General features: G+C 44.2%; 3 protein-coding genes across 3 annotated transcripts in view; 2 read left to right on the plus strand and 1 right to left on the minus strand.

Moving 5' to 3' along the window:
- Positions 1–11,983: 11,983 nt before the first annotated feature.
- CCDC17 (coiled-coil domain containing 17) lies at positions 11,984–34,125 on the plus strand. The gene is made up of 15 exons (XM_063427152.1): positions 11,984–12,030; positions 13,781–14,031; positions 15,258–15,389; positions 17,170–17,232; positions 17,484–17,613; positions 18,116–18,269; positions 18,636–18,755; positions 18,988–19,124; positions 19,690–19,812; positions 26,798–27,021; positions 27,775–27,860; positions 29,326–29,541; positions 31,576–31,798; positions 31,888–31,998; positions 33,354–34,125. Exons 2-15 carry the CDS (start codon positions 13,825–13,827, stop codon positions 33,513–33,515), a joined length of 2,088 nt encoding a protein of 695 aa, XP_063283222.1. The 5' UTR covers positions 11,984–12,030; positions 13,781–13,824; the 3' UTR covers positions 33,516–34,125.
- Positions 34,126–58,550: 24,425 nt separating this feature from the next.
- LOC134569099 (uncharacterized) lies at positions 58,551–113,627 on the plus strand. The gene is made up of 15 exons (XM_063428001.1): positions 58,551–58,713; positions 59,711–59,814; positions 60,881–61,021; positions 63,355–63,509; positions 65,475–65,595; positions 65,779–65,895; positions 71,666–71,763; positions 73,424–73,615; positions 74,929–75,109; positions 75,244–75,426; positions 78,421–78,672; positions 80,060–80,128; positions 80,222–80,305; positions 80,434–80,568; positions 112,703–113,627. The coding sequence occupies exons 1-15, from the start codon at positions 58,551–58,553 to the stop codon at positions 112,754–112,756; spliced, it is 2,049 nt and encodes a 682-aa protein (XP_063284071.1). The 3' UTR covers positions 112,757–113,627.
- A 29,383-nt stretch (positions 113,628–143,010) lies between these two features.
- Positions 143,011–144,179, minus strand: part of NASP (nuclear autoantigenic sperm protein) — a 13,565-nt gene continuing 12,396 nt past the window's right edge. Inside the window, exons 13-15 of the mRNA XM_063427692.1 lie at positions 143,993–144,076; positions 143,744–143,875; positions 143,011–143,162 (exon numbers count right to left, since the gene is read on the minus strand). Coding sequence (XP_063283762.1) covers positions 143,115–143,162; positions 143,744–143,875; positions 143,993–144,076 — 264 coding nt within the window. The 3' untranslated portion in view covers positions 143,011–143,114. The remainder of the gene's footprint in view (positions 143,163–143,743; positions 143,876–143,992; positions 144,077–144,179) is intronic.

Below are 144,179 nucleotides of genomic sequence, written 5' to 3' on the forward strand. Positions count from 1 at the left end.
CTCTCTCTCTCTCTCTCTCTCTCTCTCTCTCTCTCTCTCTCTCTCTCTCTGTGTGTGTCTATATTGCTATCCCTGGCAGTGCTCTCTCTCTCTCTGGCTGTGTCTATATTACTATCCCTGGCAGGGCTCTCTCTCTCTCTCTCTCTCTCTCTCTCTGGCTGTGTCTATATTACTATCCCTGGCAGGGTTCTCTCTCTCTCTCTCGCTGTCTATAGTACTATCCCTGGCAGGGCTCTCTCTCTCTCTCTCTCTCTCTGGCTGTGTCTATATTACTCTCTCTGGCTGTGTCTATATTACTATCCCTGGCAGGGCTCTATCTCTCTGGCTGTGTCTATATTACTATCCCTGGCAGGGCTCTCTCTCTCTGGCTGTGTCTATATTACTCTCCCTGGCAGTGCTCTCTCTCTCTGGCTGTGTCTATATTACTCTCCTTGGCAGTGCGCTCTCTCTCTCGTTCTCTCTCTCTCTCGTTCTCTCTCTCTCTCGTTCTCTCTCTCTCTCGTTCTCTCTCTCTCTCGTTCTCTCTCTCTCTCGTTCTCTCTCTCTCTCGTTCTCTCTCTCGTTCTCTCTCTCGTTCTCTCGTTCTCTCTCTCTCTCTCTCGTTCTCTCTCTCTCTCTCTGGCTGTGTCTATATTACTATCCCTGGCAGTGCCCTTATTCTGGCTGTGTCTATATAACTATCCCTGGCAGTGCCCTCTCTCTCCGGCTGTGTCTATATTACTATCCCTGGCAGGGCTCTCTCTCTATCTGGCTGTGTCTATATTACGATCCCTGGCAGGGCTCTTTCTCTCTGGCTGTGTGTATATTACTATCCCTGGCAGTGCTCTCTCTCTCTGGCTGTGTCTATATTACTCTCCTTGGCAGTGCGTTCTCTCTCTCTCTCTCTCTCTCTCTGGCTGTGTCTATATTACTATCCCTGGCAGGGCTCTCTCTCTCTCTCTCTCTCTCTCTCTCTGGCTGCCTATAGTACTATCCCTGGCAAGGCTCTCTCTCTCTCTCTCTCTCTCTCTCTGGCTGTCTATATTACTATCCCTGGCAGTGCTCTCTCTCTCTGGCTGTGCCTATATTACTATCCCTGGCAGTCCTCTCTCTCTCTGGCTGTGTCTATATTACTATCCCTGACAGGTCTCTCTCTCTCTCTCTCTCTCTCTCTCTCTGGCTGTCTATAGTACTATCCCTGGCAGGGCTCTCTCTCTCTCTCTCTCTCTCTCTCTCGCTGTCTATATTACTATCCCTGGCAGTGCTCTCTTTCTCTGGCTGTGTCTATATTACTATCCCTGGCAGTCCTCTTTCTCTCTGGCTGTGTCTATATTACTATCCCTGGCAGGGCTCTCTCTCTCTCTCTCTCTCTCTCTCTCTCTCTCTCTCTCTCTCTCTGTGTGTGTCTATATTGCTATCCCTGGCAGTGCTCTCTCTCTCTCTGGCTGTGTCTATATTACTATCCCTGGCAGGCTCTCTCTCTCTCTCTCTCTCTCTCTCTCTCTGGCTGTGTCTATATTACTATCCCTGGCAGGGTTCTCTCTCTCTCTCTCGCTGTCTATAGTACTATCCCTGGCAGGGCTCTCTCTCTCTCTCTCTCTCTCTGGCTGTGTCTATATTACTCTCTCTGGCTGTGTCTATATTACTATCCCTGGCAGGGCTCTATCTCTCTGGCTGTGTCTATATTACTATCCCTGGCAGGGCTCTCTCTCTCTGGCTGTGTCTATATTACTCTCCCTGGCAGTGCTCTCTCTCTCTGGCTGTGTCTATATTACTCTCCTTGGCAGTGCGCTCTCTCTCTCGTTCTCTCTCTCTCTCGTTCTCTCTCTCTCTCGTTCTCTCTCTCTCTCTCTCTCTCTCGTTCTCTCTCTCGTTCTCTCGTTCTCTCTCTCTCTCTCTCGTTCTCTCTCTCTCTCTCTGGCTGTGTCTATATTACTATCCCTGGCAGTGCCCTTATTCTGGCTGTGTCTATATAACTATCCCTGGCAGTGCCCTCTCTCTCCGGCTGTGTCTATATTACTATCCCTGGCAGGGCTCTCTCTCTATCTGGCTGTGTCTATATTACGATCCCTGGCAGGGCTCTTTCTCTCTGGCTGTGTGTATATTACTATCCCTGGCAGTGCTCTCTCTCTCTGAGAGTGTCTATATTACTCTCCTTGGCAGTGCGTTCTCTCTCTCGTTCTCGCTCTCTCGTTCTCTCTCTCTCTCATTCTCTCTCGTTCTCTCTCTCTCTCTCTCATGCTGTCTATATTACTATCCCTGGCAGGGCTCTCTCTCTCTGGCTGTGTCTATATTATTATCCCTGGCAGGACTCTCTCTCTCTCTGGCTGTGTCTATATTACTATCCCTGGCAGTGCGCTCTCTCTCTCTGGCTGTGTCTATATTACTATCCCTGGCAGTGCGCTCTCTCTCTGGCTGTGTCTATACTACTATCCCTGGCAGGGCTCTCTCTCTCTGGCTGTGTCTATATTACTATCCCTGGCAGGGCTCTCTCTCTCTCTCTCTCTCTGGTTGTGTCTATATTACTAACCCTGGCAGGGCTCTCTCTCTCTGGCTGTGTCTATATTACTATCCCTGGCAGTGCGCTCTCTCTCTGGCTGTGTCTATATTACTATCCCTGGCAGGGCTCTCTCTCTCTCTGGCTGTGTCTATATTACTATCCCTGGCAGGGCTCTCTCTCTCTGGCTGTGCCTATATTACAATCCCTGGCAGGGCTCTCTCTCTCTCTCTCTCTCTCTCTCTCTCTCTCTCTGGCTGTCTATATTACTATCCCTGGCAGGGCTCTCTCTCTCTGGCTGTGTCTATATTACTATCCCTGGCAGGGCTCTCTCTCTCTCTGGCTGTGTCTATATTACTATCCCTGGCAGTGCCCTCTCTCTCTGGCTGTGTCTATATTACTATCCCTGGCAGGGCTCTCTCTCTCTGGCTGTGTCTATATTACTATCCCTGGCAGTGCTCTCTCTCTCTCTCTGGCTGTCTATATTACTATCCCTGGCAAAGCTCTCTCTCTCTGGCTGTGTCTATATTACTATCCCCTGGCAGTGCCCTCTCTCTCTGGCTGTGTCTATATTACTATCCCTGGCAGTGCCCTCTCTCTCTGGCAAAGCCCTCTCTCTCTGGCTGTGTCTATATTACTATCCCTGGCAGGGCTCTCTCTCTCTGGCTGTGTCTATATTACTATCCCTGGCAGGGCTCTCTCTCTCTCTCTGGCTGTGTCTATATTACTATCCCTGGCAGGGCTCTCTCTCTCTGGCTGTGTCTATATTACTATCCCTGGCAGTGCTCTCTCTCTCTGGCTGTGTCTATATTACTATCCCTGGCAGTGCCCTCTCTCTCTGGCTGTGTCTATATTACTATCCCTGGCAGTGCCCTCTCTCTCTGGCTGTGTCTATATTACTATCCCTGGCAGTGCTCTCTCTCTCTGGCTGTCTATATTACTATCCCTGGCAGTGCCCTCTCTCTCTGGCTGTGTCTATATTACTATCCCTGGCAGTGCCCTCTCTCTCTGGCTGTGTCTATATTACTATCCCTGGCAGGGCTCTGTCTCTCTGGCTGTCTATATTACTATCCCTGGCAGGGCTCTCTCCTCTCTGGCTGTCTATATTACTATCCCTGGCAGGGCTCTCTCTCTCTGGCTGTGTCTATATTACTATCCCTGGCAGTGCCCTTATTCTGGCTGCGTCTATATTACTATCCCTGGTAGAGCCCTTATTCTGGCTGTGTCTATATTACTATCCCTGGCAGTGCCCTCTCTCTCTGGCTGTGTTTATATTACTATCCCTGGCAGTGCCCTCTCTCTCTGGCTGTGTCTATATATACTATCCCTGGCAGTGCCCTCTCTCTCTGGCTGTGTCTATATCCCTGGCAGTGCCCTCTCTCTGGCTGTGTCTATATTACTATCCCTGGCAGGGCTCTCTCTCTCTGGCTGTCTATATTACTATCCCTGGCAGAGCGCTTCTCTCTCTGGCTGTGTCTATATTACTATCCCTGGCAGTGCCCTCTCTCTCTGGCTGTGTCTATATTACTCTCCCTGGCAGTGCTCTCTCTCTCTGGCTGTGTCTATATTACTCTCCCTGGCAGTGCTCTCTCTCTCTGGCTGTGTCTATATTACTATCCCTGGCAGTGCTCTCTCTCTCTGGCTGTCTATATTACTATCCCTGGCAGGGCTCTCTCTCTCTGGCTGTGTCTATATTACTATCCCTGGCAGTGCTCTCTCTCTCTCTGGCTGTGTCTATATTACTCTCCCTGGCAGTGCTCTCTCTCTCTGGCTGTGTCTATATTACTCTCCCTGGCAGTGCTCTCTCTCTCTGGCTGTGTCTATATTACTATCCCTGGCAGTGCTCTCTCTCTCTCTGGCTGTCTATATTACTCTCCCTGGCAGGGCTCTCTCTCTCTGGCTGTGTCTATATTACTATCCCTGGCAGTGCTCTCTCTCTCTGACTGTCTATATTACTCTCCCTGGCAGTGCTCTCTCTCTCTGGCTGTGTCTATATTACTCTCCCTGGCAGTGCTCTCTCTCTCTCTGGCTGTGTCTATATTACTATCCCTGGCAGGGCTCTCTCTCTCTGGCTGTGTCTATATTACTATCCCTGGCAGGGCTCTCTCTCTCTCTCTCTCTGGCTGTCTATATTATTCTCCCTGGCAGTGCTCTCTCTCTCTGGCTGTCTATATTACTATCCCTGGCAGTGCTCTCTCTCTCTGGCTGTGTCTATATTACTATCCCTGGCAGGGCTTTCTCTCTCTGGCTGTGTCTATATTACTATCCCTGGCAGTGCCCTCTCTCTGGCTGTCTATATTACTATCCCTGGCAGGGCTCTCTCTCTCTCTGGCTGTGTCTATATTACTATCCCTGGCAGGGCTCTCTCTCTCTCTGGCTGTGTCTATATTACTATCCCTGGCAGTCCTCTCTCTCTCTGGCTGTGTCTATATTACTATCCCTGGCAGTGCCCTCTCTCTCTGGCAGTGCCCTCTCTCTCTGGCTGTGTCTATATTACTATCCCTGGCAGGGCTCTCTCTCTCTCTCTCTCTCGCTGTGTCTATATTACTATCCCTGGCAGGGCTCGCTCTCTCTCTCTCTCTCTCTCTCTCTCTCTCTCTCTGGCTGTCTATAGTACTATCCCTGGCAGTGCTCTCTCTCTCTGGCTGTGTCTATATTACTATCCCTGGCAGTGCTCTCTCTCTCTGTCTGTGTCTATATTACTATCCCTGGCAGTGCCCTCTCTCTCTTTGGCTGTGTCTATATTACTATCCCTGGCAGTGCCCTCTCTCTCTGGCTGTGTCTATATTACTATCCCTGGCAGTGCTCTCTCTCTCTGGCTGTCTATATTACTATCCCTGGCAGTGCCCTCTCTCTCTGGCTGTGTCTATATTACTATCCCTGGCAGTGCCCTCTCTCTCTGGCTGTGTCTATATTACTATCCCTGGCAGGGCTCTCTCTCTCTGGCTGTCTATATTACTATCCCTGGCAGGGCTCTCTCTCTCTGGCTGTCTATATTACTATCCCTGGCAGGGCTCTCTCTCTCTGGCTGTGTCTATATTACTATCCCTGGCAGTGCCCTTATTCTGGCTGCGTCTATATTACTATCCCTGGCAGAGCCCTTATTCTGGCTGTGTCTATATTACTATCCCTGGCAGTGCCCTCTCTCTCTGGCTGTGTTTATATTACTATCCCTGGCAGTGCCCTCTCTCTCTGGCTGTGTCTATATTACTATCCCTGGCAGTGCCCTCTCTCTCTGGCTGTGTCTATATCCCTGGCAGTGCCCTCTCTCTGGCTGTGTCTATATTACTATCCCTGGCAGGGCTCTCTCTCTCTGGCTGTGTCTATATTACTCTCCCTGGCAGTGCTCTCTCTCTCTGGCTGTGTCTATATTACTCTCCCTGGCAGTGCTCTCTCTCTCTGGCTGTGTCTATATTACTATCCCTGGCAGTGCTCTCTCTCTCTGGCTGTCTATATTACTATCCCTGGCAGTGCTCTCTCTCTCTCTGGCTGTCTATATTACTATCCCTGGCAGTGCTCGCTCTCTCTGGCTGTGTCTATATTACTCTCCCTGGCAGTGCTCTCTCTCTCTCTGGCTGTGTCTATATTACTATCCCTGGCAGGGCTCTCTCTCTCTGGCTGTGTCTATATTACTATCCCTGGCAGGGCTCTCTCTCTCTGGCTGTCTATATTATTCTCCCTGGCAGTGCTCTCTCTCTCTGGCTCTCTATATTACTATCCCTGGCAGTGCTCTCTCTCTCTGGCTGTGTCTATATTACTATCCCTGGCAGGGCTTTCTCTCTCTGGCTGTGTCTATATTACTATCCCTGGCAGTGCCCTCTCTCTGGCTGTCTATATTACTATCCCTGGCAGGGCTCTCTCTCTCTCTGGCTGTGTCTATATTACTATCCCTGGCAGGGCTCTCTCTCTCTCTGGCTGTGTCTATATTACTATCCCTGGCAGTCCTCTCTCTCTCTGGCTGTGTCTATATTACTATCCCTGACAGGTCTCTCTCTCTCTCTCTCTCTCTCTCTCTCTCTCTCTCTCTCTCTGGCTGTGTCTATATTACTCTCTCTTTCAGTGCTCTCTCTCTCTCTCTGGCTGTGTCTATATTACTATCCCTGGCAGTGCTCTCTCTCTCTGGCTGTGTCTATATTACTATCCCTGGCAGTGCTCTCTCTCTCTGGCTGTGTCTATATTACTATCCCTGGCAGTGCTCTCTCTCTCTGGCTGTGTCTATATTACTATCCCTGGCAGTGCCCTCTCTCTCTCCGGCTGTGTCTATATTACTATCCCTGGCAGGGCTCTCTCTCTCTGGCTGTGTCTATATTACTATCCCTGGCAGGGCTCTCTCTCTGGCTGTGTCTATATTACTATCCCTGGCAGGGCTCTCTCTCTCTCTGGCTGTGTATATTACTATCCCTGGCAGGGCTCTCTCTCTCTGGCTGTGTCTATATCACTCTCCCTGGCAGGGCGCTCTCTCTCTCTCTCTCTCTCTGGCTGTCTATATTACTATCCCTGGCAGTGCTCTCTCTCTCTGGCTGTCTATATTACTCTCCCTGGCAGTGCTCTCTCTCTCTGGCTGTGTCTATATTACTATCCCTGACAGGTCTCTCTCTCTCTCTCTCTCTCTCTCTCTCTCTGGCTGTGTCTATATTACTCTCTCTGGCAGTGCTCTCTCTCTCTCTCTGGCTGTGTCTATATTACTATCCCTGGCAGTGCTCTCTCTCTCTGGCTGTGTCTATATTACTATCCCTGGCAGTGCCCTCTCTCTCTCCTGCTGTGTTTATATTACTATCCCTGGCAGGGCTCTCTCTCTCTGGCTGTGTCTATATTACTATCCCTGGCAGTGCTCTCTCTCTCTGGCTGTGTCTATATTACTATCCCTGGCAGTGCTCTCTCTCTCTGGCTGTGTCTATATTACTCTCTCTGGCAGTGCTCTCTCTCTCTCTGGATGTGTCTATATTACTCTCCCTGGCAGTGCTCTCTCTCTCTGGCTGTGTCTATATTACTCTCCCTGGCAGTGCTCTCTCTCTCTGGCTGTGTCTATATTACTCTCCCTGGCAGTGCTCTCTCTCTCTGGCTGTGTCTATATTACTCTCCCTGGCAGTGCTCTCTCTCTCTGGCTGTGTCTATATTACTCTCCCTGGCAGTGCTCTCTCTCTCTGGCTGTGTCTATATTACTCTCCCTGGCAGTGCTCTCTCTCTCTGGCTGTGTCTATATTACTCTCCCTGGCAGTGCTCTCTCTCTCTGGCTGTGTCTATATTACTCTCCCTGGCAGTGCCCTCTCTCTCTGGCTGTGTCTATATTACTATCCCTGGCAGTGCTCTCTCTCTCTGGCTGTGTCTATATTACTCTCCCTGGCAGTGCCCTCTCTCTCTGGCTGTGTCTATATTACTATCCCTGGCAGTGCCCTCTCTCTCTGGCTGTGTCTATATTACTCTCCCTGGCAGTGCTCTCTCTCGCTGTGTCTATATTACTCTCCCTGGCAGTGCTCTCTCTCTCTGGCTGTGTCTATATTACTCTCCCTGGCAGTGCCCTCTCTCTCTGGCTGTGTCTATATTACTATCCCTGGCAGTGCTCTCTCTCTCTGGCTGTGTCTATATTACTCTCCCTGGCAGTGCCCTCTCTCTCTGGCTGTGTCTATATTACTATCCCTGGCAGTGCCCTCTCTCTATCTGGCTGTGTCTATATTACTCTCCCTGGCAGTGCTCTCTCTCTCTGGCTGTGTCTATATTACTCTCCCTGGCAGTGCCCTCTCTCTCTGGCTGTGTCTATATTACTATCCCTGGCAGTGCCCTCTCTCTATCTGGCTGTGTCTATATTACTCTCCCTGGCAGTGCTCTCTCTCTCTGGCTGTGTCTATATTACTCTCCCTGGCAGTGCCCTCTCTCTCCGGCTGTGTCTATATTACTATCCCTGGCAGTGCTCTCTCTCTCTCGCTGTGTCTATATTACTCTCCCTGGCAGTGCTCTCTCTCTCTGGCTGTGTCTATATTACTCTCCCTGGCAGTGCTCTCTCCCTCTGGCTGTGTCTATATTACTATCCCTGGCAGTGCTCTCTCTCTCTCTGGCTGTCTATATTACTATCCCTGGCAGTGCTCTCTCTCTCTCTGGCTGTGTCTATATTACTCTCCCTGGCAGGGCTCTCTCGCTCTGGCTGTGTCTATATTACTATCCCTGGCAGTGCCCTCTCTCTGGCTGTGTCTATATTACTATCCCTGGCAGTGCCCTCTCTCTGGCTGTGTCTATATTACTATCCCTGGCAGGGCTCTCTCTCTCTCTGGCTGTGTCTATATTACTCTCTCTGGCAGTGCTCGCTCTCTCTGGCTGTGTCTATATTACTATCCCTGGCAGTGCTCTCTCTCTCTGGCTGTGTCTATATTACTCTCCCTGGCAGGGCTCTCTCTCTCTGGCTGTGTCTATATTACTATCCCTGGCAGTGCCCTCTCTCTGGCTGTGTCTATATTACTATCCCTGGCAGGGCTCTCTCTCTCTCTGGCTGTGTCTATATTACTCTCCCTGGCAGTGCTCTCTCTCTCTGGCTGTGTCTATATTACTATCCCTGGCAGTGCTCTCTCTCTCTGGCTGTGTCTATATTACTATCCCTGGCAGTGCTCTCTCTCTCTGGCTGTGTCTATATTACTATCCCTGGCAGTGATCTCTCTCTCTGGCTGTGTCTATATTACTATCCCTGGCAGTGATCTCTCTCTCTGGCTGTGTCTATATTACTCTCCCTGGCAGGGCTCTCTCTCTCTGGCTGTGTCTATATTACTATCCCTGGCAGTGCCCTCTCTCTCCGGCTGTGTCTATATTACTCTCCCTGGCAGGGCTCTCTCTCTCTGGCTGTGTCTATATTACTCTCCCTGGCAGGGCTCTCTCTCTCTGGCTGTGTCTATATTACTATCTCTGGCAGTGCTCTCTCTCTCTGGCTGTCTATATTACTATCCCTGGCAGTGCCCTCTCTCTCTGGCTGTGTCTATATTACTATCCCTGGCAGTCCTCTCTCTCTCTGGCTGTGTCTATATTACTATCCCTGGCAGGGCTCTCTCTCTCTGGCTGTGTCTATATTACTCTCCCTGGCAGGGCTCTCTCTCTCTGGCTGTGTCTATATTACTCTCCCTGGCAGGGCTCTCTCTCTCTGGCTGTGTCTATATTACTATCCCTGGCAGTGCCCTCTCTCTGGCTGTGTCTATATTACTATCCCTGGCAGGGCTCTCTCTCTCTCTGGCTGTGTCTATATTACTCTCTCTGGCAGTGCTCGCTCTCTCTGGCTGTGTCTATATTACTATCCCTGGCAGTGCTCTCTCTCTCTGGCTGTGTCTATATTACTCTCCCTGGCAGGGCTCTCTCTCTCTGGCTGTGTCTATATTACTATCCCTGGCAGTGCCCTCTCTCTGGCTGTGTCTATATTACTATCCCTGGCAGGGCTCTCTCTCTCTCTGGCTGTGTCTATATTACTCTCCCTGGCAGTGCTCTCTCTCTCTGGCTGTGTCTATATTACTATCCCTGGCAGTGCTCTCTCTCTCTGGCTGTGTCTATATTACTATCCCTGGCAGTGCTCTCTCTCTCTGGCTGTGTCTATATTACTATCCCTGGCAGTGATCTCTCTCTCTGGCTGTGTCTATATTACTCTCCCTGGCAGGGCTCTCTCTCTCTGGCTGTGTCTATATTACTATCCCTGGCAGTGCCCTCTCTCTCCGGCTGTGTCTATATTACTCTCCCTGGCAGGGCTCTCTCTCTCTGGCTGTGTCTATATTACTCTCCCTGGCAGGGCTCTCTCTCTCTGGCTGTGTCTATATTACTATCTCTGGCAGTGCTCTCTCTCTCTGGCTGTCTATATTACTATCCCTGGCAGTGCCCTCTCTCTCTGGCTGTGTCTATATTACTCTCCCTGGCAGGGCTCTCTCTCTCTGGCTGTGTCTATATTACTATCCCTGGCAGTGCCCTCTCTCTGGCTGTGTCTATATTACTATCCCTGGCAGTGCTCTCTCTCTCTGGCTGTGTCTATATTACTATCCCTGGCAGTGCTCTCTCTCTCTGGCTGTGTCTATATACTATCCCTGGCAGTGCTCTCTCTGACTGTGTCTATATTACTATCCCTGGCAGGGCTCTCTCTCTCTGGCTGTCTATATTACTATCCCTGGCAGGGCTCTCTCTCTCTCTCTCTCTCTCTCTCTCTCTGGCTGTGTCTATATTACTATCCCTGGCAGGGCTCTCTCTCTCTCTGGCTGTGTCTATATTACTATCCCTGGCAGGGCTCTCTCTCTCTCTCTGGCTGTGTCTATATTACTATCCCTGGCAGTGCTCTCTCTCTCTGGCTGTCTATATTACTCTCCCTGGAAGGGCTCTCTCTCTGGCTGTGTCTATATTACTATCCCTGGCAGGGCTCTCTCTCTCTGGCTGTGTCTATATTACTATCCCTGGCAGGGCTCTCTCTCTCTCTGGCTGTGTCTATATTACTATCCCTGGCAGGGCTCTCTCTCTCTGGCTGTGTCTATATTACTATCCCTGGCAGGGCTCTCTCTCTCTCTGGCTGTGTCTATATTACTCTCCCTGGCAGGGCTCTCTCTCTCTGGGTGTGTCTATATTACTATCCCTGGCAGGGCTCTATCTCTCTGGCTGTGTCTATATTACTATCCCTGGCAGGGCTCTCTCTCTCTGGCTGTGTCTATATTACTATCCCTGGCAGGGCTCTCTCTCTCTGGCTGTGTCTATATTACTATCCCTGGCAGGGCTCTCTCTCTCTCTGGCTGTCTATATTACTCTCCCTGGCAGTGCTCTCTCTCTCTGGCTGTGTCTATATTACTATCCCTGGCAGGGCTCTCTCTCTCTGGCTGTGTCTATATTACTATCCCTGGCAGGGCTCTCTCTCTCTCTGGCTGTGTCTATATTACTCTCCCTGGCAGGGCTCTCTCTCTCTGGGTGTGTCTATATTACTATCCCTGGCAGGGCTCTATCTCTCTGGCTGTGTCTATATTACTCTCCCTGGCAGTGCTCTCTCTCTCTGGCTGTGTCTATATTACTCTCCCTGGCAGTGCTCTCTCTCTCTGGCTGTGTCTATATTACTATCCCTGGCAGGGCTCTCTCTCTCTGGCTGTGTCTATATTACTATCCCTGGCAGGGCTCTATCTCTCTGGCTGTGTCTATATTACTCTCCCTGGCAGTGCTCTCTCTCTCTGGCTGTGTCTATATTACTATCCCTGGCAGGGCTCTCTCTCTCTGGCTGTGTCTATATTACTATCCCTGGCAGGGCTCTCTCTCTCTGGCTGTGTCTATATTACTATCCCTGGCAGGGCTCTATCTCTCTGGCTGTGTCTATATTACTATCCCTGGCAGGGCTCTCTCTCTCTGGCTGTGTCTATATTACTATCCCTGGCAGGGCTCTCTCTCTCTGGCTGTGTCTATATTACTATCCCTGGCAGGGCTCTCTCTCTCTCTGGCTGTGTCTATTACACTATCTCTCTCCCCTCCCCATTACACTATAGGCCAGGCCCATAAAACGCTCCCGGGGTCTCCATGGAAACCACCGCCCAGTCTGACAGCAAACTTCACTGAGCTCCGGGAAATAGCAGGTACAGGGGGGTGAGATACTCTGCAGGTTACAGGGGGGGTGAGATACTCTGCAGGTTACAGGGGGGTGAGATACTCTGCAGGTTACAGGGGGTGAGATACTCTGCAGGTTACAGGGGGGATGAGATACTCTGCAGGTTACAGGGGTTGTGAGATACTCTGCAGGTTACAGGGGGTGAGATACTCTGCAGGTTACAGGGGGGTGAGATACTCTGCAGGTTACAGGGGGTGAGATACTCTGCAGGTTACAGGGGTTGTGAGATACTCTGCAGGTTACAGGGGTTGTGAGATACTCTGCAGGTTACAGGGGTTGTGAGATACTCTGCAGGTTACAGGGGTTGTGAGATACTCTGCAGGTTACAGGAGTTGTGAGATACTCTGCAGGTTACAGGGGGGTGAGATACTCTGCAGGTTACAGGGGGGTGAGATACTCTGCAGGTTACAGGGGTGGGGGGGTGAGATACTGTGCGAGTAGGGGGGGTGAGATACTCTGCAGGTTACAGGGGGGGTGAGATACTGTGTGAGTACAGGGGGGGTGAGATACTGTGTGAGTACAGGGGCTATGAGATACTATGTGAGTACAGGGAGGGTGAGATACTGTGTGAGTACAGGGGGGGTGAGATACTGTATGAGTACAGGGGGGGTGAGATACTGTATGAGTACAGGGGGGGTGAGATACTATGTGAGTACGGGGGGGTGAGATACTATGTGAGTACAGGGGGGGTGAGATACTATGTGAGTACAGGGGGGGTGAGATACTGTGTGAGTACATGGAGGGTGAGATACTGTGTGAGTACAGGGGGGGTGAGATACTGTATGAGTACAGGGAGGGTGAGATACTGTGTGAGTACAGGAGGGGGAGGGGGAGATACTGTGTGAGTACAGGGGGGAGGGTGAGATACTGTGTGAGTACAGGGGGGAGGGTGAGGTACTGTGTGAGTACAGGGGGGGTGAGATACTGTGTGAGTACAGGGGGGGTGAGATACTGTGTGAGTACAGGGGGGTGAGATACTGTGTGAGTATGGGGGGGTGAGATACTGTGTGAGTACAGGGGGGGTGAGATACTGTGTGAGTACAAGGGGGGTGAGATACTGTGCGAGTACGGGGGGGGGGTGAGATACTGTGCGAGTACGGGGGGGGGTGAGATACTGTGCGAGTACGGGGGGGGTGAGATACTGTGCGAGTACGGGGGGGGGTGAGATACTGTGCGAGTACGGGGGGTGAGATACTGTGTGAGTACGGGGGGTGAGATACTGTGTGAGTACGGGGGGTGAGAGAGATACTGTGTGAGTACAAGGGGGGGTGAGATACTGGGAGTACAGGGGGGGTGAGAGAGATACTGTGCGAGTACAGGGTGGGTGAGAGAGATACTGTGCGAGTACAGGGTGGGTGAGAGAGATACTGTGCGAGTACAGGGTGGGTGAGAGAGATACTGTGCGAGTACAGGGGGGGTGAGAGAGATACTGTGCGAGTACAGGGGGGGTGAGAGAGATACTGTGTGAGTACAGGGGGGGTGGGGGGAGTTATTCTGCGGGTTATTCACTAAACTCCAATCTGTGGCAAATTGAAAACGAAATGGTAAAACTTGGGCTACTTTTTTTTTGTGTGTGTAAAAATTCTCAAATTCCGCTACAGTCACAGCACGTCCATTTTACCATTCAATTTGCTTCAATTCATATTTTGGTGAATAAATCCCATTCCATGATGTGGCAGAATTCTCAGCTAATGTGGCTTTCTTTCCTCTGTCTGCAGGTATTTCATCGTTAACCAGTACTAGACACACGTCAACCCCCAGAATGGCTGATTTGGGCAATCATCGCTGCCACAACTGTAATATGGTTTTCCGTTCGTATCCACTGCTGGAGAAACACAAGGAGAAGTTTTGTCTTGGGAGCCATATTGGAGATCCTACACTTCTGAGCTCCCTCTATGTAGACAAAGGGGAAAACTTGCAACTTCTCGGCAGAGGAGTCCCAAGGATGTCCGAGACTCCTGATTTCAAAGTAAGCCTCCATGAATTATTCCACATGTGTTACTACAGGGACCAGTTCTATGGTAGGGATTCCATATAAAATATTTTCCCTTGGTTATGGACCGGTTCTATGGTAGGGATTCCATATAAAATATTTTCCATTGGTTATGGACCGGTTCTATTGTAGTGATTCCATGTAAAGTATTTCAGAACTCCATTGGTTATGGAATGGTTCTATGGTAGGGATTCCATATAAAATATTTTCCATTGGTTATGGACCGGTTCTATGGTAGGGATTCCATATAAAATATTTCAGAACTCCATTGGTTATGGACCGGTTCCATGGTAGGGATTCCATATAAAATATTTCAGAGTTCCCTTGGTTATGGACCGGTTCTATGGTAGGGATTCCATATAAAATATTTTCCATTGGTTATGGACCGGTTCTATGGTAGGGATTCCATATAAAATATTTCAGAACTCCATTGGTTATGGACCGGTTCCATGGTAGGGATTCCATATAAAATATTTCAGAGTTCCCTTGGTTATGGACCGGTTCTATGGTAGGGATTCCATATAAAATATTTCAGAGTTCCCTTGGTTATGGACCGGTTCTATGGTAGGGATTCATTTTACCAGGGTTGAGAAACATTCTAACTGCAATATTTATGCTTTGCTGTAGTCCCTTCTAAAGGGCCACCAGGAGTGGAGGTGCGGTGTGTTCAACCCAAAAGGAATCTTGTCTGGATTCCAAATATACACAGAAAAAGGGATTGCGGATCATTGCACGAGCTGCTATGCTCTGCATGCCCAGGAATCGTGTAATTGCATTAGCAAGTAACGTTGGCACCCAGATTGTAGGTTAGAACTTGATTTTGAGCTCTGTATTGTAAAATTATTTTAAAAACTAATTTCTGGAAAAATACTGGATATTTTCTAAATTGTAAATTGTTGGAAATGAAAAGTTATTAAAATTTAAAATTTCAGATAAAAGTAGGAAAGCCTGAAACCTAAATTGAAGAATCTATAGAATGTGGCCATTTTGGCCTAAAATGTGAAATTAATTTAGAATTTTCACAAACTGAGGCTTTAGTGAATTCCCCTGTGTGTGTGTGTGTGTGTGTGTTAGGTAACAGGTCCAATTTACTGAATAAACTCCTAGGAGTTGAGACTATTGTGCCTGAATATCAGCGTATACTTTAAAAATGTCTGCCGATATTGCATTATAGTTCTTTATTGTTGTCTCCTTTTCTGTAGACCAGGGATAGCTACGCACGACTGAGAGCAAAGGAGGACCTTTTAAACCAGAGAGAACAGCAACTTCTGGGAGAATACGGCCCACGGAACAGTGTGTCTGACAGTAAAACTCTGAAAAGCCTCACTGAAGAGGTGAGCAAAGAGTTAAAATACCAGGATGCTGTTTATCCTTCAAAATTCAATGAACTAGAAGTTGGTACATATCGTACGAGAGCAAAGAAATCTATACAGACCAACACTATGGCTGGACTAAGATCACCAGGGCTTCAGCCAGTAATGACTAACCTTGATGATTAATGATGAATTTTCTTTCTCATACGTTCAGCACCCACATGCTATCACGCTCTATGCCCCATTCCTTGATAATTATTCTGCTCTTACCCCCCCAAGCTGAGAAATTTATTTTTAATTCTTTATTTTTGTTGTGCATATGAGTAGTACAGGCAGGCAAGAGGTGCCCCAGGAGCAGTCCTCCAGCATTTCCCACGCCTAACATGCGGGGCACAAGATGAACAAGAACATTTTTAAATTAATGACAAGTACAAACAATCGATTGTAGAAGCAGCTATATAATAAATTCAGGCTGGGTCAATGCGGTGACTTAGCTTTAAATGGTCTAAATTATGCTGGTGCAACATATACATCATGAAAGTAAACTAAGTCTTTGTGAATAAACAATAATCGTGCATAGGTAAATCGCTTTAATGCTATTATCACCCCAGCCGATCGGGACCACCCACGCTGCCTCTGCGGGTGGCCGTCTTCCTGGTGGTCCAGAGACCCCACACTCAATGAGAGTCCCACTATCCTTCGATACCTGCTCTGCCCTATCTGTATACCATGAAGCGAATATCCACTAGGGCAGGCATCAGGACACAGTCCACCCATGCTGCACTGTGAGGTTCTCGCTGGTTCCTGTGAGTCTGCAGCTGTGCTGTAGTATGCTTGTCCCTCTCAGTTCTTTGAGGGTCGGCATCAGCCGTGGAGGGGAGCTCGGTGTTGTCGGTTCCTGGGTGGATTTGTCGCAGGCTGGGTGTGGGGTGAGTGGTCAGTTCGTCTTCGTGCCGGTGACGGGTTCAGTCCGTTCAGGCAGCAGTAGTCAGTGCGCGGGTTACCTCCTACCCCCCTGTGCCGCCGTTGTCATTGCTGATTTAAGTGGCTGCGGGGGTAAGTGAGCTCGCTTCTCGGCTTAGCCGTGTCTGAAGGCAGGAGCCGCTTTGTCAGCCATGGGCACTAGTGCTAGGTGCTGGTCCTCCCTTCGTCGCTTGCGCACATGGCGCCCGCCATCTTGTACCTAGCGGTCTGACCCCCCAGCTTCGGCCGCGGCATCACGATCAAGGCCTTAGGGTGAGTACCGGGATCACCCCCCCGGTCCATAGGGGGGGGGGGAACGGGGCCGAGTCCGCTCAGATTTGTGCCCCAGGTTGGGTGCTGTATGGCAGGATAGTGGGGCAGCGGCCGTCCGCCCCACTCACTGCCGGAGAAGGCCTCATGTAGGTTAGCGAAAATGTCTCCTCCAGGGGACTGTAGCTCGGTGAGCCAGCCTCTCCCTGGATCCAGCGGTCCCTCTGCTTTAGGCTTCGTAGCCGTCGGTCTGTTTTTCGTTTTAAAGGCATAGGAGCTCTGCTTGCCTGCGACTGTCCAGCTCGGCGGTCCGGCCCCGCCCCCAAGCTAAGAAATTTAGATACACTAAAAGATTGAGAAGACAGCTATAACTATGCAAAAGATAAATTAAATAAAACAATGTCAAACATTAAATTAAATGTTTTTTTACAGATTAGAACGTTTTAATGTATAAACTAAATCTATTTACAATTTTTGTTGGCAATTCAGATTATCTTTCCTCCGTTGTTAGATAGCGTGCAGATTGGTTACACCAGCTTTACATGACTTTCTTCTCTTCTCTCCCTAGTTTCACAAACTGCGGAAATCACTGGAGGTGTCTGTCCCGACACTGAGATCGTATCAGTTTCAGGTAATTATGTAAAGCAGCATTCTGGATTTTCCAATAAGTTCCATATCAAGCCTTCTAGACGAGTATAGTTATAGCGTTTGTGTTTTTTCATTTTTAGTATTGTAACCTGGTTGTATATGGTATTGGGGATGGCCTGGAAAGTAATCAGTACCAGTTATCCAGTCAACTTTCAGACTGTTTAGACTTAATATCTGTACTCAACCATTACATCTCTAATTGTAGATGTTGATCATATTTTTTATATACTTCAGGAAGACTTCGTCCCTCAGTCTCAGTGGGACAGAGAGTATCGGGATCGCATGCAGGAGTTATCCGACGCCCACGGACGTTACCTGGCAGATATCCAGGCCCGGAACCAAACTCTGGAACAGCAGAGAGAAGGCAAGTGTAAGGGGAATCTAATAAATTCAACCAAAGGGGAATGATGGGCCTTCCGATAGCATATCTTTCTATTGCATCCTATCGCTGGACAACATTTTAAAAATGGAGGAACGTTACATTGGTTTCTATAGAGACTGCTCTCTTTTAGATCATTGCCCCATAATGTAGTCATTTTCCGTTTGATAAATTTGGGCCAAAGTCAAGTACGTTAAATAGACAGAATTAAATAGACAAAATGTTTTATCACTAAACACAAAGCCATTCTCCATTTTCCCGTACAAAAGATGAAGGGAGGGTACTCACATGTTCAGTAGAACCCAGGGCCTGGTATAGAATTATGTATTGTAGCTATCTTACTTTTCCAAGTTCAGTAGAGACTCCTCCGATCCATGGATTAATGTATTATAGGTGCGTCTTGACCTAACTCCCGTAGCTCTGGCATTAACGCACCACAAATAGTTAATGAATGAATGAACTAGATTACTTTTGGTTTCTTGTTCAGAAATCCGTCAGCGCCTTTCAGATGTCGCCAACGCAGGATCTTCAACCGGTCACATTGAGCAAATCCTTCTAGAACTAAAGGCCCAGGAGGAAAAGAATCAGATGGCTTTGGATGACCTGCGAGACCAGGTTGGACTCATCCAGTCAGAAAGCAGGTACAACTGGCTTGTGTTTACACACTGCAAATCCTCATTACCAATTCCTATTACCAAATAAGAATAGATTGATCACCAACAAGATCAATAGAAACACTCTGGGTAGGTGAAAGGAATTAAGAGGACTGTGAGATTATTATCTCATAGTGTAACGGCTTCATATTGATACTGAGTTTAAAGATCAGGATACAAAGTTAAATAGGAATATTGGAGTAAAATAAATTCAAATTCATCTTTGTCTTTACTGCTCTGATCCAAAAAGAACTCTGTTTATAAAGAAACAAGACCTATAGCTGCCCACCGGGGTCCAGGATTGAACACCGTAATCAGAGTATATATATCATTACTTCATTCGTTCCGCTGTAGAATCAAAACAGAGATATCGAAGAAGGAAAGGGCGCCCAGCACTCCGGCTAAAAAAGAGAAACCAGCTCTTCAATTCATACCTTTTCCTGCCCGTGGAGCCTCGCTTTCCTCCGAAATTAGGTAATGACTAACCCAACACTTTCAGTGGATGTGGGAAGACCACAATTACATTACTTCGTTGCCGTTATTATATTGTTTATATAAAGGAATGCTTTACTTTACCATTAATTTTAACATGCAAAACACAAATCTACATACAGTAATAGATTTTCTCATACGCATCATCCAGGTTTCTCTATGAATATCTTGCATGTATCCCACCTTATATCTTTGTATTCCTTGCCCCTCCTAGCGCACTGCAACTGGCATATGTCCAGAGTGGAGGCAGCGACCCGTCCGTCCTGGCCCAGATGCGGGACTTGCAGGCAGAGGCTTTGACTTTTGAAGGAATCACTCTCAAACAGGAGCGGAAAGAGAAAAAGAAGAAACGTATGTAGTGTGTGTAGCTGTGGTTCTTTGTGTGTGTGTGTGTATGGATCAGCGTGTGAGAGTTTGAATGTTTTTGTGAGTCTGTCTGTGTCTGTTTATATGAGTAGGTTTGCTTGTACAGGATGTGTGAGTGTGTATATGCCTTCTTGTAGGAGGTTCTTTGTGTGTTCATCTTTGTGTAAGAGATCGATCTGTGTTTGTGTGTGGCAGGGGTCTTTGTGCATTTGTATACCTGTTTTCATGTTTGTGTCATTCTGTAAGAGATCACTCGGTATGTGTGTCACCATCGCTAGTCAATAACAGCAGCTATCGGTTACTTACTTTATATCTTAGTACTGCATTAAAGGAACACTATAGCGTTACGATTATAACCCTTAGGTGCATTAGAGTGTTCCCATAGGAAAGCATTGTACATTCTGCTTCACATGAGTTTTACGGGTCAGTGCCGCAATGCGCCTCTAGTGGCTGTCAGGAAGACAACAACCTGAATGCAAAGGTTGCTTACCCCCTGACCTAAACCCTTGCTTGCATTTAAAAAAAAAAAAAAAATGCTTCCTGATTACAGGACATGATGGCGCCCCCCGTGGGCTGGACGTGGAGCTGATGGCTGTGGAAATGGAGAACCAGCGGCTGGAAGAAGAAATCTTTAACCTGAAGTTGCTAAGAGAGAAGAAGAAGGTGGCCAATGGTAAGTACCAATTACAATGTATCACTGTGTATTATACAATGTATCGCTGTGTATTATACAATGTATCGCTGTGTATTATACAATGTATCGCTGTGTATTATACAATGTATCGCTGTGTATTATACAAGGTATCATTATGTATAATACAATGTATCGCTGTGTATTATACAATGTATCATTATGTATTATACAAGGTATCATTATGTATAATTCAATGTATCGCGGTGTATTATACAATGTATCATTATGTATAATACAATGTATCATTGTGTATAATACAATGTATCATTATGTATAATACAATGTATCATTATGTATAATACAAGGTATCGCTGTGTATTATACAAGGTATCGCTGTGTATTATACAAGGTATCGCTGTGTATTATACAATGTATCGCTATGTATTATACAATGTGTCGCTATGTATTATACAATGTATCGCTATGTATTATACAATGTATCGCTGTGTATTATGCAATGTATATTTGGATAGTTTCTGTGGAGGTTAACCATGACATCCTAGTACCCCATTTAAGTGTGCTGTTTGACACATTAAAAGATTATGTGTTAACTCTCTCTCCTGAGATGAAATTAGCCAATATGGTACTATTGCTTAAAGGGACTCTCCAGTGCCAGGAAAACAATCTGTTTTCCTGGCACTGCAGGTCCCCTCTCCCTCCCACCACCCATCCCCGGGTTGCTGAAGGGGTGAAAACCCCTTCAGTGACTTACCTGAGACCCCCGCCAATGTCCCTCGGCGGTGGTTTTGGGTCGCCGCCGCTCCTCCCCTTCATCACATCAGCCGGCGGGGGAGACTGATCCAGCCGGCTGAGGAGACCTAATGCGCATGCGCGGCAATGCCGCGCATGTGCATCAGAGCTCTCCATAGGAATGCTTTTCAATGCTTTCCTATGGGGAATTGAGCGACGCTGGAGGTCCTCACACAGCGTGAGGACGTCCAGCGACGCTCTAGCACAAAACCTGTGCTATGAAGCAGGAAGTGCCCTCTAGTGGCTGTCTAGTAGACAGCCACTATAGGAGGAGTTAACCCTGCAGATAATTATTGCAGTTTATGAAAACTGCAATAATTACACTTGCAGGGTTAAGGGTAGTGGGAGTTGGCACCCAGATCATTCCAATTGGCAGAAGTGGTCTGGGTGCCTGGAGTGTCCCTTTAAGGAGGGAAAGAACCCAATGGCTTTAGACCAATATATTGCTTAATAACTTTGTTAAAATGCTGACCATTTAAATCCACTTAAGACTAGTCTTAGCCATCCAGATCAAGTGGGGTTTAACCTACTCGTCAAATGCTTGAAAATACCTGCAGAAATACAGGTTTTTTTTTGGAGGGGGGGGGGGTTAGTGGGCTTGAGACGCAAACTCCTCCTTCGGTCTTTTCTTCAGATGCAGAGGAAGCATTTGATGTGGGCATATTTATTCAGATTATTAGACCACTGGGGTTTCCCTAGAGAATTTACTCAACCTCTTTAACCCCTTAAGGACCGAACTTCTGGAATAAAAGGGAATCATGACGTGCCACACATGTCATGTGTCCTTAAGGGGTTAAATACAGGTCCCTGGGCCCAATTAATAATTCCAGGTTTCGTTGTGCACCCACTTTCTGTTATGTAATGGGATAAGATAAGCATGTTCCCTTTCCCCTCTTCTGTCCGCCTTATCAATGGCCCCATTTGCATCTTACCAGGACTTACCATGGGATCACAGTTTTGTCAATTCTGAGCAATAGTTTTACTGTGTCCGTATATGCCAATGACCTTCATTTACCCCTGATTGATCTTTTGACTACCTTACCTTACCTCGGTGGGCGCCTGTCTACAAATAAGGTTATATCTGGCATAAGGTGAATATGAACACAATGAGCGATATGCCCCCTGATCTTTCAGCTGCATGCATGGAGCAGATACCGAGCAATTTGTTTTTAAAGTTCAAGCTGCCACCCTACAATATTTAGAGGTTCGACTGATGGTGGATCCACTTTAGTTAGGGCCTGCTAATTATGATCCCTTGTTTTGTACCCTGATGTGTGATTTGGACAATTGGGATTCCAGACCGATCTCAGGGATGTGGAGAATACATTCTATTAAAATGAATTTCCTAACTTGTGTCTTTATTATTTCAGTCCCTCATTCTTCTATAACTAAGCAGGGTTTAGATGCACTTCAGTTCTATATGCCTTTACGTGGTGGAAACCAGAGACACCGAATAGCCAGAAAGTTACTTCTAAGAGAAGGGGTGGCCTCAGTCACCCCAATCTTCTTACGTATTACAAGTCTGCTCAGTTGGCTCAGCTTGTTTTGTGGCATTCACCTTCTGTGGAGAGGAGATGGGTGGACGGGGAGGCTGGCCTCATGGTTTTAGATTTGTCCGAATTTTACATGTGGCTGGATAAGCCCCAGAGCGTACCTCTTAAATGTGCCCAGCTATTCTTCATTCCCTAGGATTGTGGGATAAAGGGATATATAAATATTTCCTTACTTACACTGCACACTCCACATGATTTCCAAGGCATGGAGGCATAATGGCCAGAGTACTATCAGCTATATAATGGGCATAGTGTGGTCTCATTTGCTGACCTAACGCCTGGCACCATAACCACTACAGTGACTTTGTCACAGTTTAGTTTACAGACAAAGGTAACCTGTCAGTGTTGTGCATTGTGAGCAAGCCATAAATCTGCCAATGAATGCACAGAGCTCTGCAGAAGCAGGCACAAGCTGCGGCCCGTGATCTATTAGTGCTGTTTATGGGGGATTTACCCCCACATTTTGGAAACGCCAGAGGTGTATCCCTAAATACCAGGAAACGGGTCCTAGAGGATTGGATGATGTAATAGCGTAATTAGAGTGAATTAGGAAAGCAACAGAAACTATTAGAATATACCCACTTAGGTGAGGAGCTAGCTAAACATTCAAATTAAAAAAACTGTCCTTATCTTATTGCAGACTTCCTTAATAATGGAGACCGGTAATATCCCCAAGCAGGTGGAAGATGTGACAGGAAACGCTTCATCTGACGCCTCCTGTCCTTCTAACAGCTTTCTGTATACGAAGATCAATCCCTTCATATTAACAGACTATTATTTATCTATCTGGATAGCGATCAATACAATCTCATTCCGGAATTCTTTGTCACAAAATGCCAGCCAGCTCTCAGTGTAGCTCCTCCCATTGTACATTATACATGGCTTTCTTTCATATGCTTTGCTTTATTTCTGTCTCTTTAAACCATGCTTTTTATTGGGGGGGCTGGAGGGGGCTGTGTGGAATTTACTTAAAGAAAAAAACATAATTGCTTCTCTGAAAATTATACCATTGAATAAAAACATGAATTGCACTTTTAATAATGTGTTAACCATTTTTGTTCATACAATGCCCGGGCCCACAATGCTAATAAGTGGGAGAAACCGAAACATGGCGGTTATATATAAAAAGTGTTGTGTTCTAAATCGCCATGGAAACCAGTCAGCAGGGACATCGCATTATTGACTCCACCCCTTTTTCACGTTGGCACCACTTTCCAGAGCAGATACTTTTCATAAATAGCCCCCGATGTTTAATGTTATCTCTGTCGCTCGCTCTATGCCGACTGCCAGGTGCAAAGGACAGAGCTTATAGCAATTATTGACAGGGAGCGTCAGCTACAGCATACAGGAATATACAGCGGTGTGGATTTCTACAAGGTTATTAGAAAACACAAAAATGGATGTGACATCCACAGATTTTATACTATCCTATTATTTATCAAGCGCCAACAAATTCTGCAGTGCTGTACAATAGGACTATAATGTTTAGAAGTATATCACAGAGCTCCACAGCTGGAAAACTCACAGCAATGTGCAGTGTGTATGAGTGTATAACAGAGCTCAACAGTAATAAAACTCACACTCACACACACTGCACATTATTGTATCACAGAGCTCCACAGCAATAAATCTCAGTTATGTGTGTGACTGTATCACAGAGCTCCACAGCAATAAAACTCTCAGTAATTTGCAGTATGCCATGCATGTTTTGTTGGAATACGTTTGTCTTGTTTATCTATTATACAGGGCTGCAGAATACATCTGCCATATATACATAATTGTAATTGTTTCTCATTCCTGATACCTTTTATGCAAGAGGTATTTGCCAGCCAACTGTTATTGTTGCTTGGCTACCCATCTCCCAGTAACATACGCATTCATTAGAAGCCACGCCATGCTGATTAGCAATATTGAATTTGAAATCATTTGAAGTAACTTTCACCTTATAAGTAGTATAACTTATATTATATTTCTGTGGCAGAGCAGTGCAAATTAAGATGCAGATTTGGGGTGTATACACTCTGTATATTTCCAGAACGCAGATGGGAAGATTTGGGGTGTATACACTCTGTATATTTCCAGAACGCAGATGGGAGGATTTGGGGTGTATACACTCTGTATATTTCCAGAACGCAGATGGGAAGATTTGGGGTGTATACACTCTGTATATTTCCAGAACGCAGATGGGAAGATTTGGGGTGTATACACTCTGTATATTTCCAGAACGCAGATGGGAAGATTTGGGGTGTATACACTCTGTATATTTCCAGAACGCAGATGGGAAGATTTGGGGTGTATACACTCTGTATATTTTCAGAACGCAGATGGGAAGATTTGGGGTGTATACACTCTGTATATTTCCAGAACGCAGATGGGAAGATTTGGGGTGTATACACTCTGTATATTTCCAGAACGCAGATGGGAAGATTTGGGGTGTATACACTCTGTATATTTCCAGAACGCAGATGGGAAGATTTGGGGTGTATACACTCTGTATATTTCCAGAACGCAGATGGGAAGATTTGGGGTGTATACACTCTGTATATTTCCAGAACGCAGATGGGAGATTTGGGGTGTATACACTCTGTATATTTCCAGAACGCAGATGGAAGATTTGGGGTGTATGGTGTCGTAGTCTGGAAGTTATGGATGGTAAAATAAGGGTTTCCAGGTGCTGATTCCCCACAGACTCTGTCTAAGGGCTGATTTGTCCTTGTTGCATTTTATTCATAGAATGTCAGGATTATAGTTGATCCAGCACACAGAATTGTATCACACCTAAAGACTAAGGATAACGTCTAACCGGACCTTAGAATGGCCGGACTTAACATACCCGAGAATAGTCCAAATACTCGCCGAGGTCAAGGACACAGAATGAGATGCAACAATCAGGGAAGTCAAAACAAAGCCAAAGTCAAATACCAGAAAAACACGATCAGGAACACCCTGTCAGATAACCAGCTAGCGGAAACCAAGACAGGGCACTGACAAAAAGGTAATTTGGGTTTAAATAACCCTCTTTAGGCTGTAATTGGCTGTCTCCGACCTCTGACCCCATAATGTACGTGCACGTCTATGACGTGACATCGCACGCACGCTGGCGCCATCTTTAATGTGGGTAAAGGTAAGTTTATTATAAAATCCTGAACCGCAGCGGCCGGTGTTCCTAAGAACATCGCACCCGCTGGGGACCGGAAAGGAGGTAAACTGGGCAGCTGCCCGCCGTGACCAAGATAAGTTTGAAACCTGTCGGCGTGGCTGTCTAGTTTATATGCAGCCACGCTGACAGAACAGCAGAGAGCCATGACCTAGAATAAGGTGATACTGCTTCTTGATATAATTGAAGTCTTTATTACTGTTTGTGGCACATGGAATGCCAACACAAAGGGTCATATTAGACATGACATTCAATGGCATCATTATGGCTTCAACTTGCAGTCCGGTGTAACAAGATGTAAAATGAATTCTTCCAAATGTCGTCTATCTTTTGGTTAATTGCCTGTCCGTACCCTCCGTTCACTTATTTCATAAACTACCGAACGATCGACCACCTGGGAACTGGAGTGTGCCATCAATTGACCTCCCAGAAGCTGCGGTTAACCGCAGCTTAATTGATGAACTTGGGAGGTCGCTGTTTGTGTAACTCCCACGTGGCGGAGGCCATTTTAAAGTCCCGAACGGCCAGCGGTGTTCGGCACCCAAACTATGGAACTGAAAACGGACACTATTTTGCACGAACACCGCTGAATCCGCCGACCTCCCTTCTCTGCCATCCAGCACACGAACGTCTGTCCGTTCGGTACTTTCTGGCACGAATAGACGCACCCCAGATAGCCATCCCATGGAGCCTGTTCATATACCGAAAGACAATGTGAAAGACTTTGGCTCCATGGCGATTGAACTGTATGTATGTGATCTGAGCGCCATTCAGTCATAATGTGCGCTCAGATCTAAGCTATCTGGGGATATGTTGAATGTGGGGATTCTGTTAGTGGAATTTAAAGTTATTGATTTTATTGTATTTTTATGTTCAGGTACAAAATGGAGTTTAGCCTCTATCCATGGAGATAATTGGATTACTTCCCAATTATCTCCAGGATAGAGAGGAGGGTTTATCTACACCAAAGGGGAGTATTTATGCTTGTGCCACTGTGACTGGCTACTGTATTATATTTGTCCCAGTTTTCCACCAGGTCCCCCAGGGGAGTGTCTACCTAGTGGAATACCGCATAAATACCGGGCAGGTAGCCCAGATTAAACAGATCTCTGCTTAACCCTCAATACGGAGCTTGGTCTCGTACTTGGGGGTATTGAATTCGTATGGTTTACTCGTTCGGCTGTTTGGTTCGTGAAGGATTTCGTATGGTTCCTGTTCGGCTAATTGGAGCTTTCATTAGCTGCTTCTCTATTCGGAAAGGGAACATCTTCAGCGGTGTACCGGGGTGTACCGGGGTGTACCATAACAATCTCTATTTATATCTTCTGATCAGAAAAATCAAACTCTAGGTTGCACTGACTTAGCCTCGTGTCTATTGTGACTCCATGTAAATCATGGAAATCACATGAAATCACATCTTCTGCCTGTGAAATGTGTGACCTGCCCACCTTTTGTCTGTAATGATGTCTCTTCTCACAAGGTTTCTTCTGCTGTTTCCATACAGGGGATTCTGAAATGGTTGAGATGCATCGGGAGAATCTTCAACAAATGGCCCAGCTCCAGGCTGACATTGGGATGTTAAGACGGGATGTTGGCAGAATGCCCCCTCGAGCCCTTCAAGGGCCTCCACCTTTTGTACCTCCCATGCCACCACCAATGCTTCCACCCATGCATCCAACTAAACAACTACCTGGGAGACCAGAAGCTGCCGTTGTAACAGGAGGGCTTGTGAGTAACCATACTGCGCTATTGAAACAAATAATTTTAAAAAGTTTGAGGCAAATAAAAAGTACATACTGAAGAGAAATCAAGGTACAGAAATAAGGAAAGAGATGTACAGGAACTGTACGTTGGAGCATTGTCCCAATATAGTATGGAGGATGTTGATGGGTTGGTGTATACAATACAATGCTGCCTCTTGGTTAACAAACATCATACCATAGTCAATCCCCCCATCATTGCCTGAATCTACCCATGAATTTCAAAACTCGTAGTACCACATAGGTAGAAATGGTGTTTAACTCAGAGTCCTGAAGACTCTAATAAAGCGAAAAATAAACCCTAATTTTAGTAAAACTATTATTTTATATTTTTAAAAGCATTATTCATACTTAAAAAAATATATACAATTTTCAGTTTGTATAAGTGCGACAGTACCTAAAATAATACATAGAAAATACACATTAAAATATTAAAATATTGCGTTTTCTGTACCCATACATTAGTTTACATGTCCTTAAAGGGACACTATAAGCACCAAAACAACTTTATCTTAATGGAGTTTCAGCCAGGGTGGGTGTGGCTCTGCCTGCATAAACAGAAACAAAAGTGATTTAACTTCTAGATGGCAGAGGATTGAGCAGCGAGACTGCATGGGGCAGGATCTATTCACCAAAACTGCTTCATTAAGATAAAGTTGTTTTGGTGTTTAGAGTCTCCCTTTAATGGAGAGAGCGTAATACTTGTCCGTGTTTGTTCTAGGATTCCATGAGACCTCCGAGCCCGGCAGCAAACAGACACATTATGGAGCCTTTAGACGCACTGGGTCCTGCACCATATGACCCTGTGTAAGTATTACAATGTCCATGAATTTTCCTCCACTCAGTTAAAGCAATGTAAACCTTTTTAGAGCTTAGAATTATTTTAAAGCGTTTCAGAACGTAACTGATTGGTATCTTCTAAAATCGCTGCCATACCTGGAAGCCCCAAAAATCTAGGATGAAAATACATTTTTCAGGAGCTGGCAATATCTTTAAAGCTCTTTTACCATACACGGGTCTCATACTGTGGCTGGACTAACTAGAACATTATCCTGCTGGATGGAAGTCATTGTGAAACCTCTCTATTTGATGGTTCTGTTATAACATTTTTAAAGGAACACTATACTGTTAGGAATACAAACACTCCATAGAAAAGCACGTAGAGGTTAGTGTGTGGCAAAACGCTGTACTGAATCAATCAGCATCTCTTCATAGAAATGTACAATCCTACAGACTGTAAGCTCATTGGAGCAGGGTCCTCTTCAACCTATCGTTCCTGTAAGTTTTCTTGTAATTGTCCTATTTATAGTTAAATCCCCCCTCTAATAATATTGTAAAGCGCTACGGAATCTACTGAATCAATCAGCATCTCTTCATAGAAATGTACAATCCTACAGACTGTAAGCTCATTGGAGCAGGGTCCTCTTCAACCTATCGTTCCTGTAAGTTTTCTTGTAATTGTCCTATTTATAGTTAAATCCCCCCTCTAATAATATTGTAAAGCGCTACGGAATCTGTTGGCGCAATATAAATGGCGATAATGATAATAATGCCTCCATATAAGAAGTGTTCAGTGTCTCCTTTGCAGGACCGTACCTAGGAAGTCCCTCTAGTAGCTGTCAGATTGACTGTCACTAAAAGATGTTAGTAGGCAGCAATGTAAACGCCGCTTGTTCTCTGTAAAGGCAGTGCTTACAGAGCTGAGGATGCAGGGACCAGAACCACTACATTAAGCTGTATTATTGTGTCCCTTTAAAATCACAAATGTTTTATACAATTTCTCTGTGTAACATTATCAATTACAATACAATCCATACAGTTATTATTAGATCCCAACTTACAACACCCCGTACTTCCACTTCATTCCTTATTTTACAAAAAAATGACAGTTAAACCATTTTAAGAGATCTGCTATTATTAATATTTGACATGATATAATGACTCTCCTAATTCTATCTCTAGATTGTGTGTAATGTTTATTATGTTCATGTTGGGATTGTTTGAATTCATGCCATTTGCATTCTGAGTGCAATATCAGAATGTTAAATTGCAGTTCTTGTTACATAGTTTGATTGATTGATGGTTAAAGTCAGACAAGAATCCAGTAGTCAGTCAGTGAGTTATTAGAAAAAACAATTAACCACCGGAAGCCTCTAGTCTCTACAGTAAAACAATGACTTGAAAACTGATCAGCTGTTCTGAACGTGTAGATGTTTGGATGTTTGGTTGTGGATAACCCCAGGCTCTCTCCATGTCTCCTCTCGGATCACAGGGCTGGCTTTGTCATATTCTATGACTTTCTTCTTGGATTGGAGCCAACGTTTCAGAAAGTGCGTCTGCTCAGCGGGCTCTATAGTAATGGACACAGGATGGGCCAAACCACTTCCCTGCCTGACGTGCCCTGTGAGATGTGGCATTCTGCGCCACACCTGGCTAATACACCAAAAGGGAACATTGCCATGTTGGCCACGAAGCAACCAATACCCAGGTACAGCTCAACCTCTTGTAAAAGTATTTCTTACATCTACGAAAAAAGTGAGAAAGCCCTACTAACTCCTCCCTACTGGGGAATAACCCACAATTGATAAATAACGAAAAATGGAGAATAAGTATGGAACCCCAAAAGGTCCCTAATTGGGGGAGTAGTGATGAGAAAGGAGTCCCTACCTTTAATAGTCCTAGGGATATAGGGGGATAAAAAATGTTTTTTTTTTATCCCCCTATATCCCTAGGACTATTAAAGGTAGGGACTCCTTTCTCATCACTACTCCCCCAATTAGGGACCTTTTGGGGTTCCATACTTATTCTCCATTTCTTACATCTACACTGGGTCTTTTCATTGTACCTCTGGATACTTTGTGATTCCCAACTGTTGTTGTCTGACGCGAACTACAAAATGTCAATCTCTACTGTGAGAAGTATAATTCTACCAAACAATACAAACTAAAAGCAGGATGTTGGGGTGCAGACATTAAGTATATTTGCAGTACATGGTTTACACAGTCTGGGCACGTAACGTCTCTCTAACCCTCCAAAAGTCAAATTCTAAATGATTTTGGAGAGGATTTGAAGAAAACTGGTGATTCACTGGGAAGAAAGATGTTGTTTCTGAGATTGCTGATGTGGAATGGATCTGCACGAATGTAGCGGAGTGTAATAGTAGAATCCACGATCTCCGCTGGTATCACAAGTAAATCCACAGTCAGCGCTGAAAAGTAAGGCAATATCCCAATCCTCCCAATAACCGGACGAAACACAGTTTGGGAGTCAACTAACTGGCTTTATTCACAGGCTTGTATATTTATACAGTTCCCCATGCAAGGGGTTTCCTGACAGAAGTTTCACGGGATTTCTCCCATAATGCAGTGTAATTCTCCCAGGATGCATTGCTACACGAGAGGGATACTCCCACTAAAATGGACGATTAAGTGGATTATCCCCTCGTGTAGCAAAACTGCCAATTCACATTAAAATCTTTTTTATAAGCTTTATACGGTACATTTAAATAACCGAACGTTCGGTAGATAGCTGGGGTCTGAGCGCATCTTTTGGGTGAATACCGCTCAGATCCCAGCTGAAATGACCGAACGCCGCAACAAATACAGTTTACATCGAAGTTCCCCTCAAACTGTCGATTATACTTGGGGGAACGATTCTACCGAATACCGGGCTCCCGAATGGTCTGGAAGTCCAGCGGTGTTTGTGTCGTCGAGTAGCCGTTTTCAGTTCCAGGCGCTCGACGACCAAACACTGCTGAAGAATAGCGAATCCAAGATGGCCGACCGCCGCATGGTCGGTAGTCGAACGACGGCCACCTAGGAGAGCTTCTAATTACCGATTGCAACATTGTTGCAATCGGTTAACGAGTGCCACACGCTCCTAAGTGTGTGGTCTATCAGGGGGGCCCGCATTCGTTCCACGAACGGCCCGGATAGCCGCTGTTCGTCGAACCAAGTACTTGCATGCTGGTAGCTTACGGCTGCCAGCATGCGAATTACCATAGCATAGATACACAGTACATTTACATCTACCACACAGGATACATAGCAGAATACACACAGCACATAGTACAGACAACCTTTCTATATTACAGTCCAGAAGTGGCTATGTTTGCCACAACGAACATCTAAGATTCAGTATAAATACCAATGACCTTATATCCATTGATTAACGAATAATGCACCAAGTTAGCCATGGATATTCTAAACAAAGTGTATTAATTATCTGATAATTGTTGTAGAACATCAATGGGATGTCAATGTTTGGCTCCAACCTATGTCAAATAGAAACTAAGCGGCGAGACTTGTTCTTGAAAGATGTGTGAAATTACGATATCATTTTAAATGTAATATTATACATGTTGATGAATGTTCTTTGATCATTTTCTGCTGTCGTGATACGGTTTCTGTGTAAATATTCCTCTACCAATAAAAGAATCTAGTTTAATGCACACAAATTTTACGTATTGCTTTACTTTTATGTACGTTTACTTTTTTAGTTATTACTTTACCTTTGAATGCAGGGTTCGTCCAGCATCTTCCATTGCTCTGGTGATGGAGCTGCAGGCCTCAGGGGGGTTCAACCCATATGGCCAGGAGGTCCAACATGTTTCTTCCTGCGGGTGGTCAAAGCTGGATCTGTTTGACCAACACAATCAGGTGCTGAGTGGACGTTGGAAGCTGCCGGTGAGAGCATTACCACTGAGGCCAGGACTGAGTACTGGACAACTCAACACAGTCCCACAGGTAGGACAGTATTAGTTAACGAGCTGGAGAATGGAGATGGTGAATGGAGGACAAAGTACAGACTGTGACCTCTACTGATTACCTTACAGGTTGGAAAAGCAGAACTTTTTCTACGTGTTCTAAATGCCAGAGATGCTGAGCTTCAATCACTCGCAGAGATAGACCCAAGGAATGCTTCACTTTACCAGTATCCTCCTCTGGTAAGTGCCCCATACAATATATCAGCTTCACAAAAATGGCACCTGTTAGTATCTTGAAATGTACCATGAAGAGATCCTACAGCCTTAAGGAAGTAAATTACAGGGTGATATGTAAACTTTTTACAAACAAGTGGTGACAAATCCTCAAAGATGAGCAAAGGAAATCAGCTTAATGTTCCTGTATAATCTATTGGGTACTATAGTGACTTCACCTCTTTTAGAACTTTGTTCAACTTTTCTGTTAGTGACACTTTTATACATTCCCTTATTGTATCAGATTTGGTAGGTATCAGCACAATGCACAATGCAACAGCACAATGAACACATTCCACATTGCCCCGACACATTCCATATTGTTTTATGGACCCAGGACATACTTGACAACGAGAGAAATCTCGATGTATCATTCCTGGTAAAATATTTTATGAATGAATATTGCCCCGACACATTCCTCATTGCCCCGACACATTCCATATTGTTTTGTGCAACATGGACATAATTGACAACGAGAGAAATCTCAATGTATTATTCCTGATAAAATATTTTATAAATAAATATTTCCCCAACACATTCCTCATTGTCCCGACACATTACATATTGTTTTGTGGACCCAGGACATACTTGACAACGAGAGAAATCTCGATGTATCATTCCTGGTAAAATATATTTTATGAATAAATATTGCCCCGACACATTCCTCATTGCCCCGACACATTCCATATTGTTTTTTGCAACATGGACATAATTGACAATGAGAGAAATCTCAATGTATTATTCCTGATAAAATATTTTATAAATAAATATTTCCCCAACAAATTCCTCATTGTCCCTACACATTACATATTGTTTTGTGCAACATGGACATAATTGACAACGAGAGAAATCTCAATGTATTATTCCTGATAAAATATTTTATAAATAAATATTGCCCCGACACATTCCACATTGCCCCGACACATTCCACATTGCCCCGACACATTCCACATTGCCCGACACATTCCACATTGCCCCAACACATTCCACATTGTTTTGTGGACCCAGGACATACTTGAAAACGAGAGAAATCGCAATGTATCATTCCTGGTAAAATATTTTACAAATAAATGTTGCCCCGACACATTCCACGTTGCCCTGACACATTCTACGTTGACCTAGCATATTTTAGACTAATTTGACACAATTCATAGTGCCATAACACATTCCAGGTGTCCCACCTCTAATTAAGGGCAAAGGAAAACCAATAAAGAACAATGAATAAGTCAGTTGATTTGAAAAACAAAATCCCATAATCATCAGTGTCACTGTGAGAAAGTTTAGGAAACATTAATCATTTAAATCTCTCTCTCTCACCCTAGATGTCTAACTCGCCTGCTGCTGTAATAGAAAACCCAACGCATCGGCCAGCTTTTCACGCTTCTACCAATGCATTTAACATGTCCCTCTCCCCTTACACTGACTATGTTGATCCACCCCCTGTTGAGGAACTTCCTAACCAACAGAAAAACAGTCAGAGGTGAGAAAGAAGTGACCCATTCTAATTCACAGTGAAATTCTCCCAGTCCACATCTCTTTGACATGACTCCCTTTCCAATCCAATGAAACGTTTCCTATTTCAAACCACTATGTGCTGACCCCCCATTCCAATTCAATTTAAAATTCCGTATTCCAAATATCTGTGAAATGACCTCCATTCCAATCCACTGTGACGTTCTTTTATTAGAATACTCTGTGAAATGTTTAAACAATGTTTGTATATTGTAAACAAAATTTACTTCTATTTAACCTTCAGTATCACACGTTTTCAAATTAGGGGGCAATCAGTGCAAAGTCAGAACAATAGCCTGAAATGGTTCAAAAAGGGACACCAAAACAACATTAGCTGAATGGAGATGTTGGAGTAGAGATCATACCCCGGCTGTCTAAATGCTCAATTCTCTGCCATTTAGGAGTTAAATCACTTTATTTATGTAGCCCTAGTCACACCTCCCTGCATGCGACCTTCATAGTCTCTCTACACATTTTCTGTAAAGAGATATCTAATCTTTAAACCTTCTTTATTGCACAATCTGTTTTATTTACAATTTCTAATCCCCTGCTCTGTAAATTAACAGAGCAGGAGATTAAAAAAATTCTGATTGAAAATTAAACAATCAGTCACATGCAGGAAGGTGTGGCTAGAGCTGTATAAAATAAGTGATTTAACTCCAAAATTACAGAGATTTGAACAGTGAGACTGCAGGGGCATGATCCTTATGACCTAATCTGCTTCATTAAGCTAAAGTTACTTTGCTGCTTTCTGTATCCCTTTAAATGAGTTCATTATGCTTCTGCAAATAGAGGAGAGCTGGCAATTGGGGCAGGGAGCAAGCATTAAAGGGTTTGCGGGCTTCAGCCTCACGCCTTTCGTCTGATCATTAATAACATCAGAAAGGTTGTTGGAAGGTTTGTTAGCAGAGTACTCGAAGAAAGAGCACTGTCTGGGATTACACTCTCCAGGCCTGCACTGACCCACTAGGATATTTCCTGGGATATTAGAACTATGAGTTTCACATGCAAAAAAAGCCGATTCTTCTGCATGTGCCCTTGAGACCAAATGTTGCCAGCCCTTCCCTGCCTGTATCGTGAGTTCTATCTAATTTATCTAGTGCCAGTTCTTCTATATATTCTTTATATTGTCACGTTCTCCAAGTTCAGGAATCTGTCACTGAATACATTAGCTGGTGGGTGTCACGTGTTTGTTCTTTAAAGGAAGCTCAGGTTTCATTTTCCCAATTGTTAATTTGATGCAATAAAACAATCGTAATAACCCAGTCCTAGATCATTTAGATTCCAGGAAATGAAATGCATTAAATACGTACAAATAGTTCTCATTGTGCTAGCTTTAAATAAACCGTGATCGGAACTCTGGTTAAAGTAAATATATTATTTATTTTGCTGTACTTAATATTGTTTACTGTGTGAGCATCACAAGTGGATGAATTAATAAAAATACATTCTGTTCACCATTAGTAGACTTGGGTTTTTTGTGTCTCAAGGGAAGCGTGGTCATGCCTCTCAGGGAACGATGGGGATTTATTTGTAAGGTTTGATAGTGCTAGAGGTGGGGTTTGTTCAAGGGTTGATGAATAATAACTAAGGATGTTTGGCGTTTTCCTTCCCATATTCAAATTACTGAGAAGTCTGATTGGGACCCTTTGTGTCCAAAGGGAAACGATCATGTTATTTACTAAATCAATAGAGAATGACCCCTGATTGTCCCACGCGACTGTGAGATTTTCAGTAGGCAGAACTCTTTTTTTTTACTCTACAGCTGTCACTGGTGACAACTGGGGGAAATAAGAAGCTTGACAAAAGGTAACACCTTGACACAAAGTAGTCCCTATTTATCTATGTGTAGCAGAGCTCCCTGTACCCCGGCTGGGTATCTCCGCCAAAGGACAGCTTCCTAGCTTGAACAGGGGACAAACCGCAGCACTTCTGCCCACAGTCGCCGTGGAACCGCTCCTTCCTGGAGCCGAATGGGGAATTCGCTCTAGACACCCCCAGGCACTGGATGACACTCAGTCCTGGGAGCTCTAGTCCTTACAAGGACTATCCCTGTTGACTCCCCTGCAAACTGGAATAGCAGATACAGGGGTTAAATCTTCCTTCCCTCCAATAACAGGACGACACACAGTTTTGGAGTGCAAGCTGGCCTTATATGCACTCCCCCCTGGACCTTGTGGGGGGCTGCAGCACAAAGTCACAGACCAATGACAAAGGTGTTTAAAATAGATGCCACTCCCATATACAATTAGATGATCCCTCCCTGCTGCCTGGGAGATAATTGGATCAGTAACTGTAATAATTCTAATCCAATTATCTCCAAGCACAGAAAAAACATACATTTTTACAAACTCCCCAAAATACCTTAAAACACACAACACCCCCACAAAAGTTACTGATCGCACTGATCTGGGTGACCAACATATCCAAAAATCACCCAGATCTGTTCAGGGCTTCAGGAATTTCCTGGAAGTCTTATTTTTGACCCACCGTGCACATGGTCCCAAAACAGTTCCAGGTGAATCAGGGCTAACAGTTGGTCTGGAGTACAAAAGTACATACTTCACGTGAACAGAGCCTTTTCAAGTGGATTAGGCAAGGTATATTGCAGGGCCCATAGTCCTGAGGCAAGATGCTGGCCAGCAGGCCCCTCCAAGTACTCGTGACAAACTCACTTGGAGAGTCGGGTTTGTCAGACTCTGTATATCATTTAAATCAGGGGTCCTCAAACTACGGCCCACGGTCCGAGTCCGGCTCGCCAGGGTCCAGAACCCGGCCCAAGCACTCAGGGCCACCCGATGGGCCCTATATCTTCAGGGGGCCGGTCAGCGCTGCGGCTGTGCAATAGCGCAACCGGGCCCCTTTAAAAATTTGCAGCCGCAAAGTAATGTTGGGTGGAAGTGGCCGTCACTTCCTCCCAGCTCCCTCAGCGCGGGAGGGAAGAGAGGCACAGCCAGTCCACGAGGAGAGAAGAGCCACCCACCTGCAAAAAGTAAGAAAAATTAGCTGTGACTATGTATGTCAGTATGTATGTATGCATGCATGTCTCTGTCTGTCTGTCTGTCTGTCTGTCTCTGTGTATGTATTTCAGTATGTATGTCTGTGTGTATGTATGTCAGTATGTGTCTATCTGTATGTATGCCTGTATGTGTTTGTATGTCTGTGTGTGTGTCAGTATGTGTCTATATGTATGTATGCCTGTCAGCAGGGCCGGCCTTAGGGGTGTGCGAGCTGTGCGGTCGCACAGGGCGCCATGGCAACAGGGGCGCCGGGCGGCCAACACAGCTCGCAGGCCGGCCGAGTTATGTATTTCAAGTGAAGAGCAAGTCAAGTGCAAAATGCTGCTTTGCACTTGACTTGCAAATTATGAGCAGAGAGCAGCGGCCGGGAATCCACTTCTGTGTGGAGTGTGGAGGAGGAGCGTGGGGGCGTTACGCCGCGTACTTGCGTGACGTCGACGTGCTCTGTCATCAGAGGGAGCCGCGGAAGGATCCAATTCAGTGAGTGAAGGCGGCGCCCGGTGCTCTTCAATCGGCGGAGACAGCTCAGTCCAGGGAGCAGCAGCCTTTACTGTGAGTGACTGTTCTTTTTTTTTTTTTTTTTTTGTATTAAATAGGTTTTGTTGAAGGCGTGCAGGAATTTAATTAAGGGGGGCAGGGGATTGATGAAGGGGTGGCATGGATTGGATTAATTGGCAGGGGATTCATAAAGGGTGGCAGAAAATTGAAAAGGGGGGCATGGGGCTGATTAAAGGGGGGCAGGTGGGTGATAAATGGGTGGGAGGGGATTGATGAGGGGGTCAGGGGGCTGATGAATGGGGGCAGAGGGCTGATAAAAGGGGGGAGTCAGGGGACTTATGAATGGGGCAGAGGGCTGTTAAAGGGGTGGGAGGGGATTTATGAGGGGGTCAGGGGGCTGATGAATGGGGGCAGAGGGCTGATAAAAGGGGGGAGTCAGGGGACTGATGAATGGGGCAGAGGGCTGTTAAAGGGGTGGGAGGGGATTTATGAGGGGGTCAGGAGGCTGATTAATGGGGGCAGAGGGCTGATAAAAGGGGGGAGTCAGGGGACTGATGAATGGGGCAGAGGGCTGTTAAAGGGGTGGGAGGGGATTTATGAGGGGGTCAGGGGACTGATGAATGGGGCAGATGGCTGTTAAAGGGGTGGGAGGGGATTGATGAGGGGGTCAGGGGGCTGATGAATAGGGGCAGAGGGCTGAGAAAAGGGTGGGAGGGAATTGATGAGAGGGGCAGGGGACTGATGAAGGGGTGGCAGGAATTGATAGGGTGGGAGGGGATTGATGAAGGGCAAGGGGTGGCTAGGAGTTTGATGAAGGGATGGCCAGGGCATTGATGAAGGGGAAGGGGTGGCCAGGAGTTTGATGAAGTGGTGGCCAGGGGCTTGGTGAAGATCTGGCCAGGGGTTTTGGTTAAGAGGTGCAGGGGTTTTGTAGAAGGGGGTGGAGGTGACAGATTGTGAATGCTCCTAAAATAGTTTGAAGGGGTCCAAGCAGAGACGGGTGAGGGTGGGGGGGGGGCGCCACAAGATTGTTTCGCACAGGGCGCCTGAACACCTAAGGCCGGCCCTGCCTGTCAGTGTGTGTGTGTGTGTGTGTGTTTGTATGTCTGTCTCTGTGTGTGTATGTATTTCAGTATGTATGTATGTATCTGTCTGTGTCTGTGTGTGTGTGTGTATGTGTCTATCTGTATGTATGCATGTCAGTATGTGTATGTATGTCTATGTGTATGTATTTCAGTATCTATCTATGTGTATGTATTTTAGTGTGTGTGTGTGTGTGTGTGTGTGTGTGTGTATGTATGTATTTTAGTATGTCTGTGTGTATGTATTTATGTCAGTATGTATCTGTCTGTGTATATGTCTATCTGTATGTATGTAAGTGTGCGTGGGTATGTTTTTCAGTATGTATGTCTGTGTATGTATGTCAATATGTGTTTGTATTTCAGTGTGTGTGTATGTCTGTATGTGTGTCTGTCAGTGTGTATGTATGTCCTTATGCGTGTTTGTGTCTGTAAGTATATTGGTATGTGCGTCTGTATATGTCTGTGTCTGTTTCACTATGTATAGGAATTTGTTTAAAAAAAAAAAAAAGGTAAAACTATAGTCCGGCCCCCAGCAGTGTCTGAGGGGCTGTGAACTGGTCCCCTGTTTAAAAAGATTGAGGACCCCGATTTAAATGGCTTGGAGTTTCAGTGTTTCTATCTTAATGAAATACTAATTTTGGAGATGTGAGGGTGACAGAGCCAATTTAAAGAAACACTAGAGTGTTAGGAATACAAAGCTGTATTCCTAACACTAAAGTGGCCCTCTGTCCCCCGGCCCCACACCCCTACAGCAAAGAGTGAGGACATCCAGAGTCGTTTCTCTGAGTAAAACAGAAGGAATCGTCTCTAGTGGCTGTCTGGGAGACCGCACTAGGTGCAGTCTTAACCCTGAAAAATAAACATTGCAGTTTCTCTAAAACATGTCTTACATTGCAGGGTTAAGGGGACAGGAATACTGCACCAAGACCACTTCAATTAGCTAAACTATGGGCTGCTCCTCTCCTATGGAACAGCCTGCCTACTGCCATCAGACTCTCCCCTAGTCTTCAATCATTTAAGAAGTGCCTTAAAACCCATCTCTTCAGGAAAGCGTATGGCCTCCCAGAGTAACCTCTACCTCACATACCTGTCTCCTGCTCTCTCCTATGGGACAGTGCTTTGCTCTCTCCTCCAGCTCTGCTTCACTCCCACCCTATTTGATATTCCCTGTCCTAATGTTTCTAATACCCCACCTCCTATAGACTGTAAGCTCGTTTGAGCAGGATCCTCTTCAACCTATCGTTCCTGTAAGTTTTCTTGTAATTGTCCTATTTATTGTTACATCCCCCCCTCTCAAAATATTGTAAAGCACTACGGAATCGGTTGGCGCTATATAAATGGCAATAATAATAGTAATAAACTGGTCTTGGTGCTTATAGTGTCCCTTTAACTTAAATGCCTCAAGGTATAGTTACCATGGGATGAATGACTAGTGTGAGTTCACTAATATACAATTAGTTACTATGGGGGGAATGACTAGTGTGAGTTCACTAATATACAGTTAGTTACTATGGGGGAATGACTAGTGTGAGTTCACTAATATACAGTATGGAGTGAATGACTAGTGTTAGTTACTATGGGGGGGAATTAATAGTGTGAGTTCACTAATATACAGTTAGTTATTATGGGGTGAATGACGTGTGAGTTCACTAATATACAGTTAGTTACTATGGGGTGAATGACGTGTGAGTTCACTAATATAGAGTTAGTTACTATGGGGTGAATGAATAGTGTGAGTTCACTAATATACAGTTAGTTACTATGGGGGGAATGACTAGTGAGTTCACTAATTTACAGTTAGTTACTATGGGGGTGAATGACTAGTGTGAGGTCACTAATATGCAGTTAGTTACTATGGGGTGAATGACGTGTGAGTTCACTAATATAGAGTTAGTTACTATGGGGGGAATGAGTAGTGTGAGTTCACTAATATACAGTTAGTTACTATGGGGGGAATGACTAGTGAGTTCACTAATTTACAGTTAGTTACTATGGGGTGAATGACTAGTGTGAGGTCACAAATATACAGTTAGTTACTATGGGGGTGAATGACTAGTGTGAGTTCACTAATATACAGTTGGTTACTATGGGGTGAATGACTAGTGTGAGGTCACTAATATACAGTTAGTTACTATGGGGGAATGACTAGTGTGAGTTCACTAATATACAGTTAGTTACTATGGGGGAATGAATAATGTGAGTTCACTAATATACAGTTAATTACTATGGGGGAATGACTAGTGTGAGTTCACTAATATACAGTTAGTTTCTATGGGGGGAATGAATAGTGTGAGTTCACTAATATACAGTTAGTTTCTATGGGGGGAATGAATAGTGTGAGTTCACTAATATACAGTATGGAGTGAATGACTAGTGTGAGTTCACTAATATACAGTTAGTTTCTATGGTGGGAATGAATAGTGTGAGTTCACTAATAGACAGTTAGTTTCTATGGGGGGAATGAATAGTGTGAGTTCACTAATAGACAGTTAGTTTCTATGGGGGGAATGAATAGTGTGAGTTCACTAATATACAGTTAGTTACTATGGGGGTGAATGACGTGTGAGTTCACTAATATACAGTATGGAGTGAATGACTAGTGTGAGTTCACTAATATACAGTTAGTTTCTATGGTGGGAATGAATAGTGTGAGTTCACTAATAGACAGTTAGTTTCTATGGGGGGAATGAATAGTGTGAGTTCACTAATAGACAGTTAGTTTCTATGGGGGTGAATGACGTGTGAATTCACTAATATGCAGTTAGTTACTATGGGGTGAATGACGTGTGAGTTCACTAATATAGAGTTAGTTACTATGGGGTGAATGAATAGTGTGAGTTCACTAATATAGAGTTAGTTACTAAGGGGTGAGTGATTAGTGTGAGTTCAATAATATACAGTTAGTTACTATGGGGGGAATGAATAGTGTGAGGTCACTAATATACAGTTAATTACTATGGGGGAATGACTAGTGTGAGTTCACTAATATACAGTTAGTTACTATGGGGGTGAATGACTAGTGTGAGTTCACTAATATACAGTTAGTTACTATGGGGTGAATGACTAGTGTGAGTTCACTAATATACAGTTAGTTACTATGGGGGTAATGAATAGTGTGAGTTCACTAATATACAGTTAGTTACTATGGGGGGAATGACTAGTGTGAGCTCACTAATATGCAGTTAGTTACTATGGGTGAATGACTAGTGTGAGTTCACTAATATACAGTTAGTTACTATGGGGGGAATGAATAGTGTGAGTTCACTAATATACAGTTAATTACTATGGGGAATGAATAGTGTGAGTTCACTAATATACAGTTAGTTACTATGGGGGAATGAATAGTGTGAGTTCACTAATATACAGTTAGTTACTATGGGGGGAATGAATAGTGTGAGTTCACTAATATACAGTTAGTTACTATGGGGGTGAATGACTAGTGTGAGGTCACTAATATACAGTTAGTTACTATGGGGGGAATGAATAGTGTGAGTTCACTAATATACAGTTAGTTACTATGGGGGTGAATGACTAGTGTGAGGTCACTAATATACAGTTAGTTACTATGGGGGGAATGAATAGTGTGAGTTCACTAATATACAGTTAGTTATTATGGGGGGAAATGAATAGTGTGAGGTCCCTAATATACAGTTAGTTACTATGGGGGTGAATGAATAGTGTGAGGTCACTAATATACAGTTAGTTACTATGGGGGTGAATGAATAGTGTGAGGTCACTAATATACAGTTAGTTACTATGGGGGGAATGACTAGTGTGAGCTCACTAATATACAGTTAGTTACTATGGGGGAATGAATAGTGTGAGTTCACTAATATACAGTTAGTTACTATGGGTGAATGAATAGTGTGAGGTCACTAATATACAGTTAGTTACTATGGGTGAATGAATAGTGTGAGTTCACTAATATACAGTTAGTTACTATGGGGGTGAATGACTAGTGTGAGGTCACTAATATACAGTTGGTTACTATGGGGGTGAATGAATAGTGTGAGGTCCCTAATATACAGTTAGTTACTATGGGGGTGAATGAATAGTGTGAGGTCACTAATATACAGTTAGTTACTATGGGGGTGAATGAATAGTGTGAGGTCACTAATATACAGTTAATTACTATGGGGGTGAATGAATAGTGTGAGGTCACTAATATACAGTTAGTTACTATGGGGTGAATGAATAGTGTGAGTTCACTAATATACAGTTAGTTACTATGGGGGGGAATGAATAGTGTGAGGTCACTAATATACAGTTAATTACTATGGGGGAATGACTAGTGTGAGCTCACTAATATACAGTTAGTTACTATGGGGGGAATGAATAGTGTGAGTTCACTAATATACAGTTAGTTACTATGGGTGAATGAATAGTTTAAGGTCACTAATATACAGTTAGTTACTATGGGTGAATGAATAGTGTGAGTTCACTAATATACAGTTAGTTACTATGGGGGGAATGAATAGTGTGAGTTCACTAATATACAGTTAGTTACCATGGGGGGGGAATGAATAGTGTGAGTTCACTAATATACAGTTAGTTACCATGGGGGGAATGAATAGTGTGAGTTCACTAATATACAGTTAGTTACTATGGGGGAATGAATAGTGTGAGTTCACCAATATACAGTTAGTTACCATGGGGGGGAATGAATAGTGTGAGTTCACTAATATACAGTTAGTTACTATGGGGGAATGAATAGTGTGAGTTCACTAATATACAGTTAATTACTATGGGGGTGAATGAATAGTGTGAGTTCACTAATATACAGTTAGTTACTATGGGGGTAATGAATAGTGTGAGTTCACTAATATACAGTTAGTTACTATGGGGGGAATGAATAGTGTGAGTTCACTAATATACAGTTAGTTACTATGGGGGAATGAATAGTGTGAGTTCACTAATATACAGTTAATTACTATGGGGGTGAATGAATAGTGTGAGTTCACTAATATACAGTTAGTTACTATGGGGGGGAATGACTAGTGTGAGCTCACTAATATACAGTTAGTTACTATGGGGGGAATGAATAGTGTGAGGTCACTAATATACAGTTAGTTACTATGGGGGGAATGAATAGTGTGAGGTCACTAATATACAGTTAATTACTATGGGGGGAATGAATAGTGTGAGTTCACTAATATACAGTTAGTTACTATGGGGGGGAATGAATAGTGTGAGGTCACTAATATACAGTTAGTTACTATGGGGGGAATGAATAGTGTGTGGTCACTAATATACAGTTAATTACTATGGGGGTGAATGAATAGTGTGAGGTCACTAATATACAGTTAGTTACTATGGGGGGAATGAATAGTGTGAGGTCACTAATATACAGTTAGTTACTATGGGGGTGAATGAATAGTGTGAGGTCACTAATATACAGTTAGTTACTATGGGGGGGAATGACTAGTGTGAGCTCACTAATATACAGTTAGTTACCATGGGGGGGAATGAATAGTGTGAGGTCACTAATATACAGTTAGTTACTATGGGGGGGAATGACTAGTGTGAGCTCACTAATATACAGTTAGTTACCATGGGGGTGAATGAATAGTGTGAGCTCACTAATATACAGTTAGTTACCATGGGGGGGAATGAATAGTGTGAGGTCACTAATATACAGTTAGTTACTATGGGGGGAATGAATAGTGTGAGTTCACTAATATACAGTTAGTTACTATGGGGGGAATGAATAGTGTGAGGTCACTAATATACAGTTAGTTACTATGGGGGGGAATGACTAGTGTGAGCTCACTAATATACAGTTAGTTACCATGGGGGGGAATGAATAGTGTGAGGTCACTAATATACAGTTAGTTACTATGGGGGGGAATGACTAGTGTGAGCTCACTAATATACAGTTAGTTACCATGGGGGTGAATGAATAGTGTGAGCTCACTAATATACAGTTAGTTACCATGGGGGGGAATGAATAGTGTGAGGTCACTAATATACAGTTAGTTACTATGGGGGGAATGAATAGTGTGAGTTCACTAATATACAGTTAGTTACTATGGGGGGAATGAATAGTGTGAGGTCACTAATATACAGTTAGTTACTATGGGGGGGAATGAATAGTGTGAGCTCACTAATATACAGTTAGTTACTATGGGGGGAATGAATAGTGTGAGGTCACTAATATACAGTTAGTTACTATGGGGGGAATGAATAGTGTGAGGTCACTAATATACAGTTAGTTACTATGGGGGGAATGAATAGTGTGAGTTCACTAATATACAGTTAGTTACTATGGGGGGAATGAATAGTGTGAGGTCACTAATATACAGTTAGTTACTATGGGGGGGAATGACTAGTGTGAGCTCACTAATATACAGTTAGTTACCATGGGGGGGAATGAATAGTGTGAGGTCACTAATATACAGTTAGTTACTATGGGGGGGAATGACTAGTGTGAGCTCACTAATATACAGTTAGTTACCATGGGGGGGAATGAATAGTGTGAGTTCACTAATATACAGTTAGTTACTATGGGGGGAATGAATAGTGTGAGGTCACTAATATACAGTTAGTTACTATGGGGGAATGACTAGTGTGAGTTGACTAATATACAGTTAGTTACTATGGGGGAATGACTAGTGTGAGTTCACTAATATACAGTATGGAGTGAATGACTAGTGTTAGTTACTATGGGGGGGAATGAATAGTGTGAGGTCACTAATATACAGTTAGTTACTATGGGGGGAATGACTAGTGTGAGCTCACTAATATACAGTTAGTTACCATGGGGGGGAATGAATAGTGTGAGCTCACTAATATACAGTTAGTTACCATGGGGGGGAATGAATAGTGTGAGGTCACTAATATACAGTTAGTTACTATGGGGGGAATGAATAGTGTGAGTTCACTAATATACAGTTAGTTACTATGGGGGGAATGAATAGTGTGAGGTCACTAATATACAGTTAGTTACTATGGGGGGGAATGAATAGTGTGAGCTCACTAATATACAGTTAGTTACTATGGGGGGAATGAATAGTGTGAGGTCACTAATATACAGTTAGTTACTATGGGGGGAATGAATAGTGTGAGGTCACTAATATACAGTTAGTTACTATGGGGGGAATGAATAGTGTGAGTTCACTAATATACAGTTAGTTACTATGGGGGGAATGAATAGTGTGAGGTCACTAATATACAGTTAGTTACTATGGGGGGGAATGACTAGTGTGAGCTCACTAATATACAGTTAGTTACCATGGGGGGGAATGAATAGTGTGAGGTCACTAATATACAGTTAGTTACTATGGGGGGGAATGACTAGTGTGAGCTCACTAATATACAGTTAGTTACCATGGGGGGGAATGAATAGTGTGAGTTCACTAATATACAGTTAGTTACTATGGGGGGAATGAATAGTGTGAGGTCACTAATATACAGTTAGTTACTATGGGGGAATGACTAGTGTGAGTTGACTAATATACAGTTAGTTACTATGGGGGAATGACTAGTGTGAGTTCACTAATATACAGTATGGAGTGAATGACTAGTGTTAGTTACTATGGGGGGGAATGAATAGTGTGAGGTCACTAATATACAGTTAGTTACTATGGGGGGAATGACTAGTGTGAGCTCACTAATATACAGTTAGTTACCATGGGGGGGAATGAATAGTGTGAGGTCACTAATATACAGTTAGTTACTATGGGGGAATGAATAGTGTGAGGTCACTAATATACAGTTAGTTACTATGGGGGGAATGAATAGTGTGAGGTCACTAATATACAGTTAGTTACTATGGGGGAATGACTAGTGTGAGTTCACTAATATACAGTATGGAGTGAATGACTAGTGTTAGTTACTATGGGGGGGAATGAATAGTGTGAGGTCACTAATATACAGTTAGTTACTATGGGGGGAATGACTAGTGTGAGCTCACTAATATACAGTTAGTTACCATGGGGGGGAATGAATAGTGTGAGGTCACTAATATACAGTTAGTTACTATGGGGGAATGAATAGTGTGAGCTCACTAATATACAGTTAATTACTATGGGGGTGAATGAATAGTGTGAGGTCACTAATATACAGTTAGTTACTATGGGGGGGAATGAATAGTGTGAGCTCACTAATATACAGTTAGTTACTATGGGGGGGAATGACTAGTGTGAGCTCACTAATATACAGTTAGTTACTATGGGGGGGAATGAATAGTGTGAGTTCACTAATATACAGTTAGTTACTATGGGGGGGAATGAATAGTGTGAGGTCACTAATATACAGTTAGTTACTATGGGGGGGAATGAATAGTGTGAGCTCACTAATATACAGTTAGTTACTATGGGGGGGAATGACTAGTGTGAGCTCACTAATATACAGTTAGTTACTATGGGGGGGAATGAATAGTGTGAGTTCACTAATATACAGTTAGTTACTATGGGGGGGAATGAATAGTGTGAGGTCACTAATATACAGTTAGTTACTATGGGGGGAATGACTAGTGTGAGCTCACTAATATACAGTTAGTTACTATGGGGGGGAATGAATAGTGTGAGGTCACTAATATACAGTTAGTTACTATGGGGGGAATGAATAGTGTGAGGTCACTAATATACAGTTAGTTACTATGGGGGGAATGAATAGTGTGAGGTCACTAATATACAGTTAGTTACTATGGGGGGGAATGAATAGTGTGAGGTCACTAATATACAGTTAGTTACTATGGGGGGAATGAATAGTGTGAGGTCACTAATATACAGTTAGTTACTATGGGGGGGAATGAATAGTGTGAGGTCACTAATATACAGTTAGTTACTATGGGGGGAATGAATAGTGTGAGGTCACTAATATACAGTTAGTTACTATGGGGGGAATGAATAGTGTGAGGTCACTAATATACAGTTAGTTACTATGGGGGGAATGAATAGTGTGAGGTCACTAATATACAGTTAGTTACTATGGGGGGAATGAATAGTGTGAGGTCACTAATATACAGTTAGTTACTATGGGGGAATGAATAGTGTGAGGTCACTAATATACAGTTAGTTACTATGGGGGAATGAATAGTGTGAGTTCACTAATATACAGTTAGTTACTATGGGGGGGAATGAATAGTGTGAGGTCACTAATATACAGTTAGTTACCATGGGGGGGAATGAATAGTGTGAGGTCACTAATATACAGTTAGTTACTATGGGGGGAATGAATAGTGTGAGTTCACTAATATACAGTTAGTTACTATGGGGGGAATGAATAGTGTGAGGTCACTAATATACAGTTAGTTACTATGGGGGGGAATGACTAGTGTGAGCTCACTAATATACAGTTAGTTACTATGGGGGGAATGAATAGTGTGAGGTCACTAATATACAGTTAGTTACTATGGGGGGAATGAATAGTGTGAGGTCACTAATATACAGTTAATTACTATGGGGGGAATGAATAGTGTGAGTTCACTAATATACAGTTAGTTACTATGGGGGGGAATGAATAGTGTGAGGTCACTAATATACAGTTAGTTACTATGGGGGGAATGAATAGTGTGTGGTCACTAATATACAGTTAATTACTATGGGGGTGAATGAATAGTGTGAGGTCACTAATATACAGTTAGTTACTATGGGGGGAATGAATAGTGTGAGGTCACTAATATACAGTTAGTTACTATGGGGGTGAATGAATAGTGTGAGGTCACTAATATACAGTTAGTTACTATGGGGGGGAATGACTAGTGTGAGCTCACTAATATACAGTTAGTTACCATGGGGGGGAATGAATAGTGTGAGGTCACTAATATACAGTTAGTTACTATGGGGGGGAATGACTAGTGTGAGCTCACTAATATACAGTTAGTTACCATGGGGGTGAATGAATAGTGTGAGCTCACTAATATACAGTTAGTTACCATGGGGGGGAATGAATAGTGTGAGGTCACTAATATACAGTTAGTTACTATGGGGGGAATGAATAGTGTGAGCTCACTAATATACAGTTAGTTACCATGGGGGTGAATGAATAGTGTGAGCTCACTAATATACAGTTAGTTACCATGGGGGGGAATGACTAGTGTGAGCTCACTAATATACAGTTAGTTACCATGGGGGGGAATGAATAGTGTGAGGTCACTAATATACAGTTAGTTACTATGGGGGGGAATGACTAGTGTGAGCTCACTAATATACAGTTAGTTACCATGGGGGTGAATGAATAGTGTGAGCTCACTAATATACAGTTAGTTACCATGGGGGGGAATGAATAGTGTGAGGTCACTAATATACAGTTAGTTACTATGGGGGGGAATGACTAGTGTGAGCTCACTAATATACAGTTAGTTACTATGGGGGGAATGAATAGTGTGAGGTCACTAATATACAGTTAGTTACCATGGGGGGGAATGAATAGTGTGAGGTCACTAATATACAGTTAGTTACTATGGGGGGAATGAATAGTGTGAGTTCACTAATATACAGTTAGTTACTATGGGGGGAATGAATAGTGTGAGGTCACTAATATACAGTTAGTTACTATGGGGGGAATGAATAGTGTGAGTTCACTAATATACAGTTAGTTACTATGGGGGGAATGAATAGTGTGAGGTCACTAATATACAGTTAGTTACTATGGGGGGGAATGACTAGTGTGAGCTCACTAATATACAGTTAGTTACCATGGGGGGGAATGAATAGTGTGAGGTCACTAATATACAGTTAGTTACTATGGGGGGGAATGACTAGTGTGAGCTCACTAATATACAGTTAGTTACCATGGGGGGGAATGAATAGTGTGAGTTCACTAATATACAGTTAGTTACTATGGGGGGAATGAATAGTGTGAGGTCACTAATATACAGTTAGTTACTATGGGGGAATGACTAGTGTGAGTTGACTAATATACAGTTAGTTACTATGGGGGAATGACTAGTGTGAGTTCACTAATATACAGTATGGAGTGAATGACTAGTGTTAGTTACTATGGGGGGGAATGAATAGTGTGAGGTCACTAATATACAGTTAGTTACTATGGGGGGAATGACTAGTGTGAGCTCACTAATATACAGTTAGTTACCATGGGGGGGAATGAATAGTGTGAGGTCACTAATATACAGTTAGTTACTATGGGGGAATGAATAGTGTGAGGTCACTAATATACAGTTAGTTACTATGGGGGGAATGAATAGTGTGAGGTCACTAATATACAGTTAGTTACTATGGGGGAATGACTAGTGTGAGTTCACTAATATACAGTTAGTTACTATGGGGGAATGACTAGTGTGAGTTCACTAATATACAGTATGGAGTGAATGACTAGTGTTAGTTACTATGGGGGGGAATGAATAGTGTGAGGTCACTAATATACAGTTAGTTACTATGGGGGGAATGACTAGTGTGAGCTCACTAATATACAGTTAGTTACCATGGGGGGGAATGAATAGTGTGAGGTCACTAATATACAGTTAGTTACTATGGGGGAATGAATAGTGTGAGCTCACTAATATACAGTTAATTACTATGGGGGTGAATGAATAGTGTGAGGTCACTAATATACAGTTAGTTACTATGGGGGGGAATGAATAGTGTGAGCTCACTAATATACAGTTAGTTACTATGGGGGGGAATGACTAGTGTGAGCTCACTAATATACAGTTAGTTACTATGGGGGGGAATGAATAGTGTGAGTTCACTAATATACAGTTAGTTACTATGGGGGGGAATGAATAGTGTGAGGTCACTAATATACAGTTAGTTACTATGGGGGGGAATGAATAGTGTGAGCTCACTAATATACAGTTAGTTACTATGGGGGGGAATGACTAGTGTGAGCTCACTAATATACAGTTAGTTACTATGGGGGGGAATGAATAGTGTGAGTTCACTAATATACAGTTAGTTACTATGGGGGGGAATGAATAGTGTGAGGTCACTAATATACAGTTAGTTACTATGGGGGGAATGACTAGTGTGAGCTCACTAATATACAGTTAGTTACTATGGGGGGGAATGAATAGTGTGAGGTCACTAATATACAGTTAGTTACTATGGGTGAATGAATAGTGTGTGGTCACTAATATACAGTTAGTTACTATGGGGGGAATGAATAGTGTGAGGTCACTAATATACAGTTAGTTACTATGGGGGGAATGAATAGTGTGAGGTCACTAATATACAGTTAGTTACTATGGGGGGAATGAATAGTGTGAGGTCACTAATATACAGTTAGTTACTATGGGGGGAATGAATAGTGTGAGGTCACTAATATACAGTTAGTTACTATGGGGGGGAATGAATAGTGTGAGGTCACTAATATACAGTTAGTTACTATGGGGGGAATGAATAGTGTGAGGTCACTAATATACAGTTAGTTACTATGGGGGGAATGAATAGTGTGAGGTCACTAATATACAGTTAGTTACTATGGGGGGGAATGAATAGTGTGAGGTCACTAATATACAGTTAGTTACTATGGGGGGAATGAATAGTGTGAGGTCACTAATATACAGTTAGTTACTATGGGGGGAATGAATAGTGTGAGTTCACTAATATACAGTTAGTTACTATGGGGGGGAATGAATAGTGTGAGGTCACTAATATACAGTTAGTTACTATGGGGGGAATGAATAGTGTGAGGTCACTAATATACAGTTAGTTACTATGGGGGGAATGAATAGTGTGAGGTCACTAATATACAGTTAGTTACTATGGGGGGGAATGAATAGTGTGAGGTCACTAATATACAGTTAGTTACTATGGGGGGAATGAATAGTGTGAGGTCACTAATATACAGTTAGTTACTATGGGGGGAATGAATAGTGTGAGGTCACTAATATACAGTTAGTTACTATGGGGGGAATGAATAGTGTGAGGTCACTAATATACAGTTAGTTACTATGGGGGGAATGAATAGTGTGAGGTCACTAATATACAGTTAGTTACTATGGGGGGGAATGAATAGTGTGAGGTCACTAATATACAGTTAGTTACTATGGGGGGAATGAATAGTGTGAGGTCACTAATATACAGTTAGTTACTATGGGGGGAATGAATAGTGTGAGGTCACTAATATACAGTTAGTTACTATGGGGGGGAATGAATAGTGTGAGGTCACTAATATACAGTTAGTTACTATGGGGGGAATGAATAGTGTGAGGTCACTAATATACAGTTAGTTACTATGGGGGGAATGAATAGTGTGAGTTCACTAATATACAGTTAGTTACTATGGGGGGGAATGAATAGTGTGAGGTCACTAATATACAGTTAGTTACTATGGGGGGAATGAATAGTGTGAGGTCACTAATATACAGTTAGTTACTATGGGGGGAATGAATAGTGTGAGCTCACTAATATACAGTTAGTTACCATGGGGGGGAATGAATAGTGTGAGGTCACTAATATACAGTTAGTTACTATGGGGGGAATGAATAGTGTGAGGTCACTAATATACAGTTAGTTACTATGGGGGGGAATGAATAGTGTGAGGTCACTAATATACAGTTAGTTACTATGGGGGGAATGAATAGTGTGAGGTCACTAATATACAGTTAGTTACTATGGGGGGAATGAATAGTGTGAGGTCACTAATATACAGTTAGTTACTATGGGGGGGAATGAATAGTGTGAGGTCACTAATATACAGTTAGTTACTATGGGGGGAATGAATAGTGTGAGGTCACTAATATACAGTTAGTTACTATGGGGGGAATGAATAGTGTGAGTTCACTAATATACAGTTAGTTACTATGGGGGGGAATGAATAGTGTGAGGTCACTAATATACAGTTAGTTACTATGGGGGGAATGAATAGTGTGAGGTCACTAATATACAGTTAGTTACTATGGGGGGAATGAATAGTGTGAGGTCACTAATATACAGTTAGTTACTATGGGGGGGAATGAATAGTGTGAGGTCACTAATATACAGTTAGTTACTATGGGGGGAATGAATAGTGTGAGGTCACTAATATACAGTTAGTTACTATGGGGGGAATGAATAGTGTGAGGTCACTAATATACAGTTAGTTACTATGGGGGGGAATGAATAGTGTGAGGTCACTAATATACAGTTAGTTACTATGGGGGGAATGAATAGTGTGAGGTCACTAATATACAGTTAGTTACTATGGGGGGAATGAATAGTGTGAGGTCACTAATATACAGTTAGTTACTATGGGGGGAATGAATAGTGTGAGGTCACTAATATACAGTTAGTTACTATGGGGGGAATGAATAGTGTGAGGTCACTAATATACAGTTAGTTACTATGGGGGAATGAATAGTGTGAGGTCACTAATATACAGTTAGTTACTATGGGGGAATGAATAGTGTGAGTTCACTAATATACAGTTAGTTACTATGGGGGGGAATGAATAGTGTGAGGTCACTAATATACAGTTAGTTACCATGGGGGGGAATGAATAGTGTGAGGTCACTAATATACAGTTAGTTACTATGGGGGGAATGAATAGTGTGAGTTCACTAATATACAGTTAGTTACTATGGGGGGAATGAATAGTGTGAGGTCACTAATATACAGTTAGTTACTATGGGGGGAATGAATAGTGTGAGGTCACTAATATACAGTTAGTTACTATGGGGGGGAATGACTAGTGTGAGCTCACTAATATACAGTTAGTTACTATGGGGGGAATGAATAGTGTGAGGTCACTAATATACAGTTAGTTACTATGGGGGGAATGAATAGTGTGAGGTCACTAATATACAGTTAATTACTATGGGGGGAATGAATAGTGTGAGTTCACTAATATACAGTTAGTTACTATGGGGGGGAATGAATAGTGTGAGGTCACTAATATACAGTTAGTTACTATGGGGGGAATGAATAGTGTGTGGTCACTAATATACAGTTAATTACTATGGGGGTGAATGAATAGTGTGAGGTCACTAATATACAGTTAGTTACTATGGGGGGAATGAATAGTGTGAGGTCACTAATATACAGTTAGTTACTATGGGGGTGAATGAATAGTGTGAGGTCACTAATATACAGTTAGTTACTATGGGGGGGAATGACTAGTGTGAGCTCACTAATATACAGTTAGTTACCATGGGGGGGAATGAATAGTGTGAGGTCACTAATATACAGTTAGTTACTATGGGGGGGAATGACTAGTGTGAGCTCACTAATATACAGTTAGTTACCATGGGGGTGAATGAATAGTGTGAGCTCACTAATATACAGTTAGTTACCATGGGGGGGAATGAATAGTGTGAGGTCACTAATATACAGTTAGTTACTATGGGGGGAATGAATAGTGTGAGCTCACTAATATACAGTTAGTTACCATGGGGGTGAATGAATAGTGTGAGCTCACTAATATACAGTTAGTTACCATGGGGGGGAATGACTAGTGTGAGCTCACTAATATACAGTTAGTTACCATGGGGGGGAATGAATAGTGTGAGGTCACTAATATACAGTTAGTTACTATGGGGGGGAATGACTAGTGTGAGCTCACTAATATACAGTTAGTTACCATGGGGGTGAATGAATAGTGTGAGCTCACTAATATACAGTTAGTTACCATGGGGGTGAATGAATAGTGTGAGGTCACTAATATACAGTTAGTTACTATGGGGGGAATGAATAGTGTGAGGTCACCAATATACAGTTAGTTACTATGGGGTGAATTTATTAATGGAGTCCTAGCCATGGCTTGATCGTTGGGTTTTTTCTTTGTGTCGTTGCTGGATTTCTTACATTTATACTTATTACATATTCACATTCATTAACATATTTTTCCTTTTTACTAATTTATAACACGTTAATAATATTTTCATTTTTAAATGCACTTTGGAATCTGCCAGTATCTCATTTGGAGGCGGCCATTTTGGAATAACATCGCCATTTCCAAACCCTCGATGAGCGTTACTGAAAGAATACAAAGATGCCGAGATCATGTGATGTCAGCAGCCAATCAGAGTCTGTGATTTGCAGAGTCGCTCCCAGCATTCCATTGTGCAGGAAACGGTTCTCTGAACTGTCCTATGATCCTCTGTTCCCAAAATACCCAATAAATAGAGAATAATATTTGGTTACTCTGTATTCATCTTTTATAAGAAATACAACTTTAGGATTAACATTCACAAGGCATAGACAGATTATAAAGTGCTACATGATGGTGCATAAATCCCTTTAACAATACTTAATTAGGCCTGTTTATTCCTACATAGGATACGTGTGTATATATTATTGCTACTGTGTGCACTGGGACAGCATGTATGACAACACTAAACTTTATGAAAACAGAATACGTATTGTTAAAGGGACACTCCTGGCACCAAAACATCTCCTGGCACCAAAACATCCCTACCTCAAGGGTTTTCCGTCCGATCCTGCACTGATGGCATCCGGTTTCTGAATTTTCACATAGAGGAAGCGCAGAGTGCCACCGGGCAGGGGCGCTGCTGATTGGCTGAGAGCGGTCAGCGGACACTCTCAGCCAATTAGTAACTTCCCATTCACTAAACTGGCTTGCAAACTTGGGAAAGGTATGTTTCTTTACATGCCAGTTTAGTAAATGGGGAGTCACTGATTGGCTGAGAGCGTCAGCTCTGATTAAATTGTTTTGGTTCCTGGAGTGTCCCTTTGATCACAAGATTTACACATATGCACACTGACAATGCACATGTATGCATGTGTGCACATAGTGACTATGCATGTTTCCATACTAACACGCAGTCAGTATGAATATGTGTTCACCAGTCACTACACCTTGCACACTCAGTATGTATGTATGCACGCAGTCACTAAACATTAAAAGGCAGTCAGAATTCATGTATGCGCACAGTTATTACACATTACTAGAACGTTACTTTACATGTATACACACAGTCACTACATCTTAGCACTCAGTTATTATACATGTATACACACAGTCACTACATCTTAGCACTCAGTTATTATACATGTATACACACAGTCACTACATCTTAGCACTCAGTTATTATACATGTATACACACAGTCACTACATCTTAGCACTCAGTTATTATACATGTATTCACGCAGTCACTACATATTACTAGGCAGTTACTATGCATGTATACACGCAGTCATTACATCTTAGCACTCGGTCATTATACATGCAGTCACTACATATTACGACGCAGTTACTATGCATGTATAGACACAGTCACTACATCTTAGCACTCAGTTATTATACATGTATACACACAGTCACTACATCTTAGCACTCAGTTATTATACATGTATACACACAGTCATTACATCTTAGCACTCAGTCATTATACATGTATACACGCAGTCACTACATATTACTAGAAAGTTACTTTACATGTATACACACAGTCACTACATCTTAGCACTCCGTTATTATACATGTATGAACGCAGTCATTAGACATTACTAGGCAGTTACTATGCATGTATACACGCAGTCATTACATCTTAGCACTCGGTCATTATACATGTATTCACGCAGTCACTACATATTACTAGGCAGTTACTATGCATGTATACACGCAGTCATTACATCTTAGCACTCAGTCATCATACATGTATACACGCAGTCACTACATATTACTAGGCAGTTACTATGCATGTATACACACAGTCACTACATCTTAGCACTCAGTTATTATACATGTATGAACGCAGTCATTAGACATTACTAGGCAGTTACTATGCATGTATACACGCAGTCCTTACATCTTAGCACTCGGTCATTATACATGTATACACGCAGTCACTACATATTACTAGGCAGTTACTATGCATGTATACACGCAGTCATTACATCTTAGCACTCGGTCATTATACATGTATTCACGCAGTCACTACATATTACGACGCAGTTACTATGCATGTATACACGCAGTCATTACATCTTAGCACTCAGTTATTATACATGTATGAACGCAGTCATTAGACATTACTAGGCAGTTACTATGCATGTATACACGCAGTCCTTACATCTTAGCACTCGGTCATTATACATGTATACACGCAGTCACTACATATTACTAGGCAGTTACTATGCATGTATACACGCAGTCATTACATCTTAGCACTCGGTCATTATACATGTATTCACGCAGTCACTACATATTACGACGCAGTTACTATGCATGTATACACGCAGTCATTACATCTTAGCACTCGGTCATTATACATGTATTCACGCAGTCACTACATATTACTAGGCAGTTACTATGCATGTATACACGCAGTCATTACATCTTAGCACTCGGTCATTATACATGTATTCACGCAGTCACTACATATTACTAGGCAGTTACTATGCATGTATACACGCAGTCATTACATCTTAGCACTCAGTCATTATACATGTATACACGCAGTCACTACATATTACTAGGCAGTTACTATGCATGTATACACACAGTCATTACATCTTAGCACTCGGTCATTATACATGCAGTCACTACATATTACGATGCAGTTACTATGCATGTATGCACGCAGTCATTACACATTGCCACACAGTTATTGTGCATGTATGTACACAGTCACTATGCATTAACACGCAGTCACTATGCATGTATACACACAGACACTACATTTAGGACCTAAATATTCCTTCTCAGTAGGTGTGGAAGAATGATGCGGTATTGCTAGCAGCATCCACTGTGGATGTTTCATAGCTTTACTGTACATCCCAAATGCTCTATATTTTCTGCTGTGTATAACAAAACTTCACAGCTATAAATGTTGGTAGCAATATTTCTGTGCAAATTAGAGATTGTTCTATATTATATTTTCAGTTCTATAAATGGCTATCAGTTGGTCATGGAGTCACCTAATATAATTCCTGGTCACACCTCCAACCACACACCCTAAAATATACTGAATATTCCTGCCCACGGTCACGCGCCATCATATAAACGTGTCACTCTTCGACAATGAGAAACAATACCTTTAGTTTTTTTCTGTTTTTTCCAAAGTACTTTAAAACTTTTCTATGTTGTAGAGAAACTCAAAACAAATTTGAAAACTGCTTGGGGTTATCTGTCTGTCTGTTTCAGCGCTAACAAGCCAGCAGAGGAACGGATGGAGATATTATCTGATGCACCAGACACGCAGGCCTCGTTGGGCTTTATTATTGACAGAGTTAAAGATGCTCCACAAGGTGATGGGACTTTACGGCTGACCGGATATCACATTGAAACGGGACAAGTATGTTGGATCTGCTCCCCGGCCCAACCATAAAATCATTCACTATGCAACTGAAGTTTGTACCGAGTAGTCTGTAACAAAATGAAACATAGAGGGAGATTAGTCGAAGCTGCCACCATTATTTTCATTGTATTTGTTAAAGGATTTGAAAAGTGATCTAAAACGTGTCGTTGTTTTTTTCCATAATAAATTCTGACAGTTTTTACAGAAATGTAAATTTCGGAAGAAAAAAGAAGTAAAGCGTAAAAAATTTTTCTTGGAAAAGGCGTTGGACACATTGATGAATCTGTTGCGTCTCTGAAAAAAAATATTTATATTCAAAAATAATGGTTAGGGTAACGGTCACATGAGAAAACCCAACATATTTAATCAATTGCACAAAAATTAGACATGAAAGTGTTGGTGACCTCTCAATAAATCCCCTCCATTGTGATTTCTGTCTCGGTACTAAGGAGGATTAGGCATTGAAATACGTGGAGAGATAAACCTATTCTTCTTTCACCATCTGTGGGTATTGGTCATGGATGGGTTAAATGATTGATTTTATATACATTCTATAAAGCTGATTAATTTGACTTACTGATAAACAACGCCAGTATTCACTTGTTCCCATATTCACTGATTGATTCACAGGTTATACGCACACAAAGGAGTGGAATGGCATGGGCCACGTCAGCCGTGAGTTCCAGTATCAAACACGGACACTTTGTCTTTGGAGAGCAAGAGGTATCACGTCTTAATTCCAGCAGGAACCACCAAGTTTGTTCACTCCCTTTGCCCAGTGTAGAACTGACAAGGAAATTGCTAATTCTTGGCTAAAATACCCAAACTAGAAAATAGCCGTGTTGGAGAATCTTTCCAGTTTTTGGTCTGATTTATCGAATTCCTTTTCTTCCTTTAATTTCCCTCTCCTGGCACCTACCCCTTCCACTCTTTCCCAGAACCCCCTCCCTCCCCATTGTATAGCTCCCACTCACAATCCATTACATCTACATACAATTTGATTTGAACAGTTCGTATGAATCAAATTCCTTTTAATCCATTCCTGAAAGAATCGATCATTCAGGATTTATCTGTGGAGTTTTATTCAATGAAATAAAAGGAATTTTATTCTGATAAGATCCAGTTCCCATAGGGACAAAAAAGATTTCAATAAACTTTCACAATACATCAATCTGATGTATATATATTAACTTTTTTGATTTATTTTTATTATTTCCTGCATCTTTAGGTGGTCTTCAGAAATGTCAGTCCAGAAGAAGACATGATTCTGATCCTGCGTTTCTATCATTGGCCGGGTGGAAGCACAGCCTGGTCTCCCTGGCAGCATCGGAAGAGCCTGGAGCCTCTGCCAGTTAGCGAGGAATGGCTGGTGGCATGGAGTGCCCTCCGGCTCACCAGACTGACCTCATCTGAGGCACAAACAGGTAAGGGCATGAACAAGGCTGCCCCCATCTGTATGTAGACAGTACTTCCAGGCTCTGAAAATAATGTGGAAATTTTGAGCATTTCCATGACTTCCCGATTCCAGCAATAGTGAATAATATGATGAATTTCTTCTTCTAGTGTATCATTTACTTTTTTCTCTTTTTGTGTCTTTATGTTGTCTTTATGTTGTTAGTATCATCAGTGGGTTTTCTTTGTAAACATTTATATTGCGATCGTATACCTATATATTATATTATATTGTGAATTCCCCGGTGGCTTTGATGTTCTCAGTTTATCGTCATCCCCTAGAAATCCGTGTATTTTGTAGAAAGGAAGCAGAGCGTATTTCCATTCTCCCTCACTCATTAGTTTGTTATTTTCTTGCACTATGATGCACTCAGCGACTCTTTGAAAGCTACGTTGTATACAGACCTCACCGATGCTTCATTCTCAAATCTTTCTTCTATAACAATTCACATTCCCGTCAGTTAGTTCTTTAGTATGTTTCACCAGTGAACACGACTCATTATTTAGGGAGAAAGCCCATTGATTATATGAGCCATACGTGAAAACCTGCACAAGGAGTAAAGTTACCATATTGTTATTACTGTAAGAAACATATTACAATGGGACATATTTCTAATACTTATCATACTATTGTTGTCATTGGATCAATGGCTCAATGGCAAACCTTAACATCATTATAAGCATTGCAGCGCCACCTAGTGTTCAGAGAGCACGAGTGCTCCTCAAATACCAGAGGTATTGGATATCCCCAGAAATAAAAAAATTAATCACCGCTATCAATAGTCCAATCACAGCTATCAATAATGGTATTCTATATTGTGCCGCGCAAAGCACCGTGAGCATGTAAGTAGGAAAATCCTGTGATTGCAGTCCTAAACTGTATCCTGTCATGAAGAGGTAAGTGATACTGTTACCAAATCTGCCTGTGAAATCGTTTTGAGTCATTTCGGTTTATCTGATTCTCCCCAGATCTCTTGGATACGGGAAATGGAACCCTGGTATGGAACGCAGGAATCCATGACCTCCCTTTATATCACAGCCCTGCCCCTAACGCGCTGAACCTCTCTACAATAGTACGTTTTATTTACTACACGCATTTACTGCACATTGATAAATGAAAAGCTGGTAGTACACCATAGGTAACGGTTGTGCTATTTTATTTTACTTCAGTAGTTGTTTTTTTGGCAATATTGTTTCTATTGATTTTACATACAAGAGAAAGGAATGCTTACAACCAATAGTTGATTTAGATCCAAGGCAGCAATAAACGCCAAAAAATGACATTGTGTAGGAAAATAGCAATTGTTACCAAACATAGTAACGTGATACATAAAAAGAGAGTGCAGGAAAAAGAAAAGGAATGTTAACGAACAAAAAGGAAAACTAAGTAACCAATCCAGTCAATAATAACAACACAAAGTGTAAACACCCCTAGGGGACACCAGGTATAGGTTAGAATTAGCATTAGATTTTTCCATAACGGGAATCACTGCATGTTAACTGAAGGACAGTCTAGGAACCATCTTCACATTAGTACATAAACCTGTGCGATGTCATATGATTATTATTTTATCATTCAACATTTATTCAATCAGCGCCCTCAAATTAGAAAACAGTAAGAATATAAACCATGAGATTAGGTTTAATGGGATGATGGGGGGTTACGCTCCAGCAGCTGGTCCATGAGATGGCCTCCAAGTGATGGGTGAGGGGTGCACAGGTCATGGCTTTGAAGCTTAGCTCAGTTTGCTCGCTGGTCCTGACACAGACAGTATTCCATGTGAATTAACTTCCACCATGAACGAACGTCCAAGCATGCCTGCGCTCGTTCGGCATTTCTCTGCAGACGCCCAAGTGCGCATGAGCACAGCAGAGCATCATGGGAGGAGGGTGTCGCCATGGACACAGATGTGCTGTGGAGATAAGGGTGTTTTTTTTTTAACTTTCCTCCACTGTGCTTCTCCTCCAGTAAATTGTTCACCAACAAAGAGGAGCAAAAATTCTGCTTTAGGTGGAAACTGTGCTATTAGCATCATGGGAATTGCAGTTCACAAACATCTGCTGTGCTCTTGCTAGCTGTCCCTTCCCGCTACGTTAGTCTCAGATCTGAAGGTGATTAGAATTCTGCTTCCTTCCCAGTTGCCGGAGCATTATGAGAAGGTGTTTGAGCAGTACGGCAGTGCCAGGGTGAGACTTTGTGTGTTTAGCACATCCAGACCCGACTTCCCCTTCCTTCCTGAGTCTCCCAGTGTCTGCAGACCCATCCCAGGGGTTCCAGAGGTAAGCACCCCAACTAAATGAATACCTAGTCCACACTAATGAACCCTCTTAAAGTGGCATTGTTACTTGTATGGTGGCACTCGGGGAAGAGTACTTTAGAAGGTATCTTTACTTGACGCTCTCCATCTTCTCACCAATGTCTTTGTTCAGCTCCTGTCAATTTCATCTGCCTGGAGCGACATCAGTTATATGCATTCAGAAATGCACGAGAGTACAATACAGGGTCCATGGAAGATCCTGCAAGACTGCCGGATCTTCCATAGATCTTCTCATGTAAGCACGGTAAGACATCACAGTTATCTATTGCACATGTTCCTATCAGCTGTCACAAGCAATGGCTGATGGGAAATAGCCTATCAGCTGTCACAAGCAATGGCTGATGGGAAATTGCAGGAAGTGTCAGTGGAGGCTCCACACATTTCCATGTTTTGCCAATAAGCTGGTTGCATGTCAGAAACTGTAGATCCAACTTTTAGTATTGTATATCTTGTGTTTGCATTGGTATTTAAACGCGGTCAACGTGAGCTTTAATTAAGGTGTCTCAGCCTCCATCAAATGAAAACAATAACAACATTTCTGATTTCAGTACTCTATCAGACAGTGCACTACTGGCAGGTACAGAGGTATTCGCTAACGTGTGAATTGCTGGGTATTCAGAGGTATTCACTAACGTGTGAATTGCTGGGAATTCAGAGGTATTCACTAACGTGTGAATTGCTGGGAATTCAGAGGTATTCACTAACGTTCCTGAGTAACTGAAAGCATAGGCGACTTTTCCCATTTTTGGTAGTTTGACCTGAAATTTTAAATTAACGTTGAATGCTCACTTTTCTGAATAACATTGTATAAATTTCAAATGTTAGTGCAAAATACCAAAATTAAAAAATATTTCAATCAATTCTAAAGAAGCCCAACCTTGACCCTAACTCCCCGTCCAACTGCCGTCCTATCTCGCTACTGCCTTTTGCGTCCAAGATCCTTGAAAGACTTGTGTATGCAAGATTGACAGACTTCCTCAAGTCCAACTCTCTGCTAAACCTGCTTCAGTCTGGTTTCCGCGCTAAACACTCTGTAGAAACGGCACTGACATAGTATCCAATGATCTACTCGCTGCAAAATCTCATGGTCACTACTCTATCCTAATACTCCTTGACCTGTTTGCGGCTTTTGACACTTTTGATCATCAACAGCTTCTTCTCATCCTCCGCAATATCGGTCTACAAGATATTGCTCTCTCCTGGTGCTCCTCCTACCTCTCCCAGCGCTCTTTTAGTGTTTCTTTCTCTGGCTCTGCTTCTTCTCCCCAACTACTCTCTGTTGGTGTCCCCCAAGGTTCAGTCCTTGGTCTCCATCTATACTGCCTCCCTTGGTAAACTCATTAGCTCTTCATGTTCAGTCTATCGCCAAATCCTGCCGCTTCCATCTCAAAAACATTGGGTGCATCCGACCCTACTTAATGCCAGATGCGACTAAGGTGCTGGTTCATTCCACCGTCCTTTCTTGCCTTGACTACTGTAATCCGCTTCTCAGTGGTCTTACGTGCTCCCAACTTGCACCATTACAGTCCATAATGAATGCGGCGGCGAGGCTCATCTTCCTGTCCGCCCGCACCACCCACGCCTCACCCTTCTGTCAGTCCTTCCTGTAAGACATGGGGCTCAATTTAAAATTCTGGTTCTTGCTTTCAAATCTCTACATAATGCTGCTCCCACCTATCTATCCTTTTCTTACTAACACACAAGTATGTCCCGTCTAGGCCCTTACGCTCTGCTGAAGACTTGCGTCTATCTTCTGTCTGTACTTCCACCTCTGATTCTCACCTTCAAGATTTCTCAAGGGCTTTCTCACTTCCCTCCTCCGTTAGAGTCTCCACTCCAAAAAAAAATAATTAAAAACCCACTTTTTTATAAAAGCGTATCAATGAAACTGTTAATAGCTCCTGACTGATTCCTCTTCTGCAACTGTCACTAGTCTAATACTATCCTTACCTTTTTGTGTCATTTTACCCCACTCCCTCTAGCATGTAAGCTCATTGAGCAGGGCCCTCAACCCCTCTGTTCCTATGTGTCCAACTTGTCTGGTTACAACTACATGTCTGTTCGTCCACCCATTGTAAAGCGCTGCGGAATTTGTTGGCGCTATATAAATATTAACATAATAACAATGTCATAATGTTTCCAGTTTGCCTATTTTGGTTAAAAATTTTAATTTACTCTGAATTAACTTATATTAAGAGGTAACACTTTCTGGAAACATATTAGCAGTTACTCCGTAATAAATGGAAGGGGTCATAGCGTCAGAGAGTAACGATTCATTATTTATATTGTATGCAGGATGTGTTCATCCCCCACTCCAGATCGAGGCCAGCTACAGACCCCTTCTCTGCTGCAGATGGCATTGACTTGTACATTGACGGGACTCGTTACCTACCCGATGCTGTCACCGTCTCTCGGGTCACCGGACGGATATTTGACAAGAACTTTGACCAGTAAGATCAGTTTTGGGATTTGGGGTGCTTTTATAGAGGAGCACATAGTGAAGAGGTGTCATCAAGAAATCTTTATGGATTTTAAGGAAGATTTTGGATTTTGTTGCTTGTAGAGATAAAATTATAAAACCCTATGTTTGAATACAACTACTGCAATGTCACATTTTCACAGTGTTTTAAAGGGACATGCTAAGGAACAAAACAACTTTAGCTTAGAGGGACACTGTAGGCATTCAGACCACTTCAACTCATTAAAGTGGTCTGGGTATAGTGTACCTATTGCACTTAGTGCTGCAATGTTAAACATCGCAGTTCCAGAGAATGTTTACATTGCAGCACTAAGTCAGCCTCTAATGGCTGTCTACCAGTCAGCAACAAGAGGGCTTCCTGGTTTGAAACTGACCTTTTTTGATTCAATGCTTTCCTATGGGGAGGTCTAATGCGCGTGCGGCATTTGCCGCGTATGTGCATTAGAGCCCGCTTAAAGCGGGACAGAGGAGGAGCTTCGACCCAGCGCCAAGGGACATCGGCACTGGGATCAAGTAAGTAAATAATGGGGTATAAACCCTTATGGTTACCTCCGCTAGTTCCCTTCCTTCAGCCGATCAGTCCTGGAAGCTCTTAGTCCTTACAAGGACTTTCCCCGTTGCATCCCCTGCAAGGAGGAACAGCAGACACAGGGGTTAAATCTTCCCTCCCTCTAGTAACCAGACGAAACACAGTTCTGGAGGTTAAAACACTGACAATCTTTAGTGAAAACAGGCTTCTTTTATGCACAGACCCCCCACTCCCCCCCCCACAGGGAGAAATCATTGCCTAAAGTCTGGGACTCGAGGCTCTGTACATCCCCGAAATTAGTTCCCTGAAGTTGCTTGATTTAGTCTGGCGAATTCAAACGTCGCGCCTAAACTAAGCAACAACCAATCAGCTGAAAGGTGCGAAATCGGATCACGCCAATCAGCTCAAGAGGAGTTTATCAGGCGAAGGGCGCGAAACTCTATTACACCAATAGGCGCTTGGGGAGGAGAGGGGTTTTGTCGCTCAATCAGAAGAAAAGGCGCGAAACCCGGTTGCACCAATCTGCGTTTGGGGAGGAAAGGGGTTTCGCCGCTCAATCAGAAGAAAGGGCGCTCCTTCTCTGATTGGTCGCCTACGCCCCCGCAGCAACCAATCAGTGTATACTCGTGCCGGCCAACCAGGAAAATGGCGCAAACCCAGTTTGAATGGGCGCTCCTTCTCCCATTGGTCGGCACGGACTGCCAGCGGGACCCCTGTGGCTCTGTAACCGACTCACAGCTCCAGGGATTCCGCTAGGGCTCACACCACTCTCCAGCAGTTACCTCCACTTAGGCAGCCCCGGAGAGAGCGCTCCTGAGCAGCCACAAGCCTGGCCTCGTAGCTCCCGGTTTGGAGGAAACAGTGATTATAGCTCGATTAGGAGCAGGTAGGTCGATCCTTTACTCGTGGACCTTAAACCGTGCGGAGGCCCGTTCGGGAAACGAATGGTTTCCCTGGTTGGCGTTCGATTATACAAACCGGTGGCCACCCAGGGGAAGCATGCGCCGCTTGTTTCCCTTGCGATTTGTGGTTTTCACACCTCATTACGAGGTGTGAACGTTCTATACTAACATTCTAATTGAGGTATCGGGGTGGTCCCCGTTCAGGAGATGAACAGGTTCGTTCAGATGAGCTCTCCCTAACGGAGAGCAGGTAAAACACACAAATACATCACAATTACATGGGGAAAAACAGAATCAAAAGAAAACCGTGGGAATATGCATTGAGAACACAAAATACAAGGGCAAAACATATGAATATTCAGTGGTCATGGTACTTAGTGCGGTGTCCTATGGCATTATGTCACAGGTTTCATTGCATACAAGTGTTTCTTGGTCTTTTAACTTTCTCTGGATACCTAACATCATGTCTGGATTGGTCACTCTATTGTTATGTTTGATTTTGTAGGTATGGGCCTGATATTTGCACTGAGATTGATTTCAATAGCGACATTTTCCATCCCTCCTATAAATACTCACTGCAGATCCGCTCGCTAAATTTACCGCCAACTGCCACACTACTACTAAAGGTAGGTGAAGACACTGAGCTGCATTTTTCTAGGTAGGTTGCTACCCACTTCTGTAAAGGTGACATGGGTAATGCCTCCATGAAAGCACTGTATAGCTAGTACCTCGTTCCCCTTGTATGTAAGTGCCAAACAGTTGACCTGTGCAGTTGGTATCATATCACAATGCTTTTTTTCCGTTGGTAGGTTTATACCATTGACAGATTCACACAAAGAGTGTCGCTCATCGGATGGGCAGCTCTCAATTTGTATGTAGAATCTGGATCCGAAAAGGCTCCCTCCTCAAATTCAGGAGATATCAAGGTACGTCACCTTCTGTTAGATCTATTGGGTGTATTTATACTGTGTAGAATAACCGAGCAGGTTGGTTTTGATATAAGTGCAGTGTCTGGTTACTGTTACGTGTTTTCCGGGTGTATAGATGTCCTGGCATGCTGCTATCTTAGTGATAGTGTTTTAAAGGAGCATTCAATGTGCAATATTGTTTGTAAAAGCTATTACCCCTTCCCCCACGCTACTTAAAGACTTTTAAAATTTTTAGCTATTGTTGTCTGCTTCACTCTTAATAACCAGCTATGGCCACAAGATCGCCATATTTTTTTACCATTTATAATGTTTATTGGTTTTAAAGCATATTATGTGATACAGAAAAAAGAAAGGGGTGTAAAACAAATGGATGTGATACAACTGCAATATCAATATCCATGAACATTCCAAATTTCACCATGGTAGCTCTCAATATGTATGTTATCGTTAGACATCTTGTCCTGGATTCTCGTCACTCCCAATGTGGACTCATAGGATTTCCTCCAGGCCCCTGTGAGATAGCTAGCTTTTTTTCTATTGAATTGCTGAGAGTGACAAAGTGTCATAGACTATGTACAGCGTGGGTTTCTCTCTGCCTTACCCTTGGGTATGTTTGTCTGAGAGTATAGCACCGTCTTGGCAACCCTCAATCGAGCGCTAAGTGTCTCCGTTCCCCTGGATAGTATATAGATCTATGTATTTTTTTTTGGGGGTGGGGGTGGGGTGGGGGGGTGGTGTGCTGCTGCTGCTACCATCAGCTTTTATTCCTGAGCCGCCTTCTCCCTGTCGCCCAACCCATGCCTGAGATGTGCTTCCCACCAACTCTTGGCTTCTACCCATATGTTTCGGTGAGTTGAAGTGTGTGTTGATTTTGGTTTCATATTCTAAGTTCATTGAGATTTGTTGTATCAAACGCGCTCTCCCTTGTGCATGAACCTATTTCCATCGCCTAGCAATCGGGAGGTTTGCAGCTATCAGTATATGATACATTAGACAAGCTTGGGGATTTGTGTAGGTATCGAGTGTCATAAACAGTAACCCACATTCAGGCTGCAATTTGGTTGTGGTGTGCAGAGCCCCTGTAATAATCTTCTCTACCTCCCCCCAGTATCCCCTGATATTTGGGCAAGTCCACCATATGTGGTACATCGTGCCCTCGTCTGCTCCACATCTCCAGCATTGTTTTGAAGTATTATGGTATATGCTTGCCAATCTAGTTGGCACCAGGTACCACCTATATTGGATTTTACGCATGAGCTCCAGGTGTGACGCACACCTGAATCTACCTTTGTGAGCTGTTAATGCTCGTAGCCATTGGTCTTTGGTAAAGAGTTTGCCTATATCTGTTTGCAATGCCTCTATGAATTTGGCTGTCAGGGTGTGTATTGGATTGTTTAGTAGCGCATACATAAGTTAGTTTTTTTTGGGTATAACCATGGACTCACACAGTCTTTCTATGTGTTCCGTTGGTTCTGGGAGGCTGGGTTCGGTCGAGTGCACCAAGATTGCCTTCAGCTGTAAATAGGGGAATATTGCATGAGGTGGTAGACCGTATTTCCCCTGTAGGTCTGGGAACTGCATTAGGGTACCGTGGTGGTACAGATGTCTGACCAGTGTGCACCGTCCCCGTATCCATAGTCGGTAATCTAAGATGGGGTTGGCTATGTGGAAGCTATACATGGGTGTTGCTAACGCCCAGGCTTTCTTGTATCCCATTTGCGGTTATGCCGTATCCAATGGTTTCAAGTGTAATTCTGTAGTGTTAGGCATGTCTGATAGTCTAGGGCGCAACTTATGTGGAACCCAAACAAGATGTTTAAGGCCCTTAGGACACGACCACACTGACTCCATCTCCACCCATTGCGATACATAGCAGTGGCTAGGAGGGCAGCTCCACAGTATGATCGCACGTCTGGCAGCCCCAGACCCCTGTTTTTTAGGGACTTACTCAGTACTTGTGTTGCTACCCTGATTTTGCGATTGGCCCAGACAGATTTAGTGAAGGTTTGTTGGAGCTTATGCAAGCATGTGTTGGGTACATAGATCTGCAGTGTTCTAATTAGATAGTGGAATTTTGGTAGCAACACCATCTTCACTGCAGCAAGCTCCCTACCCATGACAGGTACTTGTCACCTCATCCCCTCAGGGTATCCACAATCTCACTCAATCATTTTCTGTAGTTAAGATCTCTGAGACCCGTCGGATCAGTCCCAGGAAGGTGAGATAATCATCCCTCCAGTCCAACGGGAAAGTGGTTTTCAACAGGTCAATAACGTGGCTGGGTACTCCTACCCAAGAGCCGCGCGCACATTCAATCAGTCCATAGAAAAGCATTTCTCAATGCTTTCCTGTGGACGTTGCCGTCTTCTCACTGTGAAAATCACAGTGAGAAGCACTGAAGCGCCTCTAGCGGCTGTCAATGAGACCGCCACTAGAGGCTGGATTAACCCTAATGTAAACATATCAGTTTCTCTGAAACTGCTATGTTTACAGCTGCAGGGTTAACCCTAGATGGACCTGGCACCGAGACCACTTCATTGAGCTGAAATGGTATGGTGCCTATAGTGGTCCTTTAAGTCGTAAAGTTCTTGTTGCCAAGCTCTGAGTTTAGTATGAGTGATCTTTTTCAAGTAGGCCGCTCTTTGGAGCAGTAAACCTCTCACTACCGTCTTGTGAGTTAGCCACACTGTTGCGTTTGTCACTTCCCATGTGTCATTAGATTTAAAATAGGACTTGAGGTCATTGTCCAGTGTTGTAACAAAGTCCCTGTCCTGCAGCAGGGAGTCATTAATCTTCCACGGGCTGCGATGTTTAAAGTCATACATATTTTTCAATTCTAAGGTCACCGGTGCATGATCGGGCCATGTGATTTGTTGTATTTCGCACGAGACAAGTTGATTTAAGTTGGAGCCTGAGAGGAGGAACCCATCTATCTTTGAGAATGAGTTATGGACTGTGGAAAAGTGTGTGAGATTGCCATATTTTACTGTTATATACAGTAATTCTGCATTCGGTTGGACAGGGTGTGGTGAAAGTGCTGTCCAGCACCCATGTGCTGCCACGGGGAGATCCCTAAATGAATCTTACATTCACAACTAGCCAATTAATTTCTCACTAGGAACATGGCAATTCCACATACCAATTGGCAATACTTTCCAGCCCTGCTTCACTGGATCAATAGCATAGTACTGAAACCAATGACTCTCGATGAGAAGTACCCACTTGTCAAAAACAAATTCATCTGAAATATGTGTTAAATTTGTACACGTATTGGTAAACCAGTATAGCATTGAGAATAATAATAAGAATCACAATTAATTTCTGAAGAAAGAAAGCAAAATGTATTTATAACAACATAACACTATGTGTAAACAAAGTTCTAACAGTCTCTAGCTATGAAACTAAATTACGGAAATGGTGTTCGTAAGGCAACAACATTTTATGAAAATGGAAACAATATTTAGCTATTTGGGTATTACACGGTTTCAGCACTTAAAAAAAAAAGAGATTACATTTACTTTATTAAGAATTATTAATCCAAGAGACGTGGACTATCAAACAAATTATTATTCTACATGATAGTAGGAGATACATATTTAAGATGTACTTGTTAAATTAAATTTTGTCTTTTTTAATGCAACCATTGGACAAGCGGGCAGAATTGCTGAATCAGCAGAATATTGCTGTATGTATGTAGCCTCGAGTAGAAATATGTTTCTTATCTCGTACACGGTTACTAAAGGGATGTATGAGAGTGCTAGTTTCTCTTAAAATCATCACTTTTATAAAATAAGGGAAAGGTTCTGGATACCAGATTATGGGAGCAATGATACGCTAACACTCTGCTTCAGATGTAATACCCTATCAGACTAGCTCACACAAAATAGAACCAGGAATTTTAAAAAAGTCATACGCTACTGATCCCTTGGTAACAAGAGCTCACTCCTTAGGTGTGCCTCTGTTTCGGACAGTCTGATGTCCCTACTCCTCCAGAGGGGATCTGCCAATTAACAGTGCATTTATGATGCTAGTCTCTAACAGCAGAAATGAAAAGAAATAAGAAATAAATTGAGTACACAGAAGTTGGTGTTAATTAATAGACAATGAAAGTGTCTATTATGGTGCTTTTGGCGAGCTGACAAAATAATAAAAGAAAGTTTTGAGTGTATAATCCACGTATTTCAATTTTTCATTCCACCTCACTTTCTACTGGTTTCAATCTTATATAACATATCTCCATTGGGTGGATTTATCTGGATATCTTAATGTCATCTATAACTAAACATGTATTTGAAATTACAACTAATGACCGCTTCAGGATGCTCAAACATTATAATTCAATTAAATTAATAACTCCGCTAATCACTTGTTTACATTGTGTGGAATGTCCGATACTGTTGTTGCCTAGGGATTATCAGGCCTAAGCTAGAACCGAAACAGAATTCTGTCCTCTGCAATAATAAAAATAAAAAAATATCTGCAAGGTCTTAGAACAAAATCAAGAAGATAAAACATAAACGATGCTCCTCAAGGACGCATATAATAATTTATAATACGTTAATATAAGTGTATTCAAATATAGTATTATAGATTTCAGTATATCTATAGTAAGTAGTGTGTTTCTTTACTTAAAACTCTTGATGTGCTTTGAACAACTGTTCAAATTGAGTGAGCAGGAAATCCTCCGGGACGGTTTCTCTTAAAATCATTTTTTATAAAATAAGCCAACACCCAGGTAGATCTCTACCCTCGCCATTTTGTGCTTCCTATATCTGCCTCCCCCATAGCTTCCTTTCCTCACCCCTTCCTCACATTTTCCACTTCATCTCCCTCCCTCGTCCTCCATGTACTACGAATATGGCTAACTTACTGCAATATGTGATAAGATGTGCGGTTTTATCCATAGTTATTCCTTGTTGGGAAGTTATAAGATCTGTTGATACATTGATTGATTAAAATAATTGACTGGGATACATTCTGTAATTAATTGGGGGAAGGTTTCTTAAGAATTCGCAAACTTCATCATGATAAAATTAGGGAATTTATTGAAGTGTTGCCGAGTAATCTGCACCTTTTATAAATTTGTGGGCATGAATGATCAATTTAAGCAATTTTATGCCAATATGTATTACACCTGCAACTTTTCTGCCATTTTTTTTATTTTCCATGAAGCACATTCCATTCATAAATATATTCTCCATTTTATGCACCAGAAATGTATCTTGGTTTTTCTTAAACCACTTTTAACCAGTAGAAAAATGTAGCATAATACATTGAATATTTGCACAGTTTTCTTACACAATTATAGAAACATTAAAAACTATCAAAATACACAATGGAGAAAGTCAACACATTTTAGATTACTTTTAAAACACTTTAATCTTGTATCAGCTTACTTTTTCATGATTCAGTATTTTATTTGAAAAAATGTCAGATGATCCCGAGCAGCAAACTTGTTAGACAATTCTAATGGTATGAAGTTTGCTTAATGTGAAATGATGTCTCCAACAGATTGTCCACGCCTAAGTTACACCGTGTTTTACGCATTACTGTCTGGGTGCTGCGACACCCCAGTTTCCGTATTGTGTTCTCAGTGGTGCAGTCACTAAATGTACAAATAGCTTGTGTTGTCAATACAAACATAAAGAATATATATTAAAAAAAACACTCTAATAGCTTGAAACAGATTTTTGAAACCTCCATTTCACAAAAGCCAAACCGTTTTTGAATGAATTGATAAAGCCCTCTCAATGTTTTAATTTTCCAGATTTCTTTAAACGATGGTGCGCACCAGATCCGTGTGTATCATAGAGCCCCTCCCACTGACCAACCCTTCTCTGCCGAATCCTTGTCTTCATCAGGACGGTAAAATACCAAGTTTCATGTTTTTTACTAACTTGTTGTAATATAGTATAATATAATATGTTGCATACAAGTGTCTACAATCGTGGGAAAAGGAAGTACATCCTTTTTGAATTCTATGGTTTTACTTATCAGGACACAATGACAATAATCTGTTCTTCAGCAGGTCTTAACAGTAAGTAAATTACAACCTCAGATGAACAACAACACATGACATGTTACACTGTGTCAGGATTTGACAAAAATAAAGCCAAAATGGAAAAGCCATGTGTGAAAAAGGAAGTACATCTTGGGATTCAATGTAGAACCACCTTTAGCAGCAATAACTTGAAGTAATCATTTTCTGTATGACTTTATCCGTCTCTCACATTGTTGTAGATTAATGTTGGCTCACTCTTCTTTACAACATTGCTTCAGTTCATTGAAGTTTGCTGGCATTTGTTTATGCACAGCTCTCGTACAGTCCCACCACAGCATTTCAATTGGGTGAGGTCTGGACTTTGACTGAGCCAACACCTCTTCTTTTTCAGACATTCTCGATTTTCTGGTGTGCTTGGGATCATTGTCCTGTTGCATGAGTCAATTTCGACCAAACTTTAAGTGTCGGACAAATTTGACTCTAGAATACTTTGACTCACATTTGACGGTAGAACGCTCTAGAATACTTTGGTATACAGAGGAGTTTATGGTTGACTCAACGACCACAAGGTTCCCAGGTCCTGTGGCTGTAAAACAAGCCCAAATCATCAATTGCTCTACCAATGTGCTTGAGAGTTGGTATGCTGTGTTTGTTTTTTTGGCAAAACGTGGCGTTGTGCATTATTACAATCTCCACTTTGGTATCGTCTGTCCAAAGGAAATTGTCCAGATGTCTTGCGGTTTGTACAGATGCAACTTTGGAAACCTAAGCCATGGGGTTTTTTTGAGAGAGAAGAGGCTTTCTCCTGGCAACCCTTCCAAACAAACCATACTTGTTCATTCTTTTTCTAATTGTACTCTCATGAACTTTAACATGCTGAGGTTTGTAAAGTCTAAGATGTAACTCTTGTTTTTTTTGCAATTTCTCTGAGCATTGCATAGTCTAACCTTGGGATGAATTTGCTGGGATGTCCACTCCAGGGCAGAATGGCAACTGTCTTACATGGTTTCCACTTTTGAATAATCATTCTCACTGTAGAATGATGAACTTTAAATTGTTTGGAAATGGCCTTATAACCCTTCCCAGTTTCATGGGCAGTAACAATTGCGTCATTATTGCATTTGATCAGCAGCACATGTCTGCTACTTAGCTTCTTAACTCCTATGAAAGTAGTAAGGGGATTCATTGATATAACAGTGTGCGAAGACCATTAATATCCAAATATAATGTATTGCACGTATGTTCCTATTTAACAACAATTAAATAAGAACATACGTGAAATATATTATATTTGGATATTAATAGGAACATACGTGCAATATATTAATGTTCAGATATACTACATTCTATACAGGTAAAAATGTAAAGGTAATTTGCTTCTGAATCAAATTAATTCCGAATTACTTTCATTCCAAAGAATTACGTGGTGGGATTATATTGTTGGTCTAATGACACAAATTGCCCGTTAACACCAGTTTCCCATTTTTATTCTCTCTCCGTTGTTGCTGTGTATTTGGTATGTAGGATTGTTCCATGTTCCACGTTACTTGTACGTGTAGTTAAGACTCCAAATAATATAAACACACACACTACTCAGAAAGATGGGGAACTTCAGCCGACCCTGCAGCACCCAGAATACTCTCAAGGCATTTATTATTCGGACCAAGCTCGGCCCACACAGGGGGAGATAGAGCTGTACAGAGCGATGATGAACAGGTTCGTAATGATGACGCATTGCCATAAGATACTATTAGCAACATAATCCACAATATTAGAGGTACTAACTACCGCCAATAAGGTCCCACTTCTCTTCCTCCCTTGTCAAATCCATGTCCTCTTTACCACTCACTCCTACTTTAGAAGTTGTTTCTACCTTCCATTTAATTTCCTGCCTTTTAAAATCTTTTATTTTCATCCCCATGCCCCCTCAAAATACACTGCCTGGCCAAAAAAAAAAGTCTCCACCAAAAAAAAAAAAGGTCACACACTCTAATATTTTGTTAGACCGCCTTTAGCTTTGATTACGGCACACATTCGCTGTGGCATTGTTTCAATAAGCTTCTGCAATATCACAAAATGTATTTCCGTCCAGTGTTGCATTAATTTTTCACCAAGATCTTGTATTGATGACGGGAGAGTCAGACCACTGCTCAAAGCCTTCTCCAGCACATCCCAAAGATTCTCAATGGGGTTAAGGTCTGGACTCTGTGGTGGCCAATCCATGTGTGAAAATTATGTCTCATGCTCCCTGAACCACTCTTTCACAATTTGAGCCCGATGAATCCTGGCATTGTCATCTTGGAATATGCCCGTGCCATCAGGAAAGAAAAAATCCATTGATGGAATAACCTGGTCATTCAGTATATTCAGGTAGTCAGCTGACCTCATTCTTTGGGCACATAATGTTGCTGAACCTAGACCTGACCAACTGCAGCAACCCTTGATTATAGCACTGCCCCCACAGTCTTGTACAGTAGGCACTAGGCATGATGGGAGCATCACTTCATGTGCCTCTCTTCTTACCCTGATGCGCCCATCACTGGTGGTTCCCCACTATCCTTCCAGTTTTTAATAATGCGATGGACAGTTCTTAACCCAATTTTAGTAGTATCTGCAATCTCCTTAGAGGTTTTCTCTGCTTGATGCATGCCAATGATTTGACCCTTCTCAAACAGACTAACATCTTTTCCACGAACACGGGATGTGTCTTTCGACATGGTTGTTTAAGAAATGAGAACCCACTCATTGCATCAGTTGGGGTTAAAGAACTTGTTGCCAGCTGAAAGATAATTGCCCGTGCAGTAACTATCCAATAGGAGGCTCTTACCTATTTTCTTAGTTAAATCCAGGTGGCGACTTTTTTTGGCCAGGCAGTGTACATACCTTCTACTGGTATACATGGTTCCAAAGTTACTGAAAGTTTATCAAAATATTTCCGCTTTGCTGGGAAAGAGAAAAAATGGGGGGACTCGTCTTTGGATGGACCTGACATCCGTTAATCACTGTGGATGCATTATGAATCCTTGCAGATCTGTTGTTCTGGTTAAAGACGTGATTCCGGTGTTGGCGGGCAGCGTGCAAGATACTCTGATTTCCCCTAAGCAGCTCTCCGATTGGGTACAGAAGACTTTCACTGAGCAGATGGCTCAAACTCCTCCCCCATTCGACCTTTGCTGTATCTCTCGATACCATCTAAAGTCAGGAATGAAGGTGAGAGGTTAACACAGTTACATGTTACTCGGATATAGTACAGATTTATACCCAGTATGGGACAGATAGGTGTTAGATGGAGGCAAAACAAATATAATTTCCTATAAATTAGATAACTATCTCTCTGTTTGCAGGTTTCATTAGACAGAGCCCTGAATTTGCCATGGTCTGGTTTCTCCATGGCTCATATTTGCCTGAATCCTCCTGGGGCTTTCTATTTGGGACATCCTTGGTTGAAATATGACCGCCCAGTGCCAGTGGACGATATTGACCTGGACAGCCACCAAAAATGTCCTGTATGGCAGGATGGTTTCAAGGTACTTTCAGCCACCATCAAGCTCAGATGTTCGAGGAGACGTCTGATGTACCACGTCCATTGACCCTGCTCATCTCTGTCAGCATTGAGATCTGATATTACTGCACTGATTAACACCTTTACTTATTAGATTTATTTATGGAATGCATAACTAACTCACACAAAGAAGTGGGGATAGTGTACCAGTGTAGAGGGTAGAGGTGTTATAGATATACTGAAATGCCAGTAAATGACTTAAGAATTGAAAACAAAAAAGAGTTTATTGAAACGATATACTTAAAAATTGTATAAAAAATAACAATCACCCAGAGTGTAACACTCACACTAAAGAAAAAGTGAACACCTAAAATAAATAAACTAAATAAATGGAGATGTAATAAATGAAATGCACAGTCTGATAACTTAGAATAAGAGGATTCTAAAGTACGTTCCACTGTCTGATAACTTAGAATAAATAGATTCTAAAGTACGTTATATATATTATGTACTGAAGCACACGTCTGTGCATACCGGGAGACTAAGTCTGATAAACCTCGTAAAGGGGGGCATTCAGTATGGGATAAGGATATTTAGTGATGCCTAGAGACAGAGAGCCTGAGTGACAATATGTCAAAAAAAAAGGTTCGATGAGGCTACAGCTTGATATATTGTAACAGATACGATAGTTACTTTGTTAGGTAGCAATTGGTAACAAGTATAAGAATATATTTAGCAGTAGACCTCAATGGTCATGAAAAGGTGCATATCTGTATTGAACATATCACTGATGCTGGTAATGAGCTTATCAGAAAGAGCACGTTGATATGCTGTGCTCAAAAAGTACGGCAAAAAAACGTAGATTATAAGTAGTACAGAGAAGTAAAAGATAATATCCTGTAGGTAAACTGTTAATAGATAGCCCACCCATGCCTTCAAGGGCACCTAAATCCCACCCGGCTTGTCAGAGAACATGAGAAAATAGAGAACGAACTTTAGAAAAGTATCATCCTGTTAGTGTATCAGGCTGCATGTTTAAATCCCTTGACGCGCGCGTTTCACCCGACCAGGCTCGTCAGAAGGGAGAATCTCTGTATTCTAAGTTATCAGACAGTGGAACGCACTTTAGAATCCTCTTATTCTAAGTTATCAGACTGTGCATTTCATTTATTACATCTCCATTTATTTAGTTTATTTATTTTAGGTGTTCACTTTTTCTTTAGTGTGAGTGTTACACTCTGGGTGATTGTTATTTTTTATACAATTTTTAAGTATATAGTTTCAATAAACTCTTTTTTGTTTTCAATTCTTAAGCCCTTTACTGGCATTTCAGTATATCTATAACACCTCCTCAGGTGTTCCCAGTACCCTCTACACTGGTACACTATCCCCACTTCTTTGTGTTAATTTCTACTAGGGGTTATCCCCCTTTCTCTGTAGTGTACCTAAGCGAGCTGTATTCACTTTGTCTTGCATAACTAACTCAGAATTATAGGAATCTCATGTATAGACTGCTGTTCAGGGATACCTAAGGAATTGAACATTATTGCAAGTTGCCAAGTTCCAACTTTTATGCATTCATCCTTTACGGAAATATTGTGAATGTTAAAAAAATTATTATATGGTAGCTGCTGTTTTGCAAAACTTAACAGAAAAAAATCTTGCTTACTGATAAGTAAAAATAAATAAATAAAATAAAAATCTTATGGCATTTCTAAGAATGCAGCTCCCTAAAAATATCAAAAGAGTGGGGTCATAGAGTGGCAGCCATTCAAGCCATGGATAAAAAGTGCTTAAAGGTAGAGTGGGCATTTTCACTCTTTCCACTCGCTATCCCCACTCAGGATATTAACTGCAAGCTTCTGACATACTTGGTATTCTTTATTACTTAAAGGGACACTCCAGGCACCCAGACCACTTCTGCCCATTGGAGTGGTCTGGGTGCCAACTCCCACTACCCTTAACCCTGCAAGTGTAATTATTGCAGTTTTTTATAAACTGCAATAATAATTTCATTGCAGGGTTAACTCCACCTCTAGTGGCTGTCTACTAGACAGCCACTAGAGGTCACTTCCTGATTTATAGCAAAGATTTTCTTTGCTAGAGCGTCGCTGGACGTCCTCACGCTGTGTGAGGACCTCCAGCGTCGCTCATTTCCTCATAGGAAAGCATTGAAAATCTTTTTCAATGCTTTCTTATGGGGAGACCTAATGCGCATGCGCATTAGGTCTCCTCGGCCGGTGGGCAGGATCAGTCTCGCCCACCGGCCAACAGAGGCAGTAGGAGGAGCGGCGCGGAGGAGGAAACAGCGACGAGGGACATCGCCGCTACCTCAGGTAATTGACTGAAGGGGTTTTCACCCCTTCAGTAACCGGGATTGGGGGGTGGGAGGTAGAGGGTACCTCCAGTGCCAGGAAAATTGATTGTTTTCCTGGCACTGGAGTTTTCCTTTAATATATTGATAGGTGCCTTTTCTGAACAAAAACTGCACGTTTCACGTATTGAATTTCTATGTACAATTACATATATGGCACCAACACATTCCGCAGCGCTGTACAATAGGTAGCACGAGACAAACAATTCCAAATAAACACGTTTGACATGCGGCAACAGTAGGTAAACTTAGCCCTACCCAAACGAGCTCACATTCAAAAAGGCATATATTTTCATTTAAATGAACAGAATGTGATTTACAAAAAATATCAAAATAACAATAATGTCTCTAATCCCCACATACAGTAAATAAATAACCTCACCAGACGTTGCAATCTGCCATTGTCCCCGCATTGCTGTCCTATGAAGAATTAAGCTATTAATGCACAGAACCACAAATATATGCACACATAACTTAGCAATCTATGCATTCATAGTTTGTGTGTGTGTATATATATATATATATATATATATATATATATATTTTGTCAGAATATGCACCATGTGTCTAAACATTTTCAGATTTAAACTCTGGGTCTGTGAAAACTAAGTGTGTAATTGCCTTTTCATCTTTTCCCCATTGCAGACATTTACACACAGGATATTTCATAAGCATTTAACAGTTTTAATCCACCTGCATGAGATACTGCCACATCAAGATGTTCACTACAATAAGCAGGATACTGAGTCGGGGAACTCAGAACCACAATCACAGAAAGAAGCCCAACAGACTCTAATGCCGGGTATTCAGGCATGGACAGCCCTGCAAGTATTTTACAACAATTATTGTAACATGGGCGTATATCAGCTGCCACTATACCAAGGAGCTCCGAGCCCGGTAAGGAAACTATTCATTCTACAACTGTTCCTTCACTTTGGTGACATTTAAATATTATTCCATTAGGGGTCAATATTTAATGTGCAATGCTATTAGCCAGGTCTAACAGTTACTTGCAAACCTTGAGTAACACAACCAAGGGGAATGGACAAGGCAGCAGGACACACAGCCAAACATGCCACAAGTAACTCTTACAACGGCAGAATTCCAATAGGAGTCGCAGGAGGCCTTACACGGCTGCCTGTGGAATTCATGTGTAGTCCTTTACTGTAAATCCTAAAAAAATAGAATCCAGTCCATCCACCCGTAGTTCTGCTAGAAGTGTTTAACATTAATTGGAATATAATGTGGTAATGAGATTGTGTTTAATGTTTTTAGTTGATGAATGAAGTAAAAATAAAATTGATTTACAATTGTTGAAAAATTAGGAAAGGCCTGCTCCCCATTCACAATAATTAATTAGGGCTTGGTGTGGTATATAATAAAATATATGTTTTTGTAATTTGAGGCCTGAGGACAGTAAAGGAGATATTGATATGGATTCCGTACAGTAGGTGTCCAAGGGTTGAAAGACTCCTGTCCACAGTACAATCTGAGAGGGTTAGACATCTACACATCCCTCGGTCTAGTTATTCTGGGAAAGCGGTCCATGAACATGGGCAAAGGGGATCGCTCAGCTGCAAATTGCATCAGCTTTACCACCAGAGTGAGAATACAAGGTGAATTCCAAGTAACTAAATAGAAGCATAGAGGACAGAGATTTTTTTCCAATCTGGCAATTTTTACCTAAAATTTTACATTCTCTTTGAATTTTCACTTTAGTGAATAACCCTCTAAATATTAATCTCATCCACATTGTGTTACGGTGTTTGTATTCCTGATGGAAAGTAAGTTAGTGACTGAAGGACAGCACATAGTAAACAATTGTTGGTGGAGTAGTAGAACCTCCTGTTAGAGAAAATAATCAGTATGACGCAACGACTGCTACCGTGTACTGCACACCTTACATCTGCTAATACACAAATGATGTCTCTAGGTTATTTTATCAAAGTGCTGATTTCATAAGTCTCCTCAGTAACTCCCCCCGGCTATCAATGAGACATCCAGGAGGGTTTCCTACCTTGTTCACTTATGTAATTCACATTTACAGCATGAGTAGTATGTCCCAGTAACTCTCTATCAGCAATGAGGACTTCGCATGACATGGATCAGTACTGCTTTTAGAATGAAGTAATGATGTTTGATTCTTTTACAGCTTTTAATGACTGAATTGATGGGGGGCAGCAGGGGGAGAAATGTGTGTATATATGTATAGATAGTTTTTAATTGGGGTGCGTTTTACAAGCTGTTTAGTAACAATAATTCTTGGTTATCCTTCTCTCCACAGGATGTGTTACAGGCTTTAAGTTTGGCACCCTGTGCTGTCACGTTAAAGGATCTAGAACAGAAACAAGTTGTGAGTCACCCTTTTCTCTCAAAACAAGTGGAAAACAAAATAAAAAGTGAGGAAACTCAGAGTTACATCTTTTTTTTCTTTAAAATCATCTAGATTGATCCAGTACCAGGAGCCTCTGTACTCGTTCGAATAGCAGATGGAAGACGGTTTGAGGAGCTGAACAAATATGACCCACAAGTGAGTACTGAATACAAAAAAAAAATACAAAAATAAATAGATATAATTCTTGTCAAGAAACTCCACATCCCAATCCCACAGCTGGACCTTTTGGAACTGATATAATGGGGACTAAATTGTTCTTTTAGGATATAAATCTAAGTTATCTCTCAGAAGATGCTGCAGACCTGTACAACATAACACAAGAAGGGGAAAAGTTATCAGCATTGATACCGGATGGACAGAAAGACTTTAAGAAGAATCTAGTTTACTGGTTCAGAAAGGTATTTTATCATCTACAACAAGGTGTACGGTGTGTCGTGGCATTAGAACATGTATGCCTGCCAGGGCCTATTAAATAAAAATAAAAAATGTATACATTATATTTTAACAGTTTTACAAGGGTGCAAAAAGTTCCTAAATTAGATGAATCGGTCATGCTAATAATTTAAGAACTTTGTATCGTTGTGTAAAGGCTAGCCTGAATGCAGATTCACTGTAGCTTAAAACTGAAACAATTTGATCAGAGACATCAAAGGATAAAATTTACTTGACAAGGGGGCTGGGCTTAGCGGGCACTCAGCACAGGCGCCATTTCTGGAGCTCCACGAGCCGCGCACCGAAAAACGGGACTTACCCGCTAACCCACCGGGTAAACACCGACGGGCACACCTCCATCGGCTGCAGGAACCCGAGAGGCACGCTCCAATGCTTTTTTTTCAACCAACGGGCACAAAACCAAAACGACGGCCTCCCAAGGCCTTTCACACAGTCGGCCTGAGAACCACGCCGCACACTTCCGCAGCCTGGTGGGACCCGGACTGGCTCACACCCGACCTCCAACAAACAGAGGTACAAGGGACAGGAGAGATGGGCAGAAAATCACATAAATCACATGCACATGCCCCCCAAGATACACAGGACATAGGCATGCTGCTCCAATGTCCACGGCCACACAGAGAGCAGGAACAGACCGAGACAGAGGCCTGCACCCACCAGGGGCAGGAAGGGGAGAGTGACACTGCACAAAAGCCACCCCTAGCGGAGACCCAAACCCGCATACCCCGACTACCTCAGAATCTGCGACCAGGCAGGACATAGACAACCTGTTTGACCACATCCAAAAGCTCTTTGCTGCCGACATAGCCGCGGTGCGGACTGAAGTACAGGCAGTAACCGCCCGGGTCCAGGCAACAGACGCTACTATAGCCGACTTACAATGCCAAATTGCGGCAGTAGGAGACTCTGTCGCTCGGCTGCAGACACAACACTCTGACACCTCCCACAGAATAGATGCACTTGACGAAAGGACACGCCAGAAAAATATAAAGATCAGGGGAGTAGCAGAAACGAGGAACTACCACACCTCATCAGGAGAATGGTGTCTAAGTTACTCCCAGCGAAACTAGCCAAGCAATTCACACAAGATGGGGCATACCGCATTGCCAAGTCCCCTAGAGCACCACCCACAGCTCCAAGAGACATAATATTGCGCTGTGGCACGAGACAAGACAAACAAGCCTTACTAAGAGCCAGGGGCGTATTAGCCGCGAGGCAAACAAGGCATTTGCCTTGGGTGGCATTTTCCAGGGGGCGGCAAAAAAAGCCGCCCCCAAACGCCCAGGGCAAATGTCTTGTTAGCCTTGCGGCTAACAAGACATGCTGGGCTGCTGCTGGGCGGTCGGGGGGCGCTGCTAGGCTGTCTGCTGGGCGGGCGGCGAGGGAGCACTTCCTCTGAGCTGTCTGCTCAGCTCCCTCGCGCGCCGCACAGTGAGGCTGGGAGCCGGAATATGACGTCATATTCCGGCTCCGCCTCCCAGCCTCACTGTGCGGCGCGCGAGGGAGCTGAGCAGACAGCTCAGAGGATGTGCTCCCTCGCCGCCCGCCCAGCAGACAGCCTAGCAGCGCCCCCCGACCGCCCAGCAGCCACTGGACCACCAGGGAAAAAAGATGACCCCCCAGCATTCCCAAAGGTAAGGAGGCTGGGGGGGGGTTAAAGTAAAAAATAAAAAAAAAGTGTTAATGTGAGTGAGTGTGAGTGTCTGTTAGTGAGTGTGAGTGTGTGTGTGTCTGTTAGTGAGTGTGAGTGTGTGTGTCTGTTAGTGAGTGTGTGTGTGTCTGTTAGTGAGTGTGTGTGTGTCTGTTAGTGAGTGAGTGTGTGTGTGTGTGTCTGTTAGTGTGTGTGTGTCTGTTAGTGTGTGTGTGTCTGTTAGTGTGTGTGTGTGTCTGTTAGTGTGTGTCTGTTAGTGTGTTTGTTAGTGTGTTTGCCTGTGAGTGTGTGTGTGTGTCTGACTGTGTGTGTTTGCCTGTGAGTGTGTGTGTATGTTAGTGAGTGTGTGTGCCTGCTAGTTTGTGTCTGCTAGTGAGTGAGTGTGTGTCTGTTAGTGTGTGTATGTTAGTGTGTGTCTGTTAGTGAGTGTCTGTTAGTGAGTGTTTGTCTGTTACTGAGTGTGAGTTTGTCTGTTAGTGTGTGTGTTTCTGTTAGCGAGTGTGTGTTTCTGTTAGCTAGTGTATGCGTATCTGTCAGTGAATGTGTGTGTGTGTATTTAGAATGCGGGGTAAAGGTTGGGTGGGGGTGGCGCGCGGGGGGTGGGGGGGACGCCTGAGTTTTGTTCTGCCTAGGGCAGCACAAAACCAGGATACACCACTGCTAAGAGCTATGCATAAGCAGTAACCTCTGGACTTTGAGAACCACAAGATCTCACTGTTTCAGGATCTCCACCGCTCCACCCTACTATGGAGAAATTCTATGAAACCCATCACCCAACGGCTGCAAGAGGCTGGACTACGCCCAGAACCCTTACAGCACTCACAGAAAGAGGACAACTCAAGGCTACATACGTGGCAGAGACGGCCACCTTCCTGGCAGCGGTCGGTATAAGCGATGTCCCGCAGGAGCGGAGGGCCAGAAACACTTCTGGGACTTGGACAATATAACCCCTTTTACTCCGCGGAATGGACAGGGAGCAGTGACATAATGTGACACCTTACTCTACTCTACACTTTGTTACAAGTTGCTAAGTTCAGATTTCTGTTCCTTTTGTTTTACACTCGCCACCCCATTTTCACCTGTTCCCAACACCTTGACCGCACTGACCTGACTGGAGCTCCAGAATAACCTGTGCTAAAGATAGTCCAAACCCTAGCGACGACACTCACGGTGTTCACCACTGAATGACCTCACAACACTTTCCTCCCCCCCAGACATCCCCTATGGTTGGGCACTATGCAAAAGCCTATGCACACTGGAACACACTCTAATGCCCTTACACTCTGACAGCAACCCTTGCATACTGCCAGTGGATATAGGTTTTGGGTTCCCACGCATTCACTATGTCTCTCTAAATACATACATACCCCACAGCATGAGAAGTAGACTATAGGGGACACACTGGCCCTAAACAGACCGGTCTAACTCCCAACAACCGACTATAACACCCCCTTGAGGGCACTACACCTAGACGCCCTTACACTCTGACAGCAACCCTTGCATACTGCCAGTGGATATAGGTTTTGGGTTCCCACTACAAAGAAGCTTTATGATGTGCACCTAAACAGGTTAACCTTGAAAAACCCAAGGAAAGCTATTCAGAAGGCAGTCACACAGCTTTAAAGGGACACTATAGGCACCCATACCACTTCAGCTCATTGAATTGGTCAAGGTGAAGTGTCCCTGCCCCCCCTTAGTCCTGCAATGTAAATCATTGCCGTTTTTGAGAAATTGCAATAATTACATTGCAGGACTGAGACTGCGTAGTGGCTGTCCGACACTTCCCTGCTTGCTAGGCGACTTTTAGTCGCAATATTAAGGAAAAAATTATTCACGGTAAGTAACACTTCTGTTTTTCCTGACATATAGAAACATAGAATGTGACGGCAGATAAGAACCATTCGGCCCATCTAGTCTGCCCAGTTTTCTAAATACTTTCATTAGTCCCTGGCCTTATCTTATAGCTAGGACAGCCTTATGCCTATCCCACGCATGCTTAAACTCCTTTACTGTGTTAACCTCTACCACTTCAGCTGGAAGGCTATTCCATGCATCCACTACCCTCTCAGTAAAGTAATACTTCCTGATATTATTTTTAAACCTTTGTCCCTCTAATTTAAGACTATGTCCTCTTGTTGTGGTAGTTTTTCTTCTTTTAAATATAGTCTCCTCCTTTACTGTGTTGATTCCCTTTATGTATTTAAATGTTTCTATCATATCCCCCCTGTCTCGTCTTTCCACCAAGCTATACATGTTAAGATCCTTTAACCTTTCCTGGTAAGTTTTATCCTGCAATCCATGAACCAGTTTAGTAGCCCTTCTCTGAACGCTCTCTAAAGTATCAATATCCTTCTGAAGATATGGTCTCCAGTACCGACAGATGCCATTTCTTTTCTTGAGCTAAAGAGGCAGTGCTACAAAAAGAAGGCAGGACAATAGGCTGGGTAACAGCTTTATTAGCAAGCCCCTTGGGCAAGAAGGAAGATTTTGGGTATAGTAGGACTTTCTCTGGATTAAAAATCATTAAATTCCTCACAAGAATAGAGGGCCTGGGTTTCACCAATTCTCTTGGTTGAAGTGATAGCCACTAGAAATCCAATTGCTGATGATACTAAGATATATAACAGGGTTGATGTACCAGGAGGGATAAGCCAAATGGCAAATGATTTAGGTAAACTAGAAAAATGGTCAGTTGTGGCAACTGACATTTAATGTGGATAAGTGCAAGATAATGCGTCTTGGACGTAAAAACCAAAGGGCAGCCCCCATCACATTGGAAGAGCTCACGGGTGCCCTCAAAGCCGCGAAGATGAACAAAGCCCCGGGACCAGATGGCTTTCCTGTGCGATACATACGGACCTTCGGGGAGATCCTCCTGCCGGAGCTGCTACCGAGCCTCAACTCCAATTTGGAGGGAGGGAGGTTCCCAGAGGATACCCTCATGGCAACGGTAGCGATGGTGCCGAAAGACGGGAAAGATCCCGCCTCGTGCGCCGGCTATAGACCTATCTCCCTACTCAATGCGGACCTCAAGCTATTCATGAAGATTCTCGCCCGCGGAGTGGGGGAGGTAGCTCCGGACCTGGTACACCCAGATCAGACCGGGTTCATCCCGGGGCGAGAGGCGAAGGATAATACAATTAGGGCCCTCAACCTCATACATGCCACCAAGGAAACTGCACGCGGGGGCCTCCTACTCTCCACAGATGCCGAGAAGGCTTTTGATAGAGTGGACTGGCAGTTCATGAGGGAGACCCTATGGGTAATGGGCTTCGGCCCCAACATCCAGGCCTTGATAGCGGCCCTATATGCGACCCCCAAGGCCCGCCTGAGGATAAACGGTGCCCTGTCCCCTGTCTTCTCGATTAGCAATGGGACGCGACAGGGGTGCCCCCTGTCCCCCCTCCTGTTTGCCTTCACGCTAGAACCGTTCCTGGCGGCAGTCAAACAGGATGGGGGTATCACAGGGTTCGTCGTGGGGGGTGGAGAACATAAGGTAGCTGCATACGCAGATGACCTGCTATTTTTTATTGCAAACCCGACGGTGACACTACCAAATCTACTTCGGGCCTTTCGGACATATGGGGCGCTCTCCAACTTAAAATTGAACCCGGATAAGTCTGAGGCGCTGCCGCTCTGTCTACCCCCTAGCCTGACAACCCAACTAAGGGGGAACTTCCCCTTCAGGTGGTGCTCACAGCGCATTAAATTCCTCGGCATCTGGCTGACGAAGGACTTGACCAGGCTGTTCCCCGACAACTTTCTGCCCCTATTGGCGACGCTCGGGACGGATATGAAGAGATGGGGCGCGACTTGTGTATCCTGGTTCGGGAGAATAAACGCGGTCAAAATTAACCTTTTGCCGCGGCTCCTGTATTTGTTCCAGACAATCCCCATCAACCTCCCCAGGACCTTCTTCGGCTCCCTGACCACGGCCATCAGACAATTTGTGTGGGCTGCGGGTGCAGCCAGACTCAGACAGTTGATTCGCCCAAAATGCCAAGGTGGAGTAGCACTGCCTTCGCTCCAAACTTACTATCAAGCGGCACACCTCCTCAGAGTGGTGGACTGGCACGTACCCGACACCGATAAGCAATGAGTCAACCTAGAACGCGCACAAGTCAGGGAGCGAATACCTTGGGTCACGTGGCTACTGAAACCTATACAGACGAGGGACATCCGGAGGCACCCGCTCATTGGGGCAACCCTACAAGTGTGGTCCACTATACGCTACAAGTTAGAACTAACGACTAACCTGACCCCGCTAGTCCCGGTGATCTACAACCCTGAGATTGCGGGAGGGCTGGCGCCGAGAGATGTGGCTGGGCTGGGAAGCCCGGACAAACCATACTTAGGGGACTGGTGCACGGGGGGTCAGTTGAAACCCCTGGAAACTTTAACCTCCCTGACACCCCCAACTGGGTTGACCCGATTCAGATACCAATAAGTTCGGCATTTCTACCAATCCTTACCGGGCAAGCAGCTGGTACACAGGGCGTTGACTAGCTTCGAGGCCCACTGCGCGGAGGGGAGGCGAATATCGAAGGGTGTCTCCACGCTGTACTCCATGTTACTGACTGCAACTCGGAGCCCCCCGGCGACATACCAATCTAACTGGGAACGAGCCACGGGTGCCACTCTCACGAACCCTGATTGGGAGAAGATACACACCCTCACGCACCAAGGTACGACTAGTGCGAAATTGCAAGAGATGAACTATAAGCTCATGACTTGCTGGTATAGGACGCCCTCCCGACTCTTCCGGATGGGCCTAAAACCAACGGCCAGCTGCTGGAGATGTGAGGCGGATGACGGCACGGACCTGCACATCTGGTGGCCCCCCGCCGCCCTGGCCGACATCTCCCTTCACTTCTTCCCTCCCCCCCTTTTTTTTTCTCTCCCTTCCCACACATGACTGACCTTACACCAACAATGCCCAGACAGATAACGGACACTGACCCGTTAACGCAGAGTGCGGAGCACGGGCTCCCGGGCACGCACTTGAACCGTCCACGACAGCAGTACTGCCATTACATTAAGCCAAACACACGATCCGGGCGAAGGCGGAGAAAGGGTTAGACCCCCCCAGACAAGATACCCTTAACCTAACTTTCCCCCATAGGGACGTAAAGAAAACGTTCTAGAGTTCAGTTTGCGCAGTTGCGCTCGGTTGTTCAGTTTAACACAGAAGCAGGGAGAGGGAATACAAACATGAAAAAGGGAGCTAGCATTACCATATGTATTGTAATATACTTGGATTCTGTAAGCTTTCGAGTTGTTTATTTACTGTACACATGTATACTATGCTTCAATAAAAACGAAGATTGGCAAAAAACAAACAAAAAAAAACAAACAAAGGGCAGAGTACAGAATATTTGATAGAGACCTGACCTCAACATCTGAGGAAAGGGATTTAGGGGTAATTATTTCTGATGACTTAAAGGTAGGCAGACAATGTAATAGAGCACAAATACAAAGAAAGTAGTCCTGCGCTCAAACTCCCATTACTTCTGGCCATAGTACATATCAGCCAAAATACAAATAGTAAAAACCAAAGGAAAAGAGTTACCTGCGCTCTTTCCACATCCCTATATATTTTTAAACAAATTGAGGTTTAGTTACCTCCAATGACCATGAGAGGGTATGCCCACCTGCCACGTCAAGGCAGACCTCTTAGGTGGGTCCTAACTCTTACCTCTCATGGCTATTGGATATACCTCTTACCTCTCATGGCCATTGGATATACACTTTGTGTCACTATACCCCCACTCCCTCTAGCATGCAAAACTCACTGAGTAGGGCCTCAATCCCTCTGTTACTGTGTCACTATACCTCACTCCCTCTAGCATGTAAACTCACTGAGCAGGGCCCTCAATCCCTCTGTTACTGTGTCACTATACCCCACTCCCTCTAGCATGTAAACTCACTGAGCAGGGCCCTCAATCCCTCTGTTACTGTGTCACTATACCCCACTCCCTCTAGCATGTAAACTCACTGAGCAGGGCCCTCAATCCCTCTGTTACTGTCACTATACCCCACTCCCATAGGCGTGCGCAGCCTATTGCATTAGGGTGTGCACCCTCAAGCACAAGCACACGCGGCGTGTATATATATATATATATATATATATATATATATATATATATATATATATATATGTAGCCAAAGAAAATCAGCACTCCCAGGATTTGTATCAAAAATGAAAATAAGTCTTTATTCCAACGGTCAACGTTTCAGTTCCGCTAGGGAACTTTCATCAGGACAGAATACACACATTTAAAAAATAGACATTGTTTAAATAAGGAAGGTAATCAGTGAAACTCACAGTTCAGATGTGCAGGGGGCTAATCATCCTTCCAAACAAGCGTCTGGGCGATTGCAGGAGGCAAATGTCTCTCTGTTCGCGCGCTCAGGTTACTTCCTGGTTACTCGCGTCCTCCATCACCATGGAGACGTCGGGCGCATGCGCAATAGGTATATTTGCTCTCACTGCAGTCACCCCTCGCTCGGAAGTTAGGATTTGCGCATTGTATCAACTGATACATAGTTTCAGAACCCTCAAACTGCCGGACAAAAAAATATATACTCATTTGGTTAATAGCATACAGAGAAACACTACTATTATATATAAATAAATGTGATTGCAAAAACATAAAGCGTGCTAGTGTATATGAATGCCATATTCCATGGCCCAATGTTACATTGAAGTGGACATTATGTCATATCATTATGTCTCTCAATTAGAATATACAATATATACAATATATATATATAAATATATATATAAAGAATTATAATTACGTGAACCTCCTAGGTGTTACTAAATATATATTTGTTATTGATGTATTATCATTATTATTATAAAAAAAGGAGTTAACTAATCAAACAAACTGGTATGGTGCATATTGAAAAAAGAATAGTGCCTAATCCAAGTGCTATTTTTACAAAAATACTCCAAAGACTCCCTGATACATAACTACATCAGGATATATAAGAAAAAAATAAAAACTTGATTAATGTGACATGATCTGTGCCAAATCTGTACATAAGTTCCTGTATGCCACTGTGTCCTGGACTGTGGGGAAAATTCTTTACCTCTAAGAAACCGAAATAATATATGAAGCATCACAAGCAGAAAATCCTTAACTCCTCCTGCACCATGTCCAGAACCATGGTCAAACCAATTACCCTGATGATATATACTGATGTATAATCAATACAACCTCATAAACTGATTTTAGTTTAAAAACCAAAAAAACATAAATTAAGAATAAAAATAGGCCATCAATACATTTTGGACAACTTATTATATTTATAATAATAATGATAATACATCAATAACAAATATATATTTAGTAACACCTAGGAGGTTCACGTAATTATAATTCTTTATATATATATTTATATATAGTATATATTGTATATATTGTATATTCTAATTGAGAGACATAATGATATGACATAATGTCCACTTCAATGTAACATTGGGCCATGGAATATGGCATTCATATACACTAGCACGCTTTATTTTTTGCAATCACATTTATTTATATATAATAGTAGTGTTTCTCTGTATGCTATTAACCAAATGAGTATATATTTTTTTGTCCGGCAGTTTGAGGGTTCTGAAACTATTTATCAGTTGATACAATGCGCAAATCCTAACTTCCGAGCGAGGGGTGACTGCAGTGAGAGCAAATATACCTATTGCGCATGCGCCCGACGTCTCCATGGTGATGGAGGACGCGAGTAACCAGGAAGTAACCTGAGCGCGCGAACAGAGAGACATTTGCCTCCTGCAATCGCCCAGACGCTCGTTTGGAAGGATGATTATCCCCCTGCACATCTGAACTGTGAGTTTCACTGATTTACCTTCCTTATTTAAACAATGTCTATTTTTTAAATGTGTGTATTCTGTCCTGATGAAAGTTCCCTAGCGGAACTGAAACGTTGACCGTTGGAATAAAGACTTATTTTCATTTTTGATACAAATCCTGGGAGTGCTGATTTTCTTTGGCTATATCTATTTAGTGCAATCTAGCACCGGGTCTACAATCAAGTAAGTTGGAGTGCAAGGTCTCTTTTTCTTTTTTATATATATATATGTATATGTATGTATATATATACACATATTTACACACACACACACAAAGCTGTGTGTGTGCTGTGTGAGGGTGCTGTTAGTGTGATGTGTGTGTGCTGGTAGTGTACTATGTGGGTGAGGGTGTTTGTGTGTGCGTGCTTGTGAGGGTGCTGTGAATGTACTGTGTGTCAGGATGCTGTTTGTGTGTGTGTGTGTGCACTTGTGAGGGTGCTGTAAATGTACTGTGTGTCAGGGTGCTGTTTGTGTGTGAGGGTACTGGTAGTGTTTTGTGTGTGTGTGTGTTTGTTAGGGTCCTGTTTGTGTTTGTGAGGGTGCTGTGTGTGTGGGTACTGTATGTGTGTGTGGGTGCTGTATGTGTGTGTGGGTGCTGTATGTGTGTGTGGGTGCTGTATGTGTGTGTGGGTGCTGTATGTGTGTGGGTGCTGTATGTGTGTGGGTGCTGTATGTGTGTGGGTGCTGTATGTGTGTGGGTGCTGTGTGTCTGTGGGTGGGTGATTGTGGGGGGTGGAGGTGGGGGTACATAACTAAATATCCCCCCTCCCTTCTTACTTTATGTGGGGAGGGGGGATTCTTGTTCCTTGTCCCTGGTGGTCCAGTGGAGGTGGAGGCAGATCAGTTATCCCCCCTCCCTTCTTACCTTATGCCTGGGAGGGGGGATCCTGCTGCTGCTGCCATCCCTGGTGGTCCAGAGGAGAGTGAACTCTAGCCCCGCAGGGCTAGAGTTCACTCACGCGAGATCTGAGCGTTGCCGCGGCAACGCTCAGATCTCGCGAGAGGAACCCGGCGGAGCTGCTGGCAATAGCTCCCCGGGTCCTCTCCTGCCTCCCTCACTGCCGGCTCATGCAGAGCCGGCGCTCGGATAGCGCCGGCTCTGCATGAGCCGGCAGGGGAGATCCAGAGATCTCCCCTGCCGGTCTCAATGCATAGGCGTGCCGCGGGGATTAGGGTGTGCCCACTCCCTCTAACATGTAAACTCACTGAGCAGGACCCTCAATCCCTCTGTTACTGTGTCGCTATACCCCACTCCTTCTAACATGTAAACTCACTGAGCAGGCCCTCAATCCCTCTGTTACTGTGTCACTATACCCCACTCCCTCTAGCATGTAAGCTCACTGAGCAGGCCCTCAATCCCTCTGTTACTGTGTCACTATACCCCACTCCCTCTAACATGTAAACTCACTGAGCAGGCCCTCAATCCCTCTGTTACTGTGTCACTATACCCCACTCCCTCTAGCATGTAAACTCACTGAGCAGGGCCTCAATCCCTCTGTTACTGTGTCACTATACCCCACTCCCTCTAACATGTAAACTCACTGAGCAGGGCCCTCAATCCCTCTGTTACTGTGTCACTATTCCCCACTCCCTCTAACATGTAAACTCACTGAGCAGGGCCTCAATCCCTCTGTTACTGTGTCACTATACCCCACTCCCTCTAACATGTAAACTCACTGAGCAGGGCCTCAATCCCTCTGTTACTGTGTCACTATACCCCACTCCCTCTAACATGTAAACTCACTGAACAGGGCCCTCAATCCCTCTGTTACTGTGTCACTATACCCCACTCCCTCTAACATGTAAACTCACTGAGCAGGGCCTCAATCCCTCTGTTACTGTGTCACTATACCCCACTCCCTCTAACATGTAAACTCACTGAACAGGGCCCTCAATCCCTCTGTTACTGTGTCACTATACCCCACTCCCTCTAACATGTAAACTCACTGAGCGGGGCCTCAATCCCTCTGTTACTGTGTCACTATACCCCACTCCCTCTAACATGTAAACTCACTGAGCATGGCCCTCAATCCCTCTGTTACTGTGTCACTATACCCCACTCCCTCAAACATGTAAACTCACTGAACAGGGCCTCAATCCCTCTGTTACTGTGTCACTATACCCCACTCCCTCTAACATGTAAACTCACTGAGCAGGGCCTCAATCCCTCTGTTACTGTGTCACTATACCCCACTCCCTCTAACATGTAAACTCACTGAGCAGGGCCTCAATCCCTCTGTTACTGTGTCACTATGCCCCACTCCCTCTAACATGTAAGCTCACTGAGCAGGCCCTCAATCCCTCTGTTACTGTGTCACTATACCCCACTCCCTCTAGCATGTAAACTCACTGAGCATGGCCCTCAATCCCTCTGTTACTGTGTCACTATACCCCACTCCCTCTAACATGTAAACTCACTGAGCAGGGCCTCAATCCCTCTGTTACTGTGTCACTATACCCCACTCCCTCTAACATGTAAACTCACTGAGCAGGGCCTCAATCCCTCTGTTACTGTGTCACTATACCTCACTCCCTCTAACATGTAAACTCACTGAGCAGGGCCTCAATCCCTCTGTTACTGTGTCACTATACCCCACTCCCTCTAACATGTAAACTCACTGAGCAGGGCCTCAATCCCTCTGTTACTGTGTCACTATATCCCCACTCCCTCTAACATGTAAACTCACTGAGCAGGGCCTCAATCCCTCTGTTACTGTGTCACTATACCCCACTCCCTCTAACATGTAAACTCACTGAGCAGGGCCCTCAATCCCTCTGTTACTGTGTCACTATACCCCACTCCCTCTAACATGTAAACTCACTGAGCAGGGCCTCAATCCCTCTGTTACTGTCACTATACCCCCCCTCCCTCTAACATGTAAACTCACTGAGCAGGGCCCTCAATCCCTCTGTTACTGTGTCACTATACCCCACTCCCTCTAACATGTAAACTCACTGAGCAGGGCCCTCAATCCCTCTGTTACTGTGTCACTATACCCCACTCCCTCTAACATGTAAACTCACTGAGCAGGGCCTCAATCCCTCTGTTACTGTCACTATACCCCACTCCCTCTAACATATAAACTCACTGAGCAGGGCCCTCAACCCCTCTGTTACTGTGTCACTATACCCCACTCCCTCTAACATGTAAACTCACTGAGCAGGGCCTCAATCCCTCTGTTACTGTCACTATACCCCACTCCCTCTAACATGTAAACTCACTGAGCAGGGCCTCAATCCCTCTGTTACTGTGTCACTATACCCCACTCCCTCTAACATGTAAACTCACTGAGCAGGGCCTCAATCCCTCTGTTACTGTGTCACTATACCCCACTCCCTCTAACATGTAAACTCACTGAGCAGGGCCTCAATCCCTCTGTTACTGTGTCACTATACCCCACTCCCTCTAACATGTAAACTCACTGAGCAGGGCCCTCAATCCCTCTGTTACTGTGTCACTATACCCCACTCCCTCTAACATGTAAGCTCACTGAGCAGGTCCTCAATCCCTCTGTTACTGTGTCACTATACCCCACTCCCTCTAACATGTAAACTCACTGAGCAGGCCCTCAATCCCTCTGTTACTGTGTCACTATTCCCCACTCCCTCTAACATGTAAACTCACTGAGCAGGGCCCTCAATCCCTCTGTTACTGTGTCACTATACCCCACTCCCTCTAACATGTAAACTCACTGAGCAGGCCCTCAATCCCTCTGTTACTGTCACTATACCTCACTCCCTCTAACATGTAAACTCACTGAGCAGGCCCTCAATCCCTCTGTTACTGTGTCACTATACCCCACTCCCTCTAACATGTAAACTCACTGAGCAGGGCCCTCAATCCCTCTGTTACTGTGTCACTATACCCCACTCCCTCTAACATGTAAACTCACTGAGCAGGGCCTCAATCCCTCTGTTACTGTGTCATTATACCCCACTCCCTCTAACATGTAATCTCACTGAGCAGGCCCTCAATCCCTCTGTTACTGTGTCACTATACCCCACTCCCTCTAACATGTAAACTCACTGAGCAGGGCCCTCAATCCCTCTGTTACTGTGTCACTATACCCCACTCCCTCTAACATGTAAACTCACTGAGCAGGGCCTCAATCCCTCTGTTACTGTGTCACTATACCCCACTCCCTCTAACATGTAAACTCACTGAGCAGGCCCTCAATCCCTCTGTTACTGTGTCACTATACCCCACTCCCTCTAACATGTAAACTCACTGAGCAGGGACCTCAATCCCTCTGTTACTGTGTCACTATACCCCACTCCCTCTAACATGTAAACTCACTGAGCAGGCCCTCAATCCCTCTGTTACTGTCACTATACCTCACTCCCTCTAACATGTAAACTCACTGAGCAGGACCCTCAATCCCTCTGTTACTGTGTCACTATACCCCACTCCCTCTAGCATGTAAACTCACTAAGCAGGGCCCTCAATCCCTCTGTTACTGTGTCACTATACCCCACTCCCTCTAACATGTAAACTCACTGAGCAGGCCCTCAATCCCTCTGTTACTGTCACTATACCTCACTCCCTCTAACATGTAAACTCACTGAGCAGGGCCTCAATCCCTCTGTTACTGTGTCACTATACCCCACTCCCTCTAGCATGTAAACTCACTGAGCAGGCCCTCAATCCCTCTGTTACTGTGTCATTATTCCCCACTCCCTCTAACATGTAAGCTCACTGAGCAGGGCCTCAATCCTTCTGTTACTGTGTCACTATACCCCACTCCCTCTAACATGTAAACTCACTGAGCAGGCCCTCAATCCTTCTGTTACTGTGTCACTATACCCCACTCCCTCTAGCATGTAAACTCACTGAGCAGGTCCTCAATCCCTCTGTTACTGTGTCACTATACCCCACTCCCTCTAACATGTAAACTCACTGAGCAGGTCCTCAATCCCTCTGTTACTGTGTCACTATACCCCACTCCCTCTAGCATGTAAACTCACTGAGCAGGGCCCTCAATCCCTCTGTTACTGTGTCACTATACCCCACTCCCTCTAGCATGTAAACTCACTGAGCAGGCCCTCAATCCCTCTGTTACTGTGTCACTATACCCCACTCCCTCTAACATGTAAACTCATTGAGCAGGGCCCTAAATCCATCTGTTACTGTGTCACTATACCCCACTCCCTCTAGCATGTAAACACACTGAGCAGGGCCTCAATCCCTCTGTTACTGTGTCACTATACCCCACTCCCTCTAACATGTAAACTCATTGAGCAGGGCCCTCAATCCCTCTGTTACTGTGTCACTATACCCCACTCCCTCTAGCATGTAAACTCACTGAGCAGGGCCCTCAATCCCTCTGTTACTGTGTCACTATACCCCACTCCCTCTAACATGTAAACTCATTGAGCAGGGCCCTAAATCCATCTGTTACTGTGTCACTATACCCCATTCCCTCTAACATGTAAACTCACTGAGCAGGGCCCTCAATCCCTCTGTTACTGTGTCACTATACCCCACTCCCTCTAACATGTAAACTCACTGAGCAGGTCTTCAATCCCTCTGTTACTGTGTCACTATACCCCACTCCCTCTAACATGTAAACTCACTGAGCAGGTCTTCAATCCCTCTGTTACTGTGTCACTATACCCCACTCCCTCTAACATGTAAACTCACTGAGCAGGGCCCTCAATCCCTCTGTTACTGTGTCACTATACCCCACTCCCTCTAACATGTAAACTCATTGAGCAGGGCCCTAAATCCATCTGTTACTGTGTCACTATACCCCATTCCCTCTAACATGTAAACTCACTGAGCAGGGCCCTCAATCCCTCTGTTACTGTGTCACTATACCCCACTCCCTCTAACATGTAAACTCACTGAGCAGGTCCTCAATCCCTCTGTTACTGTGTCACTATACCCCACTCCCTCTAACATGTAAACTCACTGAGCAGGTCCTCAATCCCTCTGTTACTGTCACTATACCCCACTCCCTCTAACATGTAAACTCACTGAGCAGGGCCCTCAATCCCCCTGTTACTGTGTCACTATACCCCACTCCCTCTAACATGTAAACTCACTGAGCAGGGCCCTCAATCCCTCTGTTAATGTGTCACTATACCCCACTCTCTCTAACATGTAAACTCACTGAGCAGGCCCTCAATCCCTCTGTTACTGTGTCACTATACCGCACTCCCTCTAGCATGTAAACTCACTGAGCATGGCCCTCAATCCCTCTGTTACTGTCACTATACCCCACTCCCTCTAACATGTAAACTCACTGAGCAGGGCCCTCAATCCCTCTGTTACTGTGTCACTATTCCCCACTCCCTCTAACATGTAAACTCACTGAGCAGGGCCTCAATCCCTCTGTTACTGTGTCACTATACCCCACTCCCTCTAACATGTAAACTCACTGAGCAGGTCCTCAATCCCTCTGTTACTGTCACTATACCCCACTCCCTCTAACATGTAAACTCACTGAGCATGCCCCCAATCCCTCTGTTACTGTGTCACTATACCCCACTCCCTCTAACATGTAAACTCACTGAGCATGCCCCCAATCCTTCTGTTACTGTGTCACTATACCCCACTCCCTCTAACATGTAAACTCACTGAGCATGCCCCCAATCCCTCTGTTACTGTGTCACTATACCCCACTACCTCTAGCATGTAAGCTCACTGAGCAGGGCCCTCAATCCCTCTGTTACTGTGTCACTATAACCCACTCCCTCTAACATGTAAACTCACTGAGCAGGCCCTCAATCCCTCTGTTACTGTGTCACTATACCCCACTCCCTCTAACATGTAAACTCACTGAGCAGGGCCTCAATCCCTCTGTTACTGTGTCACTATACCCCACTCCCTCTAACATGTAAACTCACTGAGCAGGGCCTCAATCCCTCTGTTACTGTGTCACTATAACCCACTCCCTCTAACATGTAAACTCACTGAGCAGGGCCCTCAATCCCTCTGTTACTGTGTCACTATACCCCACTCCCTCTAACATGTAAACTCACTGAGCAGGGCCTCAATCCCTCTGTTACTGTGTCACTATACCCCACTCCCTCTAACATGTAACCTCACTGAGCAGGTCCTCAATCCCTCTGTTACTGTGTCACTATACCCCACTCCCTCTAACATGTAAACTCACTGAGCAGGGCCTCAATCCCTCTGTTACTGTGTCACTATAACCCACTCCCTCTAACATGTAAACTCACTGAGCAGGCCTCAATCCCTCTGTTACTGTGTCACTATACCCCACTCCCTCTAACATGTAACCTCACTGAGCAGGCCCTCAATCCCTCTGTTACTGTGTCACTATAACCCACTCCCTCTAACATGTAAACACACTGAGCAGGGCTCTCAATCCCTCTGTTACTGTGTCACTATAACCCACTCCCTCTAACATGTAAACTCACTGAGCAGGCCTCAATCCCTCTGTTACTGTGTCACTATACCCCACTCCCTCTAACATGTAACCTCACTGAGCAGGCCCTCAATCCCTCTGTTACTGTGTCACTATACCCCACTACCTCTAGCATGTAAGCTCACTGAGCAGGGCCCTCAATCCCTCTGTTACTGTGTCACTATAACCCACTCCCTCTAACATGTAAACTCACTGAGCAGGCCCTCAATCCCTCTGTTACTGTGTCACTATACCCCACTCCCTCTAACATGTAAACTCACTGAGCAGGGCCTCAATCCCTCTGTTACTGTGTCACTATACCCCACTCCCTCTAACATGTAAACTCACTGAGCAGGGCCTCAATCCCTCTGTTACTGTGTCACTATAACCCACTCCCTCTAACATGTAAACTCACTGAGCAGGGCCCTCAATCCCTCTGTTACTGTGTCACTATACCCCACTCCCTCTAACATGTAAACTCACTGAGCAGGGCCTCAATCCCTCTGTTACTGTGTCACTATACCCCACTCCCTCTAACATGTAACCTCACTGAGCAGGTCCTCAATCCCTCTGTTACTGTGTCACTATACCCCACTCCCTCTAACATGTAAACTCACTGAGCAGGGCCTCAATCCCTCTGTTACTGTGTCACTATAACCCACTCCCTCTAACATGTAAACTCACTGAGCAGGCCTCAATCCCTCTGTTACTGTGTCACTATACCCCACTCCCTCTAACATGTAACCTCACTGAGCAGGCCCTCAATCCCTCTGTTACTGTGTCACTATAACCCACTCCCTCTAACATGTAAACACACTGAGCAGGGCTCTCAATCCCTCTGTTACTGTGTCACTATAACCCACTCCCTCTAACATGTAAACTCACTGAGCAGGCCTCAATCCCTCTGTTACTGTGTCACTATACCCCACTCCCTCTAACATGTAACCTCACTGAGCAGGCCCTCAATCCCTCTGTTACTGTGTCACTATAACCCACTCCCTCTAACATGTAAACTCACTGAGCAGGCCTCAATCCCTCTGTTACTGTGTCACTATACCCCACTCCCTCTAACATGTAAACACACTGAGCAGGGCTCTCAATCCCTCTGTTACTGTGTCAGTATAACCCACTCCCTCTAACATGTAAACTCACTGAGCAGGGCCCTCAATCCCTCTGTTACTGTGTCACTATACCCCACTCCCTCTAACATGTAAACTCACTGAGCAGGCCCTCAATCCCTCTGTTACTGTGTCACTATACCCCACTCCCTCTAACATGTAAACTCACTGAGCAGGGCCCTCAACCCCTCTGTTACTGTGTCACTATACCCCACTCCCTCTAACATGTAAACTCACTGAGCGGGGCCTCAATCCCTCTGTTACTGTGTCACTATACCCCACTCCATCTAGCATGTAAACTCACTGAGCAGGGCCCTCAACCCCTCTGTTACTGTGTCACTATACCCCACTCCCTCTAACATGTAAACTCACTGAGCAGGGCCCTCAATCCCTCTGTTACTGTGTCACTATACCCCACTCCCTCTAACATGTAAACTCACTGAGCAGGGCCCTCAATCCCTCTGTTACTGTGTCACTATACCCCACTCCCTCTAACATGTAAACTCACTGAGCAGGGCCCTCAATCCCTCTGTTACTGTGTCACTATACCCCACTCCCTCTAACATGTAAACTCACTGAGCAGGGCCCTCAATCCCTCTGTTACTGTCACTATACCCCACTCCCTCTAACATGTAAACTCACTGAGCAGGGCCCTCAATCCCTCTGTTACTGTGTCACTATACCCCACTCCCTCTAGCATGTAAACTCACTGAGCAGGGCCTCAATCCCTCTGTTACTGTGTCACTATACCCCACTCCCTCTAACATGTAAACTCACTGAGCAGGGCCCTCAATCCCTCTGTTACTGTGTCACTATACCCCACTCCCTCTAACATGTAAACTCACTGAGCAGGGCCCTCAATCCCTCTGTTACTGTCACTATACCCCACTCCCTCTAACATGTAAACTCACTGAGCAGGGCCCTCAATCCCTCTGTTACTGTGTCACTATACCCCACTCCCTCTAACATGTAAACTCACTGAGCAGGGCCCTCAATCCCTCTGTTACTGTGTCACTATACCCCACTCCCTCTAACATGTAAACTCACTGAGCAGGGCCCTCAATCCCTCTGTTACTGTGTCACTATACCCCACTCCCTCTAGCATGTAAACTCACTGAGCAGGCCCTCAATCCCTCTGTTACTGTGTCACTATACCCCACTCCCTCTAGCATGTAAACTCACTGAGCAGGGCCCCAATCCCTCTGTTACTTTCACTATATCCCCCTCCCTCTAACATGTAAACTCACTGAGCAGGCCCTCAATCCCTCTGTTACTGTGTCACTATACCCCACTCCCTCTAACATGTAAACTCACTAAGCGGGGCCCTCAATCCCTCTGTTACTGTGTCACTATACCCCACTCCCTCTAACATGTAAACTCACTGAGCAGGCCCTCAATCCCTCTGTTACTGTGTCACTATACCCCACTCCCTCTAGCATGTAAACTCACTGAGCAGGGCCCCAATCCCTCTGTTACTTTCACTATATCCCCCTCCCTCTAACATGTAAACTCACTGAGCAGGCCCTCAATCCCTCTGTTACTGTGTCACTATACCCCACTCCCTCTAACATGTAAACTCACTAAGCGGGGCCCTCAATCCCTCTGTTACTGTGTCACTATACCCCACTCCCTCTAACATGTAAACTCACTAAGCAGGGACCTCAATCCCTCTGTTACTGTGTCACTATACCCCACTCCCTCTAACATGTAAACTCACTGAGCAGGGCCTCAATCCCTCTGTTACTGTGTCACTATACCCCACTCCCTCTAGCATGTAAACTCACTGAGCAGGTCCTCAATCCCTCTGTTACTGTCACTATACCCCACTCCCTCTAACATGTAAACTCACTGAGCATGCCCCCAATCCCTCTGTTACTGTGTCACTATACCCCACTCCCTCTAACATGTAAACTCACTGAGCATGCCCCCAATCCTTCTGTTACTGTGTCACTATACCCCACTCCCTCTAACATGTAAACTCACTGAGCATGCCCCCAATCCCTCTGTTACTGTGTCACTATACCCCACTACCTCTAGCATGTAAGCTCACTGAGCAGGGCCCTCAATCCCTCTGTTACTGTGTCACTATAACCCACTCCCTCTAACATGTAAACTCACTGAGCAGGCCCTCAATCCCTCTGTTACTGTGTCACTATACCCCACTCCCTCTAACATGTAAACTCACTGAGCAGGGCCTCAATCCCTCTGTTACTGTGTCACTATACCCCACTCCCTCTAACATGTAAACTCACTGAGCAGGGCCTCAATCCCTCTGTTACTGTGTCACTATAACCCACTCCCTCTAACATGTAAACTCACTGAGCAGGGCCCTCAATCCCTCTGTTACTGTGTCACTATACCCCACTCCCTCTAACATGTAAACTCACTGAGCAGGGCCTCAATCCCTCTGTTACTGTGTCACTATACCCCACTCCCTCTAACATGTAACCTCACTGAGCAGGTCCTCAATCCCTCTGTTACTGTGTCACTATACCCCACTCCCTCTAACATGTAAACTCACTGAGCAGGGCCTCAATCCCTCTGTTACTGTGTCACTATAACCCACTCCCTCTAACATGTAAACTCACTGAGCAGGCCTCAATCCCTCTGTTACTGTGTCACTATACCCCACTCCCTCTAACATGTAACCTCACTGAGCAGGCCCTCAATCCCTCTGTTACTGTGTCACTATAACCCACTCCCTCTAACATGTAAACACACTGAGCAGGGCTCTCAATCCCTCTGTTACTGTGTCACTATAACCCACTCCCTCTAACATGTAAACTCACTGAGCAGGCCTCAATCCCTCTGTTACTGTGTCACTATACCCCACTCCCTCTAACATGTAACCTCACTGAGCAGGCCCTCAATCCCTCTGTTACTGTGTCACTATAACCCACTCCCTCTAACATGTAAACTCACTGAGCAGGCCTCAATCCCTCTGTTACTGTGTCACTATACCCCACTCCCTCTAACATGTAAACACACTGAGCAGGGCTCTCAATCCCTCTGTTACTGTGTCAGTATAACCCACTCCCTCTAACATGTAAACTCACTGAGCAGGGCCCTCAATCCCTCTGTTACTGTGTCACTATACCCCACTCCCTCTAACATGTAAACTCACTGAGCAGGCCCTCAATCCCTCTGTTACTGTGTCACTATACCCCACTCCCTCTAACATGTAAACTCACTGAGCAGGGCCCTCAACCCCTCTGTTACTGTGTCACTATACCCCACTCCCTCTAACATGTAAACTCACTGAGCGGGGCCTCAATCCCTCTGTTACTGTGTCACTATACCCCACTCCATCTAGCATGTAAACTCACTGAGCAGGGCCCTCAACCCCTCTGTTACTGTGTCACTATACCCCACTCCCTCTAACATGTAAACTCACTGAGCAGGGCCCTCAATCCCTCTGTTACTGTGTCACTATACCCCACTCCCTCTAACATGTAAACTCACTGAGCAGGGCCCTCAATCCCTCTGTTACTGTGTCACTATACCCCACTCCCTCTAACATGTAAACTCACTGAGCAGGGCCCTCAATCCCTCTGTTACTGTGTCACTATACCCCACTCCCTCTAACATGTAAACTCACTGAGCAGGGCCCTCAATCCCTCTGTTACTGTCACTATACCCCACTCCCTCTAACATGTAAACTCACTGAGCAGGGCCCTCAATCCCTCTGTTACTGTGTCACTATACCCCACTCCCTCTAGCATGTAAACTCACTGAGCAGGGCCTCAATCCCTCTGTTACTGTGTCACTATACCCCACTCCCTCTAACATGTAAACTCACTGAGCAGGGCCCTCAATCCCTCTGTTACTGTGTCACTATACCCCACTCCCTCTAACATGTAAACTCACTGAGCAGGGCCCTCAATCCCTCTGTTACTGTCACTATACCCCACTCCCTCTAACATGTAAACTCACTGAGCAGGGCCCTCAATCCCTCTGTTACTGTGTCACTATACCCCACTCCCTCTAACATGTAAACTCACTGAGCAGGGCCCTCAATCCCTCTGTTACTGTGTCACTATACCCCACTCCCTCTAACATGTAAACTCACTGAGCAGGGCCCTCAATCCCTCTGTTACTGTGTCACTATACCCCACTCCCTCTAGCATGTAAACTCACTGAGCAGGCCCTCAATCCCTCTGTTACTGTGTCACTATACCCCACTCCCTCTAGCATGTAAACTCACTGAGCAGGGCCCCAATCCCTCTGTTACTTTCACTATATCCCCCTCCCTCTAACATGTAAACTCACTGAGCAGGCCCTCAATCCCTCTGTTACTGTGTCACTATACCCCACTCCCTCTAACATGTAAACTCACTAAGCGGGGCCCTCAATCCCTCTGTTACTGTGTCACTATACCCCACTCCCTCTAACATGTAAACTCACTGAGCAGGCCCTCAATCCCTCTGTTACTGTGTCACTATACCCCACTCCCTCTAGCATGTAAACTCACTGAGCAGGGCCCCAATCCCTCTGTTACTTTCACTATATCCCCCTCCCTCTAACATGTAAACTCACTGAGCAGGCCCTCAATCCCTCTGTTACTGTGTCACTATACCCCACTCCCTCTAACATGTAAACTCACTAAGCGGGGCCCTCAATCCCTCTGTTACTGTGTCACTATACCCCACTCCCTCTAACATGTAAACTCACTAAGCAGGGACCTCAATCCCTCTGTTACTGTGTCACTATACCCCACTCCCTCTAACATGTAAACTCACTGAGCAGGGCCTCAATCCCTCTGTTACTGTGTCACTATACCCCACTCCCTCTAGCATGTAAACTCACTGAGCAGGGCCTCAATCCCTCTGTTACTGTGTCACTATACCCCACTCCCTCTAACATGTAAACTCACTGAGCAGGGCCCTCAATCCCTCTGTTACTGTGTCACTATACCCCACTCCCTCTAACATGTAAACTCACTGAGCAGGGCCCTCAATCCCTCTGTTACTGTCACTATACCCCACTCCCTCTAACATGTAAACTCACTGAGCAGGGCCCTCAATCCCTCTGTTACTGTGTCACTATACCCCACTCCCTCTAACATGTAAACTCACTGAGCAGGCCCTCAATCCCTCTGTTACTTTCACTATATCCCCCTCCCTCTAACATGTAAACTCACTGAGCAGGCCCTCAATCCCTCTGTTACTGTGTCACTATACCCCACTCCCTCTAACATGTAAACTCACTGAGCAGGGCCCTCAATCCCTCTGTTACTGTGTCACTATACCCCACTCCCTCTAGCATGTAAACTCACTGAGCAGGCCCTCAATCCCTCTGTTACTGTGTCACTATACCCCACTCCCTCTAACATGTAAACTCACTGAGCAGGGCCCTCAATCCCTCTGTTACTGTCACTATACCCCACTCCCTCTAACATGTAAACTCACTGAGCAGGGCCCTCAATCCCTCTGTTACTGTGTCACTATACCCCACTCCCTCTAGCATGTAAACTCACTGAGCAGGGCCTCAATCCCTCTGTTACTGTGTCACTATACCCCACTCCCTCTAACATGTAAACTCACTGAGCAGGGCCCTCAATCCCTCTGTTACTGTGTCACTATACCCCACTCCCTCTAACATGTAAACTCACTGAGCAGGGCCCTCAATCCCTCTGTTACTGTCACTATACCCCACTCCCTCTAACATGTAAACTCACTGAGCAGGGCCCTCAATCCCTCTGTTACTGTGTCACTATACCCCACTCCCTCTAACATGTAAACTCACTGAGCAGGGACCTCAATCCCTCTGTTACTGTGTCACTATACCCCACTCCCTCTAACATGTAAACTCACTGAGCAGGCCCTCAATCCCTCTGTTACTGTGTCACTATACCCCACTCCCTCTAACATGTAAACTCACTGAGCAGGCCCTCAATCCCTCTGTTACTGTGTCACTATACCTCACTCCCTCTAACATGTAAACTCACTGAGCAGGCCCTCAATCCCTCTGTTACTGTGTCACTATACCCCACTCCCTCTAGCATGTAAACTCACTGAGCAGGCCCTCAACCCCTCTGTTACTGTCACTATACCGCACTCCCTCTAACATGTAAACTCACTGAGCAGGGCCCTCAATCCCTCTGTTACTGTGTCACTATACCCCACTCCCTCTAACATGTAAACTCACTGAGCAGGCCCTCAACCCCTCTGTTACTGTCACTATACCGCACTCCCTCTAACATGTAAACTCACTGAGCAGGCCCTCAACCCCTCTGTTACTGTCACTATACCCCACTCCCTCTAACATGTAAACTCACTGAGCAGGGCCCTCAACCCCTCTGTTACTGTGTCACTATACCCCACTCCCTCTAACATGTAAACTCACTGAGCGGGGCCTCAATCCCTCTGTTACTGTGTCACTATACCCCACTCCATCTAGCATGTAAACTCACTGAGCAGGGCCCTCAACCCCTCTGTTACTGTGTCACTATACCCCACTCCCTCTAACATGTAAACTCACTGAGCAGGGCCCTCAATCCCTCTGTTACTGTGTCACTATACCCCACTCCCTCTAACATGTAAACTCACTGAGCAGGGCCCTCAATCCCTCTGTTACTGTGTCACTATACCCCACTCCCTCTAACATGTAAACTCACTGAGCAGGGCCCTCAATCCCTCTGTTACTGTGTCACTATACCCCACTCCCTCTAACATGTAAACTCACTGAGCAGGGCCCTCAATCCCTCTGTTACTGTCACTATACCCCACTCCCTCTAACATGTAAACTCACTGAGCAGGGCCCTCAATCCCTCTGTTACTGTGTCACTATACCCCACTCCCTCTAGCATGTAAACTCACTGAGCAGGGCCTCAATCCCTCTGTTACTGTGTCACTATACCCCACTCCCTCTAACATGTAAACTCACTGAGCAGGGCCCTCAATCCCTCTGTTACTGTGTCACTATACCCCACTCCCTCTAACATGTAAACTCACTGAGCAGGGCCCTCAATCCCTCTGTTACTGTCACTATACCCCACTCCCTCTAACATGTAAACTCACTGAGCAGGGCCCTCAATCCCTCTGTTACTGTGTCACTATACCCCACTCCCTCTAACATGTAAACTCACTGAGCAGGGACCTCAATCCCTCTGTTACTGTGTCACTATACCCCACTCCCTCTAACATGTAAACTCACTGAGCAGGCCCTCAATCCCTCTGTTACTGTGTCACTATACCCCACTCCCTCTAGCATGTAAACTCACTGAGCAGGGCCCCAATCCCTCTGTTACTTTCACTATATCCCCCTCCCTCTAACATGTAAACTCACTGAGCAGGCCCTCAATCCCTCTGTTACTGTGTCACTATACCCCACTCCCTCTAACATGTAAACTCACTAAGCGGGGCCCTCAATCCCTCTGTTACTGTGTCACTATACCCCACTCCCTCTAACATGTAAACTCACTAAGCAGGGACCTCAATCCCTCTGTTACTGTGTCACTATACCCCACTCCCTCTAACATGTAAACTCACTGAGCAGGCCCTCAATCCCTCTGTTACTGTGTCACTATACCCCACTCCCTCTAACATGTAAACTCACTAAGCGGGGCCCTCAATCCCTCTGTTACTGTGTCACTATACCCCACTCCCTCTAACATGTAAACTCACTGAGCAGGCCCTCAATCCCTCTGTTACTGTGTCACTATACCCCACTCCCTCTAGCATGTAAACTCACTGAGCAGGGCCCCAATCCCTCTGTTACTTTCACTATATCCCCCTCCCTCTAACATGTAAACTCACTGAGCAGGCCCTCAATCCCTCTGTTACTGTGTCACTATACCCCACTCCCTCTAACATGTAAACTCACTAAGCGGGGCCCTCAATCCCTCTGTTACTGTGTCACTATACCCCACTCCCTCTAACATGTAAACTCACTAAGCAGGGACCTCAATCCCTCTGTTACTGTGTCACTATACCCCACTCCCTCTAACATGTAAACTCACTGAGCAGGGCCTCAATCCCTCTGTTACTGTGTCACTATACCCCACTCCCTCTAACATGTAAACTCGCTGAGCAGGCCCTCAATCCCTCTGTTACTGTGTCACTATACCCCACTCCCTCTAACATGTAAACTCACTGAGCAGGCCCTCAATCCCTCTGTTACTGTGTCACTATACCCCACTCCCTCTAACATGTAAACTCACTGAGCAGGGACCTCAATCCCTCTGTTACTGTGTCACTATACCCCACTCCCTCTAACATGTAAACTCACTGAGCAGGCCCTCAATCCCTCTGTTACTGTGTCACTATACCCCACTCCCTCTAACATGTAAACTCACTGAGCAGGCCCTCAATCCCTCTGTTACTGTGTCACTATACCTCACTCCCTCTAACATGTAAACTCACTGAGCAGGCCCTCAATCCCTCTGTTACTGTGTCACTATACCCCACTCCCTCTAGCATGTAAACTCACTGAGCAGGCCCTCAACCCCTCTGTTACTGTCACTATACCGCACTCCCTCTAACATGTAAACTCACTGAGCAGGGCCCTCAATCCCTCTGTTACTGTGTCACTATACCCCACTCCCTCTAACATGTAAACTCACTGAGCAGGCCCTCAACCCCTCTGTTACTGTCACTATACCGCACTCCCTCTAACATGTAAACTCACTGAGCAGGCCCTCAACCCCTCTGTTACTGTCACTATACCGCACTCCCTCTAACATGTAAACTCACTGAGCAGGACCCTCAATCCCTCTGTTACTGTGTCACTATACCCCACTCCCTCTAGCATGTAAACTCACTGAGCAGGGCCCTCAATCCCTCTGTTAATGTGTCACTATACCCCACCCCCTCTAACATGTAAACTCACTGAGCAGGCCCTCAATCCCTCTGTTACTGTGTCACTATACCCCACTCCCTCTAACATGTAAACTCACTGAGCAGGCCCTCAACCCCTCTGTTACTGTGTCACTATACCCCACTCCCTCTAACATGTAAACTCATTGAGCAGGACCCTCAATCCCTCTGTTACTGTGTCACTATACCGCACTCCCTCTAACATGTAAACTCATTGAGCAGGACCCTCAATCCCCCTGTTACTGTGTCACTATACCCCACCCCCTCTAACATGTAAACTCATTGAGCAGGACCCTCAATCCCTCTGTTACTGTGTCACTATACCCCACTCCCTCTAACATGTAAACTCACTGAGCAGGGCCCTCAATCCCTCTGTTACTGTGTCACTATACCCCACTCCCTCTAACATGTAAACTCATTGAGCAGGACCCTCAATCCCTCTGTTACTGTGTCACTATACCCCACTCCCTCTAACATGTAAACTCACTGAGCAGGGCCCTCAATCCCTCTGTTACTGTGTCACTATACCCCACTCCCTCTAACATGTAAACTCACTGAGCAGGGCCCTCAATCCCTCTGTTACTGTGTCACTATACCCCACTCCCTCTAACATGTAAACTCACTGAGCAGGCCCTCAATCCCTCTGTTACTGTGTCACTATACCCCACTCCCTCTAACATGTAAACTCACTGAGCAGGGCCCTCAATCCCTCTGTTACTGTGTCACTATACCCCACTCCCTCTAACATGTAAACTCACTGAGCAGGGCCCTCAATCCCTCTGTTACTGTGTCACTATACCCCACTCCCTCTAACATGTAAACTCACTGAGCAGGGCCCTCAATCCCTCTGTTACTGTCACTATACCCCACTCCCTCTAACATGTAAACTCACTGAGCAGGGCCCTCAATCCCTCTGTTACTGTGTCACTATAGCCCTCACCCTCTAGCATGTAACCTCACTGAGTAGGGCCCTCAATCCCTCTGTTACTGTGTCATTATACCCCACTCCCTCTAACATGTAAACTCACTGAGCGGGGCCTCAATCCCTCTGTTACTGTGTCACTATACCCCACTCCCTCTAACATGTAAACTCACTGAGCAGGGCCCTCAATCCCTCTGTTACTGTGTCACTATACCCCACTCCCTCTAACATGTAAACTCACTGAGCAGGGCCCTCAATCCCTCTGTTACTGTGTCACTATACCCCACTCCCTCTAACATGTAAACTCACTGAGCAGGCCCTCAATCCCTCTGTTACTGTGTCACTATACCCCACTCCCTCTAACATGTAAACTCACTGAGCAGGGCCCTCAATCCCTCTGTTACTGTGTCACTATACCCCACTCCCTCTAACATGTAAACTCACTGAGCAGGGCCCTCAATCCCTCTGTTACTGTGTCACTATACCCCACTCCCTCTAACATGTAAACTCACTGAGCAGGGCCCTCAATCCCTCTGTTACTGTCACTATACCCCACTCCCTCTAACATGTAAACTCACTGAGCAGGGCCCTCAATCCCTCTGTTACTGTGTCACTATAGCCCTCACCCTCTAGCATGTAACCTCACTGAGTAGGGCCCTCAATCCCTCTGTTACTGTGTCATTATACCCCACTCCCTCTAACATGTAAACTCACTGAGCAGGGCCCTCAATCCCTCTGTTACTGTGTCACTATACCCCACTCCCTCTAACATGTAAACTCATTGAGCAGGACCCTCAATCCCTCTGTTACTGTGTCACTATACCCCACTCCCTCTAACATGTAAACTCACTGAGCAGGGCCCTCAATCCCTCTGTTACTGTGTCACTATACCCCACTCCCTCTAACATGTAAACTCACTGAGCAGGGCCCTCAATCCCTCTGTTACTGTGTCACTATACCCCACTCCCTCTAACATGTAAACTCACTGAGCAGGCCCTCAATCCCTCTGTTACTGTGTCACTATAGCCCTCACCCTCTAGCATGTAACCTCACTGAGTAGGGCCCTCAATCCCTCTGTTACTGTGTCACTATACCCCACTCCCTCTAACATGTACGCTCACTGAGCAGGCCCTCAATCCCTCTGTTACTGTGTCACTATACCCCACTCCCTCTAGCATGTAAACTCACTGAGCAGGCCCTCAATCCCTCTGTTACTGTGTCACTATACCCCACTCCCTCTAGCATGTAAACTCACTGAGCAGGCCCTTAATCCCTCTGTTACTGTGTCATTATACCCCACTCCCTCTAACATGTAAACTCACTGAGCGGGTCCTCGATCCCTCTGTTATTGTGTCACTATACCCCACTCCCTCTAACATGTAAACTCACTGAGCAGGGCCCTCAATCCCTCTGTTACTGTGTCACTATACCCCACTCCCTCTAACATGTAAACTCACTGAGCAGGGCCCTCAATCCCTCTGTTACTGTGTCACTATACCCCACTCCCTCTAACATGTAAACTCACTGAGCAGGGCCTCAATCCCTCTGTTACTGTGTCACTATACCCCACTCCCTCTAACATGTAAACTCACTGAGCAGGCCCTCAATCCCTCTGTACCCCACTCCCTCTAACATGTAAACTCACTGAGCAGGCCCTCAATCCCTCTGTTACTGTGTCACTATTCCCCACTCCCTCTAACATGTAAACTCACTGAGCAGGGCCTCAATCCCTCTGTTACTGTGTCACTATACCCCACTCCCTCTAGCATGTAAACTCACTGAGCAGGTCCTCAATCCCTCTGTTACTGTGTCACTATACCCCACTCCCTCTAACATGTAAACTCACTGAGCAGGGCCCTCAATCCCTCTGTTACTGTGTCACTATACCCCACTCCCTCTAACATGTAAACTCACTGAGCAGGCCCTCAATCCCTCTGTTACTGTGTCACTATACCCCACTCCCTCTAACATGTAAACTCACTGAGCAGGGCCCTCAATCCCTCTGTTACTGTGTCACTATACCCCACTCCCTCTAACATGTAAACTCACTGAGCAGGGCCCTCAATCCCTCTGTTACTGTCACTATACCCCACTCCCTCTAACATGTAAACTCACTGAGCAGGGCCCTCAATCCCTCTGTTACTGTGTCACTATACCCCACTCCCTCTAACATGTAAACTCACTGAGCAGGCCCTCAATCCCTCTGTTACTGTGTCACTATACCCCACTCCCTCTAACATGTAAACTCACTGAGCAGGGCCCTCAATCCCTCTGTTACTGTGTCACTATACCCCACTCGCTCTAACATGTAAACTCATTGAGCAGGGCCCTCAATCCCTCTGTTACTGTGTCAGTATACCCCACTCCCTCTAACATGTAAACTCACTGAGCAGGGCCCCCAATCCCTCTGTTACTGTCACTATACCCCACTCCCTCTAACATGTAAACTCACTGAGCAGGGCCCTCAATCCCTCTGTTACTGTGTCACTATTCCCCACTCCCTCTAACATGTAAACTCACTGAGCAGGCCCTCAATCCCTCTGTTACTGTGTCACTATTCCCCACTCCCTCTAACATGTAAACTCACTGAGCAGGGCCCTCAATCCCTCTGTTACTGTGTCACTATACCCCACTCCCTCTAACATGTAAACTCGCTGAGCAGGGCCCTCAATCCCTCTGTTACTGTCACTATACCCCACTCCCTCTAACATGTAAACTCACTGAGCAGGCCCTCAATCCCTCTGTTACTGTCACTATACCCCACTCCCTCTAACATGTAAACTCACTGAGCAGGCCCTCAATCCCTCTGTTACTGTCACTATACCCCACTCCCTCTAACATGTAAACTCACTGAGCAGGCCCTCAATCCCTCTGTTACTGTGTCACTATACCCCACTCCCTCTAGCATGTAAACTCACTGAGCAGGACCTCAATCCCTCTGTTACTGTGTCACTATACCCCACTCCCTCTAACATGTAAGCTCACTGAGCAGGGCCCTCAATCCCTCTGTTACTGTGTCACTATACCCCACTCCCTCTAGCATGTAAACTCACTGAGCAGGACCTCAATCCCTCTGTTACTGTGTCACTATACCCCACTCCCTCTAACATGTAAACTCACTGAGCAGGGCCCTCAATCCCTCTATTACTGTGTCACTATACCCCACTCCCTCTAACATGTAAACTCACTGAGCAGGCCCTCAATCCCTCTATTACTGTGTCACTATACCCCACTCCCTCTAGCATGTAAACTCACTGAGCAGGTCCTCAATCCCTCTGTTACTGTGTCACTATACCCCACTCCCTCTAACATGTAAACTCACTGAGCAGGCCCTCAATCCCTCTGTTACTGTGTCACTATACCCCACTCCCTCTAACATGTAAACTCACTGAGCAGGGCCCTCAATCCCTCTATTACTGTGTCACTATACCCCACTCCCTCTAACATGTAAACTCACTGAGCAGGCCCTCAATCCCTCTATTACTGTGTCACTATACCCCACTCCCTCTAGCATGTAAACTCACTGAGCAGGTCCTCAATCCCTCTGTTACTGTGTCACTATACCCCACTCCCTCTAACATGTAAACTCACTGAGCAGGCCCTCAATCCCTCTGTTACTGTGTCACTATACCCCACTCCCTCTAACATGTAAACTCACTGAGCAGGGCCCTCAATCCCTCTGTTACTGTGTCACTATACCCCACTCCCTCTAGCATGTAAACTCACTGAGCAGGCCCTCAATCCCTCTGTTACTGTGCGTCCATTTGTCTGGTTACAATTAAATGTCTGTTAGTCCACCCATTGTACAGCGCTACAGAATTTTGATGGTACTATAAAAAAATAATAATATGGGAGCGCTTGCAAGCAATGCATTAGCTTTTCAAAATGTCCCAAACATCATGAGCACCCCTGATTTAATCAAACTATTAAAACACTGATATCTGGTTGCAGTAACCCATTAAAGTCTTGTTACCATGTTGTGTTATTTGGATTTCAATTCACAGCAGTTTGGTGTTTAGTGATTACACCCCTTAGATTAATTCAGGTTCCTATTCATCTTTTCCCTCTGCTTACGGCTAAGAATTACTATAGTTTCAGGTTGTCTCGTAAGGCAATACTGATTGGAAAAAAAATGTGCAGTTTCCACATACACGTCTCAAAGATGGCTTGATAAAGAAAAAGACATTTTTAAAAAAATATTTGGTTCGTCACAGAATTCTGATGAATAGAAAAAAATGGCCGCAATAGAGGAGTGCAAACTATACCATAGAGAAGTCATGAACTGGTTAAGTTCTGAATCTAAAAATGTCCATTCTGTTTCAGCATCTCTCTCAGAGTCCAGACTCATCATATTCCATGACTGCAGAGAGGACCTAACAGGCTAACACCACAAACTGACTGGATCTGCAAGGACTGCTCTCCAGAAAAACCCAGACACAAATAAATAAGTCTGCTGGACAAACTAAAACTGCCCGTTCAGTGATCATAAGGTCACTATGGCATTCACAGATATGAACAGTGAAACTCTGGACAGCTTCTAAAACCAAGGTCCTTGGTGTGAGAGCACCCTCCCCTATAAGATGCAAAAAGTGAATACGTGGCCTGGATATATTTAAACATGTAACTTTGAGAACTGTGGCTTGCCTGGAACCATTATGAAGAACTAGCTGCAAAGTATATATAGCCGTGGTTCATACTTTTGTGCCTAGGGCCATCTTAAAATATGCTACTCATTGGCTTCAAGGCTGTAATGTGAGTAATAGGCATCAGCATTAAAATGGTGATTCCCATCAGACAATGACATCTAATAAGGCAATGCTCGCCAAGGAAAAATCCACAGAACAGTCACAAATTTATGCAGACACCTGACTGACAGAACCGCTTTAAATGAAGTTTAAAATAACAACGTGATATAAATAAAATAACTCTTAAATCAAACTAATCAAGCATTTTCAGAAAAGCCATTCATCCTGCCGCTGAGGGATACCTGGGGACTATCTGCTCACCTCTGAGAATATGCTCTACCATGAGGAGCTCAGAGTGAAGTGCGGTCTGGTCACATGGTTTGTCGCAAGATAAAGGAGTAACATATTACAGATGGAATTGTTGTACATAAAGCATGAATTACATGACAGATCATATGGCACGTGAAAGCATTAAATATTTGAAAATAAGCAAGTATTCTTGGCTGACATATGGTAAATAAAGTAGTATGTGCTAGGGGGGGTCACAACATAAGATATGGAATTAAAGGGACTATAGTCACCAGAACAACTACAGCTAAATGTATAATATACAGCTTAATGTACGGTATATAGCTTAATGTATAATATACAGCTTAATGTACAGTATACAGCTTAATGTAGTTGTTCTGCTGAGTAAAATCATTGCCTTCAGGCATTTTCATGCGAACACTGCCTTTACAGAGAACAGGCAGTGTTTACATTGCCCCTAGGGACACTTCCAAGTGGCCACTCGTCAGTCGGCCACTAGAGGTGCTTCCTGGGGCAGTGCTGCACAATAGGGAGCACTGCTGTTCAGCATCTCCACGCTCTGCATGGAGACGCAGAATTTTCCTCATAACGATGCATTGATTCAAAGCATCTCTATGAGGAGGTGCTGATTAGCCAAAACGTCCTGGCCACTAAACATCCTGCCTCCTTGCCAATTTCAGCCAATCCAATGCTTTACTCTTGGAAAAGCATTGGATTGGCTAAAAATCTGAAATTCTGATGATGTCACCAAGGAGGCAGATTGCAATCCCTTGTAGTGAAATAGCAATTCCCCCAATAAGAGACAGGACTCTAGATTGAGGGTGAAGAAGAACTCAGGTTTAATTACACACACTCTGCTTTTATGCAATTCTCCCCTGCAAGGGAGACGCCCACAGACAATTATACATTAGCCAATCACACACTGGTTACATCCCACACATCTCCTCCCCTTAGCCTGAGAGGTAACACAATTATCCATACAGTTTAAAACATACTTTTTACCCAACTTTCATAACTCTAAAACTATACATCCAATATTAATAACAGTCACATATTATTAATCAGCACATTTTAAATACAAACATACCCAAAAATAATTCGAAGCCGTTCGGGAGATATATAGAAGTCACTTTTGACCGACCACAAGCACATTTTCTTGCCCAAAACAGTTCCATGGAGCGTTCGAATCTTCGAATGGGACTTAGTCTCCAGCCGCAGTGTCGAAGTAAAGTAGAAGGTACGGGTCAGCAGTGTTCGTGCAATTGGGTAGCCGAAAACAGTTCCATAGATTTGGCTGCACACACCGCTGACCGCGGTCGAATGAGTTAAAATGGCTGCCGCCACGTGTTCGGTTTTCGAATGGCGGCCATTTCGACGACTTCCTCACTTCAACTGCATCCGAAGTGCCAGTTTAAAAGAACAAATCCTTTCTCTGGGAATTAAAGGGCCAGAAACAGCAATATAAAAATAAATTATGCCCAAATCAGTTCCTAGAAGGGCAATACATCCCAGGGCCATAGTCGCAGGGCAGGAGGCTGGCAAACAGGCCCCTCCAAAAACCAGTGGCGAGGTCACTTTCGCCACACTGACCCTATAGTGTTCCTTTAAGAATGGCAGAGATGATAGGATAGAACTGGAATTCTGGTATTAACCAAGAGTGGGGTAAATGCAGAAAACACATAGATAATGTGGTGTAGTAAGGCAAATACTAAATCATGGTATTATAGGACAAATGTGAAATTAAATAGAACATAGGGAACTGACTATGACATAAATCATGGCTGACGTGGTACTATCATTGCACTCTTTAGGTTATCATTGCTGCCCAATGTTGGACAGGCTAAAATGGATGTGAAATTCACACTTGCATTAGCAGAGCCATATATAGCAGAACTTGGACCATGATGAAGTTATATATGTGGTCGGGGACAAAGGCCAAGGGCATATAATAAGATATACCAGTAAGAGCAGGTCTGTTGTAGTATACTGAAACGGTATAATAGGAAGAGTTGGGTGGGGTTCCAAACATCAGCAGAATGTCAGGAGGTAGCTGGTAGGGGATAGATATAAGTTGTCAAAAACCCTCCCACAACAGAATGGGTAGGCCTGAAAAAGAGGACAAAAATATTAATAACTAATCTCAGAAAATAAATAATTAACAAATCCGCTCTTATTAGGCCTACTTGTACCTTGACTGATTCAGTAACTGTTACATATCGCCGAAAACAGAAATTTTTACTCAATTTAAATTATTTTTTTCCTTAAAGGGACACTATAGTCACCAGAACAACTACAGCTTATTGAATTTGTTCTGGTGTGTAGAATCATTACCTTCAGGCTTTTTGCTGTAAACACTGTCTTTTCAGAGAAAATGTTTACATTACAGCCTAGGGATACCCCCACTGGCCACTCCTCAGATGGCTGTTAGAGACCCTTCCTGGGTCATGGCTGCCTAAAATGCATCCAAACATTCAGTATCTCCTCCCTCTACATACAGACACTGAACTTTCCTCATAGAGATTCATTGATTCAATTCATCTCTATGAGGAGATGCTGATTGGCCAGGGCTGTGTTTGAATCATGCTAGCTCTGCCCCTGATCTGCCTCTTTGTCAGTCTCAGCCAATCCTATAGGGAAGCATTGTGATTGGATCAGGCTACCACTTCTGATGATGTCAGCAGACTGCTTGTTTTTTTTTAGGCAAACAGCATGTAGAGTTACAGCTTCTGGCTTGAATACAGCAAGATTTTGCTATACCGGTATGGAGGCATGAGGGGCCCAGAGGGGCTAGATGGTGGTATTAACACTATAGGGTCAAGAATACATGTTTGGGTTCCTGACCCTATAGTGATCCTTTAATATGGTGGCAGTATACATTAGGGCTGTACTTCCCTAATTTTGACAAACATCTGCGAGAAAAAAGAATTACTAGAAATCCCTCTCACTCATCCTATAAAGGTCTCCTGAGACAAGCACACCTCAGTTATTACCAAGAAAAACACATTTATATACTGCAATTAACCATTATTAGAGAGTGAGAATTGTGCTACTACCAGATTAAGGAAAACAGCAATTTTTACTTAATGTAAATTATTTTTTCCTTAATATGATGGCAGTACAGGAGGATCTGTCTTCCTCAGGCACAAGTCACTAAAAGGAGATAAGAAAAAAAGGCACCTCTCCTCCTGGTATAAAAGCTGTTCTGCCCATCATACCAAGAAATCACACAGACACCAATACTGTTTTTTTTTTTTTTAAATATCAATAAAAGGGAGGTAAACTTGTAATGCCACCATATTAAGGAAAAAATAAGTAATAATTGCTGTTTTTCCTGGTGGCAGTACAGGAGAGATATCAACAGATCCCAAATTTAAGGGAGGGCATCAGGAAACCACTGCATGGAGCACCTTGTGCCAAAAAGAGACATCAGAGGCCAATTATTTGTCTAGTCTTTAGTGTTTAATAAAGGTATCATAGGAAGACCAGATGGCTTCTGGCGAAGCCTGAGATTTTTCAAGATGTGGCCATGGTTCTGGTAGAGTGTGTACCAGAGAAGGGAGAAATGTGATAAAAGATAAAAGGAGAACTACTTATAGAAGGATGACTATCATTAATGCTACCAAGTATGGATATTTGTAAACGAAATGTGTTTATGTAGGATGAATATATTGGATATGCATGCTCGAAGATTGTATGTATAGATGAACATGTAGAGATATTAAATGTGTAGACAGGAAAGGTAATAATATATACGGATATACTTGTGCGCAATGAAAAAAAATTAAGGGAGACATAAGTCCTATCATCAGATAAAGCAATGATCTAAGTTACTCCTTAAGGATTATATAGGATATATGTATTGATAGAGTGCCGAAATGGAGTAATTTATCAATGAATAAAGGCTATAGTTGAATTTTTCATATAACCCCTCAGCCCTAGTTTTACATTTGTAAATAAATCTCTTATTCTCTCTGGAGGAGTTTCAGATTGAAATTGCCTTTGCGTGAGTTCAAAATTAGTTTCTCAATGGCCTGAAATTTTATAAACAGGACTAGACATATCTAAAAAGAGATTAAAATCTGTAATGCATCTCTTTAAAACAAATTTGCAACTTGACAAACAAAAGGTTTTAAAGTAGAGACAAAAATACCTCACCTTAAAAACCTCTGACCTGTGTGGGGAACTGGTGACATGGGAGATCCTTAGCAACATCCAATGCTTAAATACCTTTCTTAGAAGGTCCTGGCACCAAAATGTTGAAATTCCAGTCCGCGCATGCGAAGTAGCGCGATCAGAATTTAGGCGGAACGCATGCGTCTTAATCCCGCAATAATTGTCCGTCGTCCAGGTACACCATTTCCTCTGCGCCTGAACCCTTCTCGGCTTAAAAAGTCTGCTTCCTGCTTGCTCCTTAAACCAGACCTGTTAGGAGCGTCAGCTTTCCACCCTTGGGCCGAATCCTTCTGTCATCATCCTGTGTGCCTCACCAGGACTCGTCCATCCTCTACAGGGGACAAGGAATAAAGGAGGTATGATTGGCAAGATGGCTTTTATACCAGGAGGAGGTGCCTTTTTTTTTCTTATGTCTTTTAGTGACTTGTCCCTAAGGAAGACACGTCCTTCTTGTACTGCCACCATATGCCAAGAAAATGTATTTACGATGAGTAAAAATGTCTGTTTTTCCTGACATATCGTGGCAGTACACATTAGGGATATAGCAAGATCCCCGTGACGAACTGAACCTTGTCACAGGCTCTTGGAGGGGCCTGCTTGCCAGCCTCCTGCCTCAGGGCTATGGTCCCTGCAATATACCTTGCCCAATGCACTTTAAAAGGCTCTGTTCCTATGATTTATGTACTTTTGTACTCCAGAAAGAGAGACCAACCGTTAGCCCTGGAACTGTTTTGGGCATAGGACCATGTGCACGGTCGGTCAAATTTATAACTTCCATCAAAATCCCGAACCCCTGAACCAATCTGGGTGATTTTTGGATATGTTGGTCCCCCAGATTGGAGCTATCAGGGGGTATGACTTTTGTGGGGTTTCCATGTGTTTTGGGTTATTGTAAATATATATTTTCTGTGCCTGGATATAATTGAGTTTAGTACAGTTCCTGACTCCATTATCTCTCAGGCACAGAGGAGGGAATATCTTGTTTTGTGTGGGAGTGTCGTGGACCTGAGAGCCAATGTGATTACAGTGTGTACTTTGTCACAGTCTCCTCTCAGGTCAAGTGGGGAATGCCCCTGGAATATGTTATGGAAAACCCCTTGCATGAGGACTTGCATATAACGCCAGTTGCGGCTGCCATTAAACAGTTCCTCTTCACCCTCAACATAGAGTCTCGTCTCGTGTGGAGGGGACAGCTATATTTACTCTGGGGATTGCTATAATCACTATATACTCCCTTGAGTTATAATCACTAGCTCTTGTAAGAGCTATCCTGCTACACTCTCTGGGCTAGGAGAGGTCTACCCACTGGAAGATGGATCCCTGTCTTGGGTCCAGGGTGGGTGGAGGACAGCGAGACTCCAACCAAGCTGTAACGCTGGCTGTGGGGACTACAGTGGTTCTAGTGGTGGAGTGCTTGGAAGTACTCGGAGGTACTAGGAACCAGCGATTAGCGGAGGCACCCAGTCGTGGTGCCAGGCGGTCCGGCACAATAACAAACCAGGGTGGGAATTACATCACCACACCCTGTAGTACCTTTTGCCTAAATGCAGACTTAGAGGAAGAGAAGATGTTGAGCCTGTAGTGTCTGATGACGGTATTGAAGGATGACCAGGTGGCTGCTCTATAAATATCCTCAGGGGAGGCAGATCTTTCTGTCCATGATGTAGCCATAGCCCTTGTTGAATGAGCCTTCAGAGGTAAAGGTAATGGGAGACAACTGGAGGAATAGAATTTGATTGTTTCCACCAGCCAACAAGATAGAGAATTCCTAGTAGTCTCATTGCCTCTAGATCTTCCATAGAAGTTAATAAAAAGATGGTCTGGTTTCCTGTATTCTGATGACCTAGAAACATAGCTCTTCAAGGCCCTTCTCACATCCAACATGTGCCATTTTTGCTCTTGAATGGAGGTTACAAGACAATAAGTTGATTGATAGCTTTAGAGAAAATCACCTTGGGCAAAAGGGGAGGCTTTGGATGAAGGAGGACTTTTTCATGGTGGAAAATGGTAAATTATTCCGCAGCAGAAATAGCCTGAACTTCACACTCCATTTTAGCTGAAGTAATGGCAACTAAAAAGGTTGCCTTAATAGATAATAGGTTTAGCGATACCTCTTTCAAAAGGTTCAAAGGGTGATTCACAGAGAGCTCTCAAAATTATTGATAGGTCTCAGGATGGTAAAAACAAAGGCTTGATGGCCTTTAAAAAAAATATACGGATTAGTATGTGAGAGGCTAATCTGTAATGAGGAAACAACTCAAGACTGAAAGCTGGACTTTAAGAGTTGAAACACACAGTCCTGCAGAAAAATCATCATGAAGGAAGTGAAGAATGGAGTCTCTCAAAGGATGCACTTGTAGGTCGTGGAGGTCTACACCAATGGAGGAATTTTACCCAAATACGTAAATAAATCTTGGGGGTGGATTTCCTTGTAGAGTTTAAAAGTCGATGAGCTGTCATTCTGAATACCTTGGCGGTGTAAAATCAGCTTAGCAGCAGCCATGCTGTCAATCTGAACATATTGTGTACTTCAAGGGGTAGATCTTTGTTTTCTATCAGATGGTTTAAAATTAGAAGCTCACAATACTTTGAAGCCATCAGCTTTAAGGCAGAAAACATAGAAACATAGAATGTGACGGCAGATAAGAACCATTCAGCCCATCTAGTCTGCCCAATTTTCTAAATACTTTCATTAGTCCCTGGCCTTATCTTATAGTTAGGATAGCATTATGCCTATCCCACACATGCTTAAACTCCTTTGATTTGGCCAGTACAGGATAATGGTCAGAACTACCGCTCTCTGTTCTTACTTTCTGAAGTACTCTTGGGATAAGATTCAGATGAGGGAAGATGTATGCCAGACTGAAGTCTCATTTTATCGATAAGCAGTCTATCAAATGAGGATTGTGGTGGATCGCATGGTACCTCCGCCAATCACACTCCCTAGCTGTTGCGGTGACACCATCAGCACTTCAGCCCCTAGCCGCCGCAGCTTGGCTCTCCCCATCGCACAGGGTCTTGGATCCAGCTTCTAGTGATTAAAAGCTCTCCTGCAGAGAGTATAGCTGTTTAGCTAGTACACCCAAATACTATTCGAGACTGAGTGAAGAGTGTAAAGGGACTGGTTTATTTATGGCCAAGTTGCCTGCTTTTATACACAGCCCCCAGCATGGGGTCTCCATTCAATGCAAGGCAAGCCTCTCCCATAAATCTCTGTGCCTGGGAGATAATAGAGTCAAAAACCGGTAAGCTAATTATCTCCCAGGAACAGAGAGGCAAACAAACATAAAAATATCCCAAAACATAAAAATACCTCAAAACCCCAAATAATATATCCCTTAACCCCTTGAGGACCAAACTTCTGGAATAAAAGGGAATTATGTCACATGTCCTTAAGGGGTTAATAGCCCTGATCTGAGGGCCATGTGTCTTGGTAGCTTGTAGTAGTTTTTTTGGCTACTCTCTGCCTCCCACCAGCCTAAATTTTTTTGTTTAATTCTGTCTGTATTGGTTTATAATAGGGTAGAGGGAGTAGAATAGGTAGATTGCGAAAGAGGCACTGCAGCCTGGGTAAAACAGATATCTTGAATACCAATAAATAAACAAAACTGAAAGGCAAAAGTAATGGCTATCAGAAAATAAGAGGGAACAAGACAGAGTAATACGTGGAAGCTCGAAAACTGGAGTGAGTGGGGTTTCACCAAATCCCAAGGATTAACGTAGAAAAGATACAATTTATCCAGGAGCTTTTACAATAAAAAGAAGAGAATGCCTTATAGTTACACAATAAAATTCTAATTTCTAAAAATGAGGAAATTCTTAAAATGCAAATGTGTGTACTCAGGCAGACAAAGTTATACTCAGTATAAAATCACAGCATTATGTTTCATAGCAGCAAATAGTCCAAGTATAAATATATAAGTCCCAAATTGGATGAATAATATATACCAGTCTTTTAGAGTGTGTATCATAAACCACCTTTGATCTGCTGGATGAAATAGCAAGATCAACTGGGGTATTTATGAATTTATATACTTTCAATACAAGAAAGAAAGATCGAGTGCAAAAGTAGAAAATTAGTGATAATTCAAAAAAATAGATCCAAAATGTCAGTAAATAAACCAAAACATAAAAATGGAAATGGAAATAAAATAAGGGCTAATTAGTATTGCTGACTAACAGCCAAAATGCTTAGTCTCTCACCGAAAAAAATCTGGGCTGACAGCCTGAGAGTGATAATTGTGGCTGTAGCAATCAAAGCTAAAAAATATATTGTGTTAAAGTCGTGACAGGATCCGTGTATAATCCGTGTAATGCCAATAAAAGATAAAAACTTGTAGGTGAAAAATAGAGTGTTATTTTATTTAATTAAAAAAGGTAAATCATCTAAATATAGGTGAATAAAATATTATAGAACTGCTCCAAAAAAGAAGAAAGCAAAATTGGCTAAATAACCTGACTGATGATACTGGATGGCTGTGGATGATATTCGTCTTCTACCAAGTGGGTGTTGCAGCAACCGGTGAGGACGGCGTCCGCAGTCTTGGTTAGTCCACCTCCGACCTCACATCGATAGGTGAGCCATCTCGGTGATGTCAGGCAGAAACAGTAGATAGCCAACAGATGCTTTCTCCAAACAGGCCTTAGTTCTCAAACCTTTCCAATGTGGATTGTAGCCTTGAATACGGCTATTCTCTCTGTCCACGAAAGGAATAGTGTTGCCCAGCTCTGCAATAGTCGTATAAATTCGTTATGTGTCTTTATACAAGCCTGCAGCATTTTTAGTAAAGGCAATGCCTAAGTATTTTATATTAGACGTATGCCATTCAAAGGGATAGGACTGGCGGAGGGAGTCAGCTTATATAGAGGGGGAGACAAGCTTGGGTTTTGCAAGCATTGAGGGAGTAGTAGGAGACCTTCCTATACTGTTCGATTAAGGGGCGCTAACCCGCAGGTCGCTATGTCCCAGCTGTATGCCAGATATATTGGGGTCGGCTCTGATAGATAATAAGAGCGGTTCAAAGGCCAAGACATATAGCAACAGGGCCAGGGGACATCCCTGTTTCATTCTATTAGAGATGGTGAAGGGAGAGGCGAGAAAGCCTGCCTGTAGCTCTTGTGCTGAGGGAGAGAAGTACAGTGCAAAAATCTGTTGTACCAAGTGGTGGGAGAAACCATACGTGCCTAGCACCTATCTCAGGCGATCAAAGCTTTTTCTGCATCCAATGCCATCAGCAGACCACCCGGGCCGGGCCTCTGTAGATGCCCCAGAACCTGAGCCAATTTCCATGTGTTATCTAGTCCCTGTCTACCTTGTATAAAGCCTGTTTGATGGTCTTCAATTAAGAAAGGCAGCAGAGGAGCTAGTCTTTTGACCAAGACCTTGCCATACATGTTTCGCATCTGTATTCAGAAGCGATATTGGGCGAAAGTTCTTACAATTGTCAGTGGACTTGTCTGGCTTGGGGATTGTCACTATTGTGGCCAGGAGCATTTTAGGTGGGAGTGTGCCATTATCTGAGGCATTCCTATAAACCTGAAGGTGTGGGGCCAAGACATGAAAAAATAGAATTTTAGAATACATATTGGAATAGCCATTTGCACCAAGGGATTTACCCGAAGGTAGTTGACGGATAGCCGTCATGGTCTCAGAAAGAGTAATAGGCTGTAGAAGTGATTGTTGCTGATATGGTGTCAACCTAGGAAGTTGGATAGAGTGTAAGTGTTCCTCAATTTCTCAGTCAGTGGGGACATGCGTCTCGTAGGTTGTATAACTTGGAATAAAATCTGGCAAATTCTTGGCCAGTGTCCCAAGGGCCAATCTTAACGTCTCCCTCTTCCCCCAGAATGTCTGCTATATTTGAGCTAGCTTGTTTAACAAATATATTGCTAAAAGATTGTGAGACAGACTTTACACTCATGTGAAAAGTGAAGGCCGTAATCTATGAAAGATAATTTGTTGTTACAGCATTAAGGGCATGTAGCTGTTGGTAGAGTGCATGTAGTTAAACTGCTAGATCAGGAGTTGGGTTGAGTTTATTTTGTAGAGAGTTAGGCTATCCCTTTGTGGCATTGTAATGAATCTACTTGTTGGTGCTTCCTTTTTAGGTATGAAGAACATTAATAAAAAGTCCTCTGATCACTGCCCTATGAGCGGACCATATAGGTTCAGGGGAGGTTTCACCATCTACATTCTGTTGGAAGAAGTCTGGTTAAGGTGTTTCCACTTATGCTCAAAATTTCTCGTCTAATAGAAGCGAATCATTAAGTCTCCAGTGACCTTTACCCTGAAACTTGACAGAATCAAATAGTTCTAGGTTGACCAGGCTTTGGTCAGACCACGAGATAACCCCAAGTCTAAAGAAATAATTAGACTTCCTTGCCGAAAGTAATCAAGTTTATGCAAAAGTGAATGAAGGTACAGTTTTGCATCTGAATTTGAAAATTATACAGATACCAGTTGTGACAGAGTTCAAGTACTCCGTGTACCTACACCAAGTTCGCTTCCTCGCAGCTATCAGGGACCCTGGAACACTTCAGACCCAGTCGCCGAGGCTTGACTGGGATCACTGAGGGCCTTTTCCACCCTGGACCAAACACCAGATGACACTTGAAGGATAAAACAGCAACTAACTTTACTAGACATAGCACACACATTTAAGCCCCCCAACAGCCTCATTTACATACAATAGGATACATAGAGCTCTATAGTACAAGGAAGGATGGGGTCAGACAATAGGGTGGGGCCAGACAATAGCAAGGGCTGATGAGAGATTGAGGAGGACAGAGCAGCTAGTTTAAACTGGTCTGGCAATGTTCCTGGCACAACACCCTGCTGGGGAAACAATAGGACAGGTAAAAGGGGGAGGTGAGAGGTACAGACAAGCAATACATTAAACATACCTGCACCAATAATGGCCACAGGGTGACCATCACACAAAAGGAATCTAGGGACCCACACATCGTGTCGGTCTTCCATCCCCAGAGACTGTGACTACCGTCACACTAGTGTATATTGGATATCGTTAAACAACCCTACCAAGATAACATTGACCCTGGGGTCCATATATGTCACTGTTCTGTAAAAGCAATGTCTTGGTGTATTAGGATAGACACCTCCTTAGTTTTGTTCGAAGAGAGAGAGTGGACTTGGGTGGGAAAGTATCTACTTTACACTGCAGGAGTACATGGCTTGCTAAATTGTGGCTCCTGGATACATGCTATGTCTGCGTGGCATGGTTTTAAGTCCTGGGGGAGAAGTCACTGTTTTCCCAGGGAATTTAGCCCCTATACATTATAGGACACTATTTTCACAATAGAATATTACGTTAGGAACGCTAATGGTAGGCGACCAAAAGTAACCATACCCGAGTGGAACTATGTATAATATTGTTTACCATTATCTCATTAAGTGCATGTTTCTGGCACCTCAGTTAAAGTCCCTTTGAGAGCTCAGTGAGTAGTAGTTGGCTTGCATAATCTGGGGGAGGGGAGATCATGTGGTGTCCGGGGATCAAAAAACATATTGGAGAAGAGTAACACAGTGATAGGGAAGCAGGAGAGTAGGATAGTACAAGAAGCAGCTCATACACAGTGAGCTGAAGTGTGACGATTTAGCACGGCCCAGTTGTCGGGGTTAGTAGCAAGGAGTTTCTCATGTATTAGAGGAACTCATAAGGGGCATTCTAATTGCAATATAACATGTACCAAGGGGTAAGTATGGGTACCAGTATGTAAACGTGTTTATTTTTTCTTTCCCACTCCATAGATCTATCTAAATCCATGGGAATTGAATATGACAAGGGTATCTATTGTAAACTGTCACTTTACTAAACAACATTTTGCCTTAGGGCAGAGTCTTGATCTAGTCAATATGGAGGGGACACACATACAGAACAGTAAATTATCAAGAACACAAAATATCTAACAGCCGGCAGGTTGTCAGGCATTGGTATGCCACAGTCTTGAAGTTTCTGGAGGCCTTCCTGCAGAGAAACAATAGTCAATCGCTCCCTGTCGCTGAACCAAGAGGTTTCCCGGGTATCCCCATCTGTATGCAACGTCATGGGATATGAGGACTTGAGTGAGTGTCACCAGTGACATCCGAAAATTGAGGGTTGATACGGAGTGTTCCATAAACACTTTCATGTGAATATATGATTCAAGCAGCTCCCCACTCTTGCAGGCTTTTAGCAATTTTTACTTGGAAGAAGTGGATCCGTGTGATGACATCTCTTGTAGTTGTCTGGGGTAGGTGTTTTGGACGCCGGAGTCTGTGCGCTCTGTCCACAATTAATTGATACGGATGGATCCCAGGGGTCAGTTTGGAAAAAGTCCATTAGATAATTCTGGAAGTCAGATGCAAGCACAGTCTCTGGTAATCTCTGTATCAAGAGCATATTTCACCTAGACCTTTGTCCCAGGTCAGCAATCTTCAGATTTTGAGCCTCCAAGATCTCTTCCATTTCTTGGAATTAGTCTGCCAGGGTGTTGTGTGCTCCTGCAAATTCGTCCATTTTTTTCTTCCAGAGAAGTTCTTTGGCCCATTTCTTGCAGGTCCTTGCAGAGCTCAGTGGCTTTGCCGAAAATTCAGCCATTACGCGCATGTGGGCAGCCATTAAGGGGACATCTGCAGTCTGAGGCCCCGGGGAGAGAGCGAGGGCTCACGCGATCGCGCCTAGCCGCCATCTTGTAAAGTGCAACGGTTTGAACTGCTTTCAATTCCTTGTAGTTTGAAGATCTTTCCTCGTCTTGTCGCATGACTAAATACAGATGAGTTACCCAGCCTAGTTTTGAGGAGTCTGTTGTAATCACTAACCAATGGGGGAGAGGGGGATAGGGTGGCCGACTGAGAAGCCAACAAGTCACATTCTGTGGGGCTCCGATATGACCCCACAAACCAGAGTTAATTTGGCCATAAATACACTTCCGAGGCAACTTTTACGAAGCACCCCACAGAGGACAATATGGGGCGCAAGCATAAGTGACACCCGCATCCAGATGGCCAAACTACCCAACATCGGGTTCTCTTTTTTTTTTTTTTTTTGTATTTTATTCGGTTTGGAATAACATATACATCTTTTCCATTATATTCGTTTAAGTATACAACGTGTACATATTTATGTCATAATGGGTATATTATTGGCAACGGGTAAAACTATAGGGATCTCTGGCCATATGTAGGTCATTCTTAGTTGTCTAAATGTTGAAACTTTATGGTGAAACTAGGTGGCTAAGTCTCGTAGACCATTGGGTCATAGTGTCCTTTAGAGGGTCTTCGTGCTCCTTCCGACTCCGTGTGGTCTCCGCTACTTGTTGGGTCTTGATTTAGCAACCTTGGAAAGTGGAGTCAATCTCTTTACGGTGCTGCTGGACGGTGCGCTGTGCCGTTTTTCGATGGTTCTCTCCTGTTGCACTTGATTCGTGGTGGGAGGAGATGTCTTTTGCTGCTGCATGTGCGTCAAGCCGGCTTTTTGTAGGAAGTTTTCCAGGTCATCCTCTGAGGTGAGCTCGTATCTCTCTCCCTCAACTTCTGTGAGGAGGGACCCCTCTATGCCCCAGCGGTACCTGATGTTGGTGTCCCTTAGTGTTCTGGCTATAGGTGCTAGTTGTCTTTTCTCCACAAGTACGGAGAATGGTGTGTCTGGGTATATGGCTACCCTGTGGCCCTCGATTAAGATAGTTCCTAGTTCTCTGGACTTAGACATCACGGCAGATCTCACGGAGATATCCCGAGTCAGCACAATAACATCTCTGGGTGCTGCGGTGGGCGCTGCAGCAGACTTCCTTACCCTAAACGCCGAGGTGATTAGAGGTAGGTTATGTGCGTCTGTTATTCCCATGACTGTCAGGAGGGTGTGCGTATAGGGTAGGAGCTGTGTGTTGCCGACCTCTTCTGGGATGCCTCTGAGGCGTAAGTTTCGTCGCCTGTGTCTGACCTCCATTGTGGTGATTGTGCGTCTAATTTGTTTTACCTGTGAGGTAAGATCTTGTATGTCTCGACTTGAGGTCTGGAGTTTTTCCTCTCTGGAGGCTTCCCTTGTTTACAGGCTACTGATTTTTTGCCGTACCTCCTCCACCTCTGTCTGCACTGTCTGCAGATCGCTCCTCCAGATCTGTCTCATCTCCGTCAGGAGCCTTTTAATATCACCTTTTGTGGCAGGTGCTTCGTCTTCCTCAGACTCTGTGGTGTAGGAGCGAGGAGAGGGCATTGAGTCTTCCTCCTCCTGAGAGGCTTCAGATGCCTCGGGTGTGTCGCGGGCCTCAGGCGCCATCTTGGGTCTCTGTGAGGTCGCAGGCCTCTCGAAGGCCAGTCTAATATCTGGCTGCTGGGGCTTGGTCGGACCTTGGTGTCTCTTATTTTTCTTCCCCATTCTCTCTGCTTGGGGGGTGTCTGTCTCTCAGATTGGAATTCCGCGATTTTGCGGTATTTTCGGTGTTTTTCTCTGGGTCTGAGCGGAGCTCCGTAGAAAGACGTCCGCTCAGTTTCGTCTTAAGCCACGCCCCCGGGCTCTCTTTTAAGAGGCCTGCATCGAAACCACAAGCCAAAATGGCACCCAAGGCTCAGTGTACCCCAGAGATCTCAAAAGATAGAGGACAGTAGGTCCCGTCCCCCCCTTATTACCTTTTTTTTTTTTTTACAGTGAGCAGCCACAGGCTGCTCACTGTTTAGTGGACATGCCCCTACTCGTGGTATAGCAAGTAGGGGCATTGGGGAGATTTTAATCTCCCTTATGCTATATTGACCCCCATAGAGTGAGGTGGGGCCTGGGGGGCTTATGAAGTGGTGGGGAGCTCCCTCCTTGTAATAAACCGAACGAGCAAATGAACACTGATATTCGGTGTTTGTTTGTTCATCTGATTTTTTCTATTCATTCATTCGTCTGTCTGATGAATGAATAGGTGAAATTCCCGTTCGCATGTCCAGGTGTTTCACTGGGCATGTGCGGGAATCTCACAGTCTATCTAGTGTGGGCAGATGACGTGTCCCACAGGGACTTCATCTACCCACACAAAGATGGCACCGCCCTGAATAAAGATCGGGGCAGAAAATAAAGAATAAAAAATAGGTAATGTGGGGGGCTTAGGGGCATTTGGGGGTGACTAGTGGGTCAATTGGATGTAGTGGAGGTTAGAAAAAAAAAAACGGGATTTGGCATCACAGTGCCGCTTTAAATTGAACAGAAAAAAAAAATCACTAACCAATATTTTGGGGAAAAAAAGACCTTTTGAGAGGAAGTCTGAGGTTTTCAACCAATTTAGTCATTTGCTGACCTGAAGTTATGCTGAAAGTGAAATCCAATTCCTTGTTTCTTTTGGACCAGGATATAAGAATTTCCCACTGAAAAGGCCTGATTTTTTTTTCTTTGCCCATTTTAGTGCAGGAATGAAGTAAGACATCCTAGCACGCTCATAGCTTTACGTTCGTATTTTCTTTTTTGGGAAGTCAGATGACGAGATACGGTTTCTGTGTTTATTTTGAAACAAATTCCCTTGATGCAGAATATGAGCAATGGGGGGGCGTGGCCTGACTGTGGAGCTGAACAGTCGCACATGCTTCGAGCTCCTAGGCCCTGGTCTAAATACCGGCTGAAATCGGGGGCTATCTGCCTAATCTTGAACCCCTACTCACCCTAATTTGCTCCGCAGCAACCGGCGACCCGAGGGACGCCCTTCGACGCCCAACTTACCCGCCGGGATGACCGAGCCGAGGTCTGGAGCATATGCCAAGCAGGGCAAGGGAGAGGCGGCCGCTCTCCCGGCCCGCAACTACGAGCAACGCCCGCAGCACACGGTCGCTTCCCCCCCCCCAGGACCGGTGGGGGTTATCCCGGTCCGCACACTCTCGACCAGCACACCTCTGTGGCCCTTCAACGCTGACTACAGCACAAATCACGCACCAGGTATGCAGGCAGCTCGCCACGCTAAAATGGCGGACGTACAGCCATGCGGAGGAGACTTGCCGCTGAAATGCAACCCCCAACCAAGCGTCTCACTCACCACCCGCCTGAACGCGCTGTTTAACACCTTCTGGGCACGAATTGAGGCCCGACAAGCAGCAAAGCAGCAACTACAACAGGAGAACGGGAGTGGAGGGGATCAACGTGGCGGTGTCGACCGGAGCAGGCCTGGGCTACCCTTGGGCACAGCCTTGATACAGCAGCACACACCTCACCACGCTAGCCCATCTGGGCCACAGGCCACCAGGGGCCCAACCCTGGCGCATCAACCACACAGGCGGAGGCCGGCCCGCCGAAGGCGGCGCTACACCACCATACAGGCCTCCAGGCCTATCCCGACAAGGAAGGATCCGGCCCCCAGAGGTACCCGAATCCGTGGACACATGATGCCGGCCATGCCACAGGCCCGGAGCTGGAGGGCGCAACCGGCTAACTCCTGGCTGAATGCCTACCACCATGAACCCCCACTGCTGCAGACACGGTTCCCACCTGAAGGAATGGGGTGATTATCCAGCAAGAGGACGGCTCCCCCCACGATCACTATTGAACGCTGCCCAGACGCTCACGGACACTGACTGTACACACCAGGGTTTCTGACACATGTATGTTGGTGGCTGTGTTTACGCTATATCCCTCTCTCACACAATGCCACAGAAACGCATTCGACACTTATTACTTATTGCAAATATCCATGACACTCATATACCTATTCCAGCTTACACTCGCACATGTTTCAACCATAAGCTGTTACTTGAACTATGTTCCCTGTTATATGCCTTCTGTTTTAAGCCTTTAACACATTGTCCACACTAGCATTGGGCAGAGACAAGAGGGGCCCTCAGACTTAGTCTGCCAATCCATGTGTAATCAAGATTGCTAGACATGCCTATTGTTTATACCATGTGCAACACTATTGCCATTCATGCTATATCTGTGCCTAATCGTGAAACTATATTGCCTTATTCTCTCATGCTATCTGTTGAACGTTCTGATGAGTCTAAAGCTTTTGTCAGTATACACTGCAGCAATCTGCTTCCTCTCACTGAGAATTTAACTACGACCTCTCTAAGCACAGATTTCTATGATCCAACTCACTGTTGTTATGCGGATCTTATGTGATAAGTTTATGTTTTCAGCCTGTTCCCTTAGCATGTTACCCTATTTCATCATAACAATGTGCAACTGTATACCTTGTAAGCATTACCCCACCTGTGCTTGCTGTCGTGGCACCACAGGAATGTATGTTCATCCTATTTGCACCAAAAATAAAGAATTTAAAAAAAAAAGAATATGAGCAATGGAAAAGGATAAGGAAGAAACGTGAATAAACACCTTGATACATTTCCCATTCGGTTACTTTTTCTACAACCCCTTTAACAGTTACAAAGCTATTGAAAAAAGGGTTTCTGCTTTGCGGAGAGAAGGATAATAAGAAACGAGTTACATTGGAGTTTGTGTTTTTGAGAACATTATCTTGTAGCCTTTGATAAGGTTCAAGAACCAGAGATTGGACGTAGTCTCCTTCAAACTTTGGAAGAATTGTTTTATTCTTCCTCCTACAACTTGAAAACCTTCTGCTTTTATCAGGTCTGTTTTTTTTTTTCTTCTTAAATTTAGAATTTTAAGTTTGTTTAGGGGAAAAAAGCCTTGGCCTATCTTGTTCTGCAGCTCAGATACTGGAAGTTTTTGTAGCCAGGTTTCCAGGGAAACATCTGGTCTTGGGGAAGAGTTTTTATTAGTTTCTAACATGTGTCTAATAATTTCTTCTAAAGGAGAACCAAATAGATTGTTACTTTCCAGGTAACTCACAAAGTGCTAATTTAGATGGGGTGTCTGCTGTCAAAGTTCTAAGCCGCAAGGATCACCTGGAGACAAAAAATAATCCCATAATGCGGACACAATTTTACATTTCCACTGACATATCTAACAAATAATCATTTGATAGCCTCAGATTCTGAAAAAGACAGGATAGATCTGTATCTCCATGAGCATATCCTCCAATGATTGGAGCCATCACTGCCTTGCACTGTAAGCCAGCTGCTTGAAAGGCTTGTCTGCTTGATGTTTCTGTTCTTTTATCCATCGGATCTTTTAAATCCGACACTTCACCATGGGAATTTTTTATTTTTTATTTTTTTAAAGATACCCAAGCCACTTCAATATCTACCTTTGGTAAATCTTCCCATTTCTCTTCGCCTTGAAGTTTGAAGAATTCTTTGAAATGCCGGGAAACAAATGCTCTTATCATTGCATGAGTTCCATGAGAAGTTGTTGTACTGGCAAAGCCCTGAGATTTAGGTGATTCATCTTCTTGCAAAGCAAGTTTTACTTCTTCTACAAACCTCCTTAACTCGTCAGATGGGAATCCAGACTCTATGCAGGATGACAAACTAGAAAGATCTGAAATAAATTAAGCAGAACATGGATTCTTGAGCTGATTAAGGAAACTGCAGATTTGGTTGACTCGTTAAATGTTTTAGTCAAGTTGACATGAAGCCATGAGAGGAATGACTTCCTATCCTTCTGTTTTGACTTCTCAATCGGGATAGCAGAATATTGGTTACAAATCTTTTTTGTGCTGAGTGGTAGAGGCGTTGCACACTTGCTGCATGTGGTCTGTTTTGTTTTTGATGTGGCTTTCCTGGGTGCAGGATTAGGCACTTTGTCTTTATCCATCCACTCTGGAGACACAGGACTAGACATATCTGCAATATAAATAAATTAAATTTTTATATAACCGTATACAGGGCCGGCACTTCCTAAAGGCGACTTAAACAGTTACCTAGGGCGCCCCTGAGGAAGAAGCGCCGCCAGGAACACCGGTCCCCCCTCATGCTGCAGCCGCCTGAGCGCTCTATAGAGAGCCTCAGACGGCTGCAGTACTGCCCGGGCCAGCGCATCCATGACGGCGTAAGATATGAGGGATCACCAGGAGCAAAGCGCACAGCACTCCCTCCTGCCAATCTCTCGTGTAGCGTGGCTGACCTCCGGTCACGGTACAGGAACATCAGTTTCCTGTAACCGGCCGGACTGACAGGAAGTGAGCACTTCCTTTCAATCCAGCCAGGTACAGGAAACAGAAGCTCCTGCACCGCGGACCGGAGCTGTTGAGTTATGAACAGGGTCCCCTATAACGCATTGTTTCTGACAACCAGTAATCACGTCCAATTAAAAGCAAAGTGCCCCTTTTAGTACTACAAAGTACTGTGCACCGATAAGATGACATAGGACCATATAACTAAATAATGTGACAAAGCCCCATGGCTGGGTACCTCCGCCAAGGACAGTTTAGCTGGAACAGGGGACAAACCTCAGCTGAAGATTAGAGGCAGTGCTTTACAACAGGGATTTCTAATCTGGAGGGAAAAAAACAGAACCTCCCCCAATTAACCTTTGGCACTATAAAGTGCCTCTTACCTAAGACAGCCCTAGAAAATACAAAAGCCGGATAACTGCACAACTTATTCTATTGGAAATTTGGGGGGGGGAGGGGGGGTGAGCACTACCTCTAATCTTCAGGAAAAAGATATTTACGGTAAGTAAAAATGTATGCTTTTCCCTTCAGATTAGAGGCAGTGCTTTACAACAGGGATAACCAAAGCAATCCCCTAAGGGAGGGACTCATTTCACAACTGCATGTAATACCTTGCGCCCAAAGTTGCGTCTTCCTAGGCCAGTATGCCTAATTGCAATGTTCAGTAAATGTGTGAAGAGACGACCACCACCTGGCTGTAGCAAAATTAAGAGAAGGTATAGCTGAAGCCCTCAGGGCCCAAGGTGTGAACATAGCTCTGATAGAAAGAGCTTCAATGGAGATAGGTGTTAGATGAGAAAAAAAAAAAAACGAATGCAGTCTTTTTTTTTAGAAATTTTTTTTTTGCAGTGCATAGTAGGTTAACATACAGGCACGTGGTACCCCAAAGGCATTCCACTTGCATAGTTCAAAACATAGATAACAATGGGATATATAGGAACAGTGCACAATTTTTATTTGTTTATTTTAAATTCAAGAGGATCAGGCTTGGAACATGCTAGGTATATATATATAAGTCGCGAGTGTATCAAACTTAAGTACATAGCTAAGGCGTTGGGGGCTGGGGTAGGTGTCATGCTTATGCTGCTCCCTGTGGAGGCATGGTACTCTAAACATGATATGATAACTTAAGATGATAACTTAGGGCCTGGTGGAATCAGGTTACAGTGGGCTAGTAGGCAGCTTATGTAACATAGTTTGGAGAAGTGAATCAGCACATGCATTGAAAAGGCGTTAAACATCTAGACATTTGTATCATCAGTCGCAGAGTTAGGGGCACTGAGACACAGTTGTGACCAATCAAATTATACATTTCCAGTGTTATATAGTGTAAAGCAACTATCCTTCAATACACCCCTGAGAGTCATTATCGTTAGATTCAGTGTGGTTACCGCTAACAACATTCAGAGGTGTTGTAGGCCGCTTAACCAATTCCCTGCGAGGGGAGGCTGCATGAGCCGTCGAGTCAAACAAAGGTGGGCCGGGAGCTCGTCACCTGTGAGGTGCGTCCTCGGTCTGGGCCCTGTGATCTGCTCGCTACGTTCGGTGCTGGACGGGTAACAAAGGCGGCTGTTCGCCGGGGGCAGGGTGGGTCCTCCCTCCAGCCCCAGGCCGGTATGAAGGCCGACATCTTTGTGCCACGGGCCCGTTCTCTTCCAAGGACCGGGTCCTTCCCATAGCGGGAGTGACGCGATGGTTTGACGCCGTCTGTGACGGCCGTCTGTCCGTCCGTGTGGGTGATGTTGTCGGGTCAAGCCCTTGGTGGCCTTCGGCCCAGGTGGGCCAGTAGTGAGAGGTGCTGGTTTGTCTCGGTGCTGTAGGCCCGAGGGGGTCCCTTGTTCCCTCCGGCTCTTGCCATCCCGCTTTTTGACTTGAGGTTGGTGCGGTTTAGAAAAGAATAGGGTTTCCAGTTTTACCCAAAACCGTTGAATGTGCTTATTCAGCCGCTTTAGTGTGCGGTCCACGGAGCAAAGGACTGGGGCACATTGCTCTTGTGTCTCCTCATCATGCCACGTGTCAGGCGCCATTATTGTTTCGGCCCTCTTCATGTGGCTGTGCTCCGTTCTGGGTCTATGTGCCATTTTCATGTTGCTCAATTTAGGCTGTCGAGTGTGGACCCCCACCGGTCCAAAGGGGGGGGGGGGGTAGGAGAGTGTCTATTCTCGTGGGTTACCTGGAAGCAGGGAGTTCGGCCGTCCCTCCCCAGCTCCGGTGTGGTAGGCCGCAGCGGTGCTCTCCCGGTTTCCCGTGCCCGATCCGCTTTGCAGAGTCTCAGGGTATCTCTAGCTGTTTTAGCCCGTTTAGAGTTAGTTTATTTGCCTTTTCAGCGGGAGCTCATGGCATGCACGTCTACTCTCCTTGAGAGCCAGGCTCCGCCCCCCGAATGCAGTCTTTTAACCTGTAGAAGCCATAAAACCTATACTAGGACCATGACACAAGACAAAAGCCTGTTAGATTTCCTAATTGACTTTAAACTTTTTAGGTACTGCAGCAGAGAACTCAACGTCCAGCCAGTGGAATTTGCATTCTAAAGCCTTAGAAAGCTGTTGGTTTAAAAAAAAAAAAAAAAAAGATAGATTGGGAATAAAAGAAAGGATCCAACTTTAACACCACTTTGTCCTGATGAAAAAATGGAAAAAAACTGAAGAGCTTGAAGTTCTCCCAAAAATATTTTTGGCCGAGGTAATTGCCACCAAAAACCTTGAGTGAAGCCTGAAAAAAAACAAAAATAAGACCCCAATGGAGGAAAAGTTTCCCTGATGGTAGGAACCAAACGAGACAAAGTCTTGAAAATTCTGGTGATTTAAGAATACGGAGTCAAACAGCTGAATGAAAAGAATGGATAGCCGAGAAATGGACCGTGAGGAAAGCTGGTTTCAATTATTTTGCAAAGCCCATCAGAAGGAATTTAAGGACCTTAAAAAAATGGAAGCGGTTGCTAGATTTTCTTTGAACCAATACATCAAAAACAAAACTACTTCCATAACTGGAATAAAACTTGGACCAAGATTCTTTTTTCACCATATATCAAAATCTCAATCATTCATGAGACAAAGCCTTTTCCTTCAATATCTGGTATTCAGAAACCAGGTTGTCAGTTTGAATTTCTACAAAGTTGGAAGAGGTACCATGGAGTGTTCCAGGATATCTACTGACAGGGGAAGTTTTCAAAAGATTAATGTGGTTAAATTCAGATGAAATGGTGAACCAACTTCTCGGACACCAAGGGAGAATTACGATTATTCTAACCTTTTCCATCCTGTAGAATCCTGGGGATTAGAGAAATAGGAGGAAACTTATAGGCTAGGCTGTAATTCCATAGAAAGAGAGGGAATCTATGACCTCTGGTCTGTCTAAGCGGTCCAAAGATGAAAACCTTCATGTTTTCTTGTTTGATCTAGAAGCCATCATGTCTATATCTGGATAACCGAATAGCCTTGCTATTTGACCGAAGATCTGGGAGAAAAGGACCAATCTGCTTGTATTAAATGTTAACGACTCAGGGCGTCTGCTATAATGTTGAATACTGCTTTTATGTATATAGTTGAATAGACAGAAGGAAAACCACAGTATATACTGGAACAAAGATTTTTCAAACGAGTTGACCTTGTTCCTCCTTGTTTGTACATAAACGCTAAAGTTGTAGAATTGTCCGACCAGATCTGGACATGTTGATTCCTGGTCTGTTTCTGAAAGGCAACGAGAGCCAGCCAGCCAGCCTTCAGTTCAATGTAGTTGGATAAACTTCTCAATATTTCCCAGCCAAATTTCTTGTTTCTTCATTTCACCCATATGAGAACTCTAGCCAAGACCTAAGGCATCAGTCGTAAAATTCTGAACGACATCTGGAAAGAAAAAACCTGACTGCAGTAACCAGGACGAGATCTACCAGAAAATTATAAAAAAAAAAAAAATTAAAAAAAATTCTTCAGAGCATGAATGTTGAGTATCATAGGTATGTCCAAGCTGTATTTTTGCTTGTTCCAGAAGCTTAAAGGGCTTATTTGAAGAGGTCTCCTCTGGCCTTTGCCCAATTGACCGCTGGGATAGAGGCTGCTGTAATAATTACCAGAATCTTAGAAAACACTATTGGTGTTGAGGAAAGACCAAAGGAAAAGCTCTGAACTGATAATGCAGAGTGTCACTGGAAGTTGATTGTGAAGCTTAGGAATCTTTTGCTGGGTTCTGATTTAAACCTAATTTCACCTTATGGTAAGAAACAACTGGTCTCTCATCCAGAAACAAACCAGGGACAAGTCTGCTTAGCTTTTTTTTTTTTTTTTTAAATTCTTTATTTTTATTGTGCATATATGAACAGCATGCGTGCAGAGCCACAACAGCAACTGCAAGCGTTGTCATAGCATTTCCGAGTGCGGCAGTTTGAACAGCACTTTTTTATATAACATGGAGATTACAGGTTTTAAGACAGCAATATTTTATAGTAAACATGCTAGACTCGATATTATGCATATGCTCAGGCAAGTTATGCTTAAAGTTACGGTAAGGTGTGTAGCATTGCCTTTGAGAAGAAGATTTTTATGTTTGAGTCAATGATAGCTTGGTTTTAAATGTAAATTTAAACAAACCGTATTTCTGCAATTTTTAACATGCTTGGGCTGCCCCATTAGTTGTTCTAGCTGATAACACAATGCATGAGCTGTTAAAATAAACTCAGGTAAGAATTAAGCACAAAAACTCTGCAAAATAAAAGAATAACAGGTTAAGGACTATTACTGTGCTGTGCGTTAAGCTAGTGTGCAGTGAATAGTTCTTGTATTAGGGGGCATGGTGAGGAAGTCCAGCTGTGGTGAAATATGCCTGGCAGACTCCGGTTCTGTGCCTCTGTTCACCCGATCCCCTCTGGGTGCCAGCTACAGTGCCCTTGTCACCTGGAGTGTTGGAGGCATGAAGATGAGTAGGTGCCAGGCGTCCAGCAGGTGTTGGCGGAGGTTTACGTTGTCGAGGGGGGCGGTGCTGCCCTGCTGGGCAAGGTGCTTCTATTCTGGTTCGGAGTTGTGGTGAGTTGGGGTGAGGGTGGATGTTAGGCATGGAGCAGACTTTTCGTTTCTGCCTGTGCCGACGGTCCCGACATCTGCGCCTCTTTAAGGAGCCTCCAGCGGTTGTCATTCTGCTACCGCCCTGAAGGCATGAAATTGCCGGGGGTGTAGGTGCAGTAATAGCCTGTTTGACTGGAACCGTGTTCAGCTTCCTCAACGATATCTTGGCCCAGAAGGCAGCGAAAATCTCGTCAAGCTTTGTAAGTGAGTTAGTCGCTGGGTCCCCACAGGCCCCCATGCTTGCCGGCTGGCGCGTGGCATCATTTTGGGGTTGGTGATTCTTGGCTTGAGCAGGCCTTGGGACGTGCGTCTCTGCTGTAACTGTACCGTACCGTTGGTCCCGGGATATCCCTCACCGACAGGGGGTGGGGGGGGAGGTTGGTGGATGGTCTTCTGTCGCTTCGAGATCTGCTTCTAGGGGGCTCCAGGCTGGGTGATCGGCCGCCTCAATCGCGCCCTCGCCTCTTCCCAGACCGCAAATCAGGTCGATTAGTGCTGCAGTAGGCCCCAGTGATGTAGCCCGCGTTTCCCGTGTCTCAGCCGTTCTTAAAATGTTGCGTTATGATCTCCTTTGCTATGATGCAAATACAGGGGATTAAATAGCTTGGAAGTCGGGTTAATTTCATGTAAAGTGAATATTCAGACGGGAGCTCATGCTGCATGCGTCTGTTCAGCTCCCCAGCCCGGCCCCCCTGCTTAGCTTTTGAAACTAGCCATTATTAAGCTAACTCAGACTATAGTAGTCCAAGTTGCAGACTTGATTGTTTCCAAATCTTGTCTTGAGATCTAGAACGGAACTGTAAGAACCGTCTGGCATCCTTCATTTTTGCCTGGTTCAAATGGAATGACAGAATTTTGGGATTTAACCGCAAAAATCTTTCCAAAGTCTTCCAGCAAATGTTTCTGTGCCTTTGCCACTGAAGAACATAAAATCAGTGCTATGCATAGAGATGCTGAAGAGACCAAAAAAAAAATCAAAACGAAGGATAAGAGAGATTTAAAGTGTTAAGAAATAAAAAAAAAAAAAAAAAAAAAAATTCCCTCCTGGGAATTACCATTCCCTGATTATCAAAACCTTTAATTTGGATTCAAAGGGAAAACCTTGGATTTCTTTTCTTTGCTCCTGAACTGTTTCTTATCAAGCAACCAAAACTGAACTCCTCTGGTAAAGGTAATTCTTCATCAGAAGATTCACTATTTAGGCTGTTGACAATGCTCCATAACCTTGAGGGGTGGGCGTACATAAAAAAAATTAGGTGCCCGTTAGGCAGCAGCATTGTAGTAAATCATAGTGAGTGAATCACAAGTAGCAATTGCCATACAAGCCCTTTCTTTAAAAAGAAAAACGGCAAAACAAACAGGCAGTTACAATAAACCATTTCATCCCGTATCTGTGGCAGTGCAGGGTACAAAAGTGACTATGGTAGATATGTCCCATGATCAAGAGGCCTGCAGAGCTGTACCAGACATCGAAGTCAAGCCCAGTAACATGAGAAATAATTATTTTTCCATGGAGGCTAGTTCATACAGGCTACCATCTTTCACATAGATACAGAGACTGCGTTAGACAATACCCATGATTTAGGCTTTTTCTTAGCCGGATTTGCAGAGGCTTGAGCAGACTGAATGGCTGCAGACTGTATTTCAAACAGGTTTGATGCAAATTTTGCTGGAACCAAATTAGGAAAGTTTTTTTGGTTGTTTTTTTGTTGTTGCAATTCCAACTGTTTAGCACAGTCAATTTTAAAAGGACATTGCACTAACCCCTTAAGAACCAAACTTCTGGAATAAAAGGGAATCATGACATGTCACGTGTCCTTAAGGGGTTAAAGGGACTCTATAGTCAACATATAAAAGCAAGAAAGACAGGTCCCCCAGCCTTCCTTCTTGCTTTTATATGAACTTTCATTTATTTAAAAATATTTTCGAGTTTTTTTTATATTAAAAACTTACCTCCGTTCCAGCGCCGAGCTCCCAGCCATGCCGCGCCCCCCTTTTCGTCAAAATGACGAAATCGCGGGGCCCAATAGGACGCTCAGAGAGAAGCGTCATCACGATGTGGTGCACATGCGCGGCTTCGCGCTGCACCAATCGCGTTCTTCATAGAGCGGCATTGACAGCCGCCCTATGAAGAAACTCAGCGCTTTACCGCGCATGTGCGTGGAATGTGCGTTCGCGAGCTGAGCTGTCTGACTGCTCAGCTCGCTTTCTATACCCGTCCCCCCTCCTAAAAAAAAAAAATCAAAGCTTCCCGAGCCTCAACCCTCCTACCTTCTTACTCCTGGGGAAAAAGGTGACCCCTCCTCTGCCGAAGGCAGGCAAATTACAGGGGCTGTCTTAGGTAAGAGGCACTTTATAGTGCCAAAGGTTAGTTGGGGGAGGTTCTTGAAAATTGCCTGCCTGTTTTTCCCTCCAGATTAGAAATCCCTGTTGTAAAGCACTGCCTCTAATCTGAAGGGGAAAATAAAAAAAATAAAAAAATCATTTCACAAACACCCCAAAAGTACCTTAAACCTACATAAAAACCCCCACAAAAGTTACATCCCCTGATAGCCAAAAATCACCCAGATCGGTTCAGGAATTTTACGGAAGTCATAATTTGACCGACCGCATGCATGGTCCAATGCTCAAAACCGTTCCAGAGAATTAGGGCTTGTGGTCGGTCTAGTTTGGTAGTTTAAAAAGCAAACAGTCAATAGTCGTACCCTGGAGCTTGTTCCCCTTGTTCGTGAGAAAGTTTCCACCGAACAGTGTCTCCAAGTGTTGTAGAACCGAACGCAGGCGATCATGGAGGTACAGTGGTGTTCAGGAATTTGTGTCTGAAAATAGTACGATGAACTCTACAGTCAAACACTGCTGCCTGTGCTCATGCGAACAAAATGGCCGCCACCTCATGGTTGTCCATAGGAATTGCTGCCACTTAAACACTGCGGTGTAAATTATTACGATGTAGCAAATAGGCTTAACAAGCTCCAGGATGGTCTCTGGTTTGTGCAGTGTTTGGTTCCCGAACCATATAGTCCAGATACATGAAGATAAACTTTTACATCACATTTTACAGGGTCCATAGTCTGGGCAGGAGACTGGCAAGCAGGCTCCTCCAGGAGCTCATGGAAACTCACTTGGAAAGTGGAGTTTGTAACAAATATGCTGGCCAAATACATTGCCCAACTCTAGCAATACAGTGTACATAAATATACTTGCTCTCAAGTCTGGCTCTTAGGTAGCTGAGAAAACACAATGGATTTTGCATATCATATGGCTTAAGCACCAAACCAGTGATTTGAAAGGAAGTTGATAGGCATCCATATTCATGCCAAAGATCTAAGTGACCTTTACCTGAAAATTTATATACAAGGTTGCCCCGAGTAAGACCGTGCTCCCACACAAAAAAAGCAAGCCGAAGAGGTCCAAAAGAATACTCATGAACTTGAGATGTACTGTAACTTAGCCAAAAGTTAGTCAAACCTAGTTTAGTAGATTAGTCAGCTACTTAATATTGTAAACTGTATCCCAAACGTAGGAAAAATTCTCTAACCTATAAAGTCAAATGCCAAATCTGTTCGGTTGAGGAATGTAGGAGTTGCAGTTTTGGCATTTATTGAAGTAGCCAATTTCTGGCAACTTCATGGCTGTAGATGAAAACTGTAGTAGATGACAAAGTTGGTTATCAAATACTGCATTTAGATTTAAGTACTAAATATCAAGCTCCGCTAACAGTGGCCAAAATGTACTAAACCAGAATCCGTAGCACTGCTGTGAGCCAAAGTGAATATGTAGCGTAACCAAGTCTACAATGTTAGAGACGTTTGACAACAGATCAGGCTTCCTACTCAAATGGATTCTCCATTGACGTCAAGACGTCATCCCAACATGGGTAGTCCATGAACTAGAAGTTGTGCTGTAATCTAGCAACTGGTTTCAAGTTTTAGGAGGTATTCTAGGCTGGCAAGTCTATTTCACTCCTGGTAGTGTTAAAATGAACTCCACGCGCGCACACAGACCCCCTCAACGCATTGGTTAGATTTTGACCCAATATTCATGCGGTTTTCTTTAGTCTTAACTGGCATGTAATTGTAAAATTTCTGCTAAAAATTATGCATTAGTAGATTTGTCACTTCTACACCTCTGAAGCCATGTGAAACTAGTCATTTTAATCTTGTGTCTGTTGGAAATGACTGGGCCATAACATATGCATGTGTTACTTGCCGCCATTGAAAAACCAGACCAACACAGGTAACTGCACAACCTTTAGAGAAATTTTTGCTTGGTTTGAATAGAATTAGATACAGCAGCCAGATTTCAGCCTAACCATTGCTGGATGAGTATAACTGATCATAGGCTATGAAGATGCAGTGAGGTTGACTGTACCCGATAACACATCCAGGATGTAGATTTTGTAGACCAATCATGTCAAACTTGTGGCCCAGCAAGCACATGCTTACTGTTAAGGCAAGTGTAGGCACCTCCTCTCCCCATATTGCAGATACCTACTCTGTTAAAATATACCAGGCCGGGTGGAGAGGAAGGAGGAAACTGGTGGCAGCGAGCAGTGTTTTTCATGCTCTTCACAGGCACCCTCTGGTGATGCTGGAATATGTAGTCATTCCAGCCTGGCAACACTAAACTGTAAGGGAGCAGGAAGGGGAGGCCTCCACAGAGAAGAGCCCACACCAGCTCCCAAAAGTAGGGAGCAAGCAGCAATAAATAAATTTGTGGGGAAGGAAGGGGGAGAAAGACTGTCAGCAAGTGTTTCTCGGTCAGTGAAGTACCTGGAGGTACATTCCGATGCGACGTCATCATGCTCCACCGTCACATGGGTCCCAGGAGTAGCGGGAGGATCCGCTTTGGCACTTTAAGCTAAACCTACATTGCTACGAATATAAGTTTTTTTTGCAGCCCACAATCTTAATTTTTTTTTTGGGCCCGTGTACTAGCCTTCAGCATGCTTGATGTAGATTACCCAGCTATGACCATCACATTAATGTGAATTACTCATTCACTGCACAGATGACAGGGTCCTCCAGGTAGGGATAGGTCAATTCCATACACTGCTCTGATTGTTATTACTGTTCATCAAATTGACTCAATCCAAGAAAAATCCTCCCCTTGAAGTGTTACTTGAAAAGATAGATAGCTATAAACAATGTGTAGTTTACAGCAATATACATATTATCACCCAAATTGTCAGTTAAACTACTTTTGCTAGTGAACGTTCAAGATATTACACGACAGGTGTCTTCAGCTTCAATATGAATTAGCTGCTTAACCTTTTAGCTCATTCAAGCTGCAACTATTCTGTCAACAAGGCAACACCTTGCCAAATAAAATTACAATAGTCCACCCATTACAGCTACATGTTATCATGCAAGATGACAACTACATGGCACAAGCAAGACAGACATCCTTAAACCACAATTTTTAAATCTCATCTTTATTTCTTTTACAAAAAGGACACGCAACAAAAAATTTCAGAAAATACATTTATATACAAAAAACAGTGATCAAGTGAATTGGTCATGCAGAACTCTCCACAGCTGCCGTTTCCATGGGTATCTGTCCAGCCTGTAGTGGAAATAAGGTTCTTAAGGTTAAGGAGTGCAACCCATTCAGGTTATGTCAGATACAGGCTAACCTATAACAATTAACGCCCTTGTGAAGCAGAGAATGCGAGGAGATTTATTAGATGACCAGTTACTTGCTAGTCACTATTAAGTAGACTTGTGCTAGTTTTCGCAGATTAGGACTCCACAGCTGAACTGTAAGGAATCTGATTAACTGGTTCAAACATTTTTGTACAAGTCTAGTAAGCAGGATTCTCACCCTTTTGGGAAAGTGGTCTTGCACCTTACGATGAAGAGTCAAAAGGAATGCTACCACAGGTACATGCCAAGGTCCATTTTCTAAACTGAAATTAATGACAACTAGAGAACACCACATTTAAGACAAAATGTGGTCTATATAGTCAAGCCATTTTGACAATGAAATGCACCTTGTCAGCTCTCCAGTTTTAGTTAAAGATCTGGAGATAAGTTTTGAAGGCATGTTTCCAACAACCCAAGACAATTTAGTTTGCTGCAGACTTCAACCCACCACCACAATGATTTTCCAGGACCTGAGTAGACAGGTAGCCTGTAGAATCCTACCTCTTCAGCTTTCTCTGCTTCTTCATTTGTAGGTACTACTGCATCTTCACTCCCATCTCCATTTTCAACCAGATCTGGTTTAGCTTTCTTTGCTTCACTGTCTTTTAGTGGACTTTCCTCTTCAGGTTTTCTCTTGAGGACAAATCCACAAGTTAAGGTATTAAATTACCAATTTAACCACTGCCTTAGTGGCCTTTACAAATTATTTAAAATGTTAAATCAGGGAGAAGGTTTACAATTTACAGGTACCTTTTTCCTCACAAGATGAGAAATATCAGACACACAGTTTTGAACAGGTACAGTGCAGTCACTGCTATTTTTGTCCATGGATGTCTGAAAAAAGGGAAGAGTAATCAAATATAAAAAATAAATTCTAGTACTTTTAATAGTTATACACAATTACAAGAGCCACACTTGTAGCATTAACAAAACCATA

This window comes from Pelobates fuscus, chromosome 7 (assembly GCF_036172605.1).
Source record: "Pelobates fuscus isolate aPelFus1 chromosome 7, aPelFus1.pri, whole genome shotgun sequence".
Classification (NCBI taxonomy): Eukaryota; Metazoa; Chordata; class Amphibia; order Anura; family Pelobatidae; genus Pelobates; species Pelobates fuscus.

Excerpts from the sequence above, each read along its gene's own strand:
- CCDC17 (XM_063427152.1), top strand. The coding sequence starts at position 13,825 with ATGGCTGATTTGGGCAATCATCGCTGCCACAACTGTAATATGGTTTTC. Across the intron at positions 18,270-18,635 it reads CTCATCCAGTCAGAAAGCAG|AATCAAAACAGAGATATCGA; the intron begins GTACAACTGGCT and ends GTTCCGCTGTAG. Across the intron at positions 27,022-27,774 it reads CCGTTGTAACAGGAGGGCTT|GATTCCATGAGACCTCCGAG; the intron begins GTGAGTAACCAT and ends TGTTTGTTCTAG.
- LOC134569099 (XM_063428001.1), top strand. The coding sequence starts at position 58,551 with ATGATTCTGATCCTGCGTTTCTATCATTGGCCGGGTGGAAGCACAGCC. Across the intron at positions 65,896-71,665 it reads CAAATTCAGGAGATATCAAG|ATTTCTTTAAACGATGGTGC; the intron begins GTACGTCACCTT and ends TTAATTTTCCAG. Across the intron at positions 80,306-80,433 it reads TGAACAAATATGACCCACAA|GATATAAATCTAAGTTATCT; the intron begins GTGAGTACTGAA and ends TTGTTCTTTTAG.